Source organism: Emydura macquarii, unplaced genomic scaffold (assembly GCF_026122565.2).
Source record: "Emydura macquarii macquarii isolate MOO-44397 ecotype Brisbane River unplaced genomic scaffold, CSIRO-AGI_Emac_v2 contig_2676, whole genome shotgun sequence".
In the NCBI taxonomy this organism is placed as follows: Eukaryota; Metazoa; Chordata; order Testudines; family Chelidae; genus Emydura; species Emydura macquarii.
In genome coordinates this window covers 14,457,281-14,601,459 of record NW_027132813.1, presented here as the reverse complement: position 1 = coordinate 14,601,459, position 144,179 = coordinate 14,457,281, and positions in this window count along the sequence as shown.

The following is a 144,179-nucleotide window of genomic DNA, read 5'->3' as shown; positions in this document are numbered from 1 at the left end:
TCATTTATTACCCTGTTAAGGAGTTGGCACATCCATTGCTGGCAAATGAACTATATTTGGATACTGTGGATCACAATTACATTTCCAGTTAATACAATGCCAAAGCCTTGTTACAATAGGATCTTTTGGTGCCTGTCATCCATACTGCTAGCCAGAAAGCAACCTGATTTTAGCATTGGAAACTACACCAGACTACAACAGGAAGAATATAACTGTGACTGGACCTTGGAATTAAAAGTAGAGTGGCTGGGGCATGAGCCTGGTAGTCATATTCCTGAAGGCTGTCTCTGTGTGGATTTCAGCAAGTTGCTTAACCTCTGTCTCATTCCCCAACCTATACAATTGAGACAACAGCACTTACTGCACTTTCCTAGATCATTAGCTCCCGTGGAAACCCATGTGTGGGGGAGGAAATCTCCATGAAGATCCCCGTGACATAGTCTCCGTGTGGTGCTAGGCTTGTCACTTCCACAGTATAGGCCTCATGGCCTGCCCCAAATCTGACAGATCCACAACAAGCTGTGGGAAGTCAGGGCCTTCTACACCTAGTCCTGTGCCTCTGATGTTGTCCTTGGCTAGGATTCCCCCGGCTCCCCGGCAGTGCAGCTCCAAAGGATCCACACTATCATGGGCTTCCTCCAGGCACAGTTATCCCATGACCTCTTAAGAGTAACTCCCAAGATAACATCCAGAGCCAAACTTCTGGCCTCCATTTGCGCACATCTACTTTAAAAAATTTTTTTTGCACTGTCACTTGAGCTCCCATGAAAGTGTATATTTAAAAGACCCCATTTGTATGTGTAAAGAAGGTGCACATGAGTTTTGGATGTGTAAATTTGATCATTTGTGTACACAAGAGAGTCCCTGAAAATTAGCTATGCAAGTGATTTGCATGTGCATCAGTGAAGGCTGGATTGAGGCCGCTTTGAATATTTGGCCCATACTACCTGACTATTTTTTGGCTGTTTCGTGATAGATAGTATTAAGTCTTGGTCCACCCATTTAGAAACACACAGTGTTCAAGGGCAGTGCGGCTGACCTGAGAAGACCAGCTTCAAAATGATACTGTTGAACAATAACAAAAGCCCAATGTCCACTCCTCATCTCCTCCTCTTATTGAAAGAACTGTGAAAATACCAAGAGCTGCAGAAAACCCAGCAGCTACTACTGACCTTGCAGCTAGTAGCACCACCTGTTTCTATTGAATTTCAGCCAAAATTATTCCCCACCCTGAGCCCAGCTTTAGAAAATCATGTGAGGGCAATATGCACAGTCATTGGTATCTGCTTACCTATATAGACTGGAAACCATCTCTGCACCACTTATTAATATTTAGTATTTTGATTATATTTGTCTACATAGGCCCCACCTGAGATCAAGGCCCCATTGTGCTAGGTGCAGTACAAACACATAGTACAGTTATGCCTCTGTTCTAAGGAACTTACAATCTATATAGCCAAAAGAAATGGTATTATCCCCATTTTGCAGATTGGGAACTGAGGCTCAGAGAGATTAAATGGCTTGCCCAAGGCCATGCAAGAAGACTGTGGAAGAGCCAAGAACGGAATTTATTTTGCCCAAGGCCCAGTCCTTTACATTAACCTCTGTTGATTTTTCAATTATCCCTCATTATGACATGAAGTAAGTTCTGAAATTTCATTAAGACCCCAAATGGGATGGATTTTCAAGGTAATTATATTGAGTGATTCAACCCACTTCTGTTAAATAATTCTCGGTTGAGCAGACATTTACCTGGACTCCTCTAAACTATAAAAAATGAGCAGTATCCATTCCTAGAACTGCAGCTTTTGGATAGATTCCTAAGCAATTCAATATGCTATGAGATGCAGCTGATGACTGTGGCAAGGATTTTCCAGTCTCGGGTGCAGGTCTATTCCCTTTTCTGGATACAGATAACCTCTGCTGCCAGCACATTTTATCTCTGTCCATAAAGGTCATTTTGAAGAGCAAATTATTTGCCTTTGGGATGCTCCTGATTGCATCCAGTCACACTTCCAAAAATATATTCAGAGGAAGAATACCCCAACCCCTTTCATAAGGGCTATATTCTATCTTTCCAACCTTGACCCAGTTCAGACACTGAGCACAGAGGCATTTATTTACATCAGACAGTGTAGCTTCCCTATCATTTTATCAGGATGACATCCACTCTGACTGTTAGTTTAAGGTGTAAAATAAATGAACAATAGGATTACTTTTCCAAAGCAAATATAAATACTCAATACTTTGGCTATATTTTCCAGCCTGAATCAGTGACAGATCACAATTTCCTCACTACTGGAGGAGGATAGATGCACCATGGAAAAAATCTGGACTGATATATATTTACCAAGAACAATATAGGATTGCGAGTAGACGCGATCTCGGAACACTTGTTAACAGATGTTGGGCAGATGTTCTGTGGACTTGTTCAGCATGGGCATGAACAAAATTTAAAAGCCACCAACTAATGTTAAACAGTTGTATTTAAAAGACCTGCAGCAAGCTGTTCATCATCTGGGAAGAAGCCTCTGTGATGGAATGACAATATTCTGAACAAATTTATGGAATTAAGATAAACTTTATTGATTAAACTAAATCTTATTGAATTAGGATTAACACTTTTGGAGTTCATTGTATTACAAATGCAAATGTTTAGGTATTATTGTGAGGTTGTATGGAAGTTCTTTAGCAGAAAGACACACAATGCAATCTCTGGAAGGTATGAGGAAGTTCAAAGGTCTTTTTAGAACAGTATCTGTGAAGTGGACTACCTTAGTAAATACCTTGAGGTGAGGGGAATGCAAATTCTCCCCCTCCAAAGATGTACTCGTGGGGGAAACCTCTTGTATACTAACTATCTGCTTTTGGAAACTCTGGTTCAAAGACCCTTGAACCCAATAAAAAGGGAAATGAACATATTATGAGTGTGCTTGTTCTGAGCTGAAATTCTAGTGGACTTGTAAACCCAAGGATGTCTCTGAAGTGGTGTATTGATTAAAAGACTGCACTTGCCAGAGACCCTGTGAGAGTTGGGATGAACTCGGGTAAGTTTACTAGCATTCATGGAGGTACTTTTATTGTTTTTAATATGTTTTTTTCTGTGCCATTTTTACCTTAAGAGTAAAGTAGGCTTGCATAGAAAGAGCTGCATGGTAACTCATATCTGTAGCTATTGCACTATCGGTCTCTGAAAAGAAAGCACGCAAGCGGATGTCCTAGGGCAATCTCTCTGTGCTGAGAATGACACAGTGACGGCAAGGAACTGTGCAACTCGGGAAAATCCCTGCCAGAAGGGAAAGAGATGTATGTCTCCACCCAAGAGAGGCAATGGCTGGGGAGCTGGAAGCCTGAGAGTGCATGCCCTACTGGACCACTGAGGGGAAATACAGATGCAGGTGCCCTGAACTGTGACAGCCCCCTCCTGATCTTATTGCCTTCTGGCAGAGACTGGTGCTGCTATTGACCTATCTCTGAGGAACTGACAGCTATAACGAAGAGCCACATTTATACCACAGTCATATCTGGAGGCCACAACTGGGGTCAGAACCCCATTGCTTCAGGTGCAATTCATGCACATGATCAGAAACAGTCGCTGCTCCAAATGGCTTACAAAACTAAGAACTCAACCATGGCTTTGCCAAGATCCCAGAGTTCAAGGCAATTCCCTGCTGTGCTGCCCAGGTCACAGTCTGGGAAAGAGACTTAAACTCAGAGAGTCGCTTTCTTCTTCCTGATTCCCCCACTGCTCCAGGAAGGGAGTAAGCCATTACAAATGGATGCTCAGCACAGTTTACATTCTCTGTATTGCCAGACCCAAATACTCAAAAATCTTGACTCAAGACCAAAATATCATGAGATTGGCTTAAAAATAATAAATGTGGGGTTCTTTATAATTGTCTTCATGGTTCAGTTGAGTCATGTTTTCATCCACAAAAGACCCTGAGACTCTCACATACACACGTTCCAGGATCTGGGGCTTTTAAAAACATGAAGAAAATTACATGACTGAGGCTATGTCTACACTGACAGTGGCAAATTCGCCACCGTCAGATCCATCTTTCCAGTTCAACTGAGCGGCAGTGAAGACACGCTCAATCGATCCGGAAGTCGATTTAATAAAACCACCTCCCCAAAAAGCGTAGCTCTGCGTCGACGGGTACACATTGCCTGTTGGCGCAGCGCAGTGGAGATGGTGGGCTAAACAGAAGCTACGAAGGCGACGGGCATTACGCACGCTACTTGGCATAGCTTGCCTAACTCCTGTCGACTGCCGCTGAATTGTGTCATCAGTGTAGCCCAGGCCTCACAATACACTCACAAGAGATGGCAGCACTGTGTTTCCCAGTGCAACTTTTCAAGCCGATGCATTGATGGTAGGGGACACACTGTCAAGGCTCCGTTCAGTCTCTATCCTCTACCCTCACCTGCACGAGAGAGGCACATAGTGGCTTTGTGGAGCCTGCTTCCTCTTCTGTGCTACTTACCTGTGATGTAGGCAGCAAGTGCAGAGGCATAAGGGACACAATGCAGTTTGACCCCAAATGCACTGATAGGTGAAAGAGTTATTGTCCCCATTCTATCCATGGGGAAACCGAGGCACAGAGACAGTGACATGCCCATCAATGATTTAGTTGGGGGTTGGTCCTTGATTTAGCTGGGGTTGGTCCTGCTTTGAGCAGGGGGTTGGACTAGCTGACCTCCTGAGGTCCCTTCCAATCCTAATCTTCTATGATTCTAAATCTGTGGAAGAGCCAGGAACTGAACCTAAGTTTCTGAGTCTTAGGTCAGTATCTACACACAAGAACATCGTTTCTCTGTGAATACCGAGAGAACAGGAACAGAGAGGCTTTATTGCAACATTATCAGTGGTACTTTACTTGCTAACTTCCTGCATTAACCAACTGAGCTACAGACAGAGGCTATTTATTTGGGGTGGTCCAGATTTTGGATACAAACATCAGTGTGCCAAAGTAAACCCCTATTGTTTTTCCCTTTTCCCCTGTTGCTAACAAATTCTGTTTGATATTAGAAATAAATGTTAGACAATTGTTTAGCATTTTGCATTGTTACAGCCAGTTTAGATATGGGTCGAATACCATGTTTAAATGTACATAGTTCCATGTGGCCAATTTGCAATAATTTATATCTTCAGTCCCTGAGTCTAAATACCCTTTTGTTTCCAGTCACATCTGCTGCTGTGGTATCCAATATCCCCCCACAGTTATACATCTTAAGGAGTAGACTAGACAGCAAAACATGATACTGTAATGATGTCATTAATATTGGTCGGGTGGAAACGACTAAAGCTGTTGCCATAGCCAGGCCATTGAAGGTTTCTTACAGTTTACTCAAGGATGAAACAAATAAGAGGGCAGCTACCAAGGTCAAGGAGAATGAAGAACTGCAAGACATAGACCAAATGCAACAGAGGGAGTGTACTATTCACACAGTCACTGAAACACACAGCAATATGGTTCAAATATCTGGTTACCACCTTTGAAATGCAAAAAACTCATAGCCCCCTCTCACACAAAGCATGCCCGCAACCCTGACCCCCAGCCAAAAGGCAACTCCACAACCCCTCCCTTCAACAGCCACTTACAGTACTTAGACTGAGAGATAACACATAGAGATAAGATTGTTATCAATGATGTTGTCCAACAGACATTTGTTTTATCAGCTCATTTTGCCAGCCAGTCTTTGTAGTCTGTTTCGTTTAGCCAGTTGTCATTGAATGTGCAGTTTCTGATGCAAACTTTTTTTTCCAGGGGTTTGGTAGGATCACAAGCACCATCTTTTTGATATTCCATTATTTAATATTCCTCACGTCTCCCCACTATCATGGGACGCAAACCCTCTCTCACACGCACAGGGCGCTTGTGTGTTGGTGGGCAAACAGCTGTTGTATTTTCAACAGTTTTGATCTGTTATCACTTAAACTGGGTAAGTGGGAACACTGCAGCATCTTTAGTTGGATAAAAACGAGAGTCCTGTAGCACTTTAAAGACTAACAAATTTAATTTCTGCAGGCATAAGCTTTCGTGGGCTGCAACCCACTTCGTCAGATGCAAGAAATAGAAATCAGATAGGGGGTATATATATATACAGCCAAGGGTAAGGCACAACAATGGGGAGGGTGGGTGTTAGCAAAGTCCATTCAGTCAGAGTAGAGGAGGCCTATTCACAACCATTGATTAGAAGGTGAGAATGTGTGAACAGTGACAACTACTTCTTGTAATGAGAGAACCATTCCAAGTTGGTTTAAGTTTTTTAACATTAGGTATCCCAGTGTATTGGTGATGATAATGCAAATCTTTAGACCCACGTAACCCCGCCTTCCCGCCACTGCAGCAAATTAAATTATTTTTCTGGCAACTGGCAAATCCACAAAAAAAACCAGTCAGGCAGGTCAAATACCAGACAGGTGGTAACCCCATTCAAATGCCAAAGTAGGAATAGCCAGCAGTGGAGGAAGATCAGTGCTGGAAGGTTAATCAAAAGCAGTGAGTGCTCAGAAGCGATCTGAAGGATGAAGAAGCTTTCACTAGAAGTGGAGGACCAGGGAGATGGTTCATACATTGGGTGCACCATTTAAAAAGGCCTGGCATTGGGAGCGGGAGAAGGAGACACAAGGAGCAACTGAGAGGATCAAGTTATTATTTTAATACCAAAGATCATCTACTCATCAATTTTAATTTTAAAAAATCACACATTTTCTGGAGGATCATGTCACAGCCTCTGACTTTCTGCTTCCACTCTCTTGAATCTCTGGTTTTTGACCCAAAATTTGGGCTAGATTAAGCTTTTAGACTCGGCCCTGAGAATGGGCTAGCTTATAGACACCTCACCTGAGGAGCATCTCCAGGAAGGAATTGTGACCCAGAGAGGCACAAGTCCACCTCATATTCCCCTTTGATGCTGCGGAGGAGGAAGAAGTAAGTTACTTCACTCCTTTTTATGTTTATGATTATCTGCTCTTCTCCTCAACCAGGTCCACTGACTAACGTGTGGCATGGGTGCATTAGTGGCTCCACCTACTTCCTGTCCCTTCCTGTCTACTCCATGCCCCCTATCTTGCAGTGGGGGGATTTCAGGTCTCCCTTCTGTGCCTGGGCCCAAGATTCTGATAGATCCTACGTTATCATCACACAAAGGGTGGACAGGGGCCCTTCCTCTCCTGTGCAACTGTGTAGGAAGGGGACACAGTCTAACCATAGATTTGATCTTGTACAAGCCTTTGTGACGTGTTTAATGATGCAGACATTTCTTCTGAGTTGGATTTGCAAATGCAAAGTCATCAACAGATAGAATATAGAAGGAGAAACACAGGATTTTAGTGCAAATGGTAGTGCTTCTTACCATCACTATAATAGCCTATTATTCCATGTTCATGACTCTGGAAAGAGCTGCCAAAATGTAGAGTGTGAAATAGGATTTGCTTATATTTATTATGGGACATGGCTAAATGAGCTGGAAAAAATAGCTGAGCACATATGGATAGGATATCTGGGTGGTCAAAGAGAAAGCAGGGTTGTAAACATGAGCTCCTTCAGGAGCAGCTGCTACCCGACAATTCTAAGCATTAGCGCCTTTCAGTTATGTTTCAAACAGCCAGGCACAAATGTAGCAGGATTTCAAGGTTTGCCTGCAATGACTGAGGGGACAGGCGGCCAAATTTACAAGGTGGCTCTCACACCCAAAGTACATCTTTTCATGTTTAAATTTAAGATCTACTAACCCCTTAATTATTATTACATCCATTCTTTTCAATTGTATAATTTAAGATCACATTTGTCAATGTGCTGCCTCTGTCTCTGCTTCCTGTTGGATGCAGAAGCTGCTGGCATTGGTCCCACTATATGGGAGAAGTCACCAGGGGGCAATTTGGCTGGGAGTCAAGAGACCTGGGTTCTGTTCTGGGCTTTCTCACAGATTTCCTGTGGACCTAAGGTAAATTATTTTGTCCTTTTGCCTCAGTTTCTTCTTTTGTAAAAGAGGGATAATAAGAATTGCCTCCTTAATAGGGGAATTGTTAGGCTAAGTTAATTAATGTATATAAAGTATGTTGATATCCATGAGTGAAAGCCTCAAAAGTGAAAATTTATTATTAATTATGTGACTACTGCCAAAAAACCCTGAAAATATTCATTTGAATTTTTAGATGGATTCCCTGTGATTGGGTTCATATTCCATGAATATGCCAGTGAGCAAGCACACTGGTAGGAATGTTCACCAAACAACTCCCTTTAAACAAAGATTTCATATTCCTGGAGAGGGAATAATGAATTTGTAGTTCACACTGAAAACTTGCTTGCAAAAAGCATGTTCATCCAATCAAGGCACAGAAACATATCACATGACGTAAGTACATTGAAAGTCAGTATTGATGCTCACAGTTAACCGCTTGGGAACAAACTAGTGATGAAGTGAAGAATTATATTTAGAAAGCATTAGAATATCAAAATCAATTTCAGATAACAAATATATTAAAAAATGCATTATCTATTTATGGGCAAAAATTAGAAAAATATGTATGAATCTTTTAAAATTAATTTTCTATGATTTGCTCAGCTCTGATTTCAATGTGCAACTAAAGTACTTAACTCACAACCTTATTTTTTATTCACCATATTCTTGTTGCCCCCATAACATTTTCTTTTCACAATGAAGTGTGTGTATCAGTATGGCACAGAATGGACAAGCTGCTGAAATTCTCTTGTATTAAAACAAAATATTATGAAGGCTTATATTTATGTTTCAAGACTTCATGGCTAAACTTGGTTAATAACTTTGATATATGATAATCCTTAATATAGTCCTATCCTCAGGGAGAAGTATTCAGAATTAAACAGAGTGGATATTCAAACCCTTAACTCAGTCACCCACACGCTTTATAGTATGCTAAGGCTTGTTAGGACCAGTGGCATGTACAAGTGTGTTAGTAGCTCCACTGCCATGCTCACATATGAAACTCTGAGTGTTTTGCAGATGTTAGTCTTTCTGCTTTTTGATGTCCAGATACATTAACCTGCCTATGATCCATGCAATAAAATGCAAGCCTTTTGGAACAAAAACATTCAAGGAGAGAGAGAATGAGAGCGAGAACCTGTTCTAAATATACAAAGGGATTGAAGGAGATCCCCCTGAGAAAGGGAATGGAAAAGTAGATGCACAGCCCAGCTAAGCAGATCCTTCATGGTATTTCACGGCAATATATGTCTTTGTCGTACTATACACATAACATTTACAGCCTCCTTCATTTCTAAAGCACTCTGTGGATTTTTGGTGCCATTCAAGGTTGTCTGGATTTTTTCCTCACCTTTTCCACTCAGCTGACAGTCACTGCATGCTCTCTGTGTCAGTAGAATGCCTGAGAAATTAAGTTCTTCTCTTTTAGAATCTAGCACCAAAGTGAACTTCAGTGGAAACTTATTCTGAATTCTCTTTACAGTTCTTGAATGTTAAATGAGCTTGCAATGAAAGATTTGTACTCACTGCTTCCTGAGTGTTTGGGAGTGGAGTTATTCTGTACAGAGAGACAGAGTGACTGCAGCTGTCAGTGCAGCGCTCCGTGGACTATGCCAACATTTTTACAATGCAAGAGCAGATGTGGTTGAAATTGTTGACATGAAGCAAGGGAACAAGGTCAAATGCAGATTTTCCATATGAGTTTTTCAGATGTCTTTTCCAATTAAAGCAAGGATGGTACTTGGCCAGGGAGTATTATACAAATCTAGTGAAAAGCATAACACCTGTCAGGGATGGTCTAGGTCAGTGGTTTTTCAACCTGTGGTCTGTGGACTTCTGGGGGTCTGCAGACTATGTATAAGATTTCCAAAGGGGTCTGCACTCCATTTGAAATTTTTTAGGGGTCTGAAAATGAAAAAAGGTTGAAAGCCACTGGTTTAGGTTTACTTGTGTCTGCCTCAATGCAGGGGGCTGGACTTTATGACCACGTGAGGTCCCTTCCAGCCCCACATTTCTATGACTCTGTGATAATTGGTCAGGAAGCAGAATTAGCATAATGCACTCCTGCTTGTAACAATGTTACATGAGGTACAGTGCTTGGTTCAATTCTTATTTTGCTTTTTAAAGGTTATTGATGAATAATATGCTAATGGGAAATAGGCCTGAATTGCATGGAAAACGTAGGCCCTCTCATATGTTTGCCTGGGAAGATAGATCAAGAAATCTCTGTGGGGCATCAGGCTTGAATTGGGACTTTAGATTTTTGCCATTTTTACACTAGAAATTTCATATAACCTTTTGTGACATGTGACGTAAGTATCAGTCAGCTAAGAAGTGTATCAGACTGACTAATAAGCCAACACATTTGCAATGCCCTGAGAATTGCGAATCCCAAGTGTTCAAAAACCATGAGTCAGGCCCCCACAAATCATGAGACTGGCTTAAAAATCAGGAGATTTTTAACAACTAATAAGTGTTGGATTCTTTTTATTTGCCTTCTGCGTGTTGAGCCTTTAGGGTCAACTCAGGTCACATTTCAAAGCTTTTCTCTACAACCACAAGGACTAGAAAGATTAGTAGATTTTTTGTTTTTTAATGAAAGCTGAGATTCTTTTGTAATCACAGGACTCCAGGAGCTGGAGCTTTAAGAAAATCATTAAATGTTGTGAGACATGGGATAAAATGGCAGGAGCTGTCAAAACTGTGTCCTTGTTTATTGTTAAGAGAACACATATTCCTAGTCTCTGTCCCTGGGTCCTGGTGACTGATCTCCTATACACCAGGTGAAGACAGCTAGATGAACGCAGCAGTGAAACTTTCAGGCAAACTGCCGGGTGGCAGAAGAACTTAATTTAAAACATAAAAAGCCACTTTCAAAGCACAAAGCTGAAATTCAAGCCAAAAAGGCACTCTCCCACATTACCAATGCCTTGAGCCATCTGAACCCCTCTAACCTGTCTTCTTATTTTTACATTATAATTGTGAATAATCTCTTCAGATTAGTAGAATGTAGAATTAGTTTAGATACAAGTGGCCATGACTTGATCACATTGATAATGTGCAAGCAGAATAAAGTCTAGACCAGTTTTATATATATATATATATATATATATATATATATATATATATATATATATATATATATGATGCTTTAATAGGGCCAATTTCACAAAGCTGAAAACAGTTATGAGCCAAATAATCCAGGAGGAGGAATTTAATCAGAAAAATGTGAATGATAATTGGGAATAATTTAAAACCAACTTACTAGATGCCCCAAAAGCCACAATCGAGGAAGAAGTCTGTGCTGGTTAAAAAAAAAACCAAATTGGTTTAGAGGGGAAGTGAAGGTAACTGTAAAATATAAATAAATACATAAAACAAATGGAAGAAAGGGGAAGTTGATAATAATGAATATAAATTGGAAGTTAGAAATTGTAGAAAATTGTAGAGAATAAGGGAAATCAAGGTATACAAGGAGAAATCTATGGCCAGTAAAGACATGTCTAGAGCAAGTACATTTAACAACTCAAACAAATATTTGTAGATTTTATTTTATTTTTGATTGATTACACTATACACCTGGACGGAGTAATGGAGACATCACTGGTATGTTGGAAAATCAATTTTCTAACCTGTCTTGTGTTAATAATTGTGTCTAGAGTACAACAAAACAGTAAATTCTACAAAGAGGAGTTTATGTATCACTTTAGTTATTAATAGTCCCAAAATGTAACCTTCCAAACCAGAGCTTTGATAAACTGCTGAAGAGATGTCTTTATCTATGTTAGCATTATTGGGGCAGTTCCTTGGCTTAAAGACTCAAATAAGTAACAGTGAATTTAAAAAAAAGCAACAGAATCTTCAAGTTCTCTTACACATGTACACTCAGGCTATGTCTACACTGCCGCGGGAAGTCAACTTTCTTTAATTCGACTTTCAGCAGCTGATTTTTAGAAATTGCAGCAGCGTGTACACACTACGCTGTTTGCGCTGGTCTCTTGCGTTTACACTGACCAGCCTTAATTCCTTAATTTGGATTGCAAAGCAGTGCAATGTAGGTAGTTATCCCACAATGCAACTAGCCACGGTGTCTGTTGGGATGAGTGTCATCGTCCCATGATGCAACGCTGCTTTCCCTCCCTTCCTCCACCACCCCAAAACAAACAGGAAAAGTATTTTCGTGCTGTTTTTTTACTCCCTGTGATCACCATTGCTGCAGAGACATGGAGCCAGCTCAACTCTGCACTATAATTATGAACGTGACAAATACATCGTGTCTTATCATCGATTATTTTAGAAATAGAGCAAGAAGCCAAAGCAGAGACAACACCAATGCCACCGAGGCTGCCCTGCTACAAGAGATCGAGCAGAACAATTCCCAATTGCTGCAGGCTGTAACTCATCATCTGCAGTCTGTGGAGCACCGGTTCTGGTCCCAGGAAACAAGCACAGACTTGTGGGACCGCATCGTTATGCAGTTGTGGGATGATGATCAGTGGCTGCAAAACTTTCGTATGCAAAAGGCAACTTTCCTCGAACTGTGCTCAGAGCTGGCCCCGTCCCTGAAGTGTGTGAACACTCGCTTGAGACAAGCTATGATGGTGGAGAAGAAAGTCGCCATCGCTCTATGGAAGCTGGCAACCCCCGACTGTTACCACTCGGTTGGGAATCAATTTGGAGTCGGTAAATCTACAGTGGGCATTGCCGTGAATCAAGTGTGCAGTGCCATCAATAGACTTCTGCTACGAAAGATAGTGACTTTGGGAAATGTGCAGGACATAGTGGAGGGGTTTGCCACGATGGGTTCCCAAACTGCGGAGGGGGCAATTGATGGGAAGCACATCCCTATCTTAGCGCCTGCCCACCTAGCAACCGAGTACATAAACCGCAAGGGGTACTTTTCCATGGTCCTGCAGGGGCTTGTGGATCACGGGTCATTTCACAGACATCTCTGTGGGGTGGTCTGGGAAGGTGCATGAGGCTTGCATATTTTGTAATTCGGGGCTGTTCTCTAAGATGCAGGCGGGCACCTTCTTCCCTGACCAAATAATTCACATCGGGGGTGTGGAAATGCCAATAGTGATCCTGGGGGATCCTGCTTACCCCTTGCTCCCTTGGCTAATGAAGCCGTACACCGGTCACCTTGACAGTGACAAGAATTCCTTTTGCTGGCTCCGAGCTGAGCCAGAATGGACTGCTTGCCCTACAGCCCGATGAGATCTAAGACCTCTGGTCGACTCCATGCTGGAGCACGTTTGGGCTTTGCAGTAGCCATGCGGAGAACAGTGACAAAGCGCTCTCCATGCTGGCAGCACAGGAAATGAAAATTCAAATCTTCCCGGGGCTTGAGGGGAGGGGAATTTTCCTTTTAGCATGACCATTGAGCAGCACAGTGCTACTGTCCGGAGCGGTCAAAACGGGGCATTGTGGGATACATTCCGGAGGTCAATTAATTCAATTTAAGTAATGTTGTGTCTACACTGACACTAAATCGATTTAACAAATTCGATTTAGGCACTACACCACTTGCAGAGGTGGACTTATTAAGTCGATTTTCCAGGCACCTTAATTCGAATTAAGAGTGGTGCCAGTGTAGTAAGTCTATTTAAGTGACTTTAAGTTGACCTAAGTCGCCAGTGTAGACCAGGCCTCACACATATCAGCTTGCAACATTCACTAGTGTTTAACTTCTAGAGCTGTTCACCATTGATTCAAACTGTAGAGAACAAGATCCTCCTGGCTGCCTTTAAACAAAAACAGGTTCCTGCTTCTACTTGCCCAGTAGACTCCCACTGAAAGTATAAAGGTCTAGACTCAAACAAATGATCAGAAATATTTCTTTCAAGAGTTGTGTAAGAGTGTATTAATTGAGCCACTTGGTTGTGGGGGGTCTACTTTGAGCACATGGCCCGCTCTAAGAAAATAGCAGGGGAGCAGAATGGTGTATGAAGATGGTGCCACTGATGAGAGAAAAGTACCAGAGGGTGGAAGCAAAGAAAGCGAGGTAGTTGGAGAGAGAAGAGGTAATGGTTTATTTCTCAGGATTGTTCTGAAGATAGATTGTTCTGAAGATAAGACACGTGGGAGTCCAAAGTTAGGTTTTCTTCAGAGTGGAAGTGGGGATTTTGCCTTAGTTGCATATTGCAGTTGCCAGCAAGTTATTTATGAGCTGTTTATATATTTATTGTACGATTCAAGCTGCTAAGTGAGAATGGCCGCCTTTAAGTACTGTATGGTAAGGGTGGGTTACAGAACGTTTCCCCTCTAGGTAGCCAATTCAAATCCATCCCATGTGAGTAATGCTTGAAACTTGTTTTAATCCGGTGGCTGGCCTGAGTGAATTGACTTTGGTATTCTCACCAAATTCCCACAAAACAGATGTTCACATCACATAAACCACCGTCATATATCACACTACCTGGCATCCTTTTGGCTTCTTCCGTAAAGAGGCCAGGATTTAAATAGTTACAGCGACTGAACGTTCGATACTGACAAAAGTTACTGCAAGCTCAGGAGGCACAATGGCCGGAGGTTATGCATTGCTACTGTCAATGTTCTGCTTTTGTAGATAAAGAACGGACTTTAATCTCCAAAAATTTCAGCTGAGCACTTCATGGAGCTTTCTGGGTGGTGAGGGCTTTTTGCTCCTTGCCAGCCATTGGAATCGGAAAAAGGAAAGGGATGGGTTTTCTGTCCGCACTACAGCCTTCTACCCTATAAACAAAAAGGCATCTGGCACTTTGTGATCTAACCACGGAGCAGTGCATATGTTCCAGAATGCTGCTATGTGCTGAAATAATTTATGTCTAGAGGATAGATCAGCTCATCATTGTGAGAGCAATTTCAGAAACAAACTCCCTGATTTATATCATTGTGGTAGCACATCACATGCCTCATGGGAGGGCAAATGAGGGTAAAGCCAGAAGAGTAAGCGTGGGGTGGGGTGTCAGAATCTGGAAAACCCACTCCTAAGTTTCACTGTGGCCACACACTGCTGAAGAAAAATAACATGAAGGCCAGAAGATAATGTAACAGGTTAAGAGGGTGAAGCAGCCAGTGGGAAGAATTATAGCATGTGTCTATAAACAGAAAAAGCACAGAAACACAGAGAAGAGACATACTCAGCGGGCTCTGGAACCTGTGGGCATGGACCATGTCTTCCTCTGTGTATGTGTAGCACCTAGTAGAATAGGGCCCCAATCGTGATTGAGGCCTATGGGCATAGCTATGTTATAAATATTGAATAACAGTCCAAGCACAGATGCACAAACTTGGGAAATGAGTTAAGCCTATGATTTAACGATTCAAAAAGGTTGAGTTTGGGTTGTAGGCAAAGGTTTTATTGGGGAGTGGAGTTGCAGGGTCATACCCTTAAATCCTCCTGGTGTCTATTGTCCTGGCAATGGCAGTCTTGATTTACCGATTTAAGCATAACCTCTTTTTTTCCACTGTCAAGTGATTTTAAGCAGATAATGTGAGGTGTCACTACAGCCTCTGTTCATATCAGCTTTGCTCAACAGAGGCCAAACAGTCACATGTTTATGGCTAGGCATTGGAGGAGTACTCTGGAGACTTGGATTCTAGGCATGTCTCTGCCATGAACTTCATCTGTGACCTTGGCTTAATCTCCTTTTGCCTCAGTTCACCATCCGTAAAATATCTCACATTTTGTCTGTGTTGTTTAGTTAGATTGCAAGCTCTTTAGAGCAGGGACAGTTTCTTATTATATATATGTGTGTGTGTATGTCTGTTTGTCTTTATAGTTGTTAGCATGTTGGGGCCTTGTACTACCGTAAAACAAATAACTGTAATAATTAGAGCTGTTTGGGAAATTGTTTATAAAATGTATTTTGAGGAAATATCCGGATTCATTGGAAAAAAAAAAAAAAAACAACTGTGTCGGGTTTGACTAACCACCTGACTTTAAAAAATTTGGTAAAAATATTTAGAGATTGTCACTACATCCCATTTTGAACACTGAACCAGAAAGTTTTGATTTTTCAAATCAAAACAACTTTTAATTTCAAAATTTTAGTAACTTTACACTAAATAGGTTAAAGGGGGAAAGAGTCAAAATCAAAATGAAACATTTCAAAATAATTGAAACAAATGTTTTGATTGACCTGACCTGAATTTTTTTTTTTCAAATTTTGGTTTGCAAATATTGAGACTGACTTTTTTTGTCTCAGTTCGAGATGGGAAAAATTTTGAAATATCAAAAATTCTCATGGGATGGAAAAACTGTTTCTCTCCTAGCCCTAATAATAATAAAAGGTACCATGGGACCAAGTCAGCCTTGAAAAGTATCAAGTCATTCTTCAGTGCTGGGTCTTTTTTAAGTTTTGTGTCTTCCATTTAACACTGGCCTTAGACTGGGTGACATTAACAAACCAGCAATGGAGGAAGTTAGCTGAAATCTTTCAAATGACCTTTTTCAGGAGAACCCAGTTTTAAAATGTTTGTTTTCACTCAAGCAAGAGAGCCATCGAGCTAATTTTCCATATAATCATTTCATTATTTTCAGTAGACATCATTCAGTGCAAAAATAGAGATCCTGAGGGAAAAGGCTGTTTATGTGACTGCCAGAGACATACGAGAAGGAACCCGTCTGCTTGCAAACATATACCAGTGTTACCAATAGTTTCGCAGACTTGTTAGGTGCCTGTTTTCTAACTTTGTATTGACTTTCCTAGACATTCTATCTCAGTAAATAGATGAAGACAATTGTGCTAAATTTAACAGATGGGAAACAGGAAGAAAGTTGGCTGAATACATTGTATGGAAGGGCTGTAATCTATGAAGGATACAAAAGGCATTTTCTAACTACAACACTCTCAATGCTGTTTTTAAGAGCTGTGGTGGCTCTTTAGAATATACAAAGAAACAGCTTACAAAGTTCCAAGGCTAAGAAGCACGCTGTTCCAGTATTTTGTCACTGACATACACAATGATGAAGTTCAATTCGTGCCCTGAACTGGGGGGAAAACATATCCATCAATGTGGTGCTAAAATAAATGGCACATGTATCCGTGAGCGATGTGTGTGTTTCTTGTTTCCCTAGCTCAGAGAATCATGACATTGAGCTGCCCCATCAGACTGTTAATGCATGGTACAGTCTATGTTAATTGAATACACTCTTTGTGAACTGAAATTATTACCCAGGGCACTCAAAGAAATAACTTTCACTTATTACAGAATTTATCGACTGTCTCAAAAGTGGGGAGAGCAAGGGAGTGGCAGACCACACTGATAGACCTGTTTCCATCTCCGCAGTTTCCTCTATTGCATCTGGGCAGGAGCCTCCACAGATTCAACCATTCCCTCCAGTTTCAGCATGTTTGTCAGTCAATCTGTCCGTCACCACATGCACACATTTCAAAGGCTATTGACACAGGGTTAACATTTTTCAAAAGTTCCTCAGAGTATGTCTAAAACACCCATGGCTGGCTCAGGCTGTGGAGCTGTAAAACTGCAATGTAGACGCTTAGGCTTGGGCTGAAGCCCAGGCTCTGGGATCCTGCAAGATCAGCCCACGGGTGTTTTATTGCAGTGTAGACATACCCTGGGTGCCTTAAGAGCCTAAGTTCCATTGGCTTTTGAGAGTTTATGGTTTCTTTTCTTGTTTGTATTTGAATATAAAATCAGGACTCCTACATTATTTAGAAGGCTATTCAAAATACATTTGTAACCATTAGTCCTTTCCTCTAAAAAGACTAGATTAAATAGGAAACAAAGCCCAGCGCTGCTAAGATCAGTGGGGCTCCACATGGGCCAAGAGTTCGTGCTAGCAGATCCAATGGAATTGGATGAGGCCTTAGATTGTAATCCCTTCAGGACAGGGACCTTTTGGAAGTCAGGCACTCCTACAGCACCCATTCAGTAATCAGCCCATAAGTGATTTATTTAATGCCACACATTAGTGACAGAGGCCAGATTAACCTTGTGCTCAGTCTACTAGGATACATTTAACACAGACTATATAACTCTCTGTATGAGTCAGATTCTTCCACCTGTACCTACACCAAATAGTACTTTACTCCACCAGTAGTTTCATCCTGGCCCATGCTGACTAGAAATGGGCATAAGCCACAAAGCTCATGATCAAATTGGATCCAGACTTCACCAAGGCTTGTAGGTGGTCCTATCTGGGATTTTGCTTCAAGCCCATCTTTAACTGACTCAACTTCCTCCAACATCTTCACGCCCATTTCTAACTGGGACTGCACTTCTTCCAATTTCTCTACAAAGTAGCCCTTCATGTTAACATAACATAGAAATAGCGATGTTCTCTTATGCTATTGAAACCTGAAAGAGAACACGGATGAAAATGATTAACAATATATAAAATACAAGTGGACAACGATACATCAGACACTATAAAGATGGAGAACCTGAGGCAGAGGGATTGAATGACTAGCCCACGAACATAGAAACAGTCAGTGTATGAGCTGGGAGGAAAGCACAGGAATTCTTGGTTCCCAGCCTATGTTCAGACTATCTGATCACAATTCTCTTGAGGAGAAGGATGGGCTGAGTAGGAGCAAGGAAGCTTCTGAGAGAACTGTGGAATCTGTTAGCGAAGAAAGGCATCAGAGGGAGAAGGGAGGAGCCAAGGTTGAATGGGGTTCTCTGGGTGAGAAGGATTATATTAGAGAGAGTATGCAAAGTAGAGCAGAAAATGGGTATTTTTTCCTGTGGAAAACGTTGGTGAAAAGAAAAAATGAAATAAAAAAACCTCAGAACCACCTTTTTTTGGAGCCCAAACCCCCAAATTTCCAGGTGAAAGTTCTCATTTTTCAGCCAAAAGTTTGGGGATTTGGCTGAAAATGAAAACATTTTTCAGATTTTTTGTTTTTCTATGAAAACTCTAGGGGTGTTGTGTTCTTTTCTTAGTTCATTTTGGTTTTGTTTGTGGAAAGGAAACAGTTTTTGCAAAAATTATGTAGTCAAAACCCCAATTTTCATCCAAAACCCAATTTTCCATCAGACAGGTTTGATGAAAGTTATTCAGCCTGGCCTAGTGCAATGATCAGTAAAGGGAATGGGAATTCTCTAATAGCACTTGATCCTGCGAGAGGATGAGCATCAATTGTGATGTGCTCAGTCACTGCTTACAGCACATTGAAATCAGGGGGAGCTGAAGATACTGCTCAGCTCATCGGAAAGATCAAAACCCATTGAAAGAAATGGAAAAACTCTCATTGACTTTAGGAGAATTTAGATTAAGTGTTAGGTGCTCAACACTTTGCAGAATTAAGCCTTGCAGTTAGAGACGCTGTGGATGGAAGTAGGTGGGATCCTGGAGAGGAGACTGTACTGCTGGGTCTAATCAGCCCCTGCTCAATTTGCAGTGGCTTCCTTCCTTTGCTTCAGTATGGTTGGCTCCATGAACAAACTCTCAGTGGCTGTGAACAGCCGTTAGAGAAGTACAGAAGTAGTAAACCAAAACACGGTGGGGGGTTTTCATGCTGCAATAGTGAATTCACCCACTGTTTTGTAATACAAAGTTTCCTTGGCAACTGCTACTATACATTTTGCTGCTTTTGCAACTGGTTATTGATTAATGCAGGCTTTATGGCTCCATGGTGAAGATGCATGTAATCTGAATATTTCATAGATGGTAATGCAAAACATTCAGCATAAAGAAGAAACCTGGCTTGGGGCACCTTTCATTTCTTTTTGAGCTGTGCTAGCTTTCAGTCATGGTTTTTAGACCTTTTGATATAAACGATTACATTCATACACATATAACCTGTTAGTTCTGAGTTCACTTGTCTAGAATGCATCATTTTCTTGACTATATTTCATTTGTGAAAAAGAATTTACAACATACTTGATGGCCTTGGTGTTTCCAATATGTTGGTGTCCAATCTGGTCAATCTGTGGGATGTTGGTTTTTGGTACAGCCTGTTTTTGTTTACCATTATTCTTAACATCTCTTTTAAGGTAGCACACATGCTGTAATCAGTCTTCAATTTTTGTCATTGACAAAGGATTTGGGGGCTAAGATTTTCCAAATTGAGTGCCTAAAGTTAAGCTATTACCTCCTTATGTAACCACTGAAATAAAAGCTGCTTAATTTTCAAAGCTGCTGACTACTAACAGATCCCACTGACTTCACTGGGATTTGTGGGTGCTCAGCCCTTCTGATAACCGGGCCACGTACATTCAGAAGCCTAAGCTTAGGCATCAAGGTTTAGAAATGATTTTTGGGTGGAGCATTGCAGTCTGCTTGTTGTTATAATAAAATGTAAGACAATTGGAGTATAATATTGAATATTAAATACTGTGCAGCTAGTATGCAGAATTACAATGTGTCTTCACAATACTGCATGGAAAGCCATTGAATAGCCTGGAACTGATGTCAGCCTGTGGACTGGGGATTAAACAGAGAATGCAGACGCTTTAAATGGAAAGATTACAACTTTAGCAGACTGCACCCAGAATGCTGCAAATTTTTATTTCACCTATTGACTCAAATGTTATAAATCTCCACAACCTCCATGTGTCTCTTTCAAAGAAGCATCTGTTTCTCATGGACACACTGTGTTAACCATTTCAGGCACCAGGTGGCTTTTATGATTAGACTTAAGGCCTGATCCCACAGTCCTTACTTGACCATAGTTGTATTCTGCAAAGTGGCTGTAATAACAACATTTACGTGGAGTAACACAAAGGCCCCTTGGCAAAGGGTCCACTGTTCTTTGCAAGCAATTCTTGTCTCAGACCTGTGAAATTCACTGCACCAAACATATGTCTTGTAGGGTATTTATGCATAAGGGGTAATATAAGATATCTACAGAAAGCTCATAAATTATTACGACTAATAATCATTGCAAGATGTATGTACAGGTAATATTTAAAGAACAATGTAATTATATTGAAAGTATGCTTTATAGACTTGGAGTAAAAGTTAGTCACCAGGGGATAATATGGCTTGGTGATGGCCCATTCAAGCAGGTGGGAGTTGTCATCCCTCCCTGGTTACCTGATCATGTAATGCAAGGCTCAATTATCTAGTTTTCCTCCATCCCAAGACTATCAATGGAAAACCATCAAAGACAACTTCAAACAATCAAAACAACCTGGAAGTAAAAAAGGAACATTACAACAGACAGGGGACCACTCTCTCCATGAATAGAGACAAAAGACTGTTTCAGTATAACAGAATGGAGAGAGGAACACTGTATCTGTTGACCGAGGAAACATCTTGTGGAGCGGGGGTGTTTGTCATGACAGTTTGGATTCTGGTTCTTGTGAAGCCAGCCAGCTCAGCAAAAGACTGAACTTTGGTGGGGAAACCTACTTCTTTAGAGAGAAAAGGTAACTATTAATAAGTGTAGGCTCTAGTTTGCATTTTCTGATTTTTGTTTTATATTGTAACCATTTGTTTCCATCACACTCTCTTGTTTCTAGTTGAATCTCTATTCTTTCTTAAATAAACCTATATTTCTTTTATTATAACTGCTCACAAGTCCAGTATGTTATACTGAAGTGGTGGTTTAAGGTAAAACTTATAACTGGGGTACATTGCTCCTCTGTAGGCAGATGATCTGGGATTTCTGTGGGTAGCCAGTTTCAAGGGGACTCAGGAACTGGGTGCACTTTTTGTTAACCTGCAAGGCAAAGATAGAAAGAAAATGCTTGAGTGGCTGAAAGGCTTGTGGTATTATGGAGCTGACACCCAGCCACCACAGGAAAGACTCCCTCACAATGGAGGCAGATGGTAACATGGTGACCCACAATCCTGGGTTCTCTGTGAACTGTCACAGGACGTTCCTCCTTTATTGTCTCTCAGTGACTTCCATATCATATATGCTTGATTTATTAGGAAAAATATGTGGGGTTTTTTCTCCTAAATATCAGCCCTGCACATTTGTCTGAGATATGAGTCAGTCTGAGTTCTTTCCATATCATAGATCATTACTTGCAATAAAAGCTTTGCAGGCCAAATTAGGACCTGAGTTACATCTGTGGTACATCTCGGTCTTCACTGGGTTTGCACAGGTGTAGCTGATTAAAATCTAGTAAACAGTTCTATTGATAATGGTCAAGAAGGAAAAGACTCCAGCTCCCTCTTTGTAAACTGTGTTACCTCTGCAAGATGAACTGGAAAGACAGTGTTGCCTAATGGATAGAGCACTGGACGGGGTGCATGAGACTTGGCTTCTATTCCTGGTGTTGTTACTAGCCTTCTGGATGACCTTGAGCATGTCACATCACCTCTCTTTGCATCAGTTTCCCTATCTACAAAATGGGGATAATGATATTAATCACCTTTGTAAAGTACTTTGAGATCTACTGATTTTAAAATGCTATATATATTTATATATATATATCTGAGTGCATTGTTGTTATAATTATTAGAAACAGTAAAAATATTATTTTGCTCCTGCACTAAGCAGTTGTGTTTGAATACATGCTGGGAGTAGATCTGTTGAGTAAGAAGATACTATTGATCTGAATTTGAGGCAAAGCTTAGTGGGAGTTTTGCCTCAGGAAGGACTGCAGACTCAAGCCCTTAGATCAGTAGTTTAAGTGAGAACCAGGATCTGAAAGGATATTTTCTCAAAATTAGAACTGCGGTTTAGTGCAGAACACAGCAGTGCATCTTCAGCAACACAGGTTGTGAGCTTGTCCTCTTCTCATTACACTGGCTCCCCATGAGATGTGGCTATTAAGCTCAAGGTCTTGATCCTTACCTTCATGGCTCTTAATGATCCAGGATAACTAACAGACTGCCTCAGAATCCAGGACTAGGGCCACAGACGACAACTCTGCTCCTCTGGCACAATGGAATTGTCTGCAGCAGGAGTGCAACTTGTCTGAAGAAGACAGAACTGCTTCAGGAACTGGTATAATACTGTGAAATTCATGCCCAGAGGCCTTAAGAACCACCTCAAAATTTTTCACTTTCTGTTCCAAGCGCAAGGCATATTTCCTTTGATCTGGCCTGTACTAATAAAAAGACATAATACTTCACACACAAATAAAAACTAATATATGGGATGTCTTTTCCTCTGAGAGGAATGAAGAAAGAACCACACATGATGGATAATAGTCATACCACTTAGCACACTCCCTGAAAGGCACTTGGATGTCACAGTGATGGGCCAAGTATAAGAACCTTGATAGGGTAGAACAGTGTAAAGTTTTGCTTATGCATTTTAGGTTCACTTTTATAAAAGCATTCGTATATAACATTCTTACTTTAGACTGGTTTTCTTAGCTAAAGAAAATTGTTCATGGTCAATTACATGGTCAATTTGGATGGAAGTGGCGAAATTGAGTTAATTGTGATTTCCATGGACATATTTTGAAAATGTTCTCTTCTCTTTGGGCTAATAGTTTTGGTGTCCACTTTGTAAAACTACCGTTTCTACTGGCACTGAGTTTAAGTAGAAATCAAGAATTTAATTGACACAGAAAATCCTCTTACCTAGAGCAGTGGCCCACTGGAGAGACAGCTAAGGAAAGCTTGCTTGTATTGTGCTTGTGTCTGTGTGTGTGTGTGGGGTGGGGCATATAGGAGTTTATTATGTCTAGAGCTATCAATCTGACAATGTTTATAAGAACTAAATTCACTTAAAATAAATAAAACCAAAATTGTGGTCGCTTCCTGATCATTCAATGTCTTACTAACTTTAAATAATAAACTGTCACTTAGTCATCTAATATTTTCCAAGGCATACTATACAACAGTTTATTAAATGGATGTTAAGTCTGAATTTCCATTTTTCACTATTCAGCTCTGTGTGTGTGTGTGCACGTATATATAAAGTTGAAGATACATTGTTTAAAATGCATGTGACAAAATTCAGAGTCCCTATTCTAGCACTGGCAGATAGGGGGTTAACAACCTACTGAACTCACCTGCCTCCCCTGGCCAAAACAGGTAAAAAACATTGAGGTAATGAGGCCAGAGTGGTGTCTGTGGATTCAAATAGGAGCCAAGAGTTTAAAGCAGGGAGCTGCATAAAAGCAGCTCTGTAGGAATCAAAGAAAGAAAGAAGTGTTACAAGGAGTAGTTAGGCTAACTAAAGTTGTTAAGAAATGGCAGATAAATATTCAGCACAGACTGAGTATTAGTTTTTCAAACTAGTGTTAGTTTTTCCTCTAGCTTGATTTATCCTTAAACTCCCTGTTTTATCTTTCTTATGGTTCATTTGGATTTCAGACAAACTGAAGTTGAGATGCTACTATTTGCAAAAGTCATTGCCATTGTTTGGGAAGAATTTATAGAGCCTTGTTATGTTAGTTCACCTACTACAAGAATAAAACTTTAAAGGACAGGCAGTGATTTGCACTGTGAACACTTAGTGCATTCCACCCAGCTGGAAAAATAAAAACTTAGTTTTTTCTAGGAAAGGATTTGTACATTAATTATGGTTAGAAAAGGAAAAGGAAGGCAAGAAGAAAAGTATAGCCTAAGCATAAACAACAAGCCTCATGGTCTTGTTACAGTAGTTCCTTGTTAAACTAGGCTCTTCCAGAAACTTTCAATTCCTTGGGGATTGTGAAATGCCTAACTTAATGAGAAACAAACATGCTGCCCAGGGCCCTAAATGGATAGTAACCAGCAAGTGGTATCTTCTGATAGCACCATCAGTAAGTACACAAACGAGCACAGTGGTTAAATGAATTTTAGGGGGGCCAGGAAGTCTGTTTGAAGATAAAATTATGTCACAATATTTGGAGAAAATAATTTTCTTGACAGATTAGTTTACGAAAAAACACACTGTTTGCTGATTACATTTTGCAGCATTACCTCCTCGTTACTTGTTCAGAGTTAAAGAGTCTCCAGCATTCTGAAACCCTCTTTGCAAATGTGGACTTCTCAGAAACCCTGAGGAAAGATTGACTTGCGAGGACAAAGATATATCTTAGGGTATATCAGATTACTTGCTTGTTTAAAATGAACTAGATTCTGTCACCAGATTTCTGAGAGGGCATCAAAGTGGAACACTTGAAAGTTTGTGTCATTAACTGCTCTTCTTTGGTGAGGCAAGAGCCATTTTGTTATCCCTGGATAAATGCATCCATAAACCTTCTTTGATGATCACATGATCCTAAATAAGATGGCAACCAAGTTAAAAGTTAATGATAGTGATGCCAATAGGATAAGTATTTGCCTGAATAAGGTTTTGCAGGATAGGGCCCAGAAATAGTAACATTATCAAAACAGTCAGTTCTTAGTTTATAAACTATTTCTCTTTAGAGTTAATACTATATTTATCTTCTACTCATAAGAAATAGTACAAACCTATAGTGCTATGCTTGGTGCACAGGGTGGTGGAGGATAATGTTACTTTTATGTCCCCTTTGTGCCTCCTCATATTTTAGTCTTATTTGGGGGCTGGCCTAATACCTGGCAGAAGTCAGGGAAGTCTCAGGGCTGCTCTAACTTATACTTGTCTGCCCACAGTACTTAGGGGCTGCAGCAGCAGATGAGAATAGCCAGCACAGAGGCCACCCCTGCTTTCTTCAGCCATACCTCCAGCATCCCTCTCCCCATGCTAGGGACTGCACAGCCTATGTGAGTGGAGGTGGGGCTTTTTGCCATCCCCAAAACTGGCGGGCAGCTTCACTGCTTTCATGGCCCTTTCAATATTTTTATGAAATCGTTTTTCCATTTTTTGACTAGTTCTACCCCCTGGCTATTTTAGTCCTGTCGACATTCAGTGACTCCCGCTAGCCTTTCTGTGGCACGGTTTAAGAAGGCAGACTTCAGTCTCCATGCCAATGATCTTGGATTCATGTAGTTCTCTAATCCTTTTTCTATTTCCCTTGCTTAGTGCACTATTGGAAGGTGCTTAGAGACTACAGTGATGATCATAGTATAAGAATCTATACAGACTAGAAAAGAAGTCAGAATATACAGGTCCCTTTCCAGCAACTGATCCAGGTTACAGTGAGATATACACTTCAGTTTAATTTAAATACAAAAGCATTTGATGTACAATTTTACAGAAACAGAGAGGAAATTACAAAAAGAAAGCAGAGGTGGAAATAAACACGCTATAGGAATGCTAGGGAAAGGATTGCTAGACTGGCACTAAGGGTCGGTACAGAACATTGAAATATTACCCAGCCCTAGGCTATGGCAGAAAATCATCCTTTTTCATTGCTTTCAAACAATTTCACAGAAAATACTTACCACTTTCTGACCAGCTCTACTAACAACTAAATAATATCTTTAGCTGAGGTGAGCAAGGGAGGAGAACTGCATTCCTGATAACATTTCAATTTTCCTTTTGCATATTTTACTTTCACCCTAATCTCTCCTGCATGAATTTTAGATATATCAGAATTTTAGACAAATCTCTGAACTGTCATTTTTTGCTACCATAATGCCTAAAGGCCCCAACTGATGTGAGGGACCTATTATGCTAGGGTATATATAGACATGACATATATGCTCCAAGAATTTATGATGTGACTAGACAGGACAGACAAGAGATTAGAGAAATGTACTATTACCTCCATTTTACAGATGGGAACTGAGGCATAGAGAGATTGCCCAAGGTCACGTAAGAAATCTGTGGCAGAGCCAGTAATTAATACAGTTCTCCTGAGTTCTGATCCAATGCCTTAACCACAAGATCATTCTTCCCCAGATATGTCTCTAATGGAAATTACATATATTAACTTGCAAGCTATGCAAATTACAGCTGAAAGGAGAAGGGGTAAGTACTGAATTTGCAAATGCTTATTTGAATCTGAAATGGCATTTTTCCCCAAATTCAAATTTGCTATCCAAAATTTGGCTTAGCTCTGGTCTTTAGTAGCAGTCCCTTACAAGAAAATGGTGGAAAGCCCTTTCCAAACAGCCTACCTCATGAGAGCATACATAAGGATTTGGCACACACATTTCAGAATCATACAGCAAACCCTTTAATAAAATGAGCAATATGGTAAAATCCATACCACATTGGCTGGATCTTTTCTATTGTAGAAGCAGAGAAAGCAGTGAGCAGACAAGCTCAGGTGGGGCATAAGGAGCAGGGCAAGGGAGTAGGAGGGAAATGCTGCCAAAGATGTTAAAAGGGTGGAGAGTTTTGACGCTGATAATAAGAAACTAGAACTGAAGGCTAGAGAAAATCAGACGGCAGCCAAGAGATTTAGGAAGAGAAGAAATATGGTCAGCGCATGTGTAGTGTTGATGAGTTACCTAGTTTATAGAAAAAAAAAACCTACGAGGACTCCAAAAATGTGCACTTTGAACAGAACCTAAAAAATGAATCATGCTGCTTGGATTAAGATGTAACCACACCCAATATGAGTTAGGGCAAATAAGCTGAAAGGTGACATTTAATGTTTTTCACTGGCACCTATTGGATTGAACGTGTTCATCAGGCAATATGCTGCCTTTGCCAGTATATGAAGTCAGCCTTTGTAAAATAGGATATGCAAATTAGGAATGAATCATACCTATATATATAGGTATATACATTGGTATACCAGTAACTATATTGACATGAAAGGTACTGGACTCCCAGCAGTGGAAACTGTAATCCTCTGTGCCTCCACAAAACTGGAACGGCGAGCAGCGGCTTAACCGCACTTCTCCAACATCCGTGTGCCTTAACCCTGACTTGGAGGGATCACATTCAGGGTTGAAAGTAAGTAGTTTTCCCCCATCTGTTCAAACTTTTGGTTTGGTGTTACAAGGCTGGGTTATGGAAGAGAAGCTCCATCTATTACAGGATACTCATCTGCTTATACCCCAGCCAGAGTGACAACCTCAAACCTTGGTGGCACTTTTTGTGATGTGATGGATATTTAGGAACTGGACTGAGACCAACACATTTCATGTAGTCTATGGAAAAGCCAACAAATAGTAACAGCTTTCAGTGATGACCAATCTGGCCTCACATCTGAACCATTAACGTGGGGCTAGATTGTGCATGTAGCCACAGCGCTGGGAAAGGGACAGAACAGAGCTGAACCACCCAGGGGCACAATTCCTCCTGGGAACACTCCACCTTAGTGCCAAAATGTACCTTGGAATGGTGCAGTTCACCTCAGGCCTTCTCCTTGGTTCAGTGCAGGGAATTATGGACAGACCACCTCCTCCCCTTAGTGGTGATGTGCAGCCCGGGAATATCCAGCAGAATAGGCTCTGCTCCCCTAAGCCTTCTGACTGTATGGGGTGTACAAAAAAGGAGACTCCTTGTGCCCTCCACCCACACATTCAAGGGCTAGTCACAAGATAGACTGGTCACAAGAGAAAAGATGGTTTTTAAATTGTTGCAGTCCTGGCTGGAAGTACTGGAAGTGTTGTAGAACGGCCCGTTCTCACACAAATTCCAGGCCAGTTTTTCAGGTGTAGGTGGTGTGAAGAGTTCAGATAAGCATCCAGACATTCCAGCGCTTATCTGACTTCTCTCTCCAACCCTTTTGATGTTTGCTGTACACATATCGCTTCTCAGAATGCCATCTTATGCTGTAGGGCATCAAACAAACAAGACCTTTTGCAGGTCTGCAATAAAAATGGTTTTAACAGTTTCATCACTGTTGCTAACATATTTGTCCAAATTTCCAAAATAACACATGGTTTGATATGATACCAGTGTGTGTGCTTGAGATGAGTTTATGGTTTTCGGCATTGTAGAGAGGTGCCAGTTGCTCCTCCGCACCCCGAGTCAGTGGAAGGCCACACCACCTGACTCACTCACTGCCTATTGGCACGGGAAATTAGCCAATCAGCTGCGTAGCAGCCTCTTGTGCCCCCCCCCCCGCCCCTCAGGCAGGGCAGGGAATGCGAGCAGTCTATTGCCCTGCCTTTTGTACTTCCTGTCCCGCCCACTCACTTCCGGTGGAAAGGGCAAGGTTGGCCTAGTTCCACCCCCTGGGATAGGGAGGGTGGCTCCTCCCCCTCTGGCTTGGAGGGAGGCCACACCACTTCACTACAGGCATTGTGTTGCAGAAAGATGGAGGTGCATTATTTAAAATGTATAAAGGAAGTTCTGCCATGTTATTCCTGGCTTAGTGGCATTAGTGCTATCAATCATTTCCTTACTTTCCTCAGCACCAGACTGATTCAGTTATACAAACTACAATTGTTCCCCCCCACCACTCCATTTCCTACAAATACCATCCAGTCCCAGTGTTAGATACATCCAGTTCTGGGTGTCTATGCTGCTCACCCACATATATTGTTAAATACCATGTTTTGCAAGACTTTTCAATAAACTCCTTTCAATGGTTTAATTTTAGTCCTTAGGTAAAATTTTCAACAGTGCCAAAGTTAATTAGGAGCCCAAGTCCCATTTTCAAAGTGATTTAGGCATTTAACCTAAATCTCATTGACTTCAATGAAATTTATGGTCCTGAAGGCCTAAGTCATTTAGAAAAACTTCAATCCAGCCTAACTGCATTTCCCACTCTTGGAAGGAAATAACCTGGTTCAAATCCTGAAGTCGTTACTCAATTTTCATGCTGTTCTTGTGAAGGCAAAACTCTCATTGAAATTAAGTTAAAATTGAGGGCCAAAACCTCAGCTGGTTGTAAATGGTCCTAACTCCATGAGGATCTGGCATGAAGTAGGAACTTCAGATCTTTGCCTCCTGACTCTAAATATATTTACACATTGATCTCATAAAGAAAGGCTGACCTTTTTTTTATGAGTATTCTTAGATAAGAGCTTGCACATTTAATTACTGTATCTGTGAGTATTTTGAGAGCTTTAGATCAGGGATTGCCCAAAAAACCAATTGGTGATTTAAACCATTTGGATTTCTTTTACCATAGCTATGACAAGAAAGATTTGAGCCATTCTGCCTGGCAGTAACTGCAACCCAATTTTTTTGTGGGTCTTAGTGGCATGTAAACAATTGGCAGTGGCTTTATTTCAAACAATCTTTCTTACCACAATTATAATTCCAGGATAGTGTGTCTTTTTAAATTCTTCTGGCCTGACCTCTGTAAAATGTACAAAATCTTTTAAAATCTCTTAGTAAGTGAGATGCATGTTTTTGCATACTTTGTGGGAACCCTGACCATATTAACATGTTTCAAAGCACTGGAGATGTGCATTCTGCCCAATGCAGAATTATTTATGCTTGCTGAGTTTGCATAATTCGTGGGAACCCTGATACCATATTAACATGTTAGAAAGCACTGGAGATGTGTATTCTGTCCAATGCAGAACTATTGAATCTGGGGCTTTCCTGTAGCATTTGCACAGATTTAAAATATGTCCTGCTTTTTTGCACTTCTAGTTCCAGTGCTTTTAGAGTTTAGTGGTAAAGGTTCCCCAGGCAGCATTTTCCAAAACAGTCCAAATTTGTTTGTGTCATAGGCCTACTCGGCACACACAAGCCACATTATTCCCTATTTGTTTTGAGTTCCAGCACAAACGCAGTGAATACCAGCTCTCCTCTTCTTGCCAGTGATTTGGTGGATGCCAAGCTGCTTCTGTAAACCAAAGGGTGTAGCCAGAATACACTTCAGATGGCCACAAAAATCCAGTCTCTGTTTCTTCTCTGATGGCGAACAGTGTGAGTTTACAAAATCAATATTAGCATCAGACAGGTGGTGGGCTACCCTACATTTCTATTCACTAAACACAGTGAAGAGAGCATGATTTCTGTGTTCATTTACAATGAAGCACTTGCTACACAAACCCCACAGCTGGCCATTAGAAATGTATAAGCCCTGGTACTGTGTGTGTGTGTGTGTGTGTGACAGAATCCTGTTTTTCTTCAAGTATTTGTCCCAAAATTGCTCTGTCCTCACTGTTGGCTTGTTTTATGTCCAGCAGAAAAACATTCCTCAACATCTGAAAAAGCAACATTCTGCATGTGTTATTCTCATGAATGGGCATGTGTTACTTTTATGAATGGGCACAGATGCAGGGTATAGGTACAAAGTGCCTATTCCAAGGATACTGCAAGCACACTGCCTTCTGCCTTCCTGAACTCTTCAACCTCTCCTCAGTTCCTCCAACTCATCCACGGAATGGGCCACATTCGTCTCTAGTATAACCCTGCAGGGGAACTCGGCCTAACAATGTTGCATACTGATTAAAAAGGAAAACTAGTTCATGAAGCAAATCCCTTTTCCGCAGAAGAAAGGTATGCTGCTCGTGCGATGAACATTCACACAGAGTTTGACTGTGCAGCCCTTACTCACTTCGATGAACATTTGCTCACCCTCTATAAAGTGCTCACTAGTTTGAGTGTGGGTTGCAGTCTAGCCCACAGTTTGCTGCATCACTTTGAAAATATCCAGCATTGGAACTGATTCTGCAAGCTGATGAGCACCCTCAATTTCCATGGCTTCAGCACATTACACAATGGGACCCAATGTTTATAGGTTTCATTCTGTCCTTCCATATAAATTAACCTTGGACAGCAATCAAAGCAAAGAGGTAGATTTGAGAAGCACCCAAAAGCCACAATGATTGTCTGGGCCTTCTCTAGCCTTCAATACCAAGGTGAGAGATGGGTTAGAAACACTTAAAATCAATTTTAGGTCCAGATTACTAGCCAGTGTAAATTGGCACAGTTCCACTGAAGTCAAGCATCTGGTCTACACTGTCTAAACTTCTTGTCATCTTTAAAACTGACTGGACATTTTGTGAGAACAGATTTTATTGAGAGATTTTCAGTAGTAGAAGCTTTCATTAGAGCTGCAAGAACATCTTTTCTTACAGTATTTTGGCACTTCTAGTTCAAGTCCTGGCCAGAATCAAGAAGAATGTGAAAATGACAAAATAATGTTTAAGTCAGTGGAAATGTTTTGTATTTCGAAAAACAACTGGGTTAATGTTTAGCTTGGGGCAAAAGTACTGATCACTGTTTTTTTTACTCTCTACTCAGGGCTGGATTAACCCATAGGCTAATAAGGCTATAGTTTTAGGCCCTACTTTAGGCCCTAATTTTTAGACTCTCCTATTTTTAGGCCCTTCTTTCGGCCCTCCGTTCCATATTGAAGTAACAGCTGAGTGACGGTAGTGGGACCATCAGAAATTTTTGGTCTCATTAGATATTGCTTTGTAAAAATTAATCCATCAAGATTGTGAATTTAATTTATGGTGGTTGTGATTTTGTCTTTGTGGGCTAAGTAAGTGTTTGTGGGCCCAAGCAATATTGAACTTTGTACACAGCAGGCCTACACTGGACAATAGAAACTATGTCAAAGAAAGGAGGATGGCAGAAACTGAAGGAGGCCAAAGAAAGATGGCAAAGCAAGATGTAGTGCTGAAAGTTACGCCTTCTCTCCTAACATTTTTTCCTCCTTCTAAGTCTGGTGGTGAGGAAGTCCAGGCAAACACCAGCCCACATGAACTTGCTGTGTCTGAGGAAAAGGAGCAGCCTCTTGTGGCTTCTCTAGCTGCAGTCTCACTCCACTCCTCTGAAGACTTTCCCAGTGATAGTCATATAAAAATATCCTTCTCCAATGATCCAGGAGAGTAGGATATGACTTCTCAAGATCTCGTTGCATATTGGACTGAGGAAGGCCCACATAAATGCCAGAATCTGGATGCTGACTTTTCATTGACAAAGCAAGAGTACACCAATCAGATTCATTATCTGACCAAATCAATGTTTGAATATGTGAAACCTAACAAACTGATTGGGAAGTGAGAATGGCTCATCTATTCGCCTTCTAAGAAGAAAGAGTACTGTTTTTATTGCCTACTGTTTTCTGATACCAAAAAGTGGGGAATGTTCTGCAGAGGCTTCAATGATTGGAAGAATACTGCATACATTCCAATCATGCAATGAGTGAGCAGCATACGTTGTCAGTTAGTAGCTACGATGTCCGAAAGCAAGATAGTGGCAGAATTGATACCCAAATGGAAAACCAGTTTTTGGAAGCTTGTGCTTATTGGAAGAATGTTCTCAGTTGCTTAGTTGAAACCATAGTTTTTCTTGCTGAGCATAGTCTGCCATTCCGTGGCTCACATGAGACTATTGGACTGAAACACAATGGTAATTACCGGTGTTCTAGAGCTAATCGCTAAGTTTGACCCTTTCTTAGTTCAGCACATCAATGAACACACAAATCATGGAAAAGACCAGGCATCATATCTATCAAAGACTATTTATGATGAATGCATTTCACTGCTGGCAAAGAAGATATCAGCCATTGTAGATGAGATCAAAGATGTGGGATATTTTTCAGTGTCCATCGACTCAACACTGGATGTATCACGTGTAGATCAGCTGACTGTCATCTTAGGTTATGTGCTACCCAGCGGACCAGTTGAGTGTTTCATGACCTAAACAAACATCATCAGCTACACAGGAGAGAAACTTGCCTCATGCTTACTCGATTTCCTCACCAAAAATGGGGTTGACATCAGCCTTTGTCGTGGCCAAAGCTATGACAATGCAAGTAATATGAGTGGCAAATTTTCAGAGATACAGGCAAAGATAAAAGAGCACAATGCTTTGGTTGATTACATAGCATGTGCTGTACACTCACCCAATCTTGTTAGCCAGTCTGCCGGTGTGTTGAAACAATTTCTTTTTTTGGATCTGTCCAAAAACCGTACAATTTTTTCTCTGCATCAACCAGTCGTTGGATGATTCTTAGAGATTCACTACCAAAGGGATGCCCAGTGCTCAAATCACTCTTAGGGATATGATGGAATGCCAATGCTGAAGCTGTGAATGCAGTTGTTCTGGGATACCCCAACATCCTTGAAGTGCTAAAGAGCATCAAGGATGATGAATCTCAAAAATCAGAAACAGGAAAAGTTGCAAAAATTCTGAGTGCCCACTCATTCTGTGGCAAGGAGGCCTTCAGAGTTAATACCTTCTTCACAATAATTGACAAACTGAAGAGTTCATTAGAACGTCAGATTGAGGCTTATGAAAATATTGACAAAACCTTTAGTGTACTGACACATTTTTGCCTAACATTTCAAGTTCTGAAGTCAGTGAAGGTATCAAATGTCCATGTCAGAAGTACCCAGATGATCTCCCAGTAGGTTTTACTAAAGAATTTCTTCAATTTGTTGAATTCACATCACTTTCAGATATAGAGAGAAAAGATGATGAAAGCAAATCTATTCAGATGTACCAAATTATCACTGAATCCAATGTGACAGAATGTTTTCCAAATGCTGAAGCTGCATTGCAACTGTATTTGTCACTACTGATCATTAACTGTAGCAGAGAACGTTCCTTCTCTCTCCTACCAAGGGTAAAAAATGTCTTCTAATCTACCATGACTCAAGAGTATCTCAATGGTTTGTCCCCCTTGAGCATTGAGAATGAAACCATCAGGTCTTTGAAATATGATGACATCATTCAAGACTTTGCCACAGCTAAAGGTAGGGGAAAATGTTTGTTTGAAGAATTGAGTGTAGTGAGAGTAGAATAAATTTGTTAATTTTACATAAATAAATAATATGTAAATATGTATGCAAATAAACGTTTGATGACTTCATAATTTTTTTCCAATATGTAATTCATACTTAGGCCCTTCCCTCCCATTAGCCTTAGGCCCCTCATAACCTTAATCCAGCCCCATCTCTACCATTTCATACATCTCCAGTAATGAAGCCATTTTGAAAGATACTGAGTCTGAATTCCTATCTAGGTTTCCTGCAAGGGAAAGATAATCTTGAGGTAAAGGCACGGGCACAAAACTGGGAGTCAAGGTATCTGGATTCTACAAATTGGGTGATTTGGGGCAGTTTACTTAGGCCCAGCAAGGTATTAAAGCATACAAGTGACTCTAAGTATGGGAGAGGTCTTATCAGATTCAATAGTGCAGTCAGTAGTACTATAAGATCTTGGAGTACTGTAAACAATTGTGATGGATCTGCAAAGCAGGGGACTACAACTCCCATCAACTGCCTCCTCCCTGCTGCACTTCCTTTTCCCTGAACCAGTACATGGCTGGGCTCTCTTTGTGAGTGGGAGGTGCTTGGCAGCAGGGATCTGGAGAGAAGCTGCCCCAGGAACTTTGGACAGACTGAGTCACATGAGGAACAGACTGTGGGTTCTGGACATCACAACTGGGTGCAGATCTGTATGGGACTTATGGAGGAGCGGGAGCAGCTGTGCAAGGAGCCGGGGCAGTGGGGGCCATATGAGAGACAGTAGCTGAGCCTAGCCTGGAAGCCTGCAAGCTCCTATTTGCTTGAATAAAGACTGGAGTGGAGAGGATGCCCCAGACATGAGGACTGATGAGCCCTGACTTTCAGCTGGACTGTCCCAGGGACCTAGACAAGAACTGCTATTATTCACTTGAATTGTAACTGTTAAGCCTCTACATACTTGGCCACCTTTCCCTTCCTGCCAGTCCTGGTAAAATAACTTTTCCCTTAGCCACATGTCTGAGTAGTTACTGGGACCCACAAGGGCTAGCGCCCATAAAGCTTAGCTGCAGAAGGATCTACAGTCGTTTGCCTCCCAAATGTGGGACACTGGGCAGGTTGCTTGTAGCCTAGGGGTTTGGTGATTGGTATGGTAATTACACATTTTTGCCTATAATTAGAACACAGTCATCACTTTTCATGCTGTGGGCCAAAGCTTTGGAAAACAGCAAATGATGCATACAGTGCCACTAAACAATCTCTAGCATAAAGAGGAATATTGAAAGAACACTGAAAACAAGCATACTGTCTGTCCTTATGCAGACAAAACTCACCTGTGTCTGGGCTTCAGGATTTGGCCTTAGGAAAATACTTCTGATGTATGTTTTGCCCCTCCTATGAAGTAGTTTAAATAACTACCTAAATGGGCAAAACATAATGTCCATTGAAATGGAAAATGTCTAGAAGGGAGCTATAGGGAATAGTTCTCTGATGAGGAACATTTGTATTAGGAGACTCTTGGATAGGGTCTTGAGTTTCATAAACACTGGTTCTGGTTGTCAGGACATCCTTCTTAAAATACTGTAAACATTTTTATGTAGAGCTGAATAATAAGGCACAGGGGTGTGTGCATATTATCAATCACTCTGGTTTATTAGGCTGCTCAGGATCTGTAATAGTTAGTGTGAATTACGTTGCCTCTCCTAGCAGAATCTCTATAAATGGGAAAATCAAAACTTATTGTGCTACCAGATAAAGATACTAAATGTTAAATAATGTTGGGCAAGGCTGTGCTGTTGGCATGCAGCCAACAGAAAGAGGTGGCTCCCCAGTGGTGCATGGGGTGGGGATTCATTTGCAATATTCCTTTCAGGAGTGAAGCATCCGCCCACTGTGTCTAATTGGCTGGCATGTAGTGGATGGATGCTAGACTCTGTCCTGTTCCTGCCCCTCTCTGCCCAATTATTCCTAGGCGGAAGCATCTGGGGCATAGCTCCTGTGTATGCCAGGACTGTAAATATAGGCGGCCTTTATAAGGATGCACAGGGAGTGATCCTTTCTTCCTCTCTTCCTCTGTGAAGCTGCATAAGGACTCGGAATTATCTAGCTTATCATGTGAGTTACTTGCATCACAGAATAGATCAGTCTCTGTGGGGGCCACTACTCCCTGCCTCCACATTTGGAAATGAAACGTAAGGAGTGCCTTCCCCAAGCCCTTCAGGCACCAGAGGAAGTAATCTGTATCAGATACAGGGCAGGCACAGACTACTTCTGTCCATTAGAGCAAAAGGAGGAGCCAGACAATGACTCTGCATATCACATGATACTCAGCACCCCTGAATTCAGACCCTACACACTATTGTAATAATCTTTGTAAAAAATATACCTGGTGGTGGAACACTTTGATGGAAGGTCCTGACTGAGGGAAAATTAGCCATTGTTAGGAAGAAGAATAGTGAGAGAAACCATCTTGAACAATGCCTATATCTTGCTAGATTAAGTTTTAGATATTGAGATGTGTGCTTTCACTTTTATTTGCTTGTAGCCCTTTATAACTGTATTCCTTTTACTTTGAATCACTTAATACAAATATTAACAATAGGAATTAGGTTATTTTTACTATAAAACAACACAGTGTGGTGTGTAAATGAAAGGGAGTATTCCTTTCAGTTAATAAGCTATGATGTGGTTTTGTCTTTTTGCAGGAGCAACAAATTTTATTATTTCTCTGAGTCATCCAGGAGAAGGCTGGGCACTTCAGGGCACACAGTTTTGCGGAAATTCGGGACTGGGAGTTTGTTGCGGTCATCTGGCTAATTGTAACCAAGGCTGGTGGAAACCAGAGTGTAACTGGTGTTTTGCCGGCAGGCTGCTGGAGTCAGAGCTGCTGGACCAAGACTGCAACTATACACAGACATTCAGGGTGTGACCTGCATGCGGGTATGTGAGCAACCCAGGTTAGGAGCTACAGCAGCAAAGCATTGTGAAGCACCCAGGATTACAGGGCAGGCAATGACACAACCCCTCACTGGTCCAGATTGCACCCCAGCACGAGACAAGTCTGCACCTAGGGAAGTGCAGCTACGTCTAGAGTAAGGTTGTTTCAGTGGTTAGGGGCCTACTCTACAATTTGCAGAATCTGACTTCAGGTCTTTGTTCAACCAGACCTTCTGTGTGACATTGGGCAAGTCACTTAGCTTCTCTGTGCTTTAATTTCCCATCTGTAAAGAGAAGATAATACTTCCCTACCTCACAGGCGTGTTGTGAGTCTAAATGTATTAAACATTGTGAGACCGTCAGACACCATAGCAATGGGGGCCAGACACACAGATATAGATAAATACTCAGGGCTTGTAGGAAAGCCGCAGCTGAGCCCATGGCAATCAACTTCCTTTGATGATGTGTCACTTATAATAGGATCTTGATTGCTCTAGTAGGTGTGCCATGAGACTACAAGTAAAAACACAAGTCCATACTTTAAAAAAAAACCAAAAAACCCTAAGGACGGAATTTATTTCATTTACACTTGTGTTCAGTTGCCGAAATATGTTTCATATTCATTGGAACACAAAATCAGCGTGCAAAAATGTCTCTGTAGGGGACTCAGTAGCTTTGTTGGTCCCCAGGATCAGCATTCTCAGCATGACCAGTCTGAGGTGGTTCAAGGCTCTAATTTTTATGTTATTTTTGGAAATGGCTTGGGTTTCTGCAGTTTTGGCTTTAAAGTGAGATCGGAGTCATGCTTTTCAGTCCCAGTTGCCAAGCTAAACTTTTCCCTTGGTGTGAAAGCACGTGTTTACCCATGTGCAAACTAAACTACGGTGTCTTGCTGTAATTGTATTTGTAAAATCTCTTCCTAAAACATTAGCTCTTTGCTTCCATGGAAAAAAATAAAATAAAAAAAACAACATGTTAAGTTTTTGTCCCTCTGCCCTAGAAGGGGAAGAGTTTAAAAATGAAAGTGGCATGTCCAGGATGAGCCACTTGCCTTAGAATTAAAATAACATGGGGCATCAGATGTTTTCATTGGTTCCTAATTCTTTGCCCTACTATCTCTGCTCCTGTGTTACTTGATAAAATTCCACATCCCCCCACTACATAGTCATTATAGCAAAAGACTTTCCAAACACTTCATATAAAACAGGCTGAAGATAGCTCACACCATTCTCATGAATACCAATATTGTGGAAGGAGATGGAGGAACAGACACTTAAAACAAACCTTCACAGCACTGTCCCCAGCAACAAAAATGTAATAATCAATGATGACCATAAGTCACCTGACAAGGTACAATGTTGAATGCTTATAAAATCATGCTTCTTGTGCTGGCACATTAAATGCTCACTGAGTAGTTTGAAAAGCCCATTCTAATTCTCCATATTCATGTAACTTGTGCTTGCTGGTCTTTTATTAGATCACAAAAGCAAACTGAACAGGACAACCTCATACAAAGACTACCCAGCACACTAGTTTCATATAGTCATCTGAAATTAGAATGGCCAGGTGCCCGGTTTTTGCCTGGAAAGTCCAGTCAAAACGGGGACTTGGCAGTATCTGGTCAGATCTAATGACCAGACACCAAAAGTCTGATTATTGTGGGAAGCGGGGAGGCACCGGGTCATTAATCTGCTCCAGCTCCTGCTTAGCTGGGGTTGCCGCCTACCTACAGGCAGGCTCCTTGTCAGGCTGCAGCAGCTCCCGTCCCAGCCTTGGAGCAGAGGGAGCCCTGCCGTGGAGTGGAAGGGGTGAGATGGAAGTGGACATGGTCCAGCGAGCAACAGGGGGAGGTGGGGATAGAAACAAGAGACGGGGGTGGGATCTTGGGAGGATGAGGCAGAGCAGGAGCAGGACCTTGGGGGGAAGAGGTGGAGGAGGGGCAGGGGAGGGCCTTTGTGGGTTCAGTTACCAGCAGTTAGGAAAACGGCAACCCTATATGAAATCCAGAGCTGATTGAACCCATTTATCTCAAACAAGGACAGAACAGAGTCTTTACCCCAAACTCAACTCAAATCAACTTTGAGCTACAGAATAGAAGTCTGGATACTGTCTTAGCCCTAGTAGGCTGTAAAGACCTCCTGCTAGCATGGTGTTTGTGCTACTGCCCTTCCTTAGAGATGTCACAAGATGGGAGCAGCTCTAGTTTTTACCCTGGGGTCCATAGAAATCCTTCTGGTGGAGGGTACAGCAAGGATGTGCTGACTGAAATGGCACATCATCCACATCCTGGCCAATGGTGTTTGGGATTCACTGGCTCCCTACAGGTTTTCCACTGGAGGGCGAAGTTGTTGCCTTCTGGTCCACAACTTCCACCACTTGCACTGGCCTCCATCCAGGGTCTGCACCCTTACCTGTGCCAATAAAACCCTTAGTAACCCAGCAGTGAATTTAACCCATTATTTTTCATTTTCACACACCTGTACACATCTGCATTCACACTGATAGTGGCAGTGTTCAAATAATGCAAGAAATTCTAGCCACCTTTCATTTTTGGCTGGAATGGAAACAGGATGTAGAGGAAATCTCACAAGAGAGATTGTTCCCATGAGCTTTCTACGTTGCAGATCCAAGAGATCTAAGTATCCACGCTTTTAAGTATTCACCTGGCCAAAACACTGAACCTATTTAGGTTCATCATCAGGTGTCATTAAACTTTTCTGACTTTATCACTATATTGAGCAAGCAAATCCATCATCTCAGCCCACTAGACTTTCCTGTAGAGTTACGTTTACATAGAATATCTTTAACAGAATTTTAACAAGTCCTGAGCAAACAAATCCATGAAACAACCATTGCAAGGAGATTAATGTGAGTGTTGTCTCTCTTTTCAGGATGCTGGCAGGCATCCACAGAAGCAAACACACAATGTGATAGCTTTAAGAAGGAAAGGCAAAAATATCCTCGTGTATTTCTTGTTCAGTTCCGGAGCCCGAAAACCATGTTCATGGATGCCTATGGACAAGCACTTTAGCACTATGATTAGCACGTTTTCTTCCCACATTTCATAACATTGGCAGTGAAGCTGTGGCAGCACAGACTTCAGTGTGAGCTGTACAAGCCAGCCCAGAACACTGGGTAGTGACTTGGGCTAGTATTCTTTTGGCATGCAGAACCCCGGGCTGCTGCGGCATCACTGCTTTGGTGTCTACATTAAAGCTAGCTCCGGTACGTTCATATAAGCTACAGTCACATCTGGTGATTGAAGTATGGACATACTCTGAGTTTAGTATATTTGGCTTTGCTGGATTTGACACTGGGCTAAGGGCTAAGCAACTTTGCAAGTTGCCTGTCCCAAATCTGACCTTTAGAGACATATTATAGGAAAATACAATGGTAGTGAGGGTCATTCCTTACAAGTAGATTAGAGCTTTGATATGCAAGTTTATTGTTGGTAGTTATTTGATGTTGTTTACACATATCTTTTTAGAGGTTAACAATGTAGATAAATTGCTTTCCTGTCTATTACTGTTGTTCTATATGATTAAGAGGTCAAAAGGGAATATTAACATCTAAATGGACCTTTGGTGTAATAGCATCAATTGCCTGTATTACTCTGAGATTTAAGCAGTGTTAACTAATGAGATTTAAGCAGTGTTAAGCTAATGCAGCTGATTACCAATGTGTGCCCAGGAAATGAAGGTTTTACTTCAAAGGACAATATATATTACAATTTTCCACTCAGGAAATGTCTGTGGACTGTCTTGATAGTTTAAATGGCTATTGCTGACTGTATTGTCTGAGAAAGGACCCATTGAAGATCAAACAGTGGGCTCCTTTTCATCAAAGCCCAGAGGGAGTTACCTGCAAGTGCCCACCTTGCTTCAACTATAAAGGAAGCTTCAGGCCTGATCTGTTTTATCTCAAATCTATCTAAACTTGTCAAGGAAAGTTTGGATGGCAAGATTGGGATCCTAGCACCAGCCTGGAATCACCCTGCTAATTCTCATGGGAGAATTTGAACAAACTCTGTGCATGGACTATTTCGTTTTCATTTCTCTGGACTGGATTTCTAACAAAGAAGCTCTCAACAAGGACCCCCAAGCTGTTTGGGTAATTTCAAAGACTTTGCAATTCAAGAACTTTGCAACTCAGTTATCATCTCTACTTTTAAACTGACTTAAGAGCTTTATTTTCATCTATGTATGTATGTATGACCCTTTAACCATTACTCTTTCCTTTTTTAAATAAATATTAGTTTAATTAATAAGCATTGGCTTTAAGTGTGTATTTGGGTAAGATCTGAACTATTCATTGACCTGTTTGGTAATGTGTCTGATCCTTTGGGATTGGTAGAACTTTTTTACATATAATGGATAAAGATTTTCAGTAACCCTATCATATTTGACTTGGCTGTCTGGGTGTTAGCCAAAGGGCTGAATAGTTTTAAGGGAACTGTGTTTTTGTCTACAGAATGACCAGTGAGGTGATCAGAATCTGTTTGTTGCTGGATTGGTATATCTTATGGAAGAAAAACCACCAGCGTTCAGGGCTTTGCCTGCCCCAGTCTTTGCAGTTTGCCCTGTTTAAGCTATCTCAGCATGGCTCCCCTGGAGGCCAATGTCACACTGCGATTCTTTTTCACAGGCAGATTTTGAATGGCAGAGGGAGGTCAGGAAGATAAGTTTTACCTTCAAAAGAAATGCAATCAAGATAATGCAACCTGCTTCTCTCATAGTGGAGCACACATTCATTTTTGCTTATGTAATTGGGTATTTTACTGCTTGTGCTTTTCATACATAAGGAAATGTTCATAAAACCTGTCAGGAAGGAATAATGTAGAATCCAGTTGTGAATGGGAAATAATGATACACAGTCACAAGCAAAGTTAAAAAACATCTTGTGAAAAATCCTAAGGTGTCTTTTAACAGATATTGTCAAAAAAAGTAATAAATGTGAATTTTGGGTTTGGGTTAGAATTTCAAATGCTGCTTCTTAGAGGTGTTCAGATAAAAGTGTGTTGAATCAGATAAATCCAGGAAAAGCGTTCACAATACTGTCTGGAACAATGGGAAACTCACCTGTTTTCATATTTTCTTCCATACACAAATCTCAGACTGGGTACCTCAAAAGGTTCACCTAGGTTCATCAATCTATTGAACAGACCTGGGAAGATTTATGGTTTCACATGATTTGATATGAACTAAATGAAAGTGCTTGGTTTTGACTAAGTTTCACTTTTAGGTTTTGGGTTTGAATACAGAACTTAAAGCAAAACTTGGAGGAGATTGTAGATTGAAACTACTAATGGCCTGAACTGAACTTTCAGATCTAACCAATCCCTAATCTTTATTTTTTTTAAATTTTATAAAAAATCCAGCCAAAAACTGAAACCAAAAACCCCTACTGCAGTGCCTCCTGGGAGTTGGAGTCTGGGTACCTCATGCCTTCATTCTCCTCTATGGGCCAGGTTCCCAGGAGGGACTACATTTCCCATGAAGAAGTATGGTTGGGGACTCCCATAATGCACTGTTATGGCTTAGCAAGCAAGGAGACAATGATGTATCATGGGAGATGCAGTTTGGCCAGATAACCCAGTGCATATCAGGGAATGGGGGCATGAGAAACCTGAACTGCAACTCTAGTAAGGTCCTGTGGTGACATTTCTAATTTTAAATTCTTGTCTTTTAACCAAAAGCTTTTGGCTGAAATGTTTTGGTTTTTGGTTGAACATCTTTGGATTTTGATTTTTCTCCAGAAAGTCCAAAATTTCCATGAAAAACCCACCCATTGTGCAACCAACTCTAAGCATTGCCACTGATGCATGTATTAAAAAGTCAGTGAGAGTACTGTGTATGGAGCTCTTACGGCTTGCTCCTGATCCCATGGAAATCAATGGCAAAATTTCCATTGACTTCAATGGTCCAGGACCAGGGACATAGCGGGCATATGCTGTACACACATTACTCTTGGAATGTGTGCTCTGTTCACATTTTGTGGTGGCCAAAAGCTACCAAAATTCAGCAGTTTCTTCTGTAGTTAGTGGTAAAAAAAACCAGTAACAAATTGTGTGATTTTTCAAATTTACCTTTTTTATTTATTTCTGAAATTTGACCAGCTCTATATAAGTGAGCAACAAAATTCTAGCAAAATATTTTGTCTGCATTTGAGGGTGAGGGTTATTCTTCAAAGAAAAATGTCCCCAAAAATCAATTTGAAAATTTTCAATCATATCTAATTTCTTCCATTTTATTTTGTACATGCCCTCTTTTTCTTTGCCTTATAACCCCATCTTTACTACTTTCCCTGTCCATTTGCTCCTTTTACCATCCCATGCTCTTTCCTCCTTTCATACTTTCACCCTTCAAATACCCCTTCTCTTCTTTCCTCTCCACATTTCATAGCATTTGAACTGAAGAGTGGTGTGCTGGTTAGGCTAGGAGAATGGGAGGCCATGGCTCCAAGATTCTTTTGTTAGATAAATACTTTAGACAAGTCATTTAACCTCTGTGCCTCAATTTATCTATCTGTAAAATGGGTTTTGTCTACCTCACAAAGATTGTTGTGAGGCCTGATTGATTCATGTTGAGATTCCCAGAGGAAAGGCTCTATATTGTTCTCACCCAGCACCAATGAATTCAGTGTCCGTTTTGCTGTTGACTTTCATTGGATCAGGATTATCTGTGGTTAATCCAAAGCATTATTGTCATTTTAAAATCCACCATCTTTGTGATTGTTGTGCTGCTTCTCCCAATCCTGCAGATCTTGAACTCTGATAAGGTGGCCTCTCAGAGGCAGGACAAGTCAGTGGCTCTAAAAGTTTGGGGACTAGTGGATTAGAAATGGCAGTGGGAACTCCAAGCCTGAGCAGGTAGCAAAAATTTGGTGAGTTAAGGCATGCGGAACAGGTTATAGCCAAGTTGAGCTGGAAAGAAAACCCACCCACTCTTTTGGTTTTATGCTGGGTAGGCGAACAGTGAGGATTTATTTATTTTTGCCTTACTCATCTTTAACCACCCTCAAAATACACAAGCCTAATCTAGATTTGGAAGTTTCTGAGATAATAAAGAAAATGCAACTGGAAAATACTATACGACAAACTTGGTGTCATGATGACTTTACAGTCTGTATAGCTATAAACTATTTAACGTTCATCAATAAAAGGCTCAGAAAAGGCCCAATAACATACAATTTTCATTGGCCAAATCCCCTCCCCCCCCCCCCCCCAACCAAAAACCCTGCTTTAAACACAGTGAAAAGACTTGTATGGGTTCAAAAAAGGTGACAAAGGCACTGTGTTTTGCTATCATTGGACCACAATCAAATGATGTGTCCAAAACAAATGAATCTGGATGGAAGTAGTTAAAATACTGAAGTAAACCAGTCCAATTCTTTTAAAGATATTACTGCTAGCAGTATCCTCCCCCATTCAAAATCTGCATTGGGAGATAGGGACCCACTTCAAGTAAATGAGTCACTTTTGCTTCCTAGCCAGAACAATTAAACTTTTTGTATAAAACATGACCTGAAGCCTGCCCTTCACCACATCATCCCTCCTCAAACTCCCAGAGGTCAGCTCTGACATTTAACAGCTCACAAATTCAGTTGCTGAGCTTCTGAGGCCAACTTCATACTTTTAAACTAAAATTAGGTTATTGGGATTTTTTTTAAAATCACATAACATGTTGTCAGTTCAGCTTCCATACTGTCCAGCATTACAAATGTCCTTCTATCATTCTGCAGAGAGAACATGTTTTTATTACATTTCACACCGCAGCTATGAATTGCAAAGGAACATACTGTCACATTGAACATGCTGGAGCCAAGGTGTGAGCCTGCATTATAAAACTGCACTTAATATAGAAGAGAAACAAGTCAAAGAAATAGTTAATGCATGTTGCAACTTGGTGCTTCTTTATTGCTAGCAGCTGAGTAGTTTGGGGTGGATTTTTTTTTCTCATTCGTTATTGATCTCTTGCCATATTGTGCATACAATCCCCTAACAACATTAGCTCATTTCTACTCCAGTCTTAAAGATTAGCTCATCTGGGTTCTGTGCTGTGGTGTGTAGGTGTTGAGTGCTAAATACAATTTAATTTTTCATTTTAAAAAGGCATTCCTAACAATAACCAGCTACTTAATTAGCTTGATCTTTTGATCAGTTCATTGTACTCCCTCTATCAGACAAGATGCAAATAAGATTTTCATTCTTCTGGTATTGCTAATGCCAGTGGGGGAAGGGTTTTAAGTTATCTATATTCATTTTTTTTTCAAGAGTTTCCCCACTTTTCTGGAATTGTTTCTTTTACAGCGGTACTACGAGTGCTGTAATTTCATTATATCACTGGCCATAATTCAGGGCTTCAGTAATTTACAGTTAATAAAGATAAACAGTTTTTGCCCTTTTAAAACCACCTACACTTTCTATTTCAAACAGGGCTCCTCTTGGGAAGCCTTTAAAGAGTCTCAAATCATTACACAGATTAGGTGAAGCCCAAACAGAAGTTGAACTACACTTGTAAGGATTACCCCAAGTTTCTTCACTTCAAGTCAGTTTGCCTCTGGTGCACCGCCAGGAGAACACAGAAACGAGACTCCTTTTGTGCAAATCCCTCCTCAAACTCATTGTCCATGCTGCCCATGGGAAATGAGTTAACAATAATAAGGACATTTTTAAAAAACAGACCTCAAGTTCTTCCCGCTTCTGCCTTTTCAATGCCTTCCTGTCATCTCTGTGTCGATCTTTTAGGCCCTGAACCTACAAAAGCTCAGTGTGGAGGGATCCTGGGACCCATGAAGAGACCCATTGAAGTCAGTGGGATTTCACATAGGTCTGAGGGTATGTCTGCATGGATCTGACCATAAGCCTGTTGGGGCAGGGGCTGTCTTTATTTTTGTGCCTTGTGCACATTTTTAGTAATAAGCAAACAAATAAAAACAACAACATAGCAGGTTCCATTACAGATTTTCACACCAAATTTCACAAGCTGTCCACTGAGGTGTTACAAAATGAATCCAACAGCTCCCCACAGAATTTCACAAAGTGGTAGAATTTAGAGATGGAGAAGTCCCATTAGATTATTCATTCCAGCCTACCCTCCACCCCCTGCCAATGACAAAAAACTTCCATGGGGTTCTCCATTTCCGTTAGCCCAGGAAAACGAATTTCATGTCATATAAAAGAGAGAATGTTGGCTGAAGAATGGAGACAGACCAGAAGCCAGCTCAGTCTCTACCTGCTATAGACAACACCATTTCACCCATCTTTCCTCCTTTTGTAAAAAACAAACAAACATCTGAGCTGCCCAGCTCTTAGGTAACATGATATTTTTGTTTATTTGTGAAAACCGCTGAATGCAGCAATTGCTCCCATTTCTGGATGACGTGGCCTTTACCTTGGTGTGCCCTCTGTGGCACCATCATCATGTTATGGCACTGAAGTCAGAGTTGTCTCTATGTTGTCTGAAGAAAATAAAATGGGAGTGGAGGGGAGAAGAAGGGTGTTATTTTTTCAGTCAGCAGATTTTTTTTTTTAAGATTGTTTCCCTATGCCTCTGTTAAACTGCTAATTGTGACTGTGCTCCTTTCAATTTAGTACTTCAAAAGCACTCAGACTTTATTTTGTGACATTCAATTGACTGAAATTAATTAGGCAAAATATTAAGATTTGTTGTTTGTTTGGTTAGGTTGATTTATTTTCATTTTTTGTTCATTAACTCTTGAAATCTTATGGCCTGGCTTCCAAACTTCCTGAACTCATGCATATCAGTTAACTTCCATGGGAAATGAAGGTGCTCAGCACGTCTGCAAATCAAACCACTGGGGCTTGATCCCGTTTGAGCACCTATAGCTCCCGTTGAGGTCAGTGAGAATGGAAAGCACTCAGTACTTTCACAAGGTGCTCATTCCCTTGAAGGATCAGCATCTTACTTAGGAGCACTTTTTAAGGAAAGGAACCAATCACATGAAATGGAAATGAAAGAAGTTGCAGGCGTCTAAAGAGTAACAGCCTGACGGTGCTGTGACTGAGCAAGGTAATCGAAGGACAAAAAACAGATTTTAAACGGGCTCCCCCTCCAGTATCTTTAATAATAGCCAAAGCTAGAGCACAGTGCAGGTCAATAGAAATACCAGGTAGCAAGTTGAAAGTAGGCCCACTTGACCCAGACCATGCTTGGAATAAGGAAAGGGCTCTAAGCCCTTGATAGGTCTTGCCAGATGCAATGATTAAAACACTGATGACAACAACAACAGCTACCCCCTTGTGTATTTCATTTTAGACATAATGTAGATTAAGTGGAATTCTTGTCTAGTTTTAAAGGACTCTTGCTCAGTGGCGTTATATTAAAATAGATGCAACGTTCTGTTTCAAGATATACAGTAAAATTGGGCGTTAGAATTAATTTGTTTCATATGTATGCACCCTACGTACATATAAAAAGTTACCCATTATTTTTAATGTTACAATATAAAAATGCCCAACACATCAGCCAGTCCTAAATTATATCCCACGCTGGGGCTATATTTAAGTAATTTAAGTAATATTTAATTTCTTATTCTGATCAGTCTATTGCAGTTAAATTATATTTCTACCTACAGAATAAAATTAGTTAAATAAAAAGCGATCTAATTAATTGCTAATTTAATGACTTTTTATATAATTCAGTTGTTGCATTTCTTTGAGCTACCACATAACACACAACTGTGAATTAGACAGAATGATCTTATACAGTAGGTTTAGCTGCTCTAAATATTCCTATTTTCCTGCAGGAATTTTAATGTTGTTTATTTAGATTTCAATGTACAAGAAACTTCACCCCACGGGGCACATTTCCAAAGCTTTAGGTTCCCTTGGCAAACATTTAAAAACACAATAACACCGATGTTAAAAAATATAAATAATCCAAAGTAGTGTTAGCACTTCTTCCTGTCATCAGTGCAATATGACTTAACCAACTCACTTCACTGCAGTTTCTCACCAGAGAGAAACCCCACTATCAACTGCCTCAGTCCTTTGCCAATGCAGGGTTAAACAGATGGGTTTTGTAGTGTATCTAGGAGGTCAGCAAATTCAGGCCATTTACCAGAGTGGCTCATGGAGCTCTCATTTCTTTGGAGAAATAACAGCATGGCATTCTTTGTGGGAGAGAGGAGACATGACTCAATGGCACGGTCACAACAAGCAGGGAGGAGTCAGGGGGTCCAGGCCCCTGCCTTGGCCCCTGACTGCAGCTGAAAATTTGGCCCAGCCACCCCTCCATCTTGATGGGGGGCCAAATAGGCCAAACCTGAGTGGCGCTGCAATCCCATGCACCAGGTCACAATGCCACTTACTCAAATTTTGCCCAGCTGCCCCTCTGTGAGGATAGATGGGTGGCTGGACCAAATTTTAGTGGCATTTTGACCCCCATACACATGCTTGTCACCCTTCCTTTGTACTCCTTCCAGTACCCATGGGCCCTGGGCACCCCTAGAGCAAAGGGAGAAGCTGAGCAGGGGGCACTGGTGGATCTGGACTATTGATGTTGTCTGGGGAAGCAGAGAAGCAGAAGGAGGATGGAGTCTGGGGATCTCAGAACTGCCTGGCCCCTGCTAGGGATGGTGCTCTTCAGCCTGACCACCTCTCTGGGTAAGATCCCAGGACACTGTGTGGGGTGGGAAGCCACAGAGTTGGGTGCAGGAGTGAGACCTCAGAGCAAGGTACAGGGCAATGTGTGTGTGTGGGGCGGGGGAAGTGCTCAGGGCTGAGTGCGGGGCAAGAAAAACTTGGAACTGGTTGCGGAGTAATGTGGGGCGGGGGAGAAGAGAGTGGGCCACGTGTGAGGCACTGGGAGGAGAGTGTGTGTGTACTGCTGTGTACAGGAGTAGAGTGAAGAGGTAGCAGGGGGAGAGTGTGGGGCTGGGTGCGAGGGGGGGGGGCGAGCAAGCAGAGAAGAAAGTTTGGATCTGGGTGCAAGGCAGGGGAGGGAGAACTCTGGGCCCCCTTCTGATGAAAATTCTGGTTGCATCCCAGCTTGGTTGTAATTAGAGCTAGTCAAAAATTTCCCACCATTCTGTGTTTCAGCAGAAAATTGGGTTTTCACTAAGTGAATTTTTTTGCAAAAAACTCCATGGAAAATTTCAATTTTTCATTGGAAAGTTGAAGGCCCAAAAGTTGAAGTATTTCTATTTGGAAATGCTGCAGCAATGCTTCATGGGTGTTGTAGTTGGGAGGCCTCTCATCCCCCTTATCCTCTGTGGCCATCCTCCTCAGCTAGACTATATCTTCTATGATACACCAAGGCCACGGACACCTGTGATGCACCACCTCTCCTCTCCAACAGGGGAGTGTTGCAGTTCAATGCAGCTGCACCTGTATTTCTCCTCAGTAGTTCAGCAAGGGCACCCAATCCTCAGGTTTCCAGTTCTTCTTTCTCTTGGGTGGAGTCCCAAGTCTCTCTCCCTCCTGACTGGCGTATTTCCAGGCTGTACAGATCTCTGTCTTCACTATGTGTTTCCCATCAAAGACAGTCAGCCTAAAAAGAAATGCTGCTTTCTCTTCAGCGACTGATAACTGAGTGATTGCTACTGATTTACGGTACCACACAGAGTTTTGTAAGCAAGCCTACTTTATTCTTAAGGTGAATGCATTACAGCAAAAACATATTTTAAAAAATGAAGGAACCTACTCACATGCTTATAAAAGTTTACCAGAGTTCATCCCAACTCTCACATGGGCTCTGGTAGGAGCAGTCTTTCAACAACCCACCCTATGTGCTTCCTTGTGGTCACAAGTTCAACAGAGCAAAAATGCAGTCTAATGAGACCTCAGGATTGGGGCCCTCCCTGGACCAGGGTTCCTGTCTGTTTGCTAGATCAGGAAGAAGGCCCTAAGTCAGTCTAATCTGAAGCTTTTTATTGCAAAATCTTTTTTGTTGGTCCCTGGAGAATCCAATTTGAACCAGCATAAGTCTATCTCCCTGGGAGAGCTTCAAGGGCTAATAATTGAGGAGCATCCCCCATCCCTACCATAGAAGGAGCATACAATGCCGCCATAACACATACACAATTGCATTGTAATACAAGGGACCTCGAAGGTATTAAACATAATTCAATAAGGTTTAACTTAACTCACTAACACTTATCTTTAATTCCATAAGGTTTGTTCAGTATAATACAGGATATTGTCAGTCTATCACTGGGAGATCGTGGTGCATCGTGGGAGATGTAGTTCAACCAGGGAGACTGGTCTATAGATGAGAATGGGAGCTTAAGACATGGACACAGCATTTCTAAATCAAAATATTTCAGTAGTGTGTGAATTTTTCCATTATTTGAGTTTCCATCAAGAAGTTGAATTCTTCCACAGGGGAATAGGATTTTTGTTTTTTGTTTTCAACAGCTCTAATTGTCATGAGTATTAAAGGGGATTCTTTACTGGTGCTACTGAATGCAAGCAAAAACCCTGTGGTTTTCTTTGGCTCTTTAGCTCCCAGACTAACACAGCTAACTCAACCATTGCTGTCTGGTGTCACCACACAGGGTCTGCCTAAGTCTTGGCCAGGAACAAGCAAACTAGTGAGTGATTAATCACTATTCTACACTGAAGAACACCTCTGGGTCTCTTTTAGAAACTATATGCAGATGTTAATTGCAGTATTGTACTGTTGTCCGCCTCCGTGGTCCAACAAGGGCACCCACTGCCATCATCTCTCTTGGGTGGAGACATGAGTCTCTCTCTCTTCTGACTGGGGTATTTCCAGATTCTATAGCTTCCTGGCTATGCTGTGTATTCCTCAGGAAAGTCAGACTGCCTAAGCAGGCCTGCTTTGCTTTTCTCCTCAGACGACAAACAGTATAATTGCCACAATTAAGTTACCACACAGGTCTTTCTAGAAGCAAGTTTTCCTGAGGACTTACTATACAGTCTGTGCAGTTTAACTATGCAGTTCAACAAGTTCAAGCAGTTATGGAAACAACAAAGCACAGAAGAACCTTTTGACATCAGATGACAGATTTGACAAGACATTACTGTTTTACATCATCTGTTCATATTCTAATATTCATACCTTTAATTTGAAATGGACCCAAACCTTAACCTAGATTCTGAATGGCCACAGACTTTGGAGGGAGCTCAGAATATGACCCTGGTTCTGGATCCAAATGTAAGCATTTCTCTGTAACATGAACCAAAATCCCAGGATCCACCCCTCTGAACTTTACCAAGTTTGGAATTCAGATTCAGATTTTAATTTTGCAGCTTGGGTCCATCTGTACTTTTGATGACTATCATTTGTGCTGATGGTGGAAACAGATGTTTCAATCTTTATCTTGTTGGTGATGGCTCAGTGAAGAGTCAGAAGCCTCCATTGAGCTGGTAAAGTAAGTGGCTGAAATTAATGTTCAATTTCACACTAGGACGACGAACACATTTAGGAAATAGCCTGTCCTAACCATCTTAAGAATTAGACATGAAGATACTGAGCTAGTGAATGGGGTTTGGCTTCTTTTTGTTCCTATGTCTATGAAATGTCGGCCTCCTCCAATGGTAACAAGAAGACGTCTTTTCCATACACTTTCTACCCAAACCTCTTATAAAGACTTTTTTTTTGACGGACTTGAAACTCTCTCTCTCTCCCACTGCAGCATCTGTGAATGGATTACTACAGAGTCAGCAACATAGTAATGTCCAGGGGCTTAGAAAAGGAGCAGAGAGGGGAGAATGGGGGTATTCAGGGGTTAGGAGTTTATTTGCATGAGCTTCCTTTTTCCATCTTGTGGCAGCTCCACACCTTTCATCTTCGGAGGCGTAAATATAAATCCCCTCTTTACCATCTTTAGATACCAAGTTTTACCTTCTTTGGGATCAATGGACCATCTGTGAAGACTGTTTAAGCATCAGGCTTGGGTTTACACACCTTAAAACCATATACACAACAAATCCCAGGATTTTGGCTCAGAATGTAAGAAACCACAAGCATTTTTTACAGAAGTCCACTGGTCCCTGGCTTGAGGAATGGGGCCAAAACCTGATGAATATGTTGGCAAGGTTTTAATAAACATCCAAACAAATCCCTCCACATAAGCAAATAGGATATTTCATTTCAGATCAGACTGTTCATTCAGTTAGTCTTGTTTCCTGCCTCTAGCAGTGACCAGCTCTTGATGCTTCAGTACCTGATGTTTCACAGGGAGATAATTAAAATCCCATGATGCTCACTACCTGCAGTGCAATGTTATTAATGGGAAGGAAATTCCTTCTGAAACTCTGTATGTCACCAATTTACACCCTGTAGCTGGTGATGGATCTGATTTCCTTAATTATTTTAGCTTGCATAAAGAGGCAAAACCTTACAAAATTAGCACTCTTCCATTAGTCTGTGGCCATATAACTATTAGAGAACCCAGAAATAATAAAAGGACAGGTCATTGAAGCTCTATACCATTTTTCCTTATATTTTATCTAAGAACTCTTTGGGGGGGAGGGGAATCCCAACTGTTCTAAGAGAAATAAGATCCAACATCCTAGTTGAGTCTAGGATTTTTGCCTGTGTTACTTAGATTTTCAATAATTTTTGGAAATGTTGCCTTTCTGCTTCATCTCCTTATTGCAATGCACTTTATTTGCCCAATTCATTTCAAGCTCTGAATTTTCAGGACAAAAATTAAGCTCTTAAATAGTTGAGTAACCAATGGGACTACTCATGAGTGTAAAGTTACTTGTGTAGGAACAGGGCCTAACTTCATTTCTGAGCTATTTGTTTTGCTTATAAAACAAGAGGAAGAATCATGTGTGGTTAAGGCACTGGAGTGGGACTCAGAATATCTGGGTACTCTTTCTGTCTAGTCTAGTTAGACTGCAAGCTTTTTGAGGCAGAGACTATCTTGTACTATTTGTCTATGCAACACCTACAACAATGGGGTCTTTTCCTACTGTATTACAAATAATAGCAACATACCATAATGTCTACATGTTTATTATCATTTATTTATTTGTTCTGCAGTCATGCACAGAGATTCCAGTCATGGATTGGGGCTCCATTGTGTTACAAACTTGTAACTAAAACAGTTCCTATCCACAAGAGCGTACAATTTAGCATGTGAAGGGAAAAGCAACATAAATATATAAAATTTATAAATGAGCAAACTATCAGGACATTTTAAAATTGGACGGAGGCCTTCGTTGGCCCTGCACCTCACATACATACCCAAAGCCACAATTAATAAAGTATGTTCTATAGTTCAGAAGAATCACAAGTCTAAAAATTCCATAAAAATCAAAGTTTCAACAAATGTCCATGCGGAGACTGATTAAAAAAAATTAAAATATAAAATAATAAAGGTATGAAAGGGAGAAAAAGCTAGATAGCAAAATGTACCCATTTTATCCCTCTTCGTAAGCCAGGCCATTAGCATATGGGATCTTGTTTTGCAGATCTTTGGATAAGAATCAAGGATTTTGTTTCTTCAGTTTTAAAAACTTTTCATCACTTTTTCCTTCGCGCATGAAAAGACAACCTTAACTGTTTTACCAGGGGAAGCTTTGGCGTTTGAAAAATAATTTATTTCCGTGCCAACGTCTGCAATTGAAATCAGCGTCAATCCTGATTCAGCTCTGACTCTCGTAGCGGAATATTCATTTTCACCAGGAATCTTCTATACTTACATGTACACCCTTTGCACAGCACTAAAGAGAGGACGTCTGTGTTTCTGTGTTATTGGAGTGCTTTTTTCCTTTTGCGCTGCCCTAACAGTCTTAATTCTTGGATTTGTTTCACACGCTGTGAAAAGGAAGGCCGCATGCTATCAAGCGATTGCCTGGCCCGGAGCTTATGCAGAAGTGGCACTTTTGGATTAATCATCAAAGAATAAAGAATATGAACTAATAAAGGGGGGAAAAGCCATTTTTGATAAACATCTATTAATGAGATTATTATGTAACACAAAGGCATGCGTGTGACCACATTGTGTAGGAGATTGGAACATGGGATTTGCCAGGCCAGATCAAACCACTGGTCCATCAAGCTCAAGGTCCTGCTTCTGGTAGTTTCCAATACTTGTTGCTTCTGAGAAAAACCACAATAATGTGCCCAGCCTATTGTGCAATGCTGAAGATAAGGGAGGGGCGGGGATGGTGGTGGTGAAATTCCTTTCAGACCTCCTAGAGTGAAGAAATAATAACATTTGTTTACTTTTATTGTTATCATAGCTCTCATAGCCACAAGTACTATTAATGATTATAAAACAATCCAGTCTGTCTTTCAGTTCTACCTGAAATTCCTTTTGCACCCCGTGTGCCTGCCTTTTTAGCGGTTATTCAATATGGAGTTTATTTTATTTGACATGAGTTTTGTACTTTAAAATAATATTTCTAATAGAAACAACATTCAGACTTATCCATAAAGTTTCTTCTTTCTCACCTCCTTACATATTCTGTTGCTTCTTATAGTTTAGGGATATCATAAAACACTGTTACTTATTACCCTTTTCAATTGCTTGCAAGTCCACTTCACCACTGCCTGGAGCTTCACACAGCCACAAAGTAAATAACAACATGGCATTAGGGCATTGCATTGCAAAGTTTCTGTCATGACATTATGCACAGACAGCACTTGCTCTCATCGTGTTAGCACACTGCAAATAGTAGTGAAGCTGTGGTAGCATGGGCACCGGCAAGCAGTGGCATGGGAAAGCCACCCCCAGTATGTACTGAGGGGATCCAAAAGAAAGTTTATGCATTCAAATTCTAGCCTACGGGGCACTTGCAAACTATGTCACTGACTAATTGTTGTTCACTCTTTCTTATGGGTAGTATGTAATTTGTCACTTAAGGCATGAATCTTGGATATAATTTCTGCCTCCAACTGGATGCATGAAACGCTTTAAACAAGAACAACTAACAACACATAATACACTTTTGGTATGAATTCCCAGATGAATCATCATTCATGCTAAAGTTTGTGAAGCTTTTAGGGTTTGCAAGCTTTTTCATGAATAAACTGGGGTTTATCTGACTAGTTTGAACAACAGATAATATGTTCCCAACAATACCAAACAATGGAGAAAACTCGCTGGGGTTATTTGTAAAAATATTGACACATTTGTTTAAGATTTACATTTTTATCTGTTCTAATTTTCTCTAGCAGGAGAAAAATTAAGTAGCCACCTGAATTCTCTCTAAAAGGGCCTGAACCAAAGCCCATTCATCCCTTCTAAATACTACAGGACTTTTTCCTTAAGGACAGAGTTGTGCATTGGGACTGCCAAATCCTCATTTGTTCTAAAATACTGCTGGTAAGCCAACAGCAAGAGCTATGGCCATTTTTGTTTGTTGGTTGGTTTCTGATGTTGCTAGAGCTCAACAATACTGAACATTCCAGTCTTTGTGAAATACAAACTTATTTCCAGCTTGAAACATTGAACATTCTGCATTCTTCAGTAATTGGTGGCAGAAGCCACTCCTCACTACTAAGCCAATTTTGTCCCACTCCACAATTGCTTTCCTTCTTTTCTTTACAGTTCAGTGCAGTTGCTCCAGAAAATCTTAACCAGGCATTTGCATAGAAACAGATTACTTGTTAAATACTAATTGTGTGAGGGAGAGAGTGAAGGGCTTATGAGGCCCCTGAATGAGAGCTGGGTTACAGGGACTTCAAACACCATGACTTAAAGTTTTAGAAGGAGGAAATATTTGAGATCAAGATGCTACCATCACTAATGCTGGATTAACTGCCACTATTGGTCACAAGTATTGTGTCATTGTGGAAGAACGTAGGCTTTGTGTGTGGCTTTTCATGAGAAGCATGCCAGTCATGCTGTAGAAGATAACCTTACGCTCAGGAGAATCAATATGTTTCAGTTAATATCTCACCTGGATAATCACATCCATCTCTCACTTCACGCAATGCTTGTTCTCCACATGCCGTGCAAGTACGTGTGTAATACTGATTGCCCTTGCCAAGCCCCAGTAGATACTGTAAGACTTTGAGAGATTCTTCCTGGAGTTGGGGAAAGATGAGAACAGCCTATTTGATAGGCAAACTTACTCTTTGAAAAAAAGTTCAAGTTTGCCAGCTACTGGAGTCTGAGCCTTGTCTACACTAGCACTTATGCTGGCAAAATTTTTGTCATTCGGGGGGCTGAAAAAAAACACCCCATTGAACGACATAAGTTTTGCCAGTGTAAGCGCTTGTGCGGACAGCGCTACGTCAGTGGGAGATGCTCTCCTGCCGACAAAGCTACCGCCACTCGCTGAGGTGGTTTTATAATGTCAGCAGGAGCGCTCTTTCCTGTCGACATAACGTGGCTACACTAGTGCTCTGTACTGAAACAGCTGTGTCGCTGTAAGTTTTAAGTGTAGGCTAGCCCTAATCAAGTTAAATTACAGTCAGTGGAGATGACTAAAATAAGGAAACTGTGGGCCCAAAGCTACAGTTCCTACACATGTGAGTTGTTCCACTGAGGTGTAGAGGTGAAATTCATCATTGGCATAACACAGAAGATAAATATGGCCCATTTGGGACAGCTTGTGTGGGTTGCAGGATCAAGTCTGTGATGGGGTGCATAGACCCTACAAGGGAATGGACAATAAAAGGCTAAAAAGGGGAGCAATCACTTCCTAGCTGCAGCCTATGGGCAGGCTAACAACAGGAAGGATAATAAGGCTGCAAACGAGCCAGAACGAGGTGGCTGCCACAGAGACAGAAAGTGCCAGTGAAGAGGTTCCACAGGGTTAGACCAGAGGAAGCTGCCCAGAAAAGTCAGTCTGGGGCACAGACTATTATCAGGAAGAAGGTACCTGTGAGGACCTGAGGTAGGAAGCAGCCCAGGGAAGTGGTAGGAGATTTAAATAAACAAGCCTCTGACTGCACCACTCATGGTCCCTGGGATGGGACCAAGAGGAGAAGGCAGGCCTATGCCCCTTTCCCCCTCCCAGCACAGATGGGGTAGGGGTTCTCAAACTTATTTTGCTGGGACCCCTTTTGAAAATATTTCAGGGTGTGATGACCCCTCCCCCCAAGAGTGATGACCCCACCACGCCATGCCACCCTTACCAGCATGCATGGGGCCTGACAACGTGCAACCCCCCACCCCATAATAACCTCCCAACCTCCTGAGGTGTCACGACCCTCAGTATGATAATCTCTGGGGTAGAGATTGCTGAGACCGCTGAGAAGGGGTGGCAATAAAAACAGAAATATTGGACTTTCCCTTTGTGTTCCTGATTTAACTTGCTTTACTTCTACCCTGTTGAAGAAAGAAGGCCAGGAACTTGCTAAGATGCAACGCCGGAAAGAGGGTTAGGAGAGGCCCTGAGATGAAGGCCAAACTTCTGGGACTATTGACTGAAGCTCCACTAAGGGGGCTGGTGGGACCAGACTCCTTTCAGTCCTGGAAAGGGAAAGACACAAGTAACACAGTGGAAAGAGTGGAGTTACAGATGCAGGCTGATGGATATAGGTTCCATCTTTGCATCTACTAAGGGAAACTGAGGCAGGGATACACACAATGCCATGGTAGACCACCAGGGGATGCTGCAGGGCCAATGTCTAGCCATTATAAGGTCTTGTATCAAGAAGGAAAGCTGAACTGCAAATCAGATGAAACAGATCAGGGAAAACCCAGAGGAGTTTGCTGATAGTCATAGATTTTAAGAGATGGAGAATGTTAAAGGCAGCAAATACTGTTGAGAACCATAATGACACAACATATCTACTGTCTATTACTAAAGTGTAACAATTAGAGGTGCAGCTCAGACTTTGTCCTTTACGTCACTTCTGCATATCACGGGAAGCAACGAACCCTGCCCTTGATAGTTTTTTCCTGTAGTTTTCCCCATCCTCTGCCTTGCCTTGGGTTTATTTTGGTAGAAGAAATAACCCACCTGCTCCATGTGGAAGTGAGAACCTGTAGTGTAAATGAAGACCTTCCCCCTGAGCAACTTGCAAATAGGTTTAGTATTAAAAAAAAAAAGAACAATGGAAAGTAAACATGAGATTCTTATTCAGAAGATTAATTTTCCCTAATATTGTGCAACAGATACAAATTGAGGCTCTTTTCTCCTTTCCTTCCATGGACCACTGCTGTTGTCAGAAGCTACCATATCTTTAAGGCCCTTTGGTTTTAGTGTTTATTTTGTTTAAAATTTCCTAGGAATGCATCAGTATTTATCAAAAAGGGGTTAAAATTGGTTAAAAACCAAGAATGAAGGGCCAGCGGGCGGGTGTGTCTGTGTGTGTGAGGGGTGCCCAGTGCTCAGAGGGCCGCAGGTGGTTGGCGGTGGGAGGAGAGGGGAAGCTTCCGCTCCTTGCCAGCCTGTTGCTACAGTGGTTGGGAGGTCTTGGCTGCCAGGACCCTGCTCCATGCCAGACTCGCTTCCCCGCATCACAGAAGCAGCAGCTGCCAACCGGTAGTTACCCTCCTCTATACAAGTGTGCTGTGCCATCTGGTGGGACTCTGTGAGTAGGGAGCCAGGTCTGGGGAGTTCCAGCACTTGCACAATTAAGGTTGAAAAGCAGTAAAACCCAAATACCTGCTTTTTCAAAACTCACAGATTTTTCGGGGAACTTCAGTAAAAACTGAAAACAAAGGGCCTTAGGTATCTTTAATAGCAGAAGCAGCAGATTCTCACTGATCATCCATGTGAATTTGTGTAAATGAGAGCAGTTCTGCATTCTTTGTATTAATTTCACATGTGCTGTACAATTAGTAATATCCTGAACCCTCACTTCCTTCCAATAGCAATCAGGAAGTTCTGGATTCAACAGGTGAATTATTTCCCTTATAGAGAAGAATTTAGTGGGCTGGATTATTTCTTTTTAATTATCTGTTAATTTTTGTTCATTATTTATTTATCACCAGCAATGTGCCAGATATTTTCCAGAGAAGTAGAAAAAAACCAACAACCATGATCCCTACTCCAATGAACTTACAACTAAACATTGGTGTAGTTCTGAAAGGAGATTAATATTAGGGGAGGTATGGGGGGGGGCTTGGTTTTAGGGTTATTTACTTATAAACTTCAGGTCTCAGGAACCTTTTCTGGTGGTGGTGGTAGTTGGGGGGGGGCATTCAGCTGGCAAAGAACATAAGGTGCTGTTTAACTCCCATCCATTCTTAGCCGTAAAAGCTCAGATTCATTAACCACAGCATCAGCAATCAGCTGGATTCTGCTGCATATTGTCAAGTGCCTTAAAGGATTGATAAGGGGGAGTGTTACCCACTTTTAGCCTGGTCCCTCCTTGTCTATGGAGCCATTGCAGCACAAAAGGAAAGCCATTTGAATTCAAGTGATGCCAATGACTCTCCTTCCTGAAGATAAGGGAGAAGGCCATCACTGCTGTAAGGCCATTGGCTTTAGATTAACATTTGGATACAATTTTTAATAAGATTAAATTGAAATTATGGGGGAGATTTTCAAAAGTGCCTTGGGGATTTAGGACTTATGCTAAAATCAAGGAGACTTGTGCTCCTAAATCCCTCAAGTATTTTTGAAATCCCCCCCCTCTTAATTAAATTCTTAATTTGATAACTTCTACAAAAAAACCAATATGGACTTTAAAAACTTTCTTCTCCTTTTGGTCATATTGATTGTTCTTAGGGTAAAATAAGAGCTAAAAAGTCATAACATATGACAAAGGTGAGGCAGTGGTTGAAGGTATATTATTTCAGCTCCTACAATTACACATTCACTATTTATTTTATTTTATTTTATATAAATAGAATATGGGCCAATTCACCATTGCCCTGCACCTTGTGTTGTCATTTACATCAGCACAGAGTGGGTGCAACAAGTACCAAATAAGAATGGTAGCAATTTACACCCAATTTTTTAGACACAAGGTGTAAGGCAACAGTGTGTTCATCCGATTGTGTCCAAAATGGCGTTAAGCATTTGAAAGAAAGCAAGCAAGCTAACATTTGACTGTTTTCTTTCTGTGATTGTGGCATTATTTATTTTCATTCCTTTCTTGGAGTATTCCTTTACAATCCCACGTGTGATAAAAGCAAAAAAAAAAAAAAAAAAAAACCAAACAAACAAAAAAACTACCCAGAAGAATTGTTTTTTATTTTACCACTCCTACAGAGATAGAATAAGTGAAGATTTAAGTGAAGTTGCTAGTTTTGGTGCCAGACAGGAATTATTATTACAAGGTCTTTGGCTGTTAGTATCACAAAGTGGGTTTTGGATTAGTGTTGCCCACAGCAACCTTTAATAGAAAAAAGCCGCACCCTTATAATGTCTCTGAATTTAAGAGATGCAAAAAAACCCAAACAATGATAAGACAGACCACACAACACTGCCCACTGGACTCTGCAAGCTCACTGGTTCATCAATTTATCAAAGAAATTGATATGCACCAGCTCTGTCACTTTAAATGAAGTCTCTAACACACACTAAACCACTTGCACTGCTTTAGATAGAACAAACAAATACATTTATTAAGTACAGAAAGAATTTAAGTGCTTATAAGACAGAGGAGTATAAATCAGATTTGATCAGGATGAAATAAAAGCAAATCACATTCTAAACCAAGCTTAATACTTTCAGTAATCTTGCAAAGCCAGATGATGCTCACCACAGGCTGGCTGACTCCTTCAGCCAGGCCCTCCTCCTGTGGACTATCTTTCAGTTGCTTGATGTTGCTTTGTAGATGGAAGTGGGGGGGAGAAGGGGAGAGAGAGCGAGCAAAATGTCTCCTCTTTTAATATGTTCCTTCGTCACCACCTGGGTTAGGTGACAGACAATGTCCGGCATGGCTTCCTCTCCTTGAGTCAAAGGAGTGCCCCTTATCAATGCTTAGGCTAGTCCATTGTTGCTGGAAGAGCTGGTTTGCATGCCTTAGTGAGGCGTGAACTACCTCTCTGTTGCTTTTAGTGTTTGCCTAGATCTGCTTCAAGCTATGAAACACATATTTGGGAATATTACACAGCCGAGCTTCATAACCATGCATATGACATTGCCACTAGAGCCATCATAACTGTTCCCACCAAAGCCAGAACTGCTGTAGCGGGAGCCTGAGCTGCGAGCCACTGCAGCTGCTGCCTCCAGAGGTAGAGTTAGACTGTGAGGAAGGGCAACACACTGATTCATGCTGCCTACATTTGAATTTGCCCAGGCAATGGAGAGGAGGAGGGGCCTCTGATCAAAATGGAGGCTCTGCCATTGGCAATCCCACTAATCAGAATTAGGGTTACCACCTGGCCAGTGTTTGATTGGCCTGGCTGGATTTTTTTTATGGATTTGCCAGTTACCAGACAAATAATTTAATCTGCTGTGTTTGGGTTTTTTTTTATGAGGGGGATCTAAAGATTTGTATTATTATTACAATACACTGGGATAGCTAATGTTAAAAGTTTCTGTGTCCAGCTAAAGAGGCTCCAGTGTCCCCACTTCCCCAGTTTCAAGTGATAACAGATCAAAACTGCTGAAAATACAGCAGCTGTCTGCACACCAACATGCAAGCGCACCGCGCGCGCGCGCGCGCGTGTGTGTGTGTGTGTGTGTGTGTGTAAGAGAAGGTTTAAGTCATGCAAGAGTGAGGAGATGTGCAATAGTATCAGTCTTATCTATCTCCTATTCTAATTTCTGCCCCACAAAATCAAAATTTTCTGGTGTGCAAAATAATTTTAACCAGTTCTACTTGTGCCAATATGCAGAGCCATAAAATCCTCTTTGAGGATCTGATCCTATACAAGTGAATGCTGAAATGTTGTTTTAAGAATTTCTCTCTTAAAAAAAAAGATATAATTTATGAGTTTGTTATTCTAGTTGTGAAATATACACCTCTGATGGCATCATAAAGAGGCCACGTACTGAAAGACTATGGTGATGGTTGTGCTAGAAATATGTAACACAGTGGATGGATGGAGAGACAATCTTTCAACAGAATTGAATTCTTATGTACATAATCATTTGATTCTCTTTACTGTAGCTGGTAGTTTATTCATTTTAATATGTATTGTGGTTATATTACATTGTACTTGTATCTGTTGTGTTTTCCCAATAGCCATGTGTAGATTATTTAAACCCATGGTGGGGAAATTGAAACTGCCTGTGAGCATCTTGGCATCTTCCTGCTTTTTATCCTTGTTATCACATTTTCATACATTCTTTGCAGAGTTTGAGCTGAGAAGCCCTTTTTAATTAGACTGGTGTAAGCTGATCACCGCAGGGCTCAGGAAGAAATTTTTGCCCTGGTGGGTAGCATTGCACAATTGGCTGACGTGAATGATGATTATTTTGTTTTTACCTTCCTCTGACACATCAGGTACTGGATGCAGGGTACAAGACTTCATGGGCCAATGGTCTGATGTGGTAAGGCAAATCCTATGCTCCTACTTACATTGCATGACTGGGATTTGACTTAAATCATTAAAATGTACATTATACTGAAAAGTACATGAGCTGTCCTGAATACAAAGTGTTAACTTTTTTTTGTGTGTGTGGTAATTAAAGCCCTTAATCAGGACTCAGTGAACAAAAGGAATGCCAGTATGAATCAGATGGGCAGGACACGTACAAGGTAGCATTAAAAGAGAAGCCCCTCTTCAGAGATGAAATAGCTGATGAAATAAAAGCCCAGGCGACTCCGAAATGGACAGAAGAGTCTTTGTAGTACTATAACCATGACCTCCTGCAAGGGACAACCGCAAAACATTTCTGAATCATCTTTGGGATACATAAAAGCCACAAGGTTGATAAAGAGATGAGTCAGAGCTTCCTCGGGAAGAGGGGGGAAGAGAAAGGGCTTTTTCTAACCTTTTGTAAGGCTGAGGTTTTATCTCTCAGGGGGAGCTTTGGTGAAAGTAAAGACCTTTGCAACTGCAGTTTTTAGGTTTTAAAATAGGTTTTAAAAGAAACTCTGTCATCTTTTTATTTAAAGCCAAAAGTTTATAAGCTGATTTACAGGAACCTTTCAAAGAAAGAGAAAAACATCAGCTGATGAATGGAAGTCTGTAGTCTCTACAGTGAGGCCAACAGTAATTTAATTGGAATATGTAAAATCATCCCATCCATATACATTAATTTTGTTGAACATAGACTTAAGTTGACTTCTTAGCTTTTCTTCCTGCACCTGCAGATATATAACTACATGGGAAGAGGTTCTCAACTCTAACTAGGGGATTCAGCCATTTAATGGGAACTGTCTAATTGTATCCTCGCCTCAGCTTTGAAAATCAGGAGCTGGGAGACTAAATACCCTAGCTGGCTTTGAAAAACTTAACCATTGTGTCTCAGTGCCATGAACTCTTCCTGCAACTTTCTGGCTATGTTTACACTACAGCTAGGAGCGTGTCTGCTAGCCCAGGTAGACAAACACATGCCAGCTTGAGTTAACATGCTAAAAATAGCAGTGTGATGCTGGTCTCATGGGCAGTGGTAGTGGCTAGCCCCCTGAGTACAAATCTGCCTAACCCCTTGGCTCAGTGACTCTGCCCATGCTGCAACACCCACATGCCTATTTTTAGTGTCTGAGCTTGAGTAGAGCTACCACGTCTATCTACCAGGACTGGGAGGTACGCGCCTAGCGGCAGTGTAGACACACCCTATGCGGCTGTAATTTTGTGCCCTCCAAACTGGGGGCTGTTTCTCAAGTCCAGGACCCATGTGTGCATTATCTGTAAAAAGAAGCTAGTATGGTTGCTGCTTCTGTTATGTATTATTCTTAGAAAACTCCATTTTCCACCTCTGCTTAGAACTACAATGGTTCTGTCAGCAGGCAGTGGATGAATGGCCTCTCACTAAGAACTCTGTGGAAGTTTGCTTGAGCAGCAAGAGCCCTCACTATCCAGGTAGATAAAGATGCTGACCAATAACATGTTAACAAGATTCTTACTACTGAATCTGGTAGGAGACAACTGGCCTCAGTATTTGTCAGTTAAGGATTACTGCAATGGTGTACCAGTGCCAGCATCCATCCAGGATATCAAGGATACCGTATCTGGTTAGTGGATACATTTATAGTTGCTATGCAAAGTTGACCTTGACATGGTCAGTCTTGCAAAGTGGCACTGCATCTGCAGACTTCCGAAATTCTGTAGGTAACACCTGGATAGTGAGTAATCTCCATTGCAGTAAGCGCTGCGAGTTCTGCAAGATAGATCTACAAAGCTTGATAAGGGTAGACCTGCAGAACTTATGAACTCCATGGGCAATACCTGTGGATCTTGTAACTAGTGCAATGGAGTTTATGATCTCTGTATGACATGTGGAAGCTTATAATATCCATCAAAACTTCATGAATCTCTTAGAAATTTAAATGTCCATAACAAATAAAACCATATTTCTCAACCCAATATTATGAACTATGCACCAGTTCTCATTCAGGACTGAAATTAAAAAGAAAAAAAAAATTACCTGGAGAGCATTGTATATGCACTGTTGGGAAATCGACTGTCCCAGAAAAAGTTTGAAGACTTTTCCAAGAGTGAAAAACATCCTCTTCAAAATCCCACAGTTCAAATATGCCTTGTCTAAGTAATCTCAAACCTTCCTCATATTCTTCTCTGGTTAGAGATCACATATCAGAAATATCAGGCAGAAAGGAACTTTCTATAGAAAGTTTGAATGTGGATTGGATTAGGGGAATCAAAACGGAGTTTATAATAGAAACTTTTATAATTTTAACTGGACAGCAACTTGTGGCTACACAATAAAGCAAATGAGATATCTCTGCAGTTTATCAATGGTATTAAAAAGCAAATCCCTGCTACCAAATGTTTGTCCTTTGCTATTGCTTTGTAAGGTTTAGTACACACGTCTTCTGAATCTCTGCTGGATCAATTAGAATGACTTCTGCATATTACTACATTTTAATAATATTCCAGGGCTGGGAGCCAGCATTGAGAAATATGGCCTGCTCTTTTAGTAACACCAGCAGTTCCATCTTGAGTTAAGAGATTTTAGGGTTGGGCTAAAACTGAAAAGACCCGCTTGACTGCTCATACTTTGAAACAAATGTTCACTTCCTGCGCTGCTGTATCAGTCCTGTTCTTATGCTCGTTGATATGGTGCCAAAACCATTCCCTTTGTTCTGAACGATTGGTGGACAGAACACGTACTGCTCTGCCCAAAGGTTTCAGAACACCAGCCAGCAGGGTGGAGCAAAAATGTCTTTTTAGGGGGCAAATTGAGGGAGGGGAAGAAGGCTTAACTCCTGAGCAGCAGTGCCTTGGGGGAAGCATAGGGAGAGGAACCCCTTGGTAGCTTGGTCAGTACTCCCCCGTACATCCATCCCAGTGCATAGAATGGGTGGTTCCATAGCCCTAACCTAACTTAGGCATGCTCATACTGATACAGCTAGTGTGCCTTGTCCTTTAGCCCTGCAGAGTTGTAGCTCAATTATGCTCCTGGTATGCTAGGGAAAGACAAGCCTCACAACGTCTCCACCCTTGAGCAGCCATAGTTTTGCTCCAGTCAAACAGAGGTATTCTAGTTTTGTACGTTTACATGGTGGTAGGGGGACAGGGTGGAGAAAAAGGTTGTCCTGTTTGCCAATTCCCTAATTGCTTAGCAGCACCCCTGTTAACTGAACTCCTGACGCAAAAATCCTATTAATAACATTTTTAACTGACTGCTGTGAAGAAGAGCGTTAAAGAGAGAGAGAGATGTTCTAAATTCTATTTAGGAATTCTCTAGAGAGGAACAGAGAGAATCAACATGAATAACTGCTAGCGACTTTCTCATTAATTAAAATCTGACAAGCAGCTGGCAGCTGAAAGGGGAAGCTGTAGGTGGGGGAATCCTGTGGTTCACCAGCACATTCCTTACATTCATAAAAGCTACGGAATATTCACTGTAGCCTTGCCAGACATGTACATGAAAATGTGAATTAAAAGAAAGAGCTGTCTGGAGGTGACAGAGATACCGGAGGTGGCCAAAATAATCCACAGACTGAAATATATGAAGGCTTAGTGACACGTAGGAGGTAGCTCCTGTAAAGAGTATTAGTTTTTTAAGAACAAGGTAATCCAAGTCAAGGGATGGCTTGATTTGCAGGGCAAGCACATAGAATTATAGAAATGTGTAGGGCTGGAAGGGACCTTGAAAGGTAATCTAGTCCAACTCCCTGCACTGAAGCAGGACCAAGTAAACCTAGATAATCCCTGACAGGTGTTTGTCTAAGCTGTTCTTAAAAACCTCCAGTGACAGGAATTCCACAGCCCCCCTTGCAAGCCTATTCCAGTGTTTAACTAGCCTTATAGTTGGAAAACTTTTCCTAATATCTTACCTAAATCTCCCTGGCTGCAGATTAAGCCCTCACTTCTTGTCCTACCTTCAGTGGACATGGAGAACAATTGAGCACCGATCTTTTTAGAACAGCCCTAATCATATTTTAAGACAGTTATCAGGTCTCCTCAGTCTTCTTTTCTCAAGACTAAACATACCTAGTTTTTAAACCTTTCCTCACAGGTCAGGTTTTCTAAACCTTTAATCGTTTTTGTTGCTTTCTTCTGAACTCGCTTCAATTTATCGATATCTCTCATTGGGTGGCAGAACTGGATACAGTGTTCCAGCTCAAGCATTACCAGTGCTGAGTAGAACAGGCATGTACCTCCCGTGTCTTACATACAACACTCCTGTTAATACGGTCTAGAATGACATTAGCTCTTTTTGCATCACATTGTTGACTCATTCATTTTGTGATCTACTGTAACCCCCAGGTCCTTTTCAGCAGTACTACTGCCTAGCCAGTTATTCCTAATTTTGTAGTTGTGCATTTGATTTTTTAATTCCCAAGTGTAGTACTTTGCACTTGTCTTTACTGAATTTCATCTTATTGATTTCAGATCAATTCTCCAATTTGTCAAGGTCCTTTTGAATTCTAATCCTGTCCTCCAAAGCACTTGCAGCCCCTCCCAGCTTGTCATCTGCAAATTTTATAAGTGTACTCTCCACTCCATTATCCAACTCATTAATGAAACTATTGAATGGTACCAGATCCAGGACTGATCCCTGAAGAACCCCACTAGATTTAACTCCCCCCCCCCCCCCCCAGTTTGACAGCAGACCACTGATAACGACTCAGAGCACATAAAGACAAGAGAGTCAGTTTAGGAGAGGGGCAGCATAAATTTTCTCCATGCCATCCCCTCGATTCCAACAGGTTACTGGCAATTTTGGGCACAGTAGATGTACTATTCAGCATCACTGTGGGAGCTTTACTGGATGGAGGCATGCTGCAGAACTCCTTTCTGTGAATCGTCATTGTATTTCAGGATACATGGCTCAATATATAGCATCCTTTGGGTTCCCAGTGATGGCCCAGTTAATTTACTGATCTGACTCTGTCTTTGGATTGAGAACATGACTTTAAACAAGAATCAAATGCTTTCCCTCTTGGTCCTGCTGCTTGTCAACACCACAGGCTGCTGGCAGGCCTTCTCCTTGGTTCCACTCTACTGCTCTTCCAGAGAGACCAAGCCCATTATGAAAGGATTCATTTATTGTTCAGCAAGTGCCATTCTGGACATACAGAGGGGAAGAGAATTTGGGTGTCCTATGCCCCTTGCATATTTTAGAGTATCCCCAAGTACTCTACAATAATGAGTGAGATATCAATAATCAATTATGTGACTGGACAAGCCAAGATGGCAGCCATTTTGCAGGCTGCAGTAGACGGCATATAGTTATACTGGAAAAGGGAATGCTGACCAGTACATTGGGGTTATTTCTAACTCCCCTTGAACAACCGTCTGAGACAGATAGAATCAGTGCACCTGGAGATATCATTTGAAGAATGACATCTCTGGTACTAATACATTGTCATATCAGCACTGAGTATGAGCCCAAGCCCTGTAAAGTCTAAAGGCACCTCAGCTGTCCTGTTGCCACCTACCTTCAGCTCTACCCCACTTCCATCTACCAGTGGCCGATTTTTATTGGGCTCCCTGGTGTGAGCAGTTTCTGATTGCCCTCACTCCAAAACTCTGCTCATTACCCCAGCATTTCTCTCTTTATTTCTCACATAATTATTGTCAGTGGTAGTATTTGTGCTCTTGGGGAAAATCCTGAGGTCCCTATTCAGGTTTTAATTGCTTTTTATTCATGCAAACTCTGTTACTCTGAGGCTCATAATTTTTCTAATTACCATTTAATCTGCCAGCTGAATATTTTCTCTCTTGCTTTCAGACTGAGTGAGTTTGGGAAGCAACACTATTGCCTATGTAGAAAATCTAGGCCCTTTGCTGCAAATTGGGTTACCAGCATTTGCCCTGATTTCATGGTGCCAGTTCTTTTCTTGGCTAACAGGATTTGCATCTGTTGTTCTTGCAAGGTCTGGTGCCACTTTGAGTTGGTGTGTCCTGGTTTGTTGGGAGCTTGCTTCTAATAATGAGCACAGAGAGGTTGAGAAGGTTGTTTGAAGGCCATAAGAAGGGGTTCAGGAAAGATTTATTTCAGGATATGTTCCCCAACAAGTGTGGATGGTAATTCTTTGATAATACCCCATAGGGGTTCCCATATGAGCTGGTAGGTAACAACGAGGGGTGTGCAGTCAGTGGGTATTTTTTCTACATTGAAGCAGGTTCTTTTGGCATATTTGGGTGGCCCATACTATGATGAAATCTATTTCTCGCGTGGTTGGTGAAGGCAATGTAAAGTGTGTTAGGTGTGTATCCCAGATTTTCTCCTTCAAGCATATTCTGTGGCATCTGAGTGCCTGGCTTTAGGTAAAAGATTTCTTGGTGTGTTTGTGGTGGCTACTGGATCTGAGGCAGTAAGTGTGGTGATCCGTGGGTTTCTTGTAGGGAGCTGTCTTCACGGTTTCATTGTTGCTGAAACTGCTTGCAGTATCCAGGAAGTTGATGCTGGAGCGTGAGTGTTCTAGAAAGAGATTGATGGATGAGTGGTGGTTGTTGAAGCTGTGGTAGAAACCTTTGAGGGAGTTTAGGTCCAGAGGATGGAAATATTTTCGATGTATCTTAAGAATATCATTGGTTACATTGTGCATTTTTCCAGAAACATTTCCTCTGGAAGAAGCTGGTATATTGGGGAGCCATCTTAGTAATTTTAGCCCACAACAAACTGACAGGAACCCTGGGGATTTTAAACTCCCTCTGGCACTAGTAGCAGGGATTATCTGTTAGGATCAGATGGGCATATGACCTTTTTAGATACCGGCATGACAGGAACCTTATAAATTCCTTACGATAGGGAATCCACATGATCAATTGCAGGGAGGTTTCTGTGTTATTCCAACACCAATTAATTCCTAAAACTAAACTGAGACACACAGGTCAGTTGTGGATGCATATCTCCATTACAGAGTTTTTAATCCTCAGTAGATACGTCATTCATAAATAATTGATTAGGGCCACCCCTAAGTATGGTGTGATCTTGTGCAAATTAGTATTTTCTAAATATTACTTACCATAGTGGCTGTCACACAATCACTGAGGGGAGAGTCCTGATTATAGATCAGTTCCATAACAATTATTACCTAAACCTTGGAGATCCAACAGGATAGTCACATTTACTACTTTGGCATCTTGATAAGAATGCTCTTTCCTGTGGTATCTGATGGATTTCAAACAGTGGTGTCATTTGCAATTGCTCTCCCCCTACTTTTTTATAGCTCTTCACCAGCTGGCACTATAGTGTTTCCCCCCAGGCTGAAACATTGGCATTGACACCCATCAAATCTATGTCTGGTTATGGCACCACATGAAGAATTCCAAATAGCCAATTACTGCAATCTTCACTTGGCCCTGACAGATTGGCTTCAAAGGGAGTATAGACGAAGGACAAACAAAATCTGTATTGAAGAGAATGCTGAAACTCTCTTAAAGCTCAAGGGTGCAGGATTAGGCCCTATAAAAGTTAGCCCTAAATGCTGAAATAATTAAAATAGATATATATGATGGGGTCTTGACCAGGAACTGAATTTATAGTGTTTTTGTCATAATAATATTGTGGAGTTCTTGACAAGGAAATAATGTATACTCCCCTTCTTACAAGCCACCTTATTTTCTCATACCTGTACCCATCTGCTAGGGATATAGAAAACTAGTTCTACCTACATACACACACACACACAGTATGTGCCTGCCTACACTATGGTAGTAGGATGACCCCAGGAAGCATTTCAAAAGGTTGCACTCACCTCCCCGTGACATGTTTCTAAAATAAACTATGGTAGAATTCAGCTATTACTTATTCATATGTCTCTATCACCAGCACCCACATGTTTCTTGAGGCATTCATTACTTCTTTACGTGTGTGGCATAGATAGACGAAAACAGCCCAGGAGAATGTATTACACAACCGAGCGTTTTAGTGATAGACGTAGTTTCTGCTGAATTTGAAGAGCAGCCAAAATGAGACTGACTAGAATTATTCATCCTGATCTTGCTGGGTTCATTAATTATAAAGGTGGCAGCTTTTTCTTTCTACCACTTGTAAATAATACATTTATATTGAAATAAAAATAATACTTTGGAATTGCTGGACTTAATACTATTCTGCAAACCGAGGTACAGAGGGCTCAGTCCCACCCCTATTGAAGTCAATGGAAAGAGTACCCTAAAGACCAGTGTGAAGTGAATCAGCAGAGAGGTGCCTAGAGTACAACATCTAACTAACCTGCACACCCAAGCTGTGTCCAAGTCTTGCTACTTCTGTCTAAGTAACATTTCAAAGATTCAGCCTTTTTGTCTGTCCAGACGACCAAGGTCCTTGTCATCTCACACTTCTAGGATTAAAATCACCTCTTTTACAGGCAATGTTTACAGCTCAGTTCTGTTTGTGTTGTTATTACCTCATCTCCCAAAATAGTCCCACCCTGTTTGTCTCTTTTGTCTACCAGTTGTAATCTGACTGACACCTTAAATGTGAGCTCTCTGGGGCCAGGACTATCTTTGGGGTTATTTGCCCATACAGTACTACAGTGGGATCCCTAATCCTTGATTGCGGTTCTTAGGTACTACCAAAAGTGCCTAGCTTTAAGCACCCAAGTATAAACATTTTGCATTAGTAACTTCCCCAGAGTCACGCAGTAGGTCAGTAGTCAGGCCAAGCATAGACCCCAGGTCTCTTGATTCCCAATCCCACGCTGTAAATTAAACAATTTACCCTCTTTATAAATATGCAGGTAAACAAAAGTGCTAACAAAAAGGCCCGATTCTGAACGGCACTGATCACCCCCATCTCCCATTGATGCAATGAGAGTTGAGGGTGGCGAGCACCACTCTGTAGATACTCTGTTCTTTTCAGGATTGGGCCCAAGGGGAGTTGAGGATGCTTTGCAACTTGCAGGGTCCAGAAAAGGGCAATATTCCCAAAATAACAGAGTAAAACACAATGAGCAGTCAGAGCGGATGCAACTGTATTCAGGGAGTCCAGAGATGGAAATAAACTATATAGAATCATAGAAATGTAGGGCTGGAAGGAATTCAAGAGGTTACCTACTCCATCCCCCCTGATGAGGCATGATCAAGTAAACCTAGACCTAGTATTAGTCTAACCTGTGCATAAAAAACTCCGGTTATGGGGATTCCACAACCTCCCATGGTAAACTATTCCAATGCTTAAGTTAGTTATAGTTAGAAAGTTTTTCCTAATGTCTAACATAAATCTCCCTTGCTGTAGATTAAACTAATTATTTCCTGTCCTATCTTCAGTGGACATGGAAAACAATTGATCACCATCCTCTTTAGAACAGCCCTTAAGTATTTGAAGACTTATCAAGTCCCCCTTAGTCTTCTCTTCCCAAGACTAAACATATCCAGTTTTTGTTAAGCAGTTAATTTTTAAAGAGGCAAAATATATTATCATCCACATCTGTATTTTTCTAAAAATCTCCATCCCTTCTTCTATCAATGAAAATAATAAAAATATTGGAGTGAACAACTCCTGCCCCCCGACTCTCTTCTCTAACTTCCTTATTCAACTGTGCTTCTATTTCCATAGAGAGAATAATAAAAAGTCTTGGCAGGTCTCCTGCAATGGTCCTGCATGTCTCCTGCAGTGTCCTAAGCACCCTCCACTTTTGCTGTAGTCAGTGGGAATTGAGGGCACTCCCTTGCAGGTGGGGCTCAAGAATTTACGGGATATAGGCTTAGGGGATTTGAAAAGTAGAGAATTTCTGGAATGCTGCTGGCATTGTCTGGTTTTTTTTTTTTAAACAAACAGCTATATATTTCAGTGGTCAAAAAGTATGCAAGTATTTTGTAAAATAGGACCCTGTATCTTCACATTTGAACGCACATAGAAAAATGGATTTCAGTTAACTTATGGTTTTATCATCAAATGCAGAAATAGCCTTAAACACTGCAGTCAGACTGTGCTCAGTGGGTGGTCTATTCTAAAACGCCTATCTCTCCTCCCTATAGCAGACAAGGAAGCTCAGTATCAAGTCTTTGTGGCAGAGAGCAATGTGTGGTTACAAGATCAGATAATTACTGTAAGATTTACACTAATAAGGCCATTAATCTTTTTATTTTTTAAGTTTCACATGCTTGAGAACTTTTAATCAGTAATTTGGGGTTTGAAGAAGTGGGTGGCCAATTAATTTGTTGTTAAGCTTTTCACAATCAATTTAATAATATGCTATGGATATTGAAAAGGGAGCAGAGATTTGTACTTTTACTGCTGGAGGCAAAGGCAAGTTCTGTCCCTACAGTAGATAGAATTTCATTCGCATCACAGCCACATGAAATACCAGAAACAATAGATGGGTCCACTAAGAAATAGGCAAGAAAAACATTTGTGCATACAAATGTGTGAAATCTGTTTGCCAACATTGGTCAATGGCAATGGAACTTTGCTAACATTTTAGACTACAGCATATGTTAGGATTATAGATTGATTTAACCCTCCAATCTGAATTTTGCAGTTTGGGCCTATAACTGTAAAATGGATCCAGACTGAAACACTACATCTGAACCTCCTTGAATACCAAGGAATCTTGGGGTTGGACTCATACTTTGTGGTTTAGTCACTAATTTATTCCTTCAAGCTATTCCATGTGAGTAGATTTTTGCACACATTCAGCACTTAATCGACTTTACTAGGGGTTTGGGTAGGTGCAGGAGTCTGCCAATGCAGAGCAACTTTCAGGACTGTGGCTCTAGTTAGGATACAATGGGCCAAAATTCGCTCTCAGTTTCACTAACAGAAATGTGGATTAACTCTAGATTGAATAGACTTGATATGGACTTACATCAGTGTAAATGAGCAGAATTTGACCTAGACTATGTACTGTACAGTGAGCAGCCAGTTTTCCAGCCTATATTTTAAGGATATTCATCTCTCAGTAATGCAGAGCATAAGCTTCTCTTTGGCTAGAAATCATGTTTCTTTGGTTGCTTTTTTAAAACCAAGTCATTGCTGGAAATAAAACAGACGAAAAGTTTGCAAACTCAAATTATTTTTGCAAACTGAAAAAATACTTCAGCTAAACTCCAAACTTCATGAGGTTTCTCTCTCTCAGTTAATAATGTTTTAAATTATTGAAAATGAAAGTCATTTAAAATTATTTTTCACCAGTGCTGCTGGTTTTTTTAATGTTTGTACTTAACTGAATTTGGACATTTAGTTTCACTTTTGTTCCTAGTCAATTTCACTTTCTGGGGTTTCTTGTGTCTGGGTTGCAAACACTGCAAGAGAGTATTAATTAATTAATTGAGTATTTATTTATTTATTTAATTAATTAAATTTAATTTAATTAATTTAAGAGTATTAATTAATATTGGGTTTGTAAACCTTATACCCCCCTCCCCCCTCCCCCCCCCCCAAAAAAAAATTAAAATTTTGGGTCTAAGTTACCTGACAGTGTCTTTTTCAAAGCCCAAAATAAAACCTTTAACTTTCCAGTGGTTGCCTCAGGAACTGCAAATAAATGGAAGCAATACAGAAAATTGCTGTAAGTTTACTGTTATGTCTCTATGGCATCCATATAGAAAAGTTAACTACTGTTTTCACTGGAGCTACAATAAATACACTTTAAAGTACCCAGTTGCTAAGGCCTCTCAGTGCCTTGAAGAATAACTGAAAACATGATTGGCCAGATACAGGGCAACATGCCCAAATAACACTTTGCATCCCACCTGACCATACAGCAACACAACTCAGAGTATAACCTCAATACAAACTTAAAAAAACATGTTTCATCAGCAAGATGCCTCTGCTCTGCTCTGGAGAACATTGGGGGGGGGGGAGGAGACTTTATATAGTAATGAGCTGTCTGGAGAAGGCCCCCAAACCCTAGTCCCTTCCGAGGTTAAAAGAATATCTTGTGTGTATTTCTATAAATATTATAGGTAGGATTGGTAACACCACCTGTTATTAAGGTTACCTGAAACTTCCCATTATAAGACCCATTTTCAGTTGCTTATAACTTTGTGAAACTTAATTATCTGGGCTGAAATTTTCCATGCGGGGTGTCTGCCTCAATATTTCTGGAAAATTGTAACCAAAATGGCTCAGCCATTTCCAGGAATGAGGCAAGGCAAAAATGCAAAGTTTTGCCCAGGTTAAAAAATTCAGACTTTTTCTTTGAAATGTTTCTAGCACTCCAATACTTTGGAGCAGGGATTTGAGATTTGCCTGGGGAGTGGTCTTTGTGTCAGATGTGCCTTTTGCCATCCCTACAATAATCCATCCAAATTTGGCCAAGTTATAAACCTTTGAAAATTGCAGTTTGCACATTCTCAATACATTCTCATTCTTAGATGTTAACAGCTAAATTCCCCAAAGATTCCATCCTCACTGAGCATGACTCAGGCCCTCTGAGCTCCTAGTGCTGACCAGACTGTGCATGCACAATCTCTACAGAGCAACTGAGCACGCTATATCCCAGGGCTACAGAGGCAAAGCTGAACTTTCCTTGCAATTGCTGTTTCCAGCTGCAGTAGGCTGGGGTGGGGCCAAACACTGGAACTGAGAGCTGGGAGCCAGAGGCTACATCTACACTACACACCACATTTGGTATGTAGGGTATGAGTAGATACACACCCCAGTGAAAAGCAAGCTGCGCCCACACTATGGTGTGTAGCTACATGTGTCAGTCAAAGGCTCTGGCATGAGGGAGTGTGATGGGGTGTCTACATCATACCAGCATGGAAGGGGTTTACTCCAGGAAGCAGCAGTGGCGGTGAGTCCTCTGAGCAACCTAGAGTGGCTTTGCAGGCCACAACCAATCAGAGAAGAGTTGTAGGGAGCAACCAATCTACAATACAATACAGCAGGGCTCAAATAAAAGGAATTACAGGGCCAGAGTCAGGCATTGCAGTCTGGAGCTCCAGGAGTAAGAACTGAGTCCCTAGCATGTAAACAAGGTGCTGGACAGAGCAGTTGCTGGCAGACCCAGGGGAGCAAAAGGGAGCTCCTAGCTGGCTGCTGGGACTGAGTAGCAGGGACCCTGAAGTAATGGTGAAGAAGGTGCTGGGGCTGTGGGAAAGTGGCCCAGGGAAATGTATCGAACAGTGGCTGCCAAGTACAGGTTCCCTGGGTCGGGACCCGGAGCAGCGGGCGGGCCCAGAGTCCTCCCACCCCTCATTCGCCACTGAAGGGAGGTGGCTGGATGAATGGACTGCACGGTACTGACCGCCGGAAAGGAGAAACACAGACAGTGACACAGCTGGAGGGACGAACCATGAAGAAGATGTGGAAGTGGAAACAGAGCAATGCGGTGCAAACCGTGGATGGGAGGGTGTCATCCTTGAGCTAATCCTCAGAGTGACCAGGAAGAGGTGCCTGTCTAGCGGTGAGAGGCAGGGAGGCAGTGGGGAAAGTAGGTCCACCCTCGGCACTGAATGAGCCAAGCGTCCTGTGAAAAAAATAATGTTATATCAGTTAAGTTTCAACTATGTGAATCCCTCCATAAACTTCCCTCTATCCCTGAACTTCTTGTCCTGTTTTTCAAGGCTCTTCAGAACTCTGCTCTGGCTTCTCACATCATGTCATTTTTTGTTTTTCCCCATTCCTGACTCAGTGCTTCACCAAACATGAATACTCTGTTTTCTCTGCCAATACTCTGTTTTTCCTTCCTGCCCATGTGCTTTTTTCACCCTACTCACTACACCTAGAATGCCCTCCCCATCCAAATTCACAAAGCCAGCTCTCTCTCTTTCCTCATTAAGTCCCTGCTAAAGACTCATTTCTTCCATTTCCTTTGGATTTCCCAGGGAATCCTGTTTTCTCCACTTCATTTATACATGGCCCAGTCCGGAAAATACTTACCACCAGACATACCAACTCATATCAACCATAAAGTCAATAGTACTACTCATGGACCAGGCGCTATGCTTGGTAGTGTTTTCAGGATAGCGCTTTTATAATGTAAACTATCCAGGGCGGTGACTGTCTTCATTTTCACGCTGATCTTGCAAAGACTTATATATGAAAGTGCTTAACTTTAGGCACCTGACTAGTTCCACTATGTTCAACTTATATGCTTAAATACAGAAATGCTATAGTTATAAGTGTGTAAATAATGAAAACCACATTTTAAAGTTACATTTTCCTCCCATGTTTGATGGGCTGTTTGCTCCAACTCCTCCTGGCCTTTCCCTCACCTTGTCTTCACCTCAGCCTCACTCCACACTTGCCCCATACCTTTATCTTTCTTTCCCTGCCCAGTCCTCTCTATGCCCACCAGTCAGTGTCACCTCTCCCTTCCTCTTTCCATTTAGTGTGTCCCCTTCCAACTAACGCTCTCGCCTCACCTCCCCCAAAAAATCATGGTACTATCAGGTGAATGGACTAGAAGACCTCTCAAGACCCCCTACAGTCCTACAATTCAATGATGCTTGCCAATCATTATACTATTCACTCTGCAGTGTTATTCTCTTTCCTATCCTGTCTATTAAGATTGGGGTGGGGACCTTTTACTACTGTGTTTGTACAGTGTCTGCCACTATGGGACCCCAGACTTGTTTGGTCCATAGGCACTACTGTAATAAAGGTGTTCAATAAGCATTTTTAGAATGTGTGTAATTATAACAAAGCTATATTTGGACAGGTGAAAAAACAGCTATTAACAATTTAAAGCTTTATTAACAAGATGAACCATCATGTTATCAATATTTATACTGACATTTTAAAATCAGTGCTACAGTTAGTAAATTAAATAATCAGGCCCAGGTTCTGGTGCTTGGTTCTGTCCCCTTGACCCTCCTCTGGCAGCACAAATAGAATAGAGAGCAGCCATGATGTATGGCATGAAGCTGGCATATTTCGCTCTACACAAGCTAAAGGCATTCTGAGGTGGACTGAGGCAGAACATCCTATGGCCAGAATGTTCTGTCCTCCAGTGATCCTTGACTGGCATGGAGGACCACGCTGATTGGCATAATTTAGAGCAACCTGTAGGCTGCTCTTTGTTATGATATGGGCCAAGTCAGCCCCAGAAGGCACATCGTCAGGGGAGTGGGAAGTCGACTTATAGCCTTTCCCTCCACATCCTGCACTGAGCGCAACTCAGCTAGACCCCAGCACTCTGGCCCTCAGATTTTAAATAATGTATTTTCTCCCACAATAGTGCTCTTGTCTCTCACAGTACCCTTAGGAAGAGGAGCAAATGCAATGTAGGTGGTTTGTTAAGCACTTGAAAAGTGTTCCTGACAGCCTGAGTGTGAGTTTGACAGCCTGAGTGTGAAATATACTTGGGAAAAATCCAGCACAGGATGGCTCATTGGGGTACTCCTCAATTACTGCCTCTGTTGTGAACATGAACTGTCGAGGCTCACAATTTTATAGCAGTTTCATCAACAGTCCTTTGTGGGCAAGGTGTATTCAGTTATCTTCAAATTCCTGTGTATGGAGGTGCACATACTGAGTGCCCTTGCACTGCACCAGAGAGGGTAAATTATGCTCCTTGTTTCTGACACATTTTGGAATTGTATGTTTTCCCCTTGTGTGCTTTTTGCACAAGAGTGGACAGTTATATTCATAGCTCTCTCCCTCTCCCCTCTTATTGTCCTCTTTATACGTCCTGTGACAGGGTCAGACCAGATGGCTACCGGAGAGTGCTACTATTTGCAAAACTGGGAAGTGGCCCACTGCCTAAGGCCCCTCCCCCAGCCTAAGGGGAGGAGCCACCGGACCCAGAACACAACTGAATACGGGGGACAACAAATGAAAAAACAGGAAGGGGTGTGATGGTTAGAGGGTCAAATGGAGGGAACCAGAAGGGGACATCGAGCAGAGAGCCCCGACAGCGCCCACTGCTCCCAAAAGGTGTCAAGGAACTCTGCCCAGATGCGGGAGTGCACAAGGGAATGGAAGTAGACCCCACAGTCGCAGAGCGCCCCCCCTGCCAACCTCCTCTCCCTGGTGTTATAGATGGCCATTTTTGCCAGGGCCAGGAGGAGGCTGATGAGGAGGTCCCGCAACTTCATGGGGCCACAGATGGGGTGCGTGTAAATAAACGGGTGTGGGGAAAAGTGCAGTCAGAACCTCAGCAGGAGGTTCTGGAGGAGCCGGAAGAGGGGCTGCAGCCTGGCGCACTCCAGGTATGCGTGCGCCAGGGTCTCCCTCACGCCGCAAAAGGGGCAGGTGTCGGGGTGGGGGTGAACCGCACCAGGTACACGCCCGTGCTTGATGTCCCTGGCGGGCTGCGGTACCGGAGAGTGCTCCTATTTGTAAACTAGGAAAGGTGGGCGGGTGTGAGCCCGCCCACCGCTCAAGGCCCCTCCCCCAGCCTAAGGGGAGGAGCCACCGGGCCTAGGATACAATTAATTACTTGGGACAACAAATGTAAAAACAGGAAAAGGGCGTGAGGGTCAAAGGTATAAAAGAAGGGAACCTGAAGGGGACACCGAGCAGAGAACCCCGGACAGCGCCCACCGCTCCCGGAAGTTGTCCATGGAGCCGGCGGATGCCGCCCAGGAGAACTCTGCCCAGAGACGTGAACGGAGAAGGGAACGGAAATAGGCCCCACAGTCGCAGGGCGCCTCCCCAGCCAACCTCCCCTCCCTGGTATTGTAGATGGCGACTTTGGCCAGGGCCAGGAGGAGGTTGACGAGGAGGTCCCGCGGCTTCGTGGGGCCACGGACGGGGTGCGCATAGATAAACAAGTGTGGGGAAAAGTGCAGCCAGAACCTCAGCAGGAGGTTCTGGAGGAGCCGGAAGAGGGGCTGCAGCCTGGCGCACTCCAGGTACGCGTGCGCCAGGGTCTCCCTCACGCCGCAAAAGGGGCAGGTGTTGGGGTGGGGGGTGAACCGCACCAGGTACACACCCGTGCTTGATGTCCCCGGCGGGCTGTGGTACCGGAGAGTGCTAGAAGGCCGATATATCAGCCCTAGGAGCAATCGCTTTTCCCCAGGTAGCTGAGCAGGGGTTACTCCTGGTTAATTAATACACCTGGAGCTAATCAAGGCCCTGCCCAGGACTTGTTAAAAGTCACCTCTCCAGATAAAGGGTGTGGCTGGAGTTGTGGGAGTGAGGTGAGCTGAGCTAAGCTAAGCTAAGCTACCAGAGAGTGTTTGATCAGGCAAGTTGCTGTCAAGAGACAGGAGGGTTTAGGAGAAGGAGAGGACTCTGTAGGTACAAAGATTGGGGGAGGGAAAAACCCTGCCTAAAGAGGGCAAAGAGCCTTTCCCAGGGCTGGAGGCCTAAGGGAAGAGACCCTGCCAGAAGGGAAAGATTGAACTGGACATTTGGTTTGAATACTACCATGCATGTGGGGCTGTCAGAGGTCAAGGACTTTCCCTGTCAAGGAGGCCAGGAAAGGCCCCTTTCCAAGCAGGGTATGGACATTAAGTCAAGGGGCATGGGCAAGTAACCCAGGGAAGTTAGCAGCTTTCCTGAAGCCACAGTGTTACTGGAGGGGCAAAGGCCTAAGAGAACCAAAGGCAGGACTGGGAGCCAGCATGGAGTGGCCATCTTAGAGCAGCTGCATTATCCTCACCCACCACTAGAGGGTGGAAGAAACACTAAGGGGTGAAGCAATTCCCTGACCTACTGCTAGAAGAAGGCACTGGACCCACCAAGGTAGAGGAAGAGTTTTGTCACATTCCCTACTCCTGCATGTGATTTCACATGCTGCAAGGTGAATTCCGTTTAATAGCATTGAGTGCCTTCCTGCAAAGAACAAGTCCTGCCTGTCCCAGAACAGGTAGGACTTTAAGGTCCAGGACTGTGTGTCTTCTCTGTTAACATATTGGCTTGTTTCTTATTGACTTGCTTAAAAAGATAATTAATTCACTAATGTCTTCATGGTAATTTAATTATTATCAAGTATTACTCCAAACATTGGACTGTGGCTTTGGCACTAACCTGATAATTAAATATTTTAGCATCTACTAATTGAAATTAAGATGTCATACAGGAATAATCCATTAGCATGATTATTCTGGAAACCCAGCAGCAGGAAAAACAAACATTTTGTGCGTCCAAGGGGTTTAATACATTCTTTCAGGGTTATTTTAGATGACTACTAGTTTGCTATTCAAATGTGCTGAGCCATTCAATGGGATTGGAGAGTATTTAGCACCTCTGAAAATCTGGTGACATTTCACCTAAATTTCCTACTCAGAGGAGCAATGCATTTAAAATAAAAGTGTTAATGGAGCAAAGACAGACCAATTCTTTCCTTACTTTGCTTTTACTCAAATATGTCCATCCATTCTGAGGTTTTAATTTAGCAGCTCTGCAGACATGCAATATGTGTTGGGTGCTGCATTTACGCAACTTCAAATTCACATACCTCTGACAGCACAGTGTTAAAGAGAGAAGGGAAATCACAAGGGAAATAAGTGTTTGAATGTTTAAAATCTAAAAAAGTTTTATTGGAATATAAAATAATGGGATAGACTGAGCTTTAGCTCAGTGCCCTCAGTGTGAGACAGAGCAGCCTAATGAAGAAATTGTGACTTGTATTCCTTCCCTGTCCCCCACTTGCTCCAGGGGAAAAGTATTCACTACTTTCTAAGGTCAAATTCCTCCCCACCGTGCAGTCAGAGCTCAGATCTGCCACATCTGCACTCTCAGTCCACCTGACTGTGTATTTGAATGGATATGGCATACATTCCCCTTGTACCCAGGCCCATGATGCAAGGAGGCAACAGAGGTGGCCTAAAGTCAATAACTGTTCTATTAACAAAACTTCATTTAAAAGGGATCAAAAAACCAAACCAAGCAAGTACCAAGTTTTAGGAGACTTCTAAGCTGTATTCTAGAGCCCACACAGCCTGTTTCCAGTGACACTCCTCATCTTGACAAAGAACTTCCTTCTGCTTCCAAATGATAATAAAGTAGACATCACACAGCACATTAATCTCAGTGTCATGCAAAACCTTAATTACAACCTTGGCAATTTAAGCAACAAAAATCACGCTTGACACATGTACACGGTTTGAGCTTGTGGTGTGTTATATATTTGTGGAAGAAGTACATGGCTGGAGTTAAATTTTTTGCATTGTACTTGGTTTTATTTTGAAACCCAGTAAGGGGAAGCAGTGTTCTTGTTTTAGTTTCTATCATTAAAGTTCAAAGCTTCTGAACCTTCTATGAAAAGAGAAATAGTTCTCAATACAAGTTTTCTAGCCTCACTGACATTTACAGTGTGCTCTATGAATTGAGAGCTGTGGTCTGCCACTTAAAAACACCAATTTTGAACTTAAATTTACAGTGTGCCTTTCATCCATGTTGATCTAGAGTGCTGTCCAACCCTTGAGATAGGTTTCAATATATACTTAATCCACCAAATAATAATACATTTTTGGTTTTGGTGGAAAAATATGGTGGAATATAGCAGCTGTCTAACACCACAGAGTAACATTACATAACCGCTTAGTGATAAAATGATTAAGAAAAGGGTATCCAACTAAGAATGCAGGGGAACTTTAGGCCCTGATTAAGCAAACTACTTAAGCATGTACCTAATCTTCAGCATGTGCTTAAATCCATTCCTGTTCAGAATAGTACTTAATACCATTCATGTCAAGCATGTACTTTAGGGCTGTGGTGAACAGGAATAGATATAAGCATATGAATCATAGGATATAGGGTTGGAAGGGACCTCAGGAAGTCATCCAGTCCAATCCGCTGTTCAAAATCATACACAACAAGTGTTGCTCATTTGCAGTCATATTCTCCCAATAGGCAGTGTGAGTCTTCAGCACTACTAAACAAAATTAATTTTTAGGTGTTGTAAACTGGGCACCCTGTCACTGAGGTTCATGGTATTAGTGAATGCCTCTTTAAATTGTGGCATTCACAGATTGTTGAGAATTGAATCATCATATGCAACCTGCAATATTCAAATCTGGGTCCCCATAGTCGGAAGACCACAGTCCTGTTAGGGTGAACTTAAATGGAAATCCCACCTTAAATGAATCAGTAGGAGTCTTGCTAATGAGCTGTCTTAGCTGGCGGTCACTTTTTCATATTTGCTATGTACAACACTCTCTGTAGCTCTTGCACTCTGATACTTTGCATTTGCATCCAGGATCTCAAAATACTTCACAAATATTAACTAAGCCTGACAATGGACCAGTGAAGTAGATGAAGCCAACTGTATTCTTATATTCAGACAGAATGTTCTTGTAGTCAGACAGTATTGAATTACCAACTGGTGATGCACACAGATGGCACCTCAGCAAAATTCCAGCCAGTTTTCATTATGTACAAATTTGCAGATTACATTGATGGTCTAGAGGATTTCCTTTTAGACTTACTAGGCCTCTTTTCTTGCAGGAAGTGAGAAAGACTGAGCAGAGGGGATAAAAAATGAATTGAAATTGCAAGTGAAATGTTCAATATGTTCTTGAAAGCTGGTAACTGTTCTTTAAAGTGGAGACACCACCACAGAAAATCAGAGGCAATAATCATTTCCTCTGAGAACTGTTCTTATAAATTTAGTGCTCTTTTAACAGGTTTTCCCATAACTGGGAGTGAATGTATCCCCTCCTTTAATTTATTACTCCCGGATTTAATATTTCACATTTCTTTAGACTCAATTGCATTCTCCACAGACAGACCTAAATTCGCCTTAAATCTGGTGGTATTGTTCCTCATTATTTGTTCAGTAACTTTGGTAACCATTATATGTTGCTACCCATTACTTATTCATCATTGTTATTAATGATAAAAATGAAATAATTTATCATACAATTGATCCCAAAGACTTCTGAGTGTCTTAAAAAGGTAGCTAGAACCAGTAGTGGCCAAATAAAAATCCAGAGTACATTATACATTAAAAAAAAGGCCTACACTTTCAAAAATGACCTTCAGTATTTAGGACATAATGTTGCATCCACAATTAAATGCAGGAACAAACTTGCACCTGCAAATCAGCTACTTAGGCAAATAAATGGGTGCAAGTGCAGGTGCCTTTACTTGAGTTGGCATTAAATTGCAGGCACAGTTAACTGCACCTGTATTATTGGAGGGACCCATTTGAGGCCTGACCCAGATCTGACCCAAAGTATATTTTCAATGCACACAAACAAAATGCACCACCTTAAACCACACATATAATTTGGCTTCTGCATCCCCAGACAAATACAGAAAAGGAAATAAATTGGTCTTTTCATCAGAGGAATTGAAAAAATGAATATACCAGAGAGTAGAATGTTCCAAAGCAGAGAGCTCCCAACAGAGAAAGCCTTGCATCCTGTCTTCAAGAAATTATATTGGGGGATAATTACCAGTTCCAGCACGACCAATCTCAAATACTGTAACAGGAAGAAAATTAGGAGATGGTCCCTAAGCTAGACTGGTCCTGTATTTCTTAAAGCTTTATAATCTCAAGGTGCAAAAGCCTTATGCACCCTTGCTGACCCAATAGAGCATATGTGCCCCTGATTCTCTTGTTTTGTATAGGAAATCTATATCTTCATAAAGGCCTAATTCAGCAGCAGAGGTTAGTGGTGATTGAAGTCAGTGCTATGTGTCCATTTGAAGTATTGTGTCCAGTTTTGGCACCCTGCCCCCTCCCCACTACAGGATGAATTTGAACAAATTAGAGATAGTCCAGCGGAGGGCAATGGAAATGATTAGGGGCTGGTGCATATGACTTATGAGGAGAGGCTGAGGGAACTGGGCTTGTTTAGTCTGCAGAAGAGAAGAGTGAGGGGTGATTTGATAGCAGCCTTCAACTACCTGAAGGGGGGTTCCAGGGAGGATGGGGCAAGGCTGTTCTCAGTGGTGGCAGATGACAGAACAAGAAGCAATGGTCTCAAGTTGCAGTGGGGGAGGTCTAAGTTGGATATTAGGAAAAACTTTTTCACTAGGAGGGTGGTGGAAGCACTGGAATGAGTTACTTAGGGAGGTGGTAGAATCTCCATCCTTAGAGGTTTTTAAGGCCTGACTTCACACAGCCCTGGCTGGGATGATATAGTTGGAATTTGTGCAGGGGGTTGGATTAAGTGACCTCCACGGGTCCCTTCCATCCCTAATCTTCTATGATTCTATGACTTATTTTAAGAATGGGGTGGAGGATTTTTAGTTAAAAATACAAATCTGAGAAAATATTCTGATGTAATGCTTAATAGGCAAAATGAAATATCCACTCCATTTGATTTATGGCTCACATTTGGCCTTTCAAAGTCCTCATTTCCAGAACCTCTTGCATTTTCTGCCCCATGAATTCTTAATGAGTTCCAGTTGAAAGTGTTATAACTCCACATTTGGGTCATAAAAACCCCCTTAAAGATACTGTATGGTTTTCCCCACACTACCATTTCTTCTTCCTGATATAGCCTCTTTCTTTTCCCTTTGTAAATGTTGGCAAATATGCTCGCAGTCAAGCCAACCTGCTATGTTTTAAAATCTTTTTAATCCTCTTTATAGTAACAGAAACATTTGAGACTGATCTTTGAAGACTTGGTACAGTGCAGAACACCTGCAGCTTAATGCTCTGTGCTAACAAACACCCAGTGTGAGTCTAATGCTTCCTGGCATGTAAGAACACTATTGCAGAATACTTGTAATAATGAGTCCCTACCTTAAACTTAGACCCCCTTACGTCTACGTCTAAACCTGCTCCTTCAAATGACATACCAGCAAACAGCTCAATGCATCATGTAAGTGTCAGTAGAAACAATTTACTGTAATGCCTGAAAGTTGAAAGCATGGATATGTATTACTGTACATAGCTATGGTTCTGTCTATGGTGAGCAAATAAGTGCTTTTTTTCCTACTCTGTATCTCAGGATGACAGAGCTTGCTTAACCTGAACTAAAGCCCATATTTAAGATCCTGGCTTCCATATGCGCTCATAAAAACTACACATTCCACAAGCAGAAACCTGGAACACCTGTGACTTTAGAGATCACTCTGGAAGACATGAACATGTTTGCAGTTGCAATGAATTTGGTAACCATTAGATGTGCCAGTGAACTTTTAATGCCTTTTTGGGAAACTAGAATAAAAGATTAATCAAATATTTCCTTATGGTTCTCTATTCTCTTTCACCCTTCACTTTTAGTATTATGTTGCTGTGTATTGTTGACAAAACAGACAAACTTTTGAATTAAGCTTGTTTAGAAAGCTAGTCTCTTTCACCAACAGAAGTTGAATCCAATAAAAGACATTACCTCACCCATCTTGTCTCTTCTCATGTCCTGGGACAAACACAGCTACAACAATGCTGCAAACAACAATGGAAGATATCTTTAAAATAGTATTTTTCTTTTGATGGGATTCTAGCCTAGTTTTCAGCCAGAAAACTCAGCTTTGATAAGAATATAGGGAGGTGGAGTCCGAACATAATGAAGAGCAGCAATGTGTATTGCAACATAAAACCACACTTAACTAATGAAACCCACTCAGCTACCATATAATCAGTAAAGAGTGTGGTCTAGTGCCAAGCTACTCTCAGAAGGATCATTGGCCATTGAGGAGTCTGTGGAGACTAGAATCACAGCTATCAAGTTTAGAGTAGGGGACCTGTAAGTCCCAGATTTCTATTTCTGCTTTGATTTGCTGCATGATCAGCAAAAATCATGCAACCACTCTGACACTCACCTCTAAATCAAGGATAATAAATTACTTTGAAAGCCTCATGTGAAAGGTATTGTAAAAGTGCAAAGTATGACTGGCTATCACATGTTTATAGCATTGGCCCAGATCCTGAATTGGTGTGAACTGGCATTGCTACACTGACTTAAACACAATTTAGACCAGCTGAGGATCTGACTCATTTTGTTTAATTATCACAGGCAGAAGTGAAATTACTTATCCTAAAGGCATAAAGCACATGTATATAATTTAGGGCTTGCCTACACTTAAAACACTGCAGTGGTGCCTCGGTGCTGCTGTAGTGCTTCAGTGAAGACACTATCTATGCTGATGGGTAGGGTTCTCGCATCAGCATAGATACTTCAGCTCCCCAAGAGGCTGTAGCTAGGTTGACAGTAGAATTCTCTCCTCAACCTAGCATTTAACTGTGTTGCTCAAGGGTGTGGATTTTTCACATCACTGACTGAGATAGTTATATAAGGCTATTTTCCTAATGTAGATCATGCCATAGAAAGGTAATACAGCTTTTAATCTGGTTGTCATGATTCCCTCCACTTTACTCTCCTTAACTTTGAAAAAGTAAAAGTCAGATATAGTATGTGTTCAGACAGCTAACACCCTGAGAATGAGTTTTCATTACAGATTGAATTTCTCTAGAAATTTATTTTTTCAAGGGGGAAAGAGATAAAAAGCTGTCTTTATTTGGCATGGCAGGTTCTCAGTTCATCAATAAATTTAATTGATAAAGACCTCACAGACAAGATGTTTCAAATATTTCTCTCTGGCCCAAAGTTAATTCTGCACAGAAAAAGTTAAAAAGCTGAAAATAAAATGGTAAAACAGATCACTAGGCTAAATTCTGCTCATATTTACACTGGGGTAAATTCAGAGTTATGCTCTTAATTTGGATTTACACTGGCCCTACATCTTCTCTCTTGTCCTTTTCTAAGAGAGAAACTCAACTTTTCAGCCAAATGAATCCTCACCAAATCAATTTTCAGATGACAAAAACCAAGGTTAGTCTTGCAATTTTTAGGACACACCAAGTGGCGTTTGCTCCTCCTCTGACTGACACTAGTAAACTCATTTCCAGGAAATAGAGTGGTCTGCTCCCTTTTGAACTTCTGAGATCTTCTGCCATTGGGTGTAGCCCTTTTTGAAGTGTCTAAAATTTCCTACAGAAATGTTCAAAGATTATCTCCTTGGGATTTTTCAGAGATTAGCCAGCAAAATGTACATCTGTGCATCCAAACCTTTGTAATTTTCAAAACCTTTCAAGGTGGTCTGAATTAATTTTTTAAGGGAAGCAACATTTAGAGGGTATGGGTTTTTTTACTTTTGTAATTTGTTTCACTATGGGACATGTATTTTTTAAATTAGTGTCTATTTTCTGAGGTCCACTTTTTTTTTAACCCAGTCTATTAGCTTCATTGATTGAAACATCCCAAGATTCTTTCAGATCACACAGCTTCCCATTCGTGCATCATACCCCTGTTATTCCTCCCCCTCTTGGATCTCAACCACCCATTGGCCTTATGCATCGAGGGTGATATTAATTTTTGTACAGATGGCCCGTACAAGGTCTTTGCACCACTGAAGTCCCACTTAAAATCTCAAAGTAGGATTTAAGAGATGTATAGGTTTTTGCAAGCCCTCTGCAAAGGGGAGAATTTTTTATCCTCAGAGACCTTCTGACTTTAAAAAACAGTTAAGTGCTTGCCAATATTCCAAAACCATGATTAGGTGATTTTTCTGATGAACCAGATGTAAGCAACTGATTAGATACATGGGAATAGATATTTTCTATGCCCAAACAATGGAGGTGGGGAGTGGATGGGAAAAAGGTAAGAAAACAGCTCATTCTCTCCATCCCTATACTCTTATTCCCTTTTTTCCCTGTCCCTTAACTTTAATCTTTTCCCCTCAGCTCATTTTTGTCTTTCTCTCTCAGTTATCTCTGTTCTTTACCCTGCTTAGAGCATCTGCTTAAGGCTATGTCCTGGTAGAGTAGGATATAGCAGTCATTGTAACACATGGAGATAACTGGAAAAACAAGGATTTTTCATGCAAAAATTTACACTGGCAAAAGCTGCAAAATGGTAAATAGTGTGAAAGCTGTTTCCCCTTCCTCCCTGACACACACTTTGACTGTTTTCCAACTGGCAAAAGTTGGAAACAAGTCAGAAAACGGGGAAACACCCATGATTTCAAAATAATGTTGAAACATTTCCCAAAATATTCCCCCCTTCCAAATTTTGAAAAATTTACTTTTTTCTAATTTTTTGTGTTTTGAAAAAAATTCAAAAAGCAAACATTTTTGTCAGAAACCCAAAGTTTTCTGTTACAAATTTAATTTCTGATTAAACCCTATTTTTATAGAAAAAAAGTTTTAATTGGAAAATTTTCAGCCAATCCTAATTGTAACAGAGCCAGCGAGAGTACAACTATTTGTGACAGGAAGAAAAGATTATCACTTCCCATGACAGGGGAATTCAGGCTAACGGAGATGATGGTAAGTAAAAATTCTAGGGAGGAGCACCGTAATGTGCTTTAGCACTAAGGCTACATGTGTACTTGCACGCTTCCTTAGGGATTTATCCGTGTACTGCTAGCCCATGTACCCCATACCCATGGCCAAGTGTCCACATATGCCATGGTGGGCATGATTACATGCTGTCACAAGCAAATACCCGCATCCACATTACCCCTTTTGAATACGTGATGGTAGCACTACCATTTCAGAGGCGGTATCCTAAAAGTCCTGTGTGTCACTGGAGATGCTCTGGGAACTGCCTGGTTGCTGGTACTGTATGCCACCTTCACCCATTTGGTGACAGGAGCTCTGGGTCATCTCTTCCTTCTGCCAAACTGCATTAGAACATGAATCAAGTGTATGATGATGTGGTTCTGCTCCTGCTCCTGTTTGCTGGACTAATAGTCACGCAGTGCAGTACTGGATACTGGACAGAATTGGTCCATAAAAATTTGAGACAGAGAAGATGGCTGACCCAGAAAGAGTATAAAAAACCACCAGGGTCCCAAGGAACAGATGTGTTGAGTACTGGGATTGCAAGAGTGTAACCATGGGTGGGCCATCACTTCTGGTCCTGGAGAACCAGCACAGTGTGGTGGGACCACATCATCTTGAAAACCTGGGCTGATGACCAGTGGCTGCAGAACTTCAGAATGAGAAAGCAAACCTTCATGGAGTTGTGCAAGCACCTTGCACTAACCCTCCAGCACCAGACCACTCGATTCTGGAAACCCATACCAGTGCAGAAGCAGGTGACTATCGCCCTTTGGAATCTGACAATACCTGACAACTACTGGTCAGTTGCAAACTAGTTTGGGATTGGGAATTCAACTATCAGGGAGGTGGTTGTTCAGATTTGCCAGACTATCAATACTGTGATGAACCCAATAGCGGTTGCCAAAATTCAAGTCCCTGAATTGTGGGATTTCAGAGGATGGGGTTTCCAATGGAACTTGCATCCCTATACTTTGTCCATTGAAAGGGGCCAGTAAATACATGAACTGAAAAGTTCAGTTTTCTCCAAGATTTACTGAACCACTGCAGTCAGTACATGGACATCAATGTTGGACACACTGGTCCTCAGGAGGTCGGAGTTGTACCACGGGGGGGGGGGGGGGGGGAGAAAGGACTTTATTCCCCCCAAAAGATGTGAATTGTGTATGTTATTTCTGTGCCAACATTTATTTTGGGGGACCCCACATATCTGCTCCCACTAGGCCTCATGAAACTGTATCCTGACATCAGCAACCCAAGGAAAGGGGGATTCAACTGCAAAGCAAGTAGCTGCAGAATGGTGGTGGAGTGTGCCTTTGGGCAGCTGAAAGCCCATTAGCAATACCCCTGTACCCGTCTGGATGCCAGTGTGGCCAACTTAGTTTGGATTATTGTGGCATGCTGTGTCTTGCACAACATATGTGAGGCAAAAGGGTAATACTTTCACAGCAACTGGTCACAGGACAGATCCATTTTTCAAAGCCTATACAGGCGTCCTGATCCCACTCATATGCATACAGCTCCTGATTTCCACAGGGACAGGCAAATTTGTGGTGCTGTGTGCTTGTACATCAAGGGACAGCAGGGAGCCACAAGATAATGTTTGGCTGTGCTGAGAGACACTATTATGACACTATGGTGCTGCTGGAAAAGCTCAACAGAGTATTGCCACATACTTCTTTGTGAGACACTTTGGTGGGTTTTGATCCCCTGTAGCTGATGTTAATATGCTAATCGAAAGCAGACAATTGGGTGAGGGGCCTTTGCCTTCTTTTGTGCTGAGGAGAGTTTTAACACACTTTAAGGGCATTATTGAGCAATGTTTTTGTCATACGTTAACTGTTCTGTTTTGGGATGCTTTATGGGGAGTGTTTAAGCATTGTTAAAGTAACTTTTAAAAATTCTGTAAGATTTTGGGAGGGACTTCAGACATTCCTTCTTCCCAGTGTTTTCTGATACCATTGCTCAGAGCACTTATCAGGTGCTATGCATGATTACTCCCATGGTTTCCAATGGTGAGTGTCTGGTGGGATGGGGATCATAAAAGCAATGCTCACTGTCAGATAACTTCAGTGTTAATGTAGTTTTTTCTTTTGTCTGTTTTATCACTTAAAGCTATAAAGACATTTCAGTTACCTGTCTTCTGTTTTTCAGTCTTGTGCTTTGCACAGCAACAATTATTTCACAGCTTACTTCATCGTCATGAAAACCTCTTCTTTTTAAACGTTAGCAAATTCATGGCTGTGGGGAGGAATTAAATTGATTGCATTTCCATGGTATCAGCCTTTTAAGAAATCACAGTAAAGTGCTGTGAATTCTGCTACCCCATCCCAAACCACTGGGAAGTACCACGCTGATCATATTCAGAAGCAAAGGTGCACATACCAGTGAACAGTAGCTTCTATTTACATACACACATTGAACATAGAGCTAAAATGGTTTATGACATAAACAAATGAACCAAAAAAAAAAAGTCAAATTCCCGTAGAAGATGGCAAACATTAATATCTGTGGACACATTTTCTCACCCTTTCCCTTGCACTGACAAGGGGGGAAACAGCTGCACAATATTGGGGTGGAGGGCAAACAAAGGATGTCTCCTGTGTGGGGATTGGGGACTGAACTCAGGCTGGGCTACAGGGACTGGATCAGGCTCATTGTTTCCCACTGAATGCTCTGGGAGCTGCAAGGGGTTTCGAGTACCAGAGAAGGATGTTCCTCCCTGTTGGGAGTAGGGGGCAGTAGTCACCGCTTGTGCAGCAGCCTGGGTGGCAGCTGGAGCAAGAAGAGGGGTGCCTATACCCATAGAGGAGCAGCAGCCACAGCAGCGGGTGGGCCCCAAAAGCATTCTGCCATCAGTTGGACTAGGGATGGCATGAGTGCACACTCTCATTGCCTGTGCTGTCTCTCCATTTGCAGGAATACCTCATCCAGCCCAAGAGTCCAATCTTCCCTTTTCCTAAGAAAGTCTAACAGCTCTTGGCTCCTATCTATGCTAAGAAGCAGGTTTTCAGGGTCCTTCTGCATCTTCCCCTGCTATCTCTGTGGTACTGCCCGTGCCCGACCACCAGAGTGGTTCCCCTGTAGGCAATGCAATGTCCTGCCAGGTCAAAGACAAGAGTATCATTACATTTTTTTTTTGGGGGGGGGGGGGGGGGAGAGGGAGAGGAAGGTACCTAAATCCCCCTACTTAACACAGCTGTGCTGTTCAAGGCCACAATATTGATACCTTTTGCATTCCTGGGATTCTGACTGTTCCAGCCTTCTTTCTTCAGACTACTCTTGCAGCCCATGAGGAAGGTACTGAGGGTAAAAATAAGATACCTACTTTTCTTTTATTAAAATGTGGTAATGTTCACAGTGCATCAAGAGGCCAGTTGTGTAAGTTTGGTTCTTACAAGGGTAACGTTCTCAGTCACCATTTTCTTCTTCAAAGGTTGTCCATCACTTGGAGAACAAAGCAGTTTTGAAGTTACTGGAATGGTGAAAAAAAAAGTGGCTTTCCAGTATTGCGGAAGAGACCTGGCCAGAGCAATGTTTCTGCTAATGTGACCCCTCTACGTATTGCCCAGTGGAGGGGTTTGGTGAGCTACGAAGGGGAGCCAAACACATTTGTCCTGCTGTTAAACCTGAAGAACCAGCTTGAATTTCTGCTATACTGAAAACTTGCTGAATTTTACTTTTAGGACTGGGTGGCAATTAGAGAGAAAAATGACCGTATTCTAGCAGATGGAGGTCCCCTGGAGAAGGAACAGAGAATCACAGAAAATATCCTCCCATCCTATCCTATAACTCCTCCTGCATCATCAGAAAGTCTGGCCCTAGAAAGCAGCACTGAAAGGGACAGGGCAACAGAGTGACTCGAGAAGTATATTTTCTTTCCTGAACTTTTGGATTAACACCATAGGCCAGTCACTTTTCCACTACTAAGGGACATGGCATTGTGTATATGCAGCCCGTGGAGCAGTTGCTTCACCCACGACAGCTTCTTCCAGCTTTGGCGAACTGGCTCAACTTGAAATAGTCACAGGGAGAATATATCACTTTGACTTTCCTTGGACTACCAAATGGTTCCCTTTCCCTTCCCAGACCTAAGCAGGCCCACACACAAGCTACTGACCACCCCACCTCTCTTCCTCATGACTCCTGTTTGCAAGGGGAAGGAAAGATGGTGGGGGGGGGGAGGGGGGGAGAGGTGGTGTTGGGACTTTGCACAGCCATAAGTGTCATGAAACTATTCTTTCCCCACCTGGGCACTTGAAAAAACCCATCCCTTCCCTCCCCTCTCCAATTAGTATAGCCCAGGGACTATCACTATCAGTGCTGGCCAAGAAATGCACAAACATGGTCTCAGGGACTGCTTGTTAATAATCTGTTATAGCTTCCACTAAATGCTTTACAGTGGTTCATGGGATTTCAGTTAAATCATTGATTTACAGCTGTGTGTTGCTCTGGGACCATGTCGGGGTGGAACCTGGGTGGTGTGGTGGTGTGGTTGAGGCATGTAGTACTGCAACAAGAGGAGAAACTGTCAGACATCACAGGACCCTATCCAGCTGAAGTTATGTGCATCATTTCCTGTAAGGTTGAGGTGTCCGTTATAAAACTTACCAGCATCAGATTCTGGTTCCTGCGGCGGCTCCTGGTCCTGAGGATCTTGGAGGGGGAGGGCTTCTCAACTGGGTCCACCACACAGAGGTGCAAAATCATATACTCCTGTTCCTCTAGGGCTTCCTCCAGGACTTCCTCCAAGGTCTCTGCTGCCTCCTTGTCTTGCCCCAATCAGTGTCCCATCATATGATGAAGCCAGTGGGGCTGAGGAGGAGGTGATGAGTTACAACAGGCTCCATAGCTGCAGCCATGGAGAACACCCAGTCCACTCATCATGGCATGGGCACGTGCTACATCCCCTCCAAGAACGATTGATGGAGCTTTTCACCCTCTGGTACAGGAGCTTCAGGTACTTCCTGTGCTCCTGGAATTGAGAGGGAAACTGGTGACTGCCAACCTCCATGAAATCTCCTGATACGGTGAATGTTCCTGCCAACCCTGATAAAGTGGCGGACAGTGTACTCTGAATGAACATTGATCAACACACGTGTGTACTCCACAGACCAAGCGGCTGTTCTCAGACCATGATCAATATAGTTAATTGATACAATATAGTTAAAGATACTGATCAATATAGTTAATAGGAAACTGTTCTGAAGTGTTCAGCGCAGGTCAGTACTACCACGGGCAAGTGGTGGGTCAGGGACCTTTATACCTTTGGTAAGGGTAAGTCAGCAAAGGGATCAATGCATTCTGGGAATGGCCCAGGAGGCTTATTGATACCCATGACCTGGTACACATCCCTTGCCCCTATCCACACTGCACTGTAGATTGGATTTGGGGTCATGCCACAGCAGAGGCAGGTACATATGCACACCCCTCATGCGTGTGAGACTGTCCTTCAGAAACGTGCTTTCAGGGTTTCAGAGGTGGACAATGTGGACAGGGGCATTTTAGCAACCAGCCAGGTGTCCAAGCCACTGCCAATTATTGGGCTAGACTACCAATTATTCTGCTTGCTGCTTTTAGTCATTTTCAGGTCTTTGCAGGAGCTTAGCATAACCAGGCAAACCGGGAGTGGGGAGAAGGGAGGTAGACAGTGAACACGTGAAGTGAGCCTGGCTTTATGTATTCTCTCTCTCTGAATATGCTGGGGCAAATGTCTGTGAAAAACAGGGAATCTGGATATATTTTAGAATTGTCAGTATGGGAAAATTTAGCTAACAGCTTAAAACTGCTTGCTTAACAATATTTTTTTAGTGACATGTCTCTGTAACTCCTGCTTTTGCCTAGTCGACTATCTAACATTTTTTTTATTGACATTTCTCTGTAACTTTTGGGGTATAAGTGGGAGGTAGCGAGTATGAGTAAGGCGGACAGCTTCATGGACACATTTGGAAGACTCTCCAGGCATTGATGGAAGGACCGGCCTTCAGGAAATCTGTGACTGATTCACTCAAAGACTGCTTCAGACTTGTGGAGTAACTAACAATTTTGGGGATACTCTAACCACCTATGGGATTTGTATGTGCTTAAGACTAAGTGAAGACTTTCGGTAAAAGTAATTCCGATGGGCATTGCTGGAGACCAAGGAAGTAAAGTGTTAAGTTAAAAGCACTTGGTTTTGACTTGTCTGTGTCAGCCATACAGCACGCAGATGTACTGCGTTTCCTTTGGTTTATTTCCTGATACCGACTCGCACAGACTAAAAGTTACTGGGTCCAAAACCCTGGGTAACAAATGGGGTTGGGGAGTGGGACATTATGGCACAACGATGGATCTGTAACTGCGTACAGGCTCATTAAGAGCAATGCTGGAAGTGTACTTCGGTGCTAAACTGTGACTGACAGTCTGTTCAATAATAACTTGCCGCTCTTCTTGCTTTGGAGCTCTCTGCAGGAATGTACATATACGCTTATCTTTTTAGGGGCAGTTTTAATGCACCCCTCAGTACTGAGCTGTTGCTGCTATATGCAGTGAAGTTTTGCTGAAGCTGCTGTGGAGCCCCTACTAGACTATGCACTCTAGAGCTGGGTCACTGGAGCTGCCGCCGCTTCCATTGTATCAAAGAGATGTTTTATTAAACCAGCATCTGTCAGGGGCAGATAGAAATGGGATGAAGGTGAATTTACTTCACTGTGATTTCATTTCTCATCTTTTCTCATTGAAGCAGTGCCTCAATGCACAGCTTTTATTGCAGGGAAATAAAATAGCAATAAAAAGAAGCAGAGCTTGTATCAGTTTTAAAAATGTACATAAATGGGGAGGTAGTTTTGTCTAGTACCTAGGTCACAAGAATGGGACTCAGAAGACCTGGATTCTGTTCCTTGGGCTGCCAATGCACAGCTATAAAACTTTAAGCACACTGAGTAGCATCTCTGTGCCTCAGGCTCCCCATCCGTAAAATGTGGATAATCATTTTGTAAAGCACCTTGAGATCTCTGGCTAAAAAAGTGCTATATAAGAGATAAATACTACTTTGCAACTGAGAACAATAAAATATGTAGCAGCACTTTAATTCCCTTCTTAGGACCTTCACAAGAACTAAACTTAATACTTACTTAAATATTCTTTACATTGGATAATAAAAGGAAGTGGAACTTACAGTTAAATGGGTTTTTTTTTGTTTTACTTTCTTATAAGCCACCTGAGGACTGGTCTCCAGGAAAGGTCTGTGAACAAACAGAAACCCACAGATAACCCTATTGCTTCTGTATTTGTATGAATTCCAAAAACGAACTTGTACATACACTCAAAGCAAAGTGAAGACGATTTTTGAGTTACAGACTATTTTGCCAGTGATCCCATCTTTTCACCAGCTATTACACTTCACTCCTTCAATTTCTCTAATTGTTTTACATGTTACAACACAGGAGGAGCCAAGGCTAAAATAAAGGCTATTGTAAATATTCTGTATTGTGAAATCTTAAGACAGAGGCTGAAGGGAGCAGTTGCGATTCCTTTCTACCAAAGCAAACATGTAAAAGAAAACTCCTTGGATCCCTTTCCTGCCACACACACATACATATACAAAAAATACAGCAAGGTATTTATTCATCTTTACAAACAATATTTAGTGGCTTTAATGCTTCTGAAATGTGCTGGATTTAAACAGCCCTGGAGCCTAAACATAACTGGAGCAGTCTGGGTATTGCCAGTGCCAGTTTCACAGCACTGTTCCCTGCCAATGTACTGCCAGGCTTTGAAGGACAGATCACTCTAGGGATGTAAGAGTAGATCACTTTCTGTGCCCATTCAGTCCTGCTGACTGATATTTGCTGATAAGTGTCAGATGCTTGTTTGGTTGTGATTTGGGCTTTTTAGTCATTAGGAATTTCCTCTGTTCTGCTTAGTTCCCTGGGCTCTCAGTCCAGTACTTTTGGCTTGAGACCACCACACTCCTTATGTATATGCCACCAAAAAGCCACTGGATGATCTGTGTTCATTGTTAATTTTAACCACTTGAGCAGCAGAGATGGGCCCATATCTCTGAGTTCCTGTTCTTATGAAGTGCCAAGTGCCCTCACTGCCCAGGGAACCTTTTTCTCTCCCTTGATGTTCAGATCTGGATTCAGAGTTCTCCAAAGTTTGGAGAACTGGTTTGGACCCATCTCTCCATTCAGTGACCTACAATGGTTCAAAGGTAATGAAAACAAAGATTCACACCAAGATAGAATTATCACAGCAGGTGGAAAAATTCTGTTTCTAAAGTTTTTTTGTGTGGATTTCATAAATCTCCTTATCTAAGTAATACACAGAGATGTAACATAGGTTCATAATATCTAATATGTGACCAACAGAGAGAAATGGGCCTGAGTCTTATCCCACTTACTCTGGCTTTACATTGAACTAATTTCCATTGGCTTCAGTGGAATTACTTTGGATTTACAAGTTGGAAACCTTCAATCATAAGGTGTCACTGAATTGCTTGTGGGTCCAAAGAGGGCAACATGGCAATAGCTTCTCTGAGAAATCCCTGAGGATAGTTTTAGGTAATTGCTTTTCTGCCCTTAAAACTCTCTCAGGCTCTCCCCACAAGGTCCCACTTACCACTTATCCTAGTTGTTGTTTATATGGGGTGGTTCGGAGAGCTAGTGAGGAAGCAAGGGTTGAAGTGTTTTCTATATGCTGACAACACTCAGCATTCTTGCTGCAATATGTCTGATCTCAGTGTATGGTAGCATTTGGGACATGGATAAGAATGAACTTGCTGAAGCTCAATCCAGAGGAAATGGAGGTCAGATTGGTAGATTTTAGAGAGTAGCCAAAGCTTATATCAGTACCTTTGACTGAAGCAGCATCTGTCATTTTTTAATTCATAATTTGAGCATCTTCTTGGACTCCCAGCTGCTCTTAGATGACTACGAAGCATGACCAGGGAGCCTCATTTCCCCCTATTTTGAGTCTAATCAGCAGGCTGTGACTTTCTCACTGACATAGAAGCTCACTTCTACTATTCACGTCTTTAAGGATTAGACTATTCAGTGTGCTGTATTTGGGGCTAGACCTTAATTCAATTTAGGAATTGAAGCTCATACAAAAGGTATCAGACTGTTTGTTGAGAACATATGGACCCACTGTTCTAAAATCTGCATTGGCTGCCTCTCTGTTTCTGAGTGTTTGTTCTGACCTATGAAGCCTGAAATGAGCCTGATACTTGTCTACCTGAGAAAACTCTTTCTACCCCATGACATACTGCCACTGTTAAGATAAGCAGAAACCCTCATGTAGGGTCTCCAGTAGTATGTAAAAGAAGAGATTTTGGTCTGGGAGTTCTTCATTAGGAAGTGTGGAGTCCACTCCTCAGCTTGGTCTGAAATAGTCCATATTTGCTTAGGCACTACAAATATGTAGGGAACACTGCAAAGCTCATTTATGTGGGAAGGCAGTGGGGGCAATTAAGGATGGGGTTGTGGGGAGCTGGAGGTGAATGGATTTTCATTTGGTGTGCATGCTTTCATTTGGGGGAATCAGGTTTTGCAGGTACCAAAGTGGAGAAATACCCATTCTGTAGACTGGCATCTTTATGTACAGAGAAAGGTTGCTAGTTTTTCTTGCTGATCAGCCACCATTTTCCCTTTCTTAAATTAGAAGAGATGGTCAGATAGAAAAGTAGTATAACGTAGACTCTGAAGTGGGTGCCCAAATGATATGGGAAGGGCTGACTGAGTTGCTATCTGATAAGTGATAGCAAATGTGTAAAGAAAGTAAAAAAGCAAGGGTGATCCGTTAACCGGCCCTGGTTCTCTGTTGATCTTCTGGAGTCATTTACATCACAGCAAACTGAATGTAAAACACTATGTAAATGATTAAACTATAAATGATGCCACCAGCTGCAGGGTAATAGAGAATCAGCGCCACTTAATTTTTAAAAAGAAATAATTAAATGGAAAGCTGTTAGATTTGTTACCTTAAAACGGATATTGAAGTGTGTCAAGGCATAGAGAGCTTTCCTTTAACATTTAATGTGTTCTTATTTAAATATTACAGCACTCTAACACTGTGTTACCAAATCTTGTGATATTTGGCATTTTTTCTCAAAGCCCCAGACCTTGGAAACAACTGAATACAAGAAAATCTCAACTTTTTTTTTTTTAAGTAAGACTGCAGCCCTCATGGGTATGGAGAAAAGATTGAAAACAACCCTAGTGTACCCTAAAGACTCAAAACCAGAAGACAAATAAAAAGGAACCAAAGAATTTTTTTTTTTTTAATTTCATGATTTTTAAGAAAGTCTAATGGTTTTTGAACATTTGAGGTTGGCAAATACAAACAGGAACTAGTTCAAATTCCCAGCAGTCCCCAGTCCCACTCCCCAAAATGGAGGATGACTCTTGGTCTCCGCAGCCACATTCCACAATGACAGCTATCGCAGGTGGGGATGTCAATCTTCTCAGATATAAAACCATGTGCAGGGGGAGGGAGAAGGATCCAGGCAGTGATTCTGTTCTGCCAGCCCACAAAACGCATCACTCAAACTGAACGAAGAGCACTGCTAGGTAAATGCTGCACAAAATTCAGCAACTGTTTTAATTTTCAACTGCTCTCTTCCTCTTGTGTTCACTTTCCACAGGTATTCTAGTGAATGAGTTTTACAGGCATGAATACACACACACAAAAAGCAAATTTAAGTTCTCATATTCTTCAAAAGCAGATTTCAGACTGAAGAATCAAACTTCAATATCAGTTTTACACCAGTTTAATTCCATGCTGTCCTTGGTAAATTATATCAGCCATTTTTTCAGGCAACAGAAATAGGACCATGTAACTAATCAACTCGGAACAAATTTAGAATCTTCATACTGACTGTTTTCAACCTACATCCAAAACTTTTTCACTAAAGAAATTTGCAAATAATGTTTAAAAACCCATATAAAAGTGAGAATTTTGCCATTTATTTACAGTTAATTTTTGAACCAAAAGTAAACTCCATCTGATACATTGTTATTAATTTTACCAACTTTAACAAAGAATCCCTTCAAGTCAACAGTACTGGTCTATTGTGTTAGGTGTTCTCCACTTTCACAAGAAACGGCTATATGGCCAAGAGGTCAAATTTTGATACCAGAGCTGAATGTCTGCAGGGTTTCTGGGAGCAACATATCCTGTGTTTCAGGCCCTTCTTGAATAAAAAGGTTTAAAAAAAACCCCTAATATAAATATAAAAATACATGAAGTAACACAAATAATATATTAAAGCAACATAAGAGGTCTGCTCTAAACGCACAACTATGAGAAAATCAGAGTTAAAGGCAGTGAAATTCCCAGCTCTGATAATGACTCGCTGTGTGGTCTTGGACTAGTTGCAAAGGACCATAATGTGAATGACTTACTCACACTGGTAAGCAATTTGAAAATGGCTCTTCTATGGGAATACTTGTGTAAGTAAAGTTTCACAATCTGGTATTGAAACTCCCTGTGCCTCAGTTTATCCCTGTGTGAAGCAGAGATAATAATACTCATCTCAGTAACAAGGGAGTTGTTAAGAATGATATTTGTAAGGCACTTTGAAAAGGTAAAGTGCAATGTAAGTGATATGATGTAGTAGCAGAGGTAGTTAAAGCTGTCTCCCTCCCAAATAACCCTTTGTTCTTAACTTCCTTTTCTCCAACCTCCTTTTAGTTGCAGTACACGATATTTTACAGAACTCTATTTTCTAGAGTAAAGGGATAAATGAAAAGCAGAGGATGATGGTGAATAATTTTACTTTTAATTCTGAGCTTCCTATTGTTAGCTTAAAATAGGTTATTTTCATAGCTGCTACATTATGGCTTTTAATATTCAGGCCTAAAGGCTGAAATAACCTCTATTTCATCTCCTGACCTTAAATTCACACACTCTGGGCCAGACTCTGATCTCATCTATATTGGTGTAAATCAGGAGTAACTCCTATGAGACCATGAAGTTGCCTTGGTATCAGCATGGTGAGAAATGATAGTCAGGATCATTTCTTTAGCAGTACTTATGCCTTTATTAAAGAGTGAATTACATGCTATCATAGCCTATATTTTTGTTTTTACTGCTGTTTGATCAAGAGAGCAGCCTGCCACAAATCACAGGTATTGCTCTGCAAATCTGTGCGTGTGTGTATATGAGGAAGTCCCATGAATATCCCCATAACACAGCACCACTGTTGAATACTGTAGGTCCGATTGTAGTACATTTCACATATAGAGTCCAAATCTTTTCCATATATTTGGCAATGTTAGCCTTAATCCCTAACATTTTGCTCCACCTTTCTTGTTTCCCTAATACTTTTAATACTAGCCAGCTGTTTGTGGTCAGCCTTAAAACTGTAACTAAATGAGCATTTCTGCTAAAGCTGATTCCCTGAGTATATATTCTTCACATTACTGATGTATTCCCTGCATGTCTTGACATTCAAATATGGCTTCACTTTATTTGCACAGTATTCATTTTCTAATAACTAACAGTCATGTGAAAAAATTAGAGTTAAACCTGAAGAAAAAACCCTGGCCCCAACAGCCCCTAGACTGTGAGGAAGTTTAGATCCAGATTGGATCTGAAATGCATGACTCAGTCCCATCTATAATAAGATGCTGTTCCTCTACTAAAACATAGTGTACAGTCTGTATGGCTCAGCAATGCAAATGCAAACCAAGACTCTCTCTCTCATAATGAGTCAGAAATGCAAGTTCAATATTAGTAATTAAATATAATGTCTAGAAGGGGGTGAGATTCTGTGCTGCAGAACTCGCACACCAGGGTCAGCACAAGGTGGCTTTAAGTTGCCTTTGAGCACTCCCGATCCTGGGCTGCTCCAGCCCCTAGGGGGCTGGCTAAGTTACAGCACCTTGCTGGGCCTGCCTTATTGGCTGCAGCAGGGCGGCTTAGAATCCCCACAGCCCTGCAACAACAATTATGAGGTGGTCCTCAGAAGGCAGTGTTATAGTTGACTTCTGCAGTGCCTGCACCAGGAGAATTCTCTCCCAGATGGAACCTGAGCTTTTAGAGCCCCTTTATACTGCTCTGGCCCTTTTAAAGGGGTAAAAGGGCCTGGATCCCCCCCTCCAAGTCTGCAGAAATGGTCTTTTAAGGTTAGGTGCTTGAGCTTCTACTAAATTTGTAGGGGGTTCTCAGCACCTTGTAGGATCAAGTTCTAATGAATATATAGGTATTTCAGTAATATCACAGTATCAGAGTATTGAATTTCCTTGAAAAGCAGCATTTAAAAAAATCTAATTTGTTTTGGTTCTACATGATTTGCGTAATATTAAATGCTAAGAGGTTGCATTTCTGCAGAAATCAAATTATTATTCAGTTTCCACACAGCCCTGCTGCCTCTGCAGCGATATTAGCTGTGCTAGAGGCTGACAGTGGAACAAAATAAAATAACTTTATTCAGCAGAAGTATTCACCCCTTCTGTGCTTGATTAATGTGAAATATTTCCCTGATTTTTACTATAAATCTGGACAGAGCAAATATCCCCTCTTTCTCTCCATTCAAAACCTCAAAACCATGGTGAAGAAATTCTCCACCTCCTACTGTGTTCTTGAGGGGGCAGAAAGGTGAGTCAGCCAAATGCATTCTTTGCATGGATTGAACTCCAGTCTTGAAAACAATAATGTAACAAAAAGGGGGGAAATATTGAAAATGCATTTCCAAAAGACAACTCAATCTCCTACAAATTCTCCTATCTGACGCTTACTGTTTTTGACCCCCAGTTCAGCAAAACACATAAGCATATGTCGAGCTTTAAGCCTATGAATAATCTCATTGATTTTAATGGGTCTACATGTGTGCTTAAAATTCAGAACTAGTTTAAGTGGTGTGCTGAATCAGGTTTCACATACCATCCCTATCATCAGCGTATGAATGCTTTTTACCAGTATTTGTGGAATTAAGGGATAGATTCTTCGTTTAAGCCACTGGCTATGAAAAGGAGCTTCTCAAGAACGTGCTGAGGCAGCAGCTCCACCACAACTGTACATGGTGAAACATGCTCTTAACCATTGGCCCATGCAAGGAGAAGCAGAAACATGACCATGCCCTTATCCTATGCTACACTCCTGGAGGACTATAGTTGTGGCTGGTCCCCCTGGGCAGGCCAGATGGAATTTCTTGTTCCTTTTTGGCCTGAACATGGCCAGACATCCACATGTTATGATGATGGATGCAATATAAGAACTAGAACAAAACCAGGCACAAGCTAGCTTTAAAATATTTAACTACTTTTTTGTTTCAACATTTAAGAAAGATGACCTCTGAGATTTAAGCAGGGAAAAATGCGGGCTAATCCCTACGGCAGGGAAAATTGTACAAAAGAGGTTATAACGGGGTTAACTGGGTTACCCAGAGTATTATGGGATGGTAACGTGCTCCACCCATTCTTACTTCCTGTTCCGTAAATGGAAGTCACACATACACACGCACACAGAGTGTTATGCCATTGATTAAAGCAGCAAGTTCCTAGTACTTTGAGCAGAGTTTGGTTTTGTTGCACCTTTACAAGAAAAATACTAATTTAATAGGAGGAAGATATTTGGAAAGCAGTAGTTCTGAAAGAGACCCACTAGCCAGCAAATTAGATGTGGGGTTTCCATCTAGTAAAAAAACCTCACACGATGGGGGCTGGATTTACAGACAGGTCATGTCACAGATCAGAAAAATACAAGTGTCTCTCTTTATATGGCAGTGGATCCACTGTACTGAGAGTACTAGTGTCATTTCTTTGCATTCAAAAGATATCAGAGAAAAGTAACACAAATTAATAAAGGGCTGGAGGGACTAGTTCACAAGAGTAAAATGATTAAATATTTATTACAAGAATGCTACAAGTTCAATAGTCAGCCCCTGAGCATAGACCAGTTAGAGTCTACTTTGGTTTAGCCTACATAATGAACTGACCCCAGCAAAGTTTACATACCTTTAATCCCAGCAGAGGGGAGCCCCCTCCACAGAACTGAGAAGGTTTATAATAGGGCTTGTTTTCATTTTCATTAATATTTTCAGGGAAAAAGTGTGACTGGCTCAAAAAACTGAAAACCCCAAAACTGATTATATCTCCCCAGCTTGTCAATAATGAAGAGCCCACAATTTTGGTAGAACATGCTGAAAAATGAAAAATCTCAGATATTGGTTGAAATTTGGGGGGTTTTCAGTTTTTGGTTTTCTGATAAAAAACCCCAAAATATTTTCCAGGAAAACAGATATTCTGTAAAAATTTTTGTTCAATCAAAAACCCAATTTTCCTTCAAAATAAATTCAGCAGAAAATTTTTGATCTGCCTTAGTCCAGAGCTGTACATCAAGGTGTGCTGCTAGTGGAGAAGGTCCCTGAAGTCTATATGGGGCATAAGCAGTGCATAGAGCCTTGTGCAGTCCCCGTGCATGGGGGTAGGGTGACCAGATAGCAAGTGTGAACAATTGGGACAGGAGGTGGGGGGTAATAGGCATCTATATAAGAAAAAAGCCCCAAATATTGGGACTGTCCGTATAAAATCAGGACATCTGGTCACCCTACATGGTGTGAAGTTAAGCCTCGCTGTGACAGGGTGCTGAGCAAGGGCTGCTGAGTCCACTCTCTGTGATGCCAGATCCCAGTTAGGGAACAAATTGGAGCTGGCTGGAGAAAACCAGCACCTAATTAGACAATTAGAGGCAGCTGCCAGCTCAATTAGACAGGGCTGTATAAAGGGCTGAAAGGAAGGAAGCAGGGAAGAGGGAGCTGGGGAGTGGAAGCAGAGTGGTGGCTTGTCCCTCCTGGGTCTAGCTGCTAAGAGGGCAAGCCGTGTATGAGAAAAGGTGGTGGGCGCACAACCCTAAATAAACTTGCACCAGTGGTTACAGAATCAAGGGTCTCTGTCTGGCTTTGTGAGAGAAAGAAGTGGAAGGAGGGTAGGCTTGGTAGCGCCCTGCTACACTTGCACACGTTCTTTAGCATATAGTTCTTTTTCAACTCTCCCTCTCTTCTTTAGTAGAAGGACGGGGTGTTATTGGAAGAGAAAACTATGTCTACAAATGTTATGTAAAAAAGTGATTAATCCTTTTCATAATTTAGAGTTATGCAAACATTTGGTCATCAACACAACACAACCTTGAATGAATCCCCTCACAAACCACCTTGTAATTCTGTAATGCTATCTTGTAATTCCCTCACAAACTATACAGTAGTTCTTTCTTTCCCAGGATCTGGATTATATATTTCCTTTGCATCATCCAAGTCTGTGACTGGTTTAATGGTTCCACTGCTAGCTATTCTGTAAGCCATGATCTGCCACTTGGTCTTAAAGGCTTCGGACTTGTTGAATCACCTTGAGTGTTTGGGTGATACTTCTTTGGCCTACCTTTCACTGTGAATAGTTTGTCTTTTTCTACATAATATGTGAGAATAAAGTTCTAATGTAAATGGATCCCACACCCTACTGTTCCATTTTACTCTAATCTGCACTGAAGATTTCAGGGTTTCTCTATAGTACTCCAAATTCTGGTGTCTTTGCATGGGTAAGAGTCCAAAATTTGCAGTGAGGATATAATTTTGAATTCATTGAGCACAAACATTCCTTTGATTTATGCAGTTTTTTCATTTTTCACAATAAAAGATTGCACCTTTGAATATGAGGTAAAGAATCTATTGTATTCTCTTTTTACCCATTACAAAGGTAAAAAATAACCCATGTAATAAACCCTCTCTATTTTTCACCTTATCTGTCACTGCATTTTCTTCTGCTTCATTTATATTGTAATGAAATGGATATTTTGAGTACATTGTCTTCTATTGAATGGAATCAAAACTGTTCAGCTGTGGGTCATAGACCCTATACAGCTAAAAGCTAAAGTAGAGTCTCCTTTAGGTCGAGTGGGTAGGGCTCTTGTGCTTTTGGAATAGGAGACATGGCCAAGGAAAGTGGTGAGAAGTCCATCAGTTTAGACATTTAAATATATACTAGGCAAAGTATCAGAAAATCTACTCTAGGGAGACAATTTAAAGGGGGAGATTATGTCTTTCTCACATCTAACTTTCCTGGGCCAGTGTCTCTGCTGGTGTAAACTGGTACAGCTCTATTGACTTCAATGGAACTGAATCAGTTTATGCCAGCAGAGAGTTAGCCCAATGATTTCTATAATGCCAGGGCAGTATGGGGGAACTATACAGGAAAGAGAGGAGGAATGAAGTTCTGATATTATTTCATACTTATATAGATAGGCTCTTAGGCCATAAGGATGTACAATCCATTGCCTAATGCAAAAAGCAGACTTGAAGTAGAGACCTTGTTTTTCAGACTCTTTCTGCAACAGCATTTCAGTCCAAAACTGAAGGTTGTAACCTACGTTCTGATAAAATTTGCACTTGACCTACTAATTATGTACGTTATCACAGGATACACTGCTCACTAATAGGAAATAATAAATAACCATAGCAATGCAAAACTGTTTCCTGTGCTTTTAATTGCACAAGAAGAACCACTTCCAGTGAGAGGAAATGATGTATTCAAAGAACATTACTGTTTCTGCCCTAATTGAGAACATGATTAACTTAGCTGTGTCAGAAAACCAGGTACCCATCAGGAAGTGGGAAAAGGGCTGTAGGGATATGTCTAAGGTGGAGTTCTCAGATGTGAGCAAACAAAATTAGTTAACTAATAGGATTTTCCTGGGTGACCTAACAGTTTTCTGTCCTGATTGGAAGGGATATGTAGAAATACTGATTGGGTTCTAAGATGAAAATACAGATAAATAATATAGATGATTATTTTTTAAACAAGGTCCTAATGAGAGTCACTAAGGACCAGGTATTGCAAAAGGTGTAAAATCTCACAGTATATCCAAAATGTTCCTAAAATAATGTAAAAGAAATAGAATCACTGGATCAAATTTTGTTCTTGATTATACCACAGCACATGATGTAGCAAAGAACAGAATCTGGCCTAACGTTTCTGCTCTCAGGGACAAATCCTGTCTCCAGCACATACTTCAAGCAGTCAATGGAGTTCCTTAAGGAGTTAAGCAAAATACTTCAAGGTTTTGGAGTCAGAAAGGAAGGCTAAGTAGATCTGCCTGTCAGTGAATCCACCAGATTTGTCCTTGTCTCATGCTCCTTGTTCTCATATCACAAGTCATTTTGTGTCAGCCAGTTCCGGAATAGGGGAAAAAGATTACCTGTTTCTCCAATCATGCTTCCAGTTTTGAGAGGTTATATTGAAATCAGGATTTGTCCTGCAGAAAAGGGGAGGAAGACTGGAGGGACAAAAAAGGGGAAAGGCCCCCACCTGCCAATAACACAGGCTCTTTACTCATTCCTTTCTTATGCTCCTCCTTGCAATGCATCCTCCCAACCCGGCATCCTTCTTTATCATCTCAAGGCATGTACCCCACAACCCATCAGTAATGTAGCAGACTCACCACAAGTGCACCCTCTTGCATCAGGATGTGATGCTGCAAGTGGTCCTCCTCTCTGGCACCCCCTGCAGGCCACTTGTCTTTGCACATCACTGATCTTCAGGCTCATTAGTGGCCCAGCCCTCCAGCCACGGCACAGTGATGTTCAAAACCCTTTACCTGGTAACAAAAAAGTCCAGCTGCAAGTCCAAGTAAACCTCTAAACTAATGTCTTCCACCCTTTCACTGAAGTGCTCTTAGCGTATGTCTACACTGCAATTAAAAACCCGCAGCTGGTCCAGGCCCGCTGACTTGGGCTTGCGAGGCTCAGATTAAGGAGCTGTTTAATTGCAGTGTTTAATTGCAGAGGTGGGAGGATCCCAAAGCTGGGGCTGCAGCCTAAGTCCGAACACCTATACCACAACTAAACAGCCCTTTAGCCCGAGCCAGCTGGTATGGGCTAGCTGCAGGTGTCTTACTGCAGTGTAGACGTACCCGTACTGGCTCTACCTTGGGCACTCCCCATTCACAGGAACCTAATCCGCTCCTCCAGAATTCCTCCTCTGTTGCTTCTTGTGTAGCAGGTTTTCCCCTACTGCCTCCCCGCCTTAAAGACTCTGGTAGCTTCCCCTAGGATTCTCTGTGCTCTTTTTAGGCCCTGGTTCAGGTCCCTCCACAGGAGCTTACCATACTCCTGAAGGCTCCTTCCTGTAGAAAAATCCTGCCTTCTTGAAAATCTCTTTTCTAGTGAACTCCCTCGGGCATCTTAAAAGGCCCAGCTATCTAATTTTCCCTTTCACTAGCAGGTAATGGGGATTCATCCCATCATACCATCCCTTCCAGATGTCAAACTTTTTCAGTCCTTCCTCTGTGCCATACTTTCAAATTTAATCTCCTCTTTCCAACAGCCAGCCACACCACATCATGCCTCACCACATGTTCACACAAACACATCCACATTATCCGTCCTAAAACAGGCCACTTAGGTTTGGCTTCCAAACTCTCATCCCAGTCTTAATCAGTGTTGGAAGACTTGTGTGAGCACCCACCAGGACCTGTTTCTCTTATTCCTTACACTGATGGAATTTAGGAGTAACTCAGCTGAAGTTAATGGAATTACCATGGTGGGAAGTTGATATGAATGAGGAGAGCATCAAGCCCATCCTTTTTTCTTTGTTCAAGTGCAATGTAGTTTGCTTGCTTTTTAAAATGAAATGGAGTTTCAAGTGTCTGTTCTTGCCTGGATATCACATGAATATTGACAATAACAATAGTTATGTGGGTACATCAGTCAGAACTCACAGACTTAGAATTTTTATCATTATTCTACCAACATTGAGTATTGAGATAGATGTGAATAGCAGTAAAATAGCTCAACGTATTAGTTTGCAAAGATTGATTCAAATGGGGATTCAGGAAACATTACACCGGATGGAAAATGTAACTGATGAGCTGACAATTTAATTTAATTTAAACAAGGGTAAGTAAAATCTCATAATGTATGGGCTCATTCTGGCGCATAGCACAGCCATCCCAGACCCACTGCATTATGCCTATCATCAAGTTAGTTCATCTAACAGCACAAAGGGGAACACCCTGACCCTTCTTATCCTTGTTACTCAATTTAAGTAAATAATACCTCTTAGGAGACCAATGATTCATATACTATAACCAAAGACAGAATCAAGCTGTGAACAGGTCTTCCGCCAATGAGAGACAAAGTCAGGGAGTGAAGATGAAGGAGGGATTTATCAGGATATTACCGTTGCTTGACTTTTTAATTGCCTGTAAAAGTTTCTAGGGCAGTGGGACCAGTTCTAAGAATACAATGCTTTCTGATTATTCGGTTTTCTTTCAAGATGGCTCTGCACAGCTGTTTTGTTTCTTTTCCTATTTAATTTTAAGATAAGAGATCTTCAGGAATCATTTCTCCCGTGAGCAGCTAAGAGAAGTTTTATATCTCTAAAATGTCCTCACCATTTCCTTTTGAAAAATCGATCTAATCAGTTCCTGGTTTGATTTAGGTGTCACAATGACTTTATGTGGGGCAGATGAAACAAAAAATAGAGGTGCTTTGCAGTTCAAAGGCCTACTTTCCCATCTCCTACTTCTGTTCTTCTGTCTTAAGGCCCAGTCCTGTTAGGTGATGCTGAGCACCTGCAGTAGGAATTTTAGGAGCTAAATGTCTTTCCTAATCAGACCGTTAGTGAGCAAATGTTTTGAAGAACGCTCTCTCCTCTCCACACCGGTCTCTCTTTCTCAGAACTGGAATCTTGCTACTTATGATGCTGTGATTTCTAACCATATCAGCAGGTCAAGGAATTGAACTGTATTTCCAAGGAGAGGAGAAAGACTGAATAGGCACAGAGAAAGTAGAAAGAGCTCTGCTACAAGTCCTTAGCAAGTACTAGTCTGTTTGCCAACAAAGTTGTGATTAATAGTAGAGCTGATCAATGGTTTGACAGGTTTATTCACTAATCAGAGCCCCAATATCTTACTTTTCAAGTTCCAGAGGGGTAGCCGTGTTAGTCTGTTTTTAGCAAAACAAGTGGACCAGAATTAGTAGTTTTTTGACAACATATTTGTCTTTCTATCACAAAGATTTAACATGTTTAGAAGAAAAGCTCCATTTCTTCCTGAATTTTAACATCTGCCTGTCTATCATGTCATCATCAGACATTATTACTTAGTGTGATAGATATGGTGACTTCCTGCAATATCCTTGACAATGCTATTTGAATTAACAATGAGAGTTCTGTGGCACTTTAAAGACTAACAAATTTAATTTTTGTAGGCGTAAGCTTTCGTGAGACTCAGCTCACTTCGTCAGATGCAGAGGTAGAATGATACAGTAAATAGCAAACATAGATATACAAGTGCATAGAGAACAATGGGGGAGGTGGATGAAAGCCGGGTACTTGAGGGCTAATGACAGTCATTGCTTTGCTCACCCATTCTCAGCAAACTCAATGACTGTCATTAGCCCTCAAGTACCCGGCTTTCATCCACCTCCCCCATTGTTCTCTATGCACTTGTATATCTATGTTTGCTATTTACTGTATCATTCTACCTCTGCATCTGACGAAGTGAGCTGAGTCTCACAAAAGCTTACGCCTACAAAAATTAAATTTGTTAGTCTTTAAAGTGCCACAGAACTCTCGTTGTTTTTGCTGTATACAGACTAACACGGCTATCCCTCTGGAACTGTTTTATTTGAATTAAGTTTAAGTATCTTTGGGATCCATTGTACTAAATGCAAAGTTTATGTATTATTTTGGGTGCCATTGTATGTAGCTGTTCTAGGAAGGAGATGTGATATAAAGTGTGGATGATCAAAATACTATATTGAACAACATGCCAGACAAGACTGGACTTTTGGGACAATATGTACAAAGTACGTAGGGAGAGGTTAATGCAAATTCCTCACCTCTGGTTATGCCTTTTGAAGCTATGCCCTGAGGAGAGAATCTTTGTCTGCTGATTACCTGTTCCCAGAGACTGGACATCAAAGGACAGAACTGTATAAAGAAATGGATGAGCTGCCTAGATGGTTGTTCTGGTTCTTACTCTGAGATAGTTACAACTTGTAACCATGGGGAAAACCCAGTTGTGGGTTTTGAAGAACTGACACCTACTAGAGCCTGAGGTTGCAGTTAGGGTGACATGTGGTAAGCTTTTTAGCATGTTTGTAGGTTTGTGATGGGGTGTTCACCCCACACAGGATTGGAAAGGGTTAAGAGGTCCAAGCTGGCCACTTAATTTCCCAGGCTGCACCTGGAGGAGCCAGGGAGCAGGGAACCGATTGATTGCATGCAGGCTCACCTGTGCAGGAACAGGTGGGGCCTATAAAGCCAGAAAACTGGCTACAGATGGGGGTCAGAGGCTGCAGGATGGCAGAGAAGTAGGCTGCAGCCTCTTCTGAATGGAGGGAGTTGGGAGGCTGGCAAACCCAGAAAGAAGAGAAGCCAGATAACTAGGAAGAAGCCCAGGGAAACAGCAGCAAGGAGTAGGACTGTGCAGAGATCTTGTCTACTTGTTATAGGGTCCCTGGGCTGGAACCCAATGTAGAGAGTGGGCCTGGGTTCCCCTACTATCCACTGGGAAGTGGCAAGGGCGTTGGAGAGTCTGAGAAGGACTTTGAATTCCTCGGAAGGGGAGGACCTTAGTGACGTGGCTGGAGAGCCAAGCCACAAAGAGGATACCTCAGTCCCTGGAGTGAGAGGGGCCACAGGGCGAGACAGCATGGAGGAAGACACTGATGGAAGGGTAGTGCAATGCCTGGCAGAGCTTATTCCCAGGATGGCCAGTAGGAGGCATTGCTAGTGGTTAGTGAACCTCATGGCAAGGTTAATTTATTGTTTTTAATATATTTCTCTGTAATGCTTTCACCTTAAGAATAAATGTGCTTGCTAATAAAGAGCTGTGTGGTAATTTATAACTGCAAGCCATTATGATGTCTCTAGAGAGAAAACAAAGTGCAGATGCTGGCCTGTTTAGGGAATATCACAGTGAAGGCAGGAACTGTACAGCTTGGAAAAACCCCAGTCAGGAAGGAGAGAGATGCACATTTCTACCTAAGAGACGTGATGGCTGAGGAGCTGGGAGCCTAGAGTGGGTGCTCTTGGTGGACCATGGAGGGGGAATACAGGTGCAGTTGCCCAGAACTATGATGCTTAGGTCTCCATACCCACTGTTATTCCTTTTCAGGGCTAGTGTAAACAGATATTGCTCCGTCAATGTCAATGAAGGCAGCATAGCCACACTGATGTACATTGACTGAGGATTTGTCTCCAGAAATTCTGCTAAACTATGCAATACCTTTTGAAGTATTTGCAGTTGACTTGAACATCTATATCTCCTACACCTCCATTAAAGAGCATTGATAATCTCTAAAAGCAACCTATGGATATTTTATTTCCTGAGAAACTGACAGGGTAATAGCGTGCCTTTTCTAAGGTCTGGGAAACATATGTAAACCACTTTGGCATACTCCCAGTTCTTTGTAAGAATCTGGTGCTGAATGAAAATCTGCTCTGTGGCAGGATGTTGAAGATTCAACATTGTTCTTCAGTGGAAATATTCTGCAGAAACTTGAGTTCTCTTCTGTAGCACGTTGCTCACCATGGGAATGCATAAATAGTGAGTCCCGCCACAACTCTCCTATCAAATACTATAGGAAATATGCCTGTTTATTTTATTATATGTATTTTGAAGAGTTTGTCAAGGGCATCCAGAGCTTGGGAAGAACATTCTGTTATTTACTGTAGTATATATATATATATATTTAAAGAAAAAAATAAACAAGCAATAATAAATTATCTATTATGGCTTTACTAGCCTGAAGACAACTCCTCTTCTTCCAGTCAAGATAACCGACAATTTTCTGGAACAAATTTTTAGTCTGACTCTGGATTCTGTCATGGGGCAAAATTAATCCCCTGAGCAGGGAGACACCACAAGGCTGATGCACCACTTTAATTCCCAGGCTTATGTGGGACTTGAGGGATGCATATGTCTTGGGTCCTTAAATGAGTCTTCTGCACCTGGGTTTGGAGTGGGGAAAGTGAGTTTCTCCAAACATACTTAAAGAATTACAATAAAGCCATTGTGTGTCAACTTGTTTTCAATGGGATTGCATATGTGATGTAGAGTAGAATTTGGCCCATTGTAAGTAAGTACCAGTATTTAAAGTTCATGCAAATGAAAGATTAAATAATTCTTATAACTTAACTTGAGTCCCCATTGCATAAATTATTCACCTTGAAAGCACTTAAGGCAAAACTGAACTGTCTGAATGATCATTTATTACTTTAGTTACTTTTTTTATTTCAACAAAATAAAAAGAGCATATCCAATGCTCCAGGGGCCTCTCACAATCTCCATACCCAATAAAATTGCTTCACTGAAGTATCTTGGAACAACTTTTCCTTTTGGGTTTTGCCTCTTTCCACATACGGTCCTCTTCTATCTTTTGGAATTGAATGAAAAAAAATCAATGCTTTTATAGAGACATGCAACATTTCTTTTCCAAAAAGACATTGTAAATGGCCCAGTATCAGAGTATGAGCTTAAAAAATAACAAAAGAACATGTTTTGAAGTTTCTGATCTTAATGTGAACTTTGAAGCTCACTGCGTGATGAATTCATTAAAAAGATGCCAAAGTATAAGATTTAGGTCTCAAATTTGTAGCTTTAGAGCAGCCTCCCATTCCAGGAAAAAGTGCATCACTAACTGAATGTCTACATCAGACATTAACCTGAACCATCTCCTAATAACAGTAGCTTCTCTAATATTGAACAGTGAATATTTAAAGCCCAATTCAATGAAAACTAATGTTTTTTTACAGAGGTTCGACATTTTTCCAGACCTTGTTCATGGCAGTTAGATTATGCAATGCATGTGTGATTCAACTCAGAATTTCCATTGTACTCAACCAGTAACATGTGATGCAAATTAAGGGTGAGCAAACCAGATAAAAAAGAACTGACCCGATCCTTCACCTCAGATTCAAACTAACTCTAATTGAAAGCTCAACCAGAGACTCAAAAAAAACTTCAATATTTTTTTAAATTATATTATTTCTTTTTCATGTACCTTTGCACTTCCTGATTCTGATCAGGACAAGAAGTGCAAGTGACAAAGTATCACCACAAAAGGCTGTCCTAATGATGTTTCCAGCACTTGTTTCTTATCCTGAACTCCACCTCTTGCTCTGTCAACAATGTTAGCATCACTGCCACATTCATTTCTTTCACCCACCCATGTCTCAGTGCCTTCTTCTGTACAGGCCCCATGTCTGGAACAACCTCTAGATTCTTGTATGTCAGACTCCCAACCTCTCCCATTCAAAACCTCATGCTGCGATTTTCAAAGAACTCTTAAACATTCACTCTGGGATTTCAAATGAGCCCAAGGGACTTAGGTGCCATTAACAATTAAACAGTTGAAAATCCTTGACTAATGTCTTCCAAACACTTAGCCATGAAATACCTTTTTTCTATTCTGTTCTCTTTATCTTCTTATACCATACTCATCAGCATGGTTTATGAGCACCTTCCAGTAGCTCATTAAGTGACATGACTAGCATCTGGTTCACACATGGTTCATTCTTTCTGCCGACCTCTCCGTAGGGAGAAAATTGGGAGAAGGGTTGTTTTGTTTTTTCAATGTAAATTGTATGTGTTTACATTTGAGATGGCCAGGTTGAAGAATGGAAGGAGGAGGTTTGTGATTGTTCATAGCTCTTGTGGACGTTTGTTCTACAGCCTGGGACCAGCTCCTGAGACACCTTAGTCTCCTGCATTGACATGCTTCACCCTTGTGGTGCCAGTTTCAATGTGCATGATGAGTGGAGCTGGAGTCCAAAAAGCCTGGAAATTCCTGGCAGAAAAGTCCAGAGCTGTCATTCATGCCAAACTTGTTTGTTTCTCATGAAGTTTGATCTGTGCCTGTGCTGCAGTCAGTCAGAGAGCTCTCTCCCATGTGTTGCTGTCACTATTTTCTTCACATGTGCTCAGTTAAATGCCTTGACACAGGTCAGCCAATTGCCATGTGTGAATATAGTGGAAGGGATGCCTTGCATTGAATAGCAAGTTGGAAATCTGATTCTGATCTCATTTGCACCACTTTTACAATGATGTAAATCTATTGTCTTCAACAGAATTACCACCCCCCTTTTTACACCATTGTAAGTGAAAACAGGATCAGGCCAAGGGGGTACAGGGCATCCTTAAAAAAATCTTAGTTCTGAGGGATTGAAAATTTTAGTTGCTAAGTAATAATTGCTTTTGTGACAGTTGAACCAAATAAGCATTCAGGGACTGCACCAAACTTTGAAACATTTGTTAATTAGGGCCCTAAGGTAGCCATTATTTTATAGAAAGAAACAAGTAAAAGGTACAAAAAGGAAAGAAAACATAGGATATATAAACCCCCACACAGTTATAAAAATTAATTTAAATGATTGGAAAAAATATCTCTTGGAAAATATTCAAGTGTAAGTTTCCAAAGTTCTGTCTGAAGCTTTAACTGCCTAGCTCCCAGTTTGTCTTAATTCTGTAATCCTGCATCTTACCGAGTAGTACTAGTTCACATGAGTCAACCCCATTCTTCATAACTTCAATCACTTTTTACTTCTGTTGGCTGAAAGGGGTGCAGAATTGGCTATATTATAGGTAATGAATATTATACAGCCCAGCCCCATATAACCTTTGAAAATTTAGGAGCAGATTCTGCCCTCTTTTACAATGGAGTTGTTCCAGACTTCTCTAGTTGAGGAGAAAAATATGACACTAAATATTTAAATTCCAAAAAACAACAGAAAACCCCACAGAAGTTGATACTTCACAGTAACAAATGTAGCCTGTGTCATACAAGCATTCTGTACCGTTGAGGTAGTGACCACATGGTGCAGGGAGGTGCTATGGAAATATTCATCTATTATAGAAACCAGATTAAAGTACTGAACAAAATGCATACAGATGACCACAGCACAAGTTGCCAGTATCATAGCCATATCCAGCTTGAATGTGCAATGGGTAACTCCAGTGATAACATCTCATTTCTTCTTAAATGTACAGTACTGCATATTCTGTGTAGTTTTTCCTTTCAAGCCAGTTTTTCTTTTCCTTTTCATGTGACTCCAACTCTGTTGATTGGTAGATCCCAATGGGACAGAGCAGAAATTACACCACATGCAAATATGAGATGAATTATCTGACTCAAAATAAAGCACATAAATTACTCAGGTTTAGTGGCAGTGCTCACTAGAATAGAGTATTGTGCTTTAGTCATGTTCATCCTACTATGGAGAATGACTTATGTGAGAGATAATATGTCCATCTTTGTAGAAACTCAAAGAAATCTTCCCCCTGCCCTTCTCCAAGCAGTCAATACACAAACAGTCATGGAAGAGTAATAAATTCAGATGACCATGACTGAAGTATGTGTGTGTGTGTATATATATATATATATATATATATAATTTCAGATCAGAGTTCTGTGAAAATTTCTGACTGCCACAAACCTGGCAAAAAAATCAAAATTCCAGAGGTTTGGAATACAGCAAAACATTTTTCATCCTCACCTCAAAAGTTCTGATGAAAATGAAAGGCAGTTTTCACAGACTGAAAGCTTTTATTTGCACATATGAATGTTCTCAAAGGGTGAAGTTCAACCCTGCACAGAGGGCCAGATTAATACATTCTAAGGTCAGAAGGGGCCATTGTGATCATCTGGTCTGACTTCCTGCATTACACAAGCCATAGGATTTCCCCAAAATAATTCTAGTTTGAATTTTAGAGCATGTCTTTTAGAAAAAACATCTAATCTTGATTTTAAAATTGCCAGTGATGGAGAAACTACCACAGCTCTTGGCAAATTGTTCCAATGATTTATTATTCAACTGTTAAAAATGTACACCTTATTTTCAGTCTGAATTTGTTAAGCTTCAGCTTCCAGCCATTGGATTGTGTCATACATTTCTCTGCTGAATTGAAGATATTTATTCTCCAGGTAGGTACTTATCAACTTATGAACAGATTGAGCTCCTTGAATCTATTGCTATAAGACATATTTTCTGATCCATTAATCATTCTCGTGCCTCTTCTCTGAACACTCTCCAATTTATCAACATCCTTCCTGAATTGCGGACTGGCCCGCCGATGGGGAGGGAAAAGGGGGGCAATTGCCTAAGGGGCCCAGGCGATTTAAAAGGGCCCAAGGCCCCCGGCCACCTTCACCGCTGCCACAGGTACCACCCCATGCTTGCCTGGGAGCCCTGCGGAGGGGCCCCATGGCAGGGCTCCCAGGCACGCATGGGGTGGTACCTGTGGCAGTGAAGGCAGCTGAGTACTCTGCAGAAGCCCTGGTTGTTCAGGAAGAGCGCATCCAGCTGCGCAGCCAGCAGCACATTGGGCACCAGCACTGCCATGTGTATATGTCGCAAACTGTGAGGCTCGTGCACCAGGCAGTCCCCGCACATGGTCCAGCCCCGTGCCCATGTGGCACTGCCGTGCCAGCAGCGTGGGGCCTGCGGGGCCTGGCTCCAGCCCACCTGGCACGATGTGAAGCAGCTCCCCAACCCTTTGCACATGTCCACCACACACACCACCAACCCTGGCTGTATTTGGTGCCAAGCCTCTGGTGGATGAAAGGCAGAAGTGCAGCACTTCTAAGGCAGAAAATGTATTTTGGAGTGAGGGTCAGCAAAATAGCCCAGCATAGCATAATTCTCAACTGCTCAAACATCTCTAAACTGTTGGTTAAAAATAGCCCAGTTGGGCTACAGATAGGCATCCTTGGACAGTAAGTTTGCCAGAGCGCTGCTGCATCCTGCTGTTATGGCTCTGGCAGTCTGGTAGAGTGTCAGCAGCAGCAGCCTGAGTAAGTGTGTGAAATCTCAGCTGTGGAGTGTGGTATTTTGAATCGGTCCTTACTGTTCATTATGGAGTACAAACGTTAGTCCGGAGCTCAGAAACGGAGAGAAAAATATGACGAAGAAGCCCGACTTGAAAAAAGTAGGAAGGGTAGTTGTACTTTGTTTGATTGTGGAGTTAGCCCTAAAGAAGATCAGGCAGAACTGCTAGTCACTACAGCAAGTAGGGGGCCTAATTGTTCAGAGCAAGCCTATGATGAAAAAGCCTGTGATGATTCTGTTAATACATGTGATTTAAGTACAAAACAGTCCAAACTAGTGTTCGAGCATGGGAAGACACACTCGATTCAAACAAGACAGAAAAAACAAGTGCTGCTGAAAGTAATATTGCACTTCAAGAGAATGAAAGACGTGGATCTGATATTGGACTGCTATTGGATCTGATATTGGACTGCACTATCTGCAACTCTGATTGAAAGTGTTTTTCGAAAGGGCTACCTGCGCATCCAGACACATTTCCCGGTGATGGAGAAAAAAGAAAGTTTCCGAATTCTATATTAAAATTAACCAAAAAAACCACGCAGAGGTTTCTGGAAGGATTGGCTTGTGTGGAGTGAAAGTGCAGAATTGCTCTTTTGCTTCCGTGGTACATTATTCAGTTCAGACGCTTTTTTTTTTTTGCAAATCAGTTTTGGCAAGTGACAACGGCTGAAAAAAGGAATTGTCATGGTGCAGCTTGTATGATTAATTGCCTGCTCATGAAGTCAGTGATCATCACAAGCCATGTTATCTGACTGGCGAGATTTAGAGAGAAGATGTGCCCAAGGAACTGATATAAATTCACAGCTAGACAAAGAAATAGAAGCTAAAGCAAAGTACTGGAGAAATTTGCTTAACCAAAATCTGTCAGTTACTTGATGTCAGGGGAACTCAAACACAATTGGAGACTGCCCATAGCGGTAATTTTCTTGGAATTGTTGAATTGCTTGCCAAATACGATCCAGTTCTTCAGGATCTTGTAACTAAAGTGAAGCAATCTCAAGATTCCAAGATTCCAATCTCACAATGGAAAAGAATTTCAACATTATCTTTCTGTAGACAGTCAGAATGAGTTTATCCAGTCATGCAGCGCAAAAGTAGTTCAAGAAATATTATCGAAAAGACGACAATCTAAATATTTTACTGTACTTATCAAGTTATCCCTGATTCTTCTCACACAGAGCAAACTACAATCACCCTAAAATAAGTTTTACACAATAATATAGGTTTTGCTATCAAAGAACAATTTCTGGAGTTTGTTGACTGCAACAAAAAAACTGGACAAGATATTGCTAACCTCATTATCACTGCACTGGAAAAACACAACATCCCATTGCAAGACTGCAGTGGTCAGGGATACGACAATGGTTTGAATATGGCTGGCAAAAAAATGATTTAGTTGGGGTTGGTCCTGCTTTGAGAGAGGATTGAACTAGCTGACCTCCTGAGGTCCCTTGCAATCCTAATCTTCTATGTTTCTAGGATTCTATGAAAAATAATGGTGCTCAAACCATTATTACTGAAATTAATCCTCTTGCCAAATTTTCTAATTGTGAAACTCATAGCTTAAATTTGTGTGGATCAAATGCAGCAGAATGCTGTGATGATGTAATCATATTTTTTGGGATCATGCAAAAAATCTACAATTTTTTTGCTCACAGCCCTCAATGGTCGGAGATATTGCAAATAAAGATTGGATGTTCATTGCATAATCTATCTCAGACTAGATGGTCAGCTCCCATGGAAAGTGCTAAACCAATTGCAAAACATTTGCCGCTAATAAAACATGCACATGTAGAGTGCGAGGAACTAAAGCTGTCTTCTGAGTGCAAAACAGAGCTAATGGGAATTCAGTGCTACATACAGTCATTTAAATGTACTTTGAAGGCAACACTATGGCTCAAAATATAGGTTGCCATCGATCAACAATCGGACAAGAAAGACTTAATGGTCTTGATCTTCTTGCTATTGAGATTGCCGGCTCATTGAACTTTGAAAATATAATCAATGATTTTGCTGCAAAAAAATCCAGAAGTGTTGCATTTTAGGATCCAGAATTCAGATATTAGGTGGGTATTTTTAAAAAATCTTTTTAAATACTTGTTTTATTATTGTATATTTTAACTTTATTGTTCATATTGTATATCAGTTTTTTTCCTTGTCTTTAGATTACACATGAATCATGATCAAGTGTTTAATTAGCCTATTTGATACTTTAGGTGTTTTCTTACTTTGTGCTTCTTTAAATGTTTTAAATAGTAATTAATTTAATTCCTTAATGAATTTATTTATTTAAAGAAATAATTCAAAATAACAAATTCTACATTTTATATTTAGGCTCACAATTTGTTTAACACTGATGCTGTAACCAGAAAAAAAAAGTTAACTCCATCATGCAACGCCACAACTTACACATAGTGGGTTCTGATGTGTTATCAATAGGATAAAAAGTAGTGTCGTAAACCTCAGCCACCCCTTTCTAGTGGGCCCTTTGACTGTTCTGTCCTGGGCCTCAAAATTGCTGTCAGTGGGCCTGATTTTGGACACTAGAACCGGACACAATATTCCAGTAGTAATCACACCTGCTCCAAATACAGAGGTAAAATAACCTCCCCTCTCCTACTCAAGATTCTTCTGCTTATACATCCAAGATTGCATTAACCCTTTGCCCACAGCATCTCACTGGAAGCTCATGTTCATCTTATCTACCATGACATCCACATCTTTTCCAGAGTCATTGCTTTCTAGGATAGAGTCCTTCAGCCTGTAAGTATGGCCTATGTTCTTTGTTCCTAGATGTACACATTTACATTGGCTGAAATAAAACACACATTGTGTGTTTGTGCCCAGTTTACAAGACAATCCAGATGACTCTATATCAGTGACATCTCCTCTTCATTAGTTACCACTCCCTCAATCTTTATGACATCTACCAACTTTATCACTGATAAGCTTATGGGTTTTTTTCCCCCAGGTCATTGATAAAAATGTTAAATAATGTAAGGCCAAGACCTGAACCCTGCAGGACCCTACTAGAAACACACATGCTTGATGGTGATTGCCAGTTTACAGTTGCTTTTTGAGACCTCTCAGTTAGCCAGATTTTCATCCATTTAATGTGTGCCATGTTGCTTTGATATCATTTTAGTTTTTTAATCAAAATGTTGCACGGTACCAAGTCAAATACCTTACGGAAGTCCAGGTATATTAAGTCAACGCTGTTACTTTTGTCAATCAAACTTGTTATCTCATCAAAAAATATATCAAATTAACTTGAGAGGATCTATTTTCCATAAACCCATGTTGATATTCATTATATTATCCTCCTTTAATTTTTTATAAATAGAGTCCTATATCAGATGATCCATTATTTTGCTCAGGATCAATGTCAGGCTAACAGACCTATACTTACCCGGGTCATCCTTTTTACTCTTTTTAAATATTGGCACAACATAAGGTTTCTTCTAGTCTTCTGGAACTTCACCAGTGGTTCAAGAGTTATTAAAAATCAACATTAATAATCCAGCAAGCTCCACGCTTAGCTCTTTTAAAAGTCTTGGATGCAAGTTATGTGGACTGGCTGATTTTAAAATGTCTAACTTTAGTAGCTGCTGTTTAACATTTCCTGAGTTACTATGAGAAAAGAAAATGTTTTATCATCATCATCATCATCATCATCATCATCATCATAATATCATCGCTTTTTTTCCCAGATACAGAACAGAAATATTTGTTGAACATTTCTGCCTTATTATTGACAGATCTAGCATTTCCAGCTAGTAATGGACCAATACCATTGTTAGGATTCTTTTTGTTCCTAATATACTGTAAAATCTCCTTCTATTTGTCCTCTACTGGTCATAGATTTCTCCTTATGTCCTGTAGCTTCCCTTGTCAAATTTCTACAATTCCTAGCTTCTGATTTTTATTAATTACTGTCAAATTTCCCTTTCTTCCATTTGTTTTATTTAAGAAATCTGCCTTCACTTCCCCACCAATCCACACTGTATTTGTAACTAGTGTAGCTTCCATTTTCAGTTGTGTCTTTTTGGACATCTAGCAAATTGTTCTTAAACAATACCTAGTAATCATTCCTGAGGGCTTTAGTGGGACTTAAGTGGTACATAGGCCTTGTTCTGGTTTCCTCAGAGGGGTGAATTTCACCCAAAAGCAAAAAAGTGGGTTTACACAGCTCTGCTCAGGAAACTGGAGTGTAGCTAATTAATGAAATATGCTCAAATTTGTTTAGTCTTAGGGATTTTATTTTGTTTTGTTGTTTGGTAGGTTGGCTAGTTTAAAGTTGTTTTTCTTTAAATTGAGCCAATTACTATTAGCATATTTTTGTTCTTTGCTCTCTCTATTGAAAAGTATATTTTCCGATCCATAAAATTTATAGTGTCTTGCCAATGACTTTGCTGGTTCAAGTTTTCAGTAGAATTTAACAATGCATACATTATTCTGTAGTATAGTATACACTGCCCGATAAAAAAACTCAGAATGTATTAAATTCAATTCCACCAAGTGCCAGAGATGAACCATTATCTCCACTTTATAGAATAAGTAGTCCTTTATTTGTTATTGAAGTACCCCTGAACATTGTTGTTTCATTAAAATGTTCAAGTTCATTGAATTTCTATAGTAGGCAGGGCTTAAATGCAACTCCTTTCCTCACAGCTGCCAGCACCACCAAATCTGATTAATAGATTAATAAATTTTAAGGTCAAAAGGGAACATTAGATCATCTATTGTGACCTTCTGTATAACACAGGCTAGAGGATTTCACCCAGTTACTTCTGTACTTCAGCCCAATGACTAGTCTTGCAGAAATGCATCCAGTCTTGATTAGAAGACGTCAACAGTTGGCAAATCCTCCACTTCCCTTTGGCGTTTGTTCCAATTGTTAATCACCCTCACTGTTAAAGTTATGAGAATAAGTAAGTTATGTGATTTATTCTAACTCAGAAAACCCATTCCATCTGTTCATATGTGATGTGCTTTCATATTGTGAGAAGATGCCACCCGATATATAACAATATCAAAACTTCAAAAGGTCCTCCATTCTTAAAAACAAGAAGGAGGTCCATTGATTTTTCTGAATGACTCTACTGATTGTAGTGGTCTGAGTTCTATATATTGTAGTCTAGTGGTTTTCAAACTGGGGTTCGCATACCCCTAGGGGTATGCAATCTATTGTCAAGGGGTATAAGACAAAAATCCTGTAATGGTGGACAATGTATTTTATTTAGTAAAACTTGGCAATCTAATCATAGGTATATTATGATCCTATTTGATAACTGGATCAGATGGGGGTACACGGTAGACTACATTATTTGGAAAGGGGTATGCAACCTAAAAACCCTGTTGTAGTCATTTAGGCCCAGAGCCTCAAAAATATTTAAGTATCTAACTCCCACTGAAATAAATTGGAGTTAGGCCCTAAATACCTTTGAGGATCTGGGCTTTAGTTGCAGGTAGTATTTGTTTTCATGACCTTCAAATAGATGGGACAATGGTATTCAACACACACCTATTTATATATATTATTATGTTTACAAACTCAAGATAAAAGTCATATCTCTGGCATAAAAAAGGGTTTCTTAACAATGCTTTCAAAACTACTTTTTGAGAACAGTTGGTTTAAATTTCCAAATAACCGTTCTTTAAAAGGGACAGTATCAAAACATATGCAAAAAATAAAAGTCTAAATAAAGCATAATAAATTATTTCACTGCTTAGGTATTGGATTTCAAAGGGAGAAGAGAGTACGCACAAGGATATTAGAGTGGACTATATTGGATCTTTGGGAATTGCTGTCAAATATTGATGAAAACAGAGAGACTGTAGGAGATCAGATAAAAGAAAGAAATGATTGCATTTGGAATAACAATGTGAAATGCACGGCCAACAGAGATTTCATTGTAAGCTAATAGCAATCCACTAAAGAACAAAGCTGGAGAAAGTCCCACACATTTAACTGCATTTACAATCAGTCAGCATGCGTAAAAATTTTATGTTGCATTTTGCTTCATTTTGAAATTTGCAAAGTACAGTGTTTAATGGACTTGATTGTATCAGACAGTTATTGTTTGTTCACACACAAGTACTGGAATTCTCAAAAGAGAGGTCAGACATTCATTTTTGTTACATTGCCATAATTTATGATCATCAAAGTACTAACCTATCTTTTAGCCTGTTTGGATCTTAATTCACAGTTATGAAATGCAATAGGTTTATTGCTTTAACATATTTCATATTTTTGGGAGAAGTGCTACAGTCTTATATTTTCTTTCCCTGAGTATCCTAGTACCTGGATCTGTGACAAACAATATCCAGTTTTGAAATAGTTAGTCATAGTGTAAAGTAAAGGCTGTGATAGGAGTACACTGTTAGCATGTGAAAGAACTATCCACTATGACTCCAATATCTTTTTCTTGAGTGCTAAAAGCTAATTTAGAGCCCATCATTTTGTATGTATAGTTCTGATTAAGTTTTCCAATGTGCATTACTTTGCATTTATCAACATTGAATTTCATCTGCCATTTTGCTGCCCAGTCACCCAATTTTGTGAGATCCCTTTGTAACTCTTCACAGTTTGCTTTGGACTCAACTATCTTGAGTAATTTTATATTATCTGCAAACTTTGCCATCTTACTGTTTATTCCTTTTTCTAGATCATTTATGAATATGCTGAACAGTGCGGTCCCAGTACAGATCCCTGGAGGACACTGCTATTTACCTCTCTCCATTCTGAAAACTGATAATTTATTCCTATCCTTTGTTTCCTGTATTTAAACCAGTTACTAGTCCAGGAGAGGACCTTCCCTCTTATCTTATGCAAAGAATTAATTTAGCTTCTTAACAATGGCCTTGCCATCCCTGAGTGCTCCTTTAGCATCGTTCAGTGGCCCAACTGTTTGTTTGGCAGGCTTCCTGCTTCTGAGGTACTTAAAGTATTTTTTCCAGTTAGTTTTTGAATCTTTCACTTGTTGCTCTTAAAATTCTTTTTTGGCCTGCCTACTTTTACTCTTGACTTGCCAGAGTTTATGCTCCATTCAATTTTCCTCAGAAGTATTTGACTTCCAATTTTTAAAGGATGCCTTTGTTTCTATTTCTTTTACTCTATTGTTTAGCCATGGTGGCATATTTTTGGTTCTCTTACTATTCTTTTCAGTTTGAGTTATACATTTAACTTGAGCCTCTATTCTGGTGTTTTTAAAGAGTTTCATGCAGCTTGCAGGCATTTCACTTTTGTGACTATACCTTTTAATTTCCATTTAACTAGCTTCCACACTTTTGTTCTGAAGTTAAATGCTACTGTGGTGGGCTTCTTTAGTATTTTCCCCTCCACAAGGATGTTAAATTGAATTATACTATGTTCACTATTACTGAGCAGTTCAGCTGTCTTCATGTTTTGGACCAGATCCTGTGCTCCATGTAGGACAAAATCAAGAATTTAAAGCACTTCTTGGCACTTCCCTGTGTGCAGGGGAGTATATAAACTGCTACATATCTTTATAGGGTGCTTGCTGGATAGCTTTAGAGAGGCAGAGCCACATCTCCAGCTACTCTATATCTCTTTTTTATGAGTTGCTCCAAGGTGGGTTAAACTTGGAGCAAGGGAGCTACAGTTCTGGCTAACCCTTAGGTAGGCTGCTAATCTTTTGCTCCATTTGAAGGCCAGGATGCTTAAGGAGCAATCATGATCTTGTCCAGGGACATTAATGGGACTACTCACAGAATAACATACTATTCAGTATGAGTAACCATAGAAGAATTAGGCCCTGGGATGACATTTAGGTTTGGATTTAGTTTTTGCACATCTCTCATACAATAAAAAATTTTAAAGCTGGACAAAGTTGTTTTTGTAGCTCATTGTAGATTTACTAATAAACTTTCCAATGTAGCTGTCTGAGAGATAATATATCTGCTGACAGATAATATGGCTTCTGCCTAGTTAAGGGATTGATTGGTGCTGATAAATCTTCACTAGCCTTGATTTCTGGTGGGAATACATAGAGATGGAAAAAAACACTGCACTTCTGAGGAGAAGGCCACCATTTTAGTGTCCATTTCTCTTTGTGACCAGAGGGGCCCATTGCTCTCATGGACTGAAAAAACACAGTTCAAATTAGACAAAACCTCAAGGGAAAATGAGACAAGATGGCACAATATCTAAAGGGAAATAATTTGACTAGCTGTGGCTGATGCATTCACATCTGAAAAGCTCTTATAAACATCATTCAAAATAAGATTCAGCTATGATGATACACATTTCCTATAAATCAAGTAATATATCCCTAACTGGACTCCAGAATTTCTCAGTCATGTACAGAGCCTTGCAAGGGCTTGAGCATTAGCTACTATGCACGTCACACAACCCCTTGGCACCACATGCGTAAGCTGCCTTTTTTACCAAAGCAGTGTTGTTGCAGCAAATGAAATTCCAAAAGAAAACATTATTTCACTTTACCTGTTACCAAGCCATGCAAAGAGAGATCTACCAAGCACTTTGGCTCATTTTGTATAGAAATGCCCATGGACTGACATACAAGGCTAAATTTTATATCCTTGACCTCTCTCAAGAAAAGAAATACAAAAAATGAACTAATTAACATTTCTAATGCCTTTTATTATACTGTAGTTTATGTTATGTTTCGAACATAGAAGATTTTATTACATAGGCATTTATTAAGTGGTGTACTGGAACTGCCAGTCTTTCATGAAGAGCATTATAACAGATAAATAAGATTAAATGTGGTCATGACAAAAATTATTTGGGCCCAAATCTGTGTTTACTTACACACAATGAAATCAAAGGAGTCACATAAATCAGAGCAGGACTGGGGTATTTGTTTCTAAACCCAGAAGACATTACAGACAGTTTAATAGAGTTCACTCTCTAGCCCATGTTATAACAGATTATGTAAATCTGTGAGAAAGCAGTTGCACTGCAATGTAAGGTCACAAAAGTCTTCACTTGTCATGTGGCAAATCCTTTCAGTTTACAGCCAATCCTTTTCCATTCTCAGGACAGTTTTCCTAGGTCCTGCATATAAAAGGCTTAAAATATTAGTAGTTTATGTGACAGATTACCTAAAAAACACAATATTGTTTCTTCTGTCTGATTGAATATTGAAACGTTGATTAACAGGCAGAGAGAAGTCAACATGACCATGCAAATACCTTTGGCGCTAACATTTAAAGCAACACATATTTGCAAAGTTTTTAACAAGACTTTCACTTTCTATAAATATGCTGATGAACAAAACAATTGGTGAACAAATATTTGGAGATAATGAACAGAAGAGAGTCATGAACATGACTCATGGGAGCAAAACCCATGGGGAGTACAGATAGAGTGCTACTTGGGTAATTTCTGGATTTTTTAACTACTGTTGCATTGTGGATATTCTTGGGATTTAGATCATCTTGCACCTTGATTAGCTAGTCTGTATGGTAACCACTACTCTGTCCCATGGAGTAACAAGCATCTTGGTTTTCTGAAAAAAACCCAACCTTTTCCTTCTCTGCTCTCCATTATCCCACCACTTCTGCGTTGGGCAGGGGCATCTTGACTCTGCTGCAGATTGTGAATAAATGTGTACTAAGAGATGGCGATCTGATATAAATGACATACAAATGCATCCCCTACATATAGCAACCTTCATAGAACCTGAAGGGCAGCACATGGATTGCAGAAGGAAAGAGCTTTGAAGCGGCCCTACAAAGTCAGTCTCTGTGCAGATGTCTAGGGATGTTAAATTGCAGTTGGAGCAGCTCTGTAAATAGCTGATTTAATAAAGCTTGATTGGTTTATTAAGAATGGAGTCCTCTCAAGTTAGAACCCAGCACACAGTAAGAGAAACATGGCATTGAAATACAATTAGAGGTTGTGACGCAAACTGACAAAAGTCAGGAAATTCTAAGTGAAGGCTTACACTCCATCCCTCACTTTGAATTTCTGGGCTTGTCTTGGTTTATATCATGGTCTTAATGTTATTTAAGTATGGTTTTTTAATTTAATTTCCTGTTTTGTTTATTTAAGACAGAAAAAAAATCTGTCATGAAAGTTTATAAAATACATAGTTTTCACCCCAGAGACTGGTACAACTCCTTCAGAGATGAATTATTTGCCAGGTCTTATTTTTATTAGTTTTAAACAAAAGTTGCGGTAATGTTTCAATAATTTTTAAAAAATGAACGTAATGAGCCAAAGTCTATTCTCAGTAACATGCATGCAACTCCACAGACTTTGATGAGACTGCATGTGTATAATTGAAAACAGAATGTGGCACTCTCTCTTTTGCAGTGAGTATCTGTAAATAGAAAACCATCTTATACATTGTCACAGAACCAAGACCTATAATTTTCCCACAGAAATAAGGTGTTGATTAGGAAGTCCATGATGGCATGTCCTTAACCTGGAGCTCAATGGCCTGAGACTTTATAGTCTAGGTTTCAGCACAAAATAAATGTGTACATCTGAGTTATAAATCCTTGGAAACATTGGTTTACAATGGAAACATTACTATGACCCCAGTGATAGTGGCATGCCTACCTCTGTGGGCAGAAGAGGTTGAGAGCACTGTGAGTTCCTGTTGGCTGGTCTGGGTCAGTGTTGCTGGCCCTTCCTAAGCCAAAAAGAAGGTTGTCACAACAGGAGGTCATGGAAGGAAACAAGCGAGAGTGAGAAGATGACTGCAAACCCAAGAGGCACTAGAAATGGACATCGGGGGTAGTCTGGGAGCTGAAACTTTGTTGGTCATGTTCTAGTTTTGCAAAATCAAAATTAGGGGTGGATTAGATCAAAGTGACACTTTATTCAAGCCTTCAAAGTTCAAGTGGGTGGAGGATGAATGAATTTCTGGTTTTAGACCGTCTCTAAAGCCTTGTCTACATTAAAAAAAACCAAAAATCCCACCAGTGCTATCACCAGTTCATTGCGTAAGAGTTATATGGAGGTGTGCCAGAGAGAATTTAAAGTGTCTTGTCTTTAGCAACAGATCTGGGTTACTAATTAAGGATAAATGCAGGGTAGTAAACTCCTGGATTGCCAGAGCTGTCACTTCTCCCATATGGTCAGAAATCTACTTTTATCTTTCAAATACTGTGTTTAAGCTTCCAGCGTTTTCTTGGAGGAAACAGCAATAGAACTTATATGTACATCTTCTATATCTGGGAAGGTGTGATCACATTGAAATTAATGATTTGTCACTGGTCTGGAAACAAAATGCTGGCCAGAGAAAATTAAAGGAATCAATAACTGTTCTAGGTGGTGGTCCATTGAGTTGTCATCCAAGTCCAAGGCTAAATACATTTATTTGAGATGGCCCTTGAGGTGTGTCCACAATGCTGTGTGTGGCCCAGGAAAATGGGCTAACTTTATCCATCCAAGGTGAAGTACTCTGAACACCTTTCCAAATGGTAGAGAGTATGAGCCCCCAGAGAGTGAACTCTCCTCCCACCCTTGGAGGCACTAGGCCTGTTTCTGTCCCATGCAGGCAAAATGCCTTCAGCCACCACTGCTTAGGAAGTACACAGTCTTCTTCCTCCCCAGTGTAGCTCTGACTCTAGGAGCCTTAATTTTCTTGGTGACAGATTAAATATCTGCACTTTTGATCTGAAAACTTGAAAAGTTCAGGGTCTAGAAAATCGTCCTCTTACTGATACCCACCACACTGTACACGGACACATCAGCCCATAGCAATGAAGGTACCCTTCACAGAAGTACTGCTTTGTACGTTAGGTTGAGATGTGTCAGTTGCCTGCCCAGCCTGCCAGGAGTAGTGAATGAGATTTACAGAATACAAAACAAACAAAAGAGCACCCTTTGATATCCCTTGCAGGATATTCGAAAGCATCCCATTCAGCCCATTCAAAAGAGGAGACTGGGTTTTAGAATCACACCTGGACTTCTCATATGGCACCACAGAGTACTAACCATGAGGCTACACAGATGAACCCCACAACCCTCTTCATTCCTAAAAGAATCCTCATGATTAGTGCCTCAAACTTTCAATTTTTTGTATGTTAGTACAATGTGATAACAACTAAGATTGTTCTGGGAATGGCATTAGAGCATGAGCCACTTGCATTTCAAATGCTGGAAGATCATTCGCACAAAGTGCCACTGTTCTGTGAATGAATAGTAAAGTTGCCCACTATGGATTCCCAAATGCCTCTAATCCATACTGTGATGCTGGCAGACTAGGTGCCACCTCATGCCAAGGTCTCCATGTCTCAACTGAACACTGACAAATAGATAGCTGGAACCAATCTGGCTCACCTGGGTGTTTGTATTGTTAAAATAGGTATTAGAATTTTAAGATTCTGTTTAGTGTTTAGACTTTATCGAATGCTTGGGAGCTGCTTCATGCATTAATCTCACTTAAAGCACCCGTATCCTATATTGTAAGGTAATATTTCAGCATTTGTATTGTAAGCCTCTGTGCCATTGTAAATCACCAGACAAGAGAGACCATTAACTAGTGCAAAGTGCTGGTCTCCAACAGAAGGTGTTATGTCCTGGACAACAAGGAAGGAGTATTGTAGAACATTAAAGAGGACAAAATACTTAGTTGCTCTACTTCTCCCCCATGAAGATGAGTTATGCAAGTGGATTCCTTCCATCAGATGAGCTTACAACTCTGAGCACATGGGGGAATAGAATAAAAACCCCCAACAAAAAGGAATTGGATATCTATGTTGCTGGGACTCTGCGGGGCAAGTTTTCTAGGAATAAGTAAGGGATCTGCAGCTGCTTCGCCTGGATTAGCCCCAAAGGACACATAGAGCTTGCTTATTATAGAAGTTTCCATTAGTTTGGAAATTGAAGATTGTAATTCAGTTGTGTGTATATGTTTTCTTACTTTAATTTTGTAAATAACTTCCTTGTTTCCTTCTCGTATTAATAAACCGGTATATAATTTATTATAGGATTGGCTACAAGCATTGTCTTTGGTATGATATCTAAGATGCAATTGACCTGGGGTCAGTAACTGGTCCTCTGGGACTGGGAGTAACCTGAATATTGCTTCTTGGTGTAAGGGACCATCTATCACAAACATAAGCTCACCTGGGTGGCAAGACAGCGTGGAGTACCCGAGGGGACTGTGACTCCACGTTAAGGTTGTTGTTATCTCTGAGGAGTTTACACTTGATGGGTGAAATCTTAGTATAAAGCTCACAACAAATTTGGGGTTTGTGCCCTTCTTCATAACAGTCTGCCATGTGGCTGGCACTGATACTCTTGAATCACAGTAGGTCAGCTTGACACATACATCCCAAACTCTAGAATAGATCTTGTTATAGAAATACAGCTATCATGAAAACAAACAAGCCTAATGGTTTTGGTTTGAAATAAGGTAACTAAAGCTTTCAAATATAATCAGACACAATTACAGACAGACCCTTTGCACAAACAAGTGGAGCTGCCTGGCACAGAGATGGCAAACATGCTGTACCATCTGCCATCAGTTCTTTGGGCAAGGATTGGGCAAAGTCTTTTCCAAAGTATCCGGTGTGATTCCACATCATCCCAATTGTGGTTACTTTAGCGTGTGGCCAGAAACATTTTGAAACTTTCCACATGTATAGAAGGGATTACGAAGTAAAAGCATGAGTTGTTGTCCAGGCCAACTGTTAAGAACTGCCTACTCTTGTAGGAGTAGTTTGTCAGAATCGAAAATGCATGTTAAACTAAATGACTTATAGATTAACTTTTTCACCAACATTTGACTTTCAAGCCCAGAGTAGTTATCTGTTTCTGTGATAATAAAACCTCACATCAAAGCAGAAGATACCATAAGAGCATAGTTCCAGAGGGGTAGCCGTGTTAGTCTGTATACAGCAAAAACAACGAGAGTCCTGTAGCACTTTAAAGACGAACAAATTTAATTTCTGCCGGCATAAGCTTTCGTGGGCTGTAACCCACTTCATGATTATGCTACCAAAATAGTATTTCATCTGGAAGAAAGGCACAAAGTACATATTTCTGCCTAAGCACACTCTTTATTGTTTGCAAGTAAAGTGGAAAGCTAAATCTGCACTCAGTAACATTTTAAGAGATTTGCAATGTAACATTAAATAGTCACTAGTGTCAAAAGATTGTTCCACAAAAATCCATGCACTAAAACCTTCAGCATAAATTAAATCATTCTTACATTTTTGGCAATGTTAGAAACCTGACTCGGTCATAAAATTGATGATTCATTAGTGCTAATTAGTGCTTTTTCCAAGCTAGTAACAAACTAGAGAGAGACTTTTTTCTATATTAATCATTCCACAATTCCAGTAAAAGTATAATTTATGTACCAGCCATTTCAAGTTTTAATTGCATGTATTTCAAAACAAGCTTTAAATGGTTTGAAGATGCATATGTTAAAAAACAAAAACAACTTATAAAACTGAGGTAAATTCAAAGTTAGTTAATAGCAGATCCTGAAGCATGGTGCTTTTCAGCTTTCAGCAGCCAGTATTAGGGATGAACAAACAGGGTTTGGATGAAATAAGAAACAACTGTGAACCTTAACGCAGAACTTGAACTGAAATATTGTGTGTGGCTGTAAAACATTTGACTAACTTCATTATTTTTTATCTTCACCCATCTCTGCACTCACTAGATCTGGATGGCTCAGAAGAAGGAGTGCTGGAATGTGGTTAGTATTTTGGGCTCAACAAGAAGCAGGAAATACCAGAAATCTTGTGAGAGGGCCTGGTTTTGGTGAGATTTTCAGTTTAGTTGAGAAAACATCCCAAAAGGTATTGTCACAGGGTGACTGGCCCCGTTGGTAGGGAGCAGGGTCCAGTGCCCCTGGACTTATTACCTGCTGCCCTATAGGGCTTAAGGGAAGGCACCTGGGCATTATAAAGGGTGAGATGGCCACAGGTTGGTGGTAGATACCTGCAGAGTTCTGAGTCAGTAGATGCTAGCAGGGAAAGCCTGTGGAGAAGGCTAAACTGCAGGCAAGACCTGCTGTGAAAGCAGGAAGACAGACCCTCAGAAAAGAAAGAGTGTGCACCCAGTTTTGGACTAGATTGAAAGAAATCAATTCTAAAGAGAAAACAGACCTTCAGGGAGTGGGGAGATGGGCTCAGCTGAAACTGGGATGAAGGCTGAGGAAGTTGAATTCTATTTTGAAAGATTTTGTGCAGGGTTTAATTGGACACCAGAAGAAGGAATGTTTTGAGTACCTGGAGTGTGTGAACTTTTTAAGAAGCCCTGAAAGGAGGGGAAATTGAGGTAGGCCACAGGAGAGGCACACTTGGCCAGCAGGTGGTGCTGCAGAACAGGTGCCCCCTTTGATAGTGTGTGAATAGTTTGGATAAAGCTTCCCAAAGTATCTGTGCTTCGGGGAGCTCATTCAAGTCTCTGAACTTTTTGAGGTTCATCCATTACTAGCTGAAGCAAGAATGGAGATGAATAGATGACCCACGACTGTTGCCTGAATATCACTACTATTGAGGAGAAGAGGTAAGAGGGAAAGCATTAGGGAACTTCTCGTCTCATAGTCATTCACAAAAAGAAAAGTCTTTCGATGGCCATTGGTGGCAGTCGCAACATGCCAACAAGTTCTGTGTTACATTAACTCTTCAGTGAGAACTGCTGATTCAGCCAGGGCTTAGGATGGTGGCGTGTGATGAAACTAATGGCATCACAAAGATCTTTTATTTTAAAGGAAGTGACACAATAGCAGCTGGCACTGCACTGGCTGATTGTGTATGCAGTTCATCCCAAGGGCATAATTGTACCATCAGAGCTGCACTGTGGATCTCCACTTTGATTTTATTTTGTTCTCAGAGCTATCTGGCAGACTTTGATTCCACTACTTTGCACTTTCTACACACCAAGAACCATGTGGACAGCTGTAAATAATGCTTGGTCCTGCCTTGAGTGCAGGCCCAGGGGTCTGGACTAAAAGATCTCTTGAGGTCCCGTCCAGTCCTATGATTCTACGATTCTATGTATGCCAGCACTAGTATGAGAAGTGTAAATGCTGAAAAAAATGTTACCATTTTCTCTTACTCTGCTGCCTATTTCAGGCTGGATGCATTCACTGTAGTTTGGTTTTTTATTTTAATTTCATTTTTATTTTTCTATTTTAATTTCATTGTTGCTGTTTTCTTTTGTTTTTGAAAGATTTTTTAATGCTCATGAAACTGCTAAACAAGGAGCTTTGGAAACAGAAGCCCCTTATTTATCCATAGCATAAGCAGTGGCAGTACTCTGCCTTGCTAATGAGGTTCAGTAGTAGCATGAAGTGATCATTTCTGTAGTGAGAAGGTATTTCAAGCTCTAGACGTGTTTAGTGCTTGGCCAACCAGTGACAATCAAGTGCTGTAGATCTTTCTGTGAAGACTGGACTGACACCACCGTTGCATTTCACATATGACACCAACCTGCCTTCTGACAGATGGAAACAACCTCTTTACACTATTGACTGGACATGAAATATGGTAGGGCCATAGAGGTGAAGGCTCCGTATCTGATGCAAAGCAATTTCCTATTATAAAAGAGGTTGGGGGTCAGGTTTTGTGTGTGTGTGTGGGAGGGGTCATGTTAGTACTGTAGGTGTGTGCTCAACTGTTAATGAACATAGGATCAAATGGATTCCATTTGAACAAAAGAATAAACCTCAGTGGTCTTTTAAGAAAGCCAGGGGATATTAACCATTCTTTAAATTGATACATGAGATCATGTAGAAAACCATTTGTGCTCCCTAAGCTCTAAATATATTAATGATGAAAATACGAGCTTCCACTATGTTATATGCAGATGTGTGCTAGTAATGAAATACTACCTCTTTCAAAATTCAAATGAATTCTATTTGCAATTATAATGCACTTGAATTATATACCGCTAAAAAGCCAACTCCGCTGTTTGATTCCCATAAGAAAATAAAACGTCTGTTCATTGCATCATTACAGATAAAAAGCTTTTAGCAGGTATTGCTTTAAGAGGACTAATGTTTTAATAACCTAGCCTTAGCAGACAAAATGCTTTGTAGCTTGTCAGCAAATTTCAGAAGAAGGCAATTCCTAATATTTTTCACGTTTAAGTCACTGAAAGTTTACTTTTTTACCAAATGATCACGTACTGTGCCTTCATTTTAGAGATGTAATTTGTTAGCACTATATATACATCAGCAATCTCCCTGAGTCAGTTACTGAACTGATATCCCAGCATTGCATTGGAGGGAACTGTACTGCTGGAAGTGTACCTTATTTAGCAAGCAATATAAAACCTAGTTTCTGATCACTTGTGATAATTAAATAGTCCATGGCACTTTTCTCAACAGTAGGGGTATTAACCTTCACCCCAAAGGGAAGGACAAATGCAAATTTCAATAGTTACACTTTTGCCTAAGTAAAATTCCTTCCTTTCATTTTGAGGAGGATATAGTAGTGGGCCTGATTCTCCATTAGGTGTAATTCCATATAAATCAGTGGATTTATAACATAGTAAAACTTGCTGGAGAGGAGAAATTTGGTCAAGAATTCTTTATTTCTTTTCATAAACTATTGTGTAAAATTGCTATCCAGTGTTAAACAGCTGCTGCATTTCACTACAGTTTCTCAGGGTAGAGTAGCACATGAACATCAATGTATTGGATTATAACTGGATTATGATCAGAAACCTAATTCTGGAGTCAAATACACCTCACACACTGTTTAATGAAATCATTCCAGATTTAGAGCGTTGTAAATAAGGATCAGAACTTGGCACCGTAACGTCAACATTTGAAAAATTTTAATACTTGCACAGAGTTATTACAAATATGAAAGTATTATATTGGTGCAAGGTCTCTTTTTTTAAAGAATGGAGCAATGACAAAATGTAATGCAGGTTACATTCCGGGTGTGAGCTGATCACAAAAGGGAAGTCCTATGGTGAAATGTCACTTGTGTCAATTTGGCACTAAGTGCATAGGAAATGTAACTTGTGTACAAAGGGGGTGAAGGACAAACCAGGGGAGCACATTTGCTGCACCAGTCCTCAGGATGGTACCCCTTTCTTCACCTGATCAGCTCCATCAGAAAGTGTACAGGAAATGGGATAGTCCTGTTCTACCACATTCTGGATGGCTTGCGAATGAGGGAGCACTAATAAAGGAGGCTTTTGATGCCTTTCCGCTCCACTAATATGCACACACAACTTAGTGGCTGGGCATGATTTGATACTCAGTCTGGACTCTGAGGGTCAAGCTGAGTGCTTTCACACTTGTGCATTACAGTGACAAAGGTTCTGCTGGTCAGTGACATCTGTGCATTGCCAGTGGCTTTGCACAAGTCTAATTGATTGCAACTCAGTAATCAGTTCTGTTGATGCAGAAGACGAAATAGAATCCAGCTCACTCTCCCATAGCTGTACCAGCTCTGCAGGACTAACTGGAGTCAAATGCACTGAAGACTTATTTTTGTCACAAAAGGAAAGAAATATGATTCCCAATACATATAAAGAACACTTCATACGTGAACAAGGGCCATTTATACATTACTTTACAGAATAGAACAGAACTTTAACTGTGCATTACCTGCCTTTCAAGTACTTTATTTTAAAATAACAAATGTTCTAAATGAATCAATGCGTATTTACATTTTTAACTTCATCTTAAAGTGGCTTTCTGTCTGGAATTTTGCACATAAGTCATCAGTAGCAGCCTTCTCATTGTATGGCTTCTTGAAACTAATAGCTCAGACAAAACTGTATCCTAAACTGAAACTTGGCTTAAAAACTCATAGCCAGCAAGCACATTTATTTGCAAAATTAAACACAAAGAGAAGAAATTGAGTTATTTACTAGATTATATTCATGCTCATAAATCTAAAACTTTCATTTAAAAAAAATTGGCAACCATTTAGACCATGTAATATTGCTGAATCAACTCTGGTATTTTCAACAACAACAAAAATAAAACCAGATGAGAGATTCAGGTTTTCCGACTGGGTGCTCCAAACAGAGGTATTTTTTTTCTGCATTTCTTCAAAACAAATGTTGATTCTCTTTATAGCATGTGTAGAAAAGGAATTACAATTCAGATGGGAACAGGGGTGAGGGAGCTGGTCTTGTTTGTCATGCATGTTAGGTGAAAGAGGCTCCCCTGTACAGAGGTCTAGTGTAAGGTCTATGCATCACTCAAGTCCTCAAAATAGAGCCTAAGTACTGCACAGGCCTCTTGCTGGCCTTCTGCACAGGGATGAATTCCATCCAGAACGCCAACACGGCCTCATTGTGAGCTAGGTTATCATTTTCCAAGGAGAATCTCACATGATACAATTAAACCTTCACAAGTTTCTGCTGTTGCCTTAAGAGCGACTTTTGCAGCCAGATTTGAAAGTTGGTCTTCAAACAATGCAGAGACAGAGATCACTCTGAAATCTAGTTCCAGTTCTGTAACTCTCTAGCTCTTCTGCTCTTTCCCGTGGCTACTGCCTCCCCCTCTACTTGCAGCATGGCTCACCCAGAAGCTGTGCTACTGCTAGTCTCAGATTGAAGGGGTCATGGTAGAAGGTGGGAAAAAGAAATTAATTCGACCACTTGATTGGTAGCATCAACTTCTCTGGCTTTGCCCTGACCTGTCCACCAGGTTGACACATGTGCATGAAATGCCATGTCTGCTCCCCAGCTTCTCCACCTTGCCTGAGATATGTCGCACAATGGTGCTTCTGTGAACTTTTGGAAGAGCAAGTGGAGAGTGTCCTGAGGGTTAGACTGTCATAGCCCTTACTTGGATATGCAGGGGAGTAAGACTCCCCCCTTACTCTACTACTCAGTCCTACTCATAGTTCTTGCTATTCTCCTGAGAGCCACACTATTTGCCAAATGCCCCTCATTTCAAGCAAGTGGGCAGAAAAGAGGCAGGCAGGCAGGAAAAATGTTGGCTCTGCCCCTCCAGATTTCATAACAAAAGTTCCGCTCAGCTGTAGTACCATAGGTAATAGCATCCGGTAACCAAAGCCAGAGATGTTGCATTCTAGGAAGACTATTTTTTTCTTCAGTTATGTTGAGTACTGTGCCCATCTCTCTGGTTTATTAATAAATTTTAGGTAATAAAAACACAGGAAAATAAATACCAAGAGAGAGAAAACAAGATGAAGAAATAAAATATCCAAGTCTTTGAATATTGTTTCTCTTAGCTCATTTAGAAACAAGCAGTTACATCTGTATAGCTGTGATTATCCTATCAGAGCATAACACATAGACACTGACATTACGGGAAGCTAAGAAATGGAGGGAAAAACATTACCGGCTGAAAGACTGAGTCACATCAGATTCAGAAAACATTACTGAGATTACATTGATTATAAGAATAACATTTAGTTCTGAGGCAGCATATTTGCAAATAGGTACTTATGCCTATACAGAACCTCTGGAGCATGGCATGCTGTGTATCTGTCCAGAAATTATGCTACTTGCACAGTAAACTGCATTTTTTTTTACTTCGCACACAGTGACTTTTTTAGTAATCAAAGTTCACTCTTGATGAATGTTCTCTTTCCCGTCACAGTGTTGATTTTTAAACACAATGTTAACTGCAATTCTTCCATCGTTACTAGCGTATTTCCTTAATGTCCCATGTTAATATAGCGTACATGACTAAGACCGAAGCAGAATTCTCATATTTAGCCAGGGGTTCAAAACTGTGGCAGGCCCTGTAGCACGCTGAAAGTGTTATTTGCTTTTAACTAATGTGTTTGGGAGCTGTTAATTGAAAACCTTTGTTACATGGCAGGCCTGGCTGGAATTTAAACATACCTTCCTGCTGCTTTGTTTGAGAGAGGGGGGAAATAACAGTCAGACTTTGATTTGTGCTAAGCTGTTGTCAGTCAGGAGTACTCTATTCTGATTAACGCTGGAGGAGCTGAGATCCAAATCTGATTGTATATCTCCATAATAATATCCATTCAGTTGAGACTGGAAGACAGGTTTGGGAAAGATGGCAATACTGCTATACTCCCCAACCTGCTCCAACCATGAATTGCTTTCTTAATCAAAATAAAAACAAATAATCTTTCTGAAGAATTCTGAAATGTTTGTTAACTTCTTATTTTCTGTTCAGCACAGAACTGGAAGTACTGGACTACCATGAGCATGACTGTTCTTGTGGTATTTCTGATATGAGCAGAATGGATGTGCCAGAAATCCTACACTCACTCACACACACACATAAAGCTCAGTTCTGTGGACTCAGAGGTCAAATTTCTACTTAGGGTAACTCCATTGGGCTTGATGCTGCTCTCGCATTAATCTAATTTCCCTGTCTCTGATGGATTTACTCCCCTCTCCCAGTGGTGCAAATCAGAGGAGAATCAGGTCCATTAACTTCAGTGGTTTTATACCAGGGATGAAATTGGCCCATGAGATAATCTGAATCAGTATCAGATAAATATCTAAACTCTTGGGTGGTTTTCCAAATCAAAAACATGCTACAGCCCTCTGGCATTTTTCCATTTACAAATTCATAGCTGAAAAATGGACATATATTTGGATGACACCAGATATTGAGGAATGAGAAATATTTGAAGTGCTGCATAAGCAAAACTGGAAGGAGAACTATATTGCAAGAGTTTATACAACTCTTTGCTCCGGTTGACTCTTGTTGATATATTCACTTCTCAGATTACATGCTAAGGATTTGAACCTTTGCTCTATTAAGACACATGGCAATGCAGGGCCATATTTTATGATAGACTACCATGGATGTGTACTCAAGTGCAATGCTTGCATGACAGAGATACATGGCGCTGCACATCTATGTATATATCAATCTATTTCCCCCTCCCAATGAGGTGTCCTTCAGTATAGCCTCAAGTTTAGCCCCATCCAACATATATCAGATATTATCTCATTTTTATTACTATAAATTACTGACACAATGGGCTTTATCCCACCATCCCTGTGTGCACAGGACGCCCAGTCAGGTCAGTTCCTGGTCTTGTCCCCCTCCTTTTTTAACATTTCAGACCTGTTATGGGACTCTGGTGATTCCACTGCCTTCAGCATGCTGACCACATCCAGCTTTATATCTTCCTCAGGGAATGTGACTAGCACCACCTTACCAATGCCTCAGTACCTGAAAGAGGTAATCAGCTGATCAAAATTCAGACTGGTAAGAAGAGGGAAAACAATTTGAGCAACCAGCCAACACCTTGAGCATACGCCACATACTCTGCCCTTCGGTCAAATTAGCATAAAACTTTGGAGTATTGCTAGTCCTGCTCTTGCTGCTTGAGAATCAGGTAGTAACCATAAGAAAGCCCTCCTCAGCCTCCGCCTTGCCAGGAGACTACATCTATTGCTTTCAGATAGAAGCCCAGCAGCCATGATATTCTTGTTTGGCTCCTTGCCACTGGTTACTGTCATTCCCTATCCTTAGGGCTAGTTTACTGCAACAGTTAATCAAACCGCAGCTTGTAGAACACACAACAGCCCACTTTTTGTATTGAACAAGTGGGAAAGAGAACATCATAAGTGTCTGACCCTCTATCCACTAACCAGTCCAATTCACGTTCAGACTGTGCTGTAGTCTGATCATCTTTGCGGCCTGGTGAAAAATCTTACCTTGGCAGAAGTAAACCCGAAATGACCAGGGATTACTCAAATCGGGGAAAATTCACCCCATTGCAAAGGGCCTGTGTAACAGGCTAACAGAGCCCCAGGAGAGACAGGGAAAGGGGAAGGAGGAGAGAAATCCAAAACAACAACTGACCCAACACGTCAGAAAGGAGCCTGCTTTTGATAGGCGTACAGTGGGAACAGAGAGCACCCACAAGCCACCTGCTGGGCATTCTCTCAGCGTGGGGATGGCTCTAGTACTCACAGATGTGGCACACCTGGCTGGCTCCTCTGCCTCTCTCCATACAGTACCCAGTGCTAAAGGCATGTTGGAGGGAGGGTGAAGGGCAAACCATGCTGGGGCATATCAGGAGGAGGGAGGGCTGGTGAGAGGGAGTAGCCAGAAAGCATGCTGCTCCAGCAAACCTCAGCTGGTATCACTTAGGGTATGTCTATACTGCAGTATAAGGCTAGGCTCAGCCTCAGGCTTCAGCCTAACTCCTCTTCCGTCCACACACACATTGTGCTAACCGAGGGCTCAGACCCACAGTCCCAGGACCCTGAGGGGCTGCAGGAGCTGAGCCCAGGTCAAGCCTTGACTCAGGGTTTGAGTCCTATTACTTTGCAATGCAGACACAGCCCCACTTGATTTGGGTCCTGGGGGTCTTCCAAAAAGTATCCCATAATCCCATGGGCCAACTTCCTTTGTCCTCTCTATCCCAAGAATTGTGAATCTACTCTACTGAAAATGGAAGCAACTGCCCTCAATGTACTGCAATAGCTCAGAGAGCCAGCGGTAACCCTTCTGGCCCCTGAGCTGCAAACCAACCACCAGAAAAGCCACCTGTGTTTGCAAAGAAGACTAACCAGAACAAGCCTTTTGCAAATCATGCTGCTTCGTGGTCCCGGGAGCACAGCCTGATTTTGGTAAATCTCTGGTGCAAGGCCAGCAAAAGTGGGGACTTCAGTCAGAGTACCAGGAACAACCACGCACACGAGCAAAATAGTGAAGAAGCTGGCAGCTTGACAAATTTACTGGACCAGTGACCAGTGCAGGGAGCAGATTAAGCAGCTCAAGTGCAAGTGCCGGAAAAACCAGGGACCAGAACTGCACCTTGGGCAACTCCCTAAAATCATACCTGTTTTATGAGGGGTTTGACCAGGTGCTGGGTACTGTGCCCAGCATGGAGCCAACCATGGTCCCTGATGACCTGATCAGCCGGGTTGGTGCCCTGCTGGCCCCAGCATCCAGCATGGGGACTGATGGGGGCCAGCAGCAGGCACTGAGTGGGGACAGCGAAGTCAGTCTGTGGCTGAAACCAGATCCAGAGCAGGAGCAGTAGCACATTCTGGGTCCCTACGCCCGAGGAGCAGCCCACTCCATTCACAAATCTAGTCCACATCAGGCAGTGGCAGTCCAGAGGTGACAAAACCATGTTGTCCCAAATATGACTGTGGCTTGAAACTTTGTCCAGAAATATGTGGGGGATGGGGAGGAGGAAGGCTATGGATTTCTGTGTGCTTGCATGCAGTCAGAATAGGCTAAGCCACGTGGAAGCTAATGCAGTATCCTGTTGATTCCCTCATGGATTCTGACCCAATCCTGGGTGCTGACAGTTGCAGACTTTTCCTGAAGCAGGAATTCCAGATAGGCAGACACATTTCAGGGATGGGCACATTTTCCAGGGCTACCTCGGTAGCTGATCACTATACGTTTGCCTACTTCTGTTGCACAAACTGCAGGTTTTCCAACCAGCAGCTTGGAATAACATCTCCCTTTGCTAGTTGGGTACCGCAAGAACTGTTATGTCCTCCAAAATGTGGAAGGTCTGAAATCATAGAAAAAGCTTTTGTAGCACAGACACTAATAGCAGCACCCTCCTCTCATTCCCCCAAAAAATCAAGTCGTTTTGCAATTTTCTAACATCAAAGAAAGCAGCTTTGCATTTTTAACTTACCATTGTGCCTGCAATTCACTCGCTGCCATTAACCAAGCTGAGTCCAGCGAGTTTCTGTGGTCTGACGCATCCCTTTCACAATATACCGATGTTCAGTTTGTAAAAGTATCAATGTCCTGTACGTTCCCTGAGGATTTTTCTGTGTTCCTCCACTGAGCTATTTGAGACAATAACCCTCTGTCTTGTCCTGTTCCAGGCCCCTCAACCTCTACTGGCTGCAGCTCGCCAACAGTGCAGCGGATGCCTGGACCGAGGTATTTCAGGGTTTCAGCACAGGAGCAGGCACTTGCTTTGCAGTTCCTGGAACAGGAACAGTGGCTAAGGGAGGAGGACAGAGCTCAGCAGAAAGAGCTGTTTGAGTGGGTCATGTCTGCAAAAGAAGCGCCCCTGCTGCATCTCCCACACCATGGCCTAAGTCCCCTGCGCGTTACCCTGTGCTGCTGTCCAGATGCAGCTTGGAAGCCTCCATGGTTGGGTGGCCAATGCAACTGGGCCCCATGAGTGACTGAGCAGGACAACCTTGCCCCATACAGCTCTCCATAATGGCTCTTTCCCCTGTGGATGCCTCCACCTGCCTCCTACGGTGCCATGTGCACAACAAATGGGGGAAGCCGGCAAAGGAGAACAGATGGCCAGGGGCCACGCCATGGTAGGGAGACTTCTATCTTGTACGTTGTTTCACTGTTTGCCCTTGTTCATGCACTCTGTTTTTTTCCCCTGTAAGGTTCTGTTGTTATAAACAAACTTTCTTGACGAAATAAAAAGCTTTGTTTCTGTCACGGCTTCACATCTATGATGTGTACTCAAAGTAATAAAGGTAAACACATGATCAGGGACAATTAATAAAGCATATGCAAAGTCTAGCCCTCAATATAGTTATCTACAGCAATCCATACTTCAATCGCTTCCTTACATCAATCCATACTGCGAATAACCCGCACCCCCCATTTCATAGCTGGTCATGTCATTCCTAAGTACATTGCATGGAACTAAAATTCCACACCCCTCCCCACAATCAAAGAGCACCCCTAGTACCTCCTACACACACAATCACATTCTTAAAAATACTATTCCTCCTCTCCCATTGGGGCATGTAAGCCCATAATGTGGGAGCAAACAGCATCTCTGGCTTCTGATGCCCAGATGCATCCAGCTCTGGTAGGTGCATGTTCTGGTGGAGTTTTCCGATTCAGCGGCACCTTGTTGTCAGAAGTCCATTCAGGGGGAAATGGCTCACTCTAGCATCACAAAGATTGTGAAGCACACAGTAAGTCAGGATCAGCTGACTCGAGTCCCACCATTGCATATAGTTCCTAAGGCTATGTCTACACATTGCAATGTATACATACCCTTAGGGACCTATAGCCTGCTGGCACAAATTAGAGAAGCATCTGTGATGCTGGTAAACCAAGTGCCAATTCTGGCCAAGGCTACAGGCGTTAGCTGAGAACTGACAAACTCGTAGCTGGAAACCAAACTAGCTCATCTGTATGTTAGTTTTGTTCAAAATAGGTGTTAGGTTTATAAGAATGTATGTAGCGTTTAGGCTCTATGGCAAGCTTGTAAATTGCTACATGCATTAATCCCACGTGTAATGTCTGTATTCCATGCTATAAGGAAATATGTATGTTTTGCTTTATGACCTTGAAAACGTTGGCTCTGAATTTGTGATTCCAGTCATGAAAATCATTCCCCCTGTCCTTCCGCCATCCCTAAGGACTATCAAAACTTAAATGGGCCATCATAAGACACAGGCTTTGTTAATTGCTCCATCCACCCAGGGCGAAGGATGTGCAGAGGCGTCTTCCAATTGGTTTGAATATTTCATGAGGGAAATAAATATATCTGACATGAAGATTTCTAATCTCTTCATTGTTTGAACTCTTATAGGACCAGAGACCCTAAACTGAAGTGGGAGAATCCGCCAAGGGTTATCTCTGGGTTTGCCTTGAAAGATAGTTTGAATTGACAGCTCACTACAACTGTCACTTTTATGATTTAAATTGCAGTTCATTTGTGTGTATATGTTTGCTAGGGTTGCTGAACATCTGGGTTTTCCTGGACAGGACCTCTCATTTGGTCCTCCAATCTCCTTCCAAGTGGATTTTTGAATTGTAAAGAAATGGCTGGGATTTTTTCTTGCTCATTGCAGATCAGGAAGAGCTGTCTCCTGGTCTCCGTGCCCCAGTTGTTCTCTCCCCTGCATCTGCATCTGCCATATCCCACCCATCCTGGCCCAGTCCACCAGGAAAGTGGAGC